General features: G+C 42.0%; 5 protein-coding genes across 9 annotated transcripts in view; 2 read left to right on the top strand and 3 right to left on the bottom strand.

Annotated features, from left to right (window-relative positions):
* Positions 1-12,779: 12,779 nt before the first annotated feature.
* LOC122785643 (SH3 and cysteine-rich domain-containing protein 2-like) lies at positions 12,780-42,605 on the bottom strand. Of its 2 annotated transcripts, XM_044051536.1 has the most exons (11): positions 41,993-42,605; positions 30,939-31,287; positions 28,416-28,510; positions 25,448-25,532; positions 22,887-22,993; positions 20,686-20,755; positions 20,419-20,498; positions 20,237-20,325; positions 17,334-17,385; positions 15,167-15,304; positions 12,780-14,960 (listed from the first exon to the last, which is right to left on the bottom strand). In XM_044051536.1, exons 1-11 carry the CDS (start codon positions 42,077-42,079, stop codon positions 14,862-14,864), a joined length of 1,251 nt encoding a protein of 416 aa, XP_043907471.1. In that variant the 5' UTR covers positions 42,080-42,605; the 3' UTR covers positions 12,780-14,861. The 2 variants fall into 2 exon arrangements, with proteins under 2 accessions (XP_043907471.1, XP_043907472.1); XM_044051537.1 differs by lacking the exons at positions 20,686-20,755; positions 22,887-22,993.
* A 6,771-nt stretch (positions 42,606-49,376) lies between these two features.
* fbxl20 (F-box and leucine-rich repeat protein 20) lies at positions 49,377-60,291 on the bottom strand. Its single transcript, XM_044050942.1, has 15 exons — positions 59,810-60,291; positions 55,939-56,000; positions 54,933-54,987; positions 54,690-54,764; positions 54,435-54,529; positions 54,287-54,355; positions 54,116-54,211; positions 53,350-53,476; positions 52,792-52,866; positions 51,649-51,779; positions 51,193-51,253; positions 51,038-51,082; positions 50,890-50,946; positions 50,567-50,779; positions 49,377-49,987 (listed from the first exon to the last, which is right to left on the bottom strand). The coding sequence occupies exons 1-15, from the start codon at positions 59,849-59,851 to the stop codon at positions 49,880-49,882; spliced, it is 1,311 nt and encodes a 436-aa protein (XP_043906877.1). The 5' UTR covers positions 59,852-60,291; the 3' UTR covers positions 49,377-49,879.
* A 2,996-nt stretch (positions 60,292-63,287) lies between these two features.
* On the top strand, positions 63,288-78,145 carry cdk12 (cyclin-dependent kinase 12). Of its 3 annotated transcripts, XM_044050191.1 has the most exons (15): positions 63,288-65,243; positions 66,168-66,848; positions 67,347-67,532; positions 67,626-67,765; positions 67,865-68,035; positions 68,766-68,955; positions 70,138-70,194; positions 70,398-70,499; positions 71,723-71,800; positions 71,895-72,011; positions 72,111-72,242; positions 72,687-72,910; positions 73,883-74,305; positions 75,829-76,285; positions 77,725-78,145. In XM_044050191.1, exons 1-14 carry the CDS (start codon positions 64,078-64,080, stop codon positions 76,254-76,256), a joined length of 4,095 nt encoding a protein of 1,364 aa, XP_043906126.1. In that variant the 5' UTR covers positions 63,288-64,077; the 3' UTR covers positions 76,257-76,285; positions 77,725-78,145. The 3 variants fall into 3 exon arrangements, with proteins under 3 accessions (XP_043906126.1, XP_043906127.1, XP_043906125.1); XM_044050192.1 differs by lacking the exon at positions 77,725-78,145 and having other exon boundaries at positions 72,687-72,898; positions 75,829-77,518; XM_044050190.1 differs by lacking the exon at positions 77,725-78,145 and having other exon boundaries at positions 75,829-77,518.
* Positions 78,146-104,151: 26,006 nt separating this feature from the next.
* On the bottom strand, positions 104,152-109,150 carry LOC122784825 (neurogenic differentiation factor 2-like). Its single transcript, XM_044050188.1, has 2 exons — positions 108,841-109,150; positions 104,152-106,367 (listed from the first exon to the last, which is right to left on the bottom strand). The coding sequence occupies exon 2, from the start codon at positions 106,358-106,360 to the stop codon at positions 105,290-105,292; it is 1,071 nt and encodes a 356-aa protein (XP_043906123.1). The 5' UTR covers positions 106,361-106,367; positions 108,841-109,150; the 3' UTR covers positions 104,152-105,289.
* Positions 109,151-120,930: 11,780 nt separating this feature from the next.
* The window catches only part of ppp1r1b (protein phosphatase 1, regulatory (inhibitor) subunit 1B), a 19,000-nt gene continuing 18,034 nt past the window's right edge, over positions 120,931-121,896 (top strand). The window contains exon 1 of one of the 2 annotated variants that reach the window (XM_044051471.1): positions 120,931-121,423. In XM_044051471.1, the coding sequence (XP_043907406.1) occupies positions 121,310-121,423 (114 nt within the window). In that variant the 5' untranslated portion in view covers positions 120,931-121,309. The remainder of the gene's footprint in view (positions 121,424-121,896) is intronic. The other variant, XM_044051472.1, reaches the window with a different exon arrangement.

Raw genomic sequence — 121,896 nt, 5'->3', positions numbered from 1 at the left:
CAATCAAGTTAATAATTTAAACTTTTACAGTTTTGAATAGTACTTTTGTTCCAGTTCCTTTAGTTGCAGTTATTTTATATTTCAATTGTTTTTCTCCAGTGTTTTTTTAGTTCCAAAGTTCAAGAGAGTTCAACATCCTACCACAATCTGTGGAAGACATGGTCCTTTCTCCTTGTTCTTGGAGTTATGCTCCTTAAAAAAAACAAAAACACAACATCAGGTGGAATGGTGGAAAAGGAAGTGACCTCAGTGACTAGGAAACATATAGTAACAGGAAGTGACATCCGAATGTATCTCAACATTTCTTAATTTATAATTATTTCTGTTTTTAGTTTGTCTAATTAAATTGTGCATTACAATACATTCAGCACTATTTGTTTGTATTGTTTTCAACCAATGTTACAAATGAATGAATGAATGAATGAATGAATTTATGAATGAAAATCAGTCAAATAGCTTTGTCTTGTCAGGATTTTACAAAGACTAAAAACAGGCAGGTAATGGGCTCATATTCACAACTCTGTATAATATTTTTTGATGCGTTTTAGCAGGAAAAGTGCAGGTGTCACTGATCCCATTAACGATGGCTGTGTTCAGTTCATGTAAGTCAGGCCTCTGTGACAGTGAATCAACACGGCACCCTGAAACTGAGGAGGCCAAATGGAATTCATCCATCATTAATTTTGATTATTTACACCTGTGTGATTGTCCTCCTGTGACCTTTTCAAATGGGTGCCGGGCAAAAAGGACCCCATTATATAACAAGCAACAATGGTGTGGGATTGTTCAGTGGAGGCATGCGCTCAGCACTGAGTGGAATTCTATTTTGGTCCGTGTATTAAATGTTGTCCCTGTTTGACTGTAAGTGGGTTTGACAGGGCAAAAAAACCCAAAAAACTAACAGTCAATACAAATCTCTATTTATGCTACAAATCTAAAATATCCGGGGGGAAATAGACTTTGTGGTTTTTGAACCACTAATGTTTCATACTGTGTTGTCTTTAAATAGCAATATAACATCTCCAAAAAAGAATTGAGTAAAAATACATTGTCATTTGCATAAATATTAGCTTTGCAGCTTTAATAACAGGTGGTGTGCTTTTTCCTGTCATTGCTTTGCCCACACAAGGACAAAAATACAAGGGTAAAAATACACCTTGATTTTTTTTAAATAAAAAACACATTTTTATAATAAAACATTACATTACATTCCTTGCACTTCATTTTCTGGGGAAATTTGTTCATTCATTCTATCTCCACGAGAACAAAGGATGTCATTGAAAATCATAAAAACTCCCTGACAAAAACTTTGATTACTCTAAAAGAATGAAGATAGTAAAGAATGTGCAGAGAGTACTTTAATAAAAACTCCAGCTTCTCTTTGAGAGTTTTCTCATTGCAGTAGAAAAGATTTCTTTTCCAGTCTAATTCACAGATGGAGGGAAAAAAAATACTGCTTCACAAAATAAAAATGAAGTAGGTTAACTATACAGTCGTCATGCCCTGATTTAGCTGCTTCCTCCAGAATAGATGACCCAAAACCTCTTTTCCCCTCCCTTTTCTCCATTTTCCCATGGCCCTGTTTGAAGAGGGTGAATTGAATTGTAGCAGGAACAGAAATACATGCTTGCTAAAATGATTGGATCAAGCAAATAACCCTGAGACGTGGAAGTCGTCTGCACACTCTTCTGCAAACATGCCCAGCTCTTCTGTCTGCAGCACAGGAGCAAAATGTGTGTGTGCAATGAAGCTTAAACAAGTGCATGGCCATGAAACAATAAGGTCAGATTGGATGTAAAAGTTATTGTATGTTGTAATGCTTTAACTTTCTGGTCTGGATACTGAAGTCAGTGGGTAACACATTTCCATCTTAAATCTACGGCCATTCCAGAAGTTTTTCCACTGTTTTAATTTGTTTTTGCTGTGGTTATTGTTTTATTACAGCACATACTGATATGATTGACATTAGTTAGGAGTTTGTTTGATTATTAAACAAAGTATTCAATCAACAAACGTTAAATTTGGATTAAGTTTAAGTCACAGTTTTGTTCTGGAGAGAGGATGAACGTCTTCACCAGATTTAGTCGAGGTGCTGACACCAACCACATGTAAAGCTCATGTCATGGTGAGAGAAAATCAATAAAGTCTGTTTGATCGATCCGCTGGGGATCCTAAATGTCTGCACTGAGCCATTGATACTTTTGGTAGACTGGATGGTATTTTGTCTCCTGTGATGGACTGGCAACCTGTCCAAGGTATACTCCGCCTTTTGCCCTAAGTCAGCTGAGATTTGCACAGCACCACTGTGACCCTTAGGTGGAGGATAAAGCATAACACCTTATATACGTATATAACACCTTATTAGATCCATATAACCTGTTGCATTACTCTTTAAACTTAGGTAAATTGCTGAGAGAATAACTCTTTACATGGACATCCTGGGGGTGTGGGTTCATAAGTTAGATATTGAGGCTTTACAAAATGTCTTTTTTCATGTTGTTATGTTGTTGTCAAAGTTACGATTCATTTATATATATTGCATATTTTTTTGCTGGGAGTAGTGATAATTGTGCAGAAGTCACAAAATAGACCGTTCTTAAACTTTCAACTGTGACATATTTCCAAATAATTTTTGCTCAGAAGTGTTTAGATAGTTGGTGAAAATGGAAAAACCAATTATTTCATCCATCGGATTGCCCATAGATTGTGCTAAAGAAAAGAATATTAGACACTCTTGCACATTCTTATACCCTATGTTATTCGTTTTAATATAGAAATGGAAAAAGCTGCCTCATCGCTCTGCATCCTAAGGGTTAATGACAGCAGCTTTCGCCGGTCAAGAGATGAACATGAGTCTTTAAGTCTTTGGAATTAACCGTATGACCACTGTGGTACTCGTCACTGACCTTTGGTTCATTACACCATCTCTCAAGCTCATTTATCTTTTTCTCCAAGTGATTGTCCATGTCTTTCTGAATGTCTGAACAGTCTTATAAACACACACACACACACATACTTGCTTGTCATATTAAACAGTGCTTTAAAACCAAGACACATAAATCAGCGATAAAACAAAAGGCAGCAGGGAGACGTTCAGTCAGACACAAAGAGGGGAGAAGTATAGTTTTATTTGCCTATTAATTCATGCTACCGTAAAAATTGGTTATCCATAGAAAATATGGCTGCAGTATAGGCCAGGACGTACAAAGTCATCCCCAAAGGCTTATATTTACAGCATTTGTTCTAAGACTCCTTTGACATTGTGTTTTTCAAGTCTTTCCTCGATTATTAAATCATATCTCGTACATCAACACTGTTTCCATGGTCTCTCTCTGTCCTCTGCAGGGATCATTCTCATGGCAAAAAATTCCCCCAGTGCTTCTTTTGTCTGCTTTTCTAATTTATAATCATCGTCGTCCCCACGTCCTGTCGTCATGAAAAACTACGCAGACAGGAATCTACGAAGAGGGCACAGCGAGGTGACCGTCGTTCTCTGTCTCAGGCACAGACAGTAACAGCGAGTTATTTATCTCTTTTGTGTTAACGGATCACTCTGTGTCTCGGCATGGTGCAGATTATGTGCGGCATTATGCTGCAGGTAGCTCTGCAGCGGCAGATTAAACAAATGAGGCAGAATTGCAATGAGTCACATGCCCATAGGTTGACAAAAGATTGATGTCGCAGGTTAAGAAAACCCATATTGTTCCTTCGGTGTGACAAGGATTTGCATAATGCAACCATGAACGCAAAAAGTCTCTCAAAATGAGGCACTGACATGATTTATTCTGGCAGACCCTCAGAGTCATTTTGCGTGGATTAGATGTGAGTTAGTTTTTTTAAAATCTGTGTTCCTTGAGATGAGCCCTGATTACCACACACACAACAATTTAGGGTTGATTAGACTTCCTTTCACTGACATCCACATGACAACATCCATCTTTGTCCACAGTTCTTTATTTTCACTGCATTTGCCGCCTAATCAATCAAAGCCTGGCTTCCCATGAGTGTAAGTCAAACTACACCAGTAATTAAAAATGTGGCAATCAGGGGGAAGTGACAGCTATCTTGTTTTTACATCTTCACAATCACCAGCACAAAGTTTCTGTCCATTATACACATTAATCAAAGCTGCTAATGAGTGAGAACCTAAATGCTGCTACTGTTGCTGCTATTAATGGTAATGACTTTTTTCCCTCCTTGTATACCCTGTAGTTTTTTCCTCTTCTCTCTGTTAATAGTGTCATTATTTCCCCTTCAGTGGCAAACTTCGAATTAGTTGGACACTGAGTGCATTGGGAAGTTGTACGAGTGTCTTGTGATCACTTACTGTATAAAGGTTTTGTCAATGTGTTGTTTTGTAAGTTACTAGCCACCCCACATAGGGAGCAGGACGGAACTCCTGCCAAGTGTGGTGGCTGCGATATACCCTATTGTGTAAAGACATGAAAGTAGAATGTTGGGGGTCTTTTTGTGACATGGAACCAAAGCCAGAAGTTACATAGTGCCAATGGAGGAGATGCAGAACTGCACTTGCTTTGACTGAGGCGTCATTGATGTATACCATCACGGCAACCTTGGAGACATTGTTTGCAGGTTGAAATCCAACATTATACACTTAATTTCCTGGTGTTTGGCTTTGCTCATTCTGTGTCAAATGCCTTCCAACAATGCGGGAAAGTTTGACTGGATGTGTACATATACTGTCTATGCTGCTGCACCTGTTTTCTCTTATGTTTGTGCAATCACCTGAAAGCAAACATGGGCTGGGGCACGTTTTGCTGTGTGATCAATTTACTCACATTTTCTAAACCTCAGTTGTTCCACCCTGATGATTGGTTGTATACAGTGTGAGCTATAAGCTCAGGTGATACTGTAACTTGATATTGATTTTTTTTTTGTGAATGTGAGAAAGAATGAGACTCTGAGAGCTGAGTGGTGCTTCATTTTCTTCACCACCAACCCTCTCACAGTTTAATTTCATCTGCTGACCAAAGTAAAGGTCAGCTGTGTCGCAAAGAGGATGACGCAAGCGTTCACTATAACAGTTTATTTGTGTGTGTATGTGTGTGCGTGTGTGTGTGCGCTGCAGCAGCTTCACCACCAGCGATGCCTCTGGCTGCAAACTCTTGGAAAGAAAATGAAGAGCAGCAAGAACGTGAGCGCTGGGAGAAACTCATGTTTCATTAATGAAGCACGTCATACTCTATGTGTGTGTGTTGTTTGTTACATCTTTAGGACATTTTCTGGTACAAATACTAACCTTGCCAGGACCTGTAGTCCTCATGGAGACCAAAACCTGGTCCGAATGAGGCAGAACCTTATATGTGAGGAAGTGGTTGTGTATAAGGTTAGGCATTAACTGGTTATGGTTAAGGTCATGGATAACACTTTGTAAGAAGAACAGTTATGCAAAACCTTTATGTGCGTGTGTGTTTACATGTGTGAGTGTGAGAAGATGCAAGGTCACGAATGCCTTTAATTAAAAGGAGAATGTGTTAAACAAATGTAGGGCAATCACTGACACACAGTAGTGCGCCGTCCGTGTTAGTTTACTACTAATCAGCACTGATGAGGGGCAGAGCACGCCGCATGTGCCGCGCCGAGCTGAAGAAGTGACTGATGAGTCAGTACCTGTTTGAAGCATCAGTCATCGTTACTGAATATGATTTCGGCATCAGTCACGCCAACGTCTCCTGATATTATTCCTCCACAGTGGGACGATGAAGCTGTCAGCTCCTCTGTCAGTCTATTCCCGCTCACCTGTGAGTCACGTCCAATCATCGAATCAGTGACAACCTCTGATTCTTCGCTGGTTCATACACTCACTGACCTCCCAGCCACCGGTCTGTCTGTCTGTCTGTCTTTCTGTCCTCAGGCAGGATTGCATTATTATACACACAAGCTGGGCAAGAAAGTGTTGTACAGTAAGTGCTCTGAACGTTTAACCCTTGGTGCTCACGTGGCACAGATCTGTGCCGCAGGTGCACCCTCTGTAAATTGCCATGGGAAGACTACACAAAGTAGTGATATAGAGTAGCAATAATTATATAATTATGCAGAAATCCCACCATTTACTGTTTTTTCTTTCATTTTCTTCATAAAAACAAGCCAAGTGAACTTTGACCTGTGACATACACTGCCAAAAAAAAAGTCGCCACCTAAAAAAAAGGGTCACATCGATGGACCGCCTTTAGCTTTGATTACGGCAATCATTCACTGTGGCATTGTTTCCATAAGCTACTGCACTGTCACAATATTTCAGTGTTCAGTGTCCAGTGTTGCATTCATTTTTCACCAAGATCTTGTATTGATGATGAGAGAGTCGGGCCACTGAGCAAAGCCTTCTCCAGCACATCCCAAAGATTCTCAATGGGGTTAAGGTCTGGACTCTGTGGTGGGTGGCCAATCCATGTGTGACAATGATGTCTCATGCTCCCTGAACCACTCTTTCACAATTTGAGCCTGATGAATCCTAGCATTGTCATCTTGGAATATGCCCATGTCATCAGGGAAGAAAAAAAAAAAGATTGAATAATCTGGTGATTCATTATATTCAGGTAGTCAGCTGACCTCATTCTTTGGGCATATAATGTTGCTGAACCTAGACCTGACCAACTGCAGCAACCACTTACCTATTTGCTTAGTTAAATCTAGGTGGCGACTTTTTTTGGGCCAGGCAGTGTATTTCCAAATTTCACAAGTTCAAATTGGATTTTAAACATTTTGAGTACTTTTTGGCCAGGTGTATTTATAAAGTTGTATATGTATATATACATATACATATACATATACAGTGTATATTTATCTGAGACAATCTAAGACACTCAATATTGCACATGGCCTCTGTATATACTGTGCATTTAAACATAGTAATGGGAAAAAAGCAGCCTATATGCGCTGTGTTCTAGGCTATTTAAATCATATTGCACTTAAAGGTAGGTTGGGAGATCATTTTCTGGAGCATTTGTTGCTGTATTGCTTAAACTCCTCTTCACACTCCAATTCTAACCAATTAATTAATGCATTGACACAAAAATTATAAATGCCAGTCAGCTGTGGAACTGGCAGCCCTGTAAAAACACCATCTATCCATCTTCCTGCACTAATCGCACATGCTCAGAAGACAGCACCAGAGCTTATGCTAGCTTGCTAAATCCAACGAGATAGTTGCAGCAACAGGTGTTGGTCGCAAAATAAATACATTTTTTGGGGGAAAGCTACTGCCAAGAAAAAGGCTGATGCACAGCGATCCAAGACCAGAGTGAACATCGGTGCTGTGTTTGAGCGGTGGTGACAGAAAGTGATGCCATGGTGGTATCCAAAAAAATGTACTGAAATTTAGTGATGCTGTGCAGTGCTCATGAATCAGTGTTCTATTCTTGAGCTCTGGAGGTGTAGCTTCGGAGGGGAGTCTGAAGAAAGGGGCTTGGAGCCTACTCTAACTGTTATTCCAGGATCTCCAACCCTGCCTTTTGGTCAGAGTGTTGTCTCCTTGTATTGTTTGTTTTCGTCACCACTCATTTGCCTTTGCTGCACATTCATGCCACAAAATCTCCTCCCGTACAGCTTAAGAGCTTTGGTGGCATAACAATAATTCCCATGATGCCACGCTGCTCTGCACGAGGCTCCTTGTTGCAGAAATGTTATAATGTGCATTTAAAATAGCTTAATTTAACATAATATAACTAATCCCGTCTCTCATTGAAACTTGTATTGCTTTTTAATCCTTCAGTCTCGCTTGGAGTAGAAACAAACAGTGACGTTTAACCTCTGAGGCTGCAGTGTGTGTGCGAGCATCTTGCCAGAAACGTCTACGCAGAATAAACAGGAGACGGCTGTGTCCTTATCCTTTAGCTGTCGAGCTGCTACATTTCAAATTCCCTTTTTGAGATAGCAGAGGCTCAACGTGCTGTATGCTCATTTGTAAACACCGCGAGTACCAGAGCAAACACTGCACCGAACATATGAATCATGATGTTTATTCCTTTTCAAAGCCAAGTTGACCACTCGTCCAACCTTCCCCCACCCAAAATTTAGTTTATGTGTCTCCGGTGTTTTGTCACAGCACTCCCTAATCCCCTGAAGTCCACTCCCCTGTTCTTGGAGAGACAGAGAAATCATGTCATTTGTGGCCTCATATAATGAATGCACTTTGTTTCTGACAAGGATACACCTCAGCCTTGAGATTGTCCTCATGTGTCTTTGATTCGTCTTTGTTTGATTTATCAAGTATGTCCACAGTTGACATCTGTCCCCGCTCGATGACATGTTGCTTTCCTTTCGTGTGAAGGCCGAGAGAAAACCGAGGAGGGATGAAAAACAACAGTAAGACAATAACTTCAACCCCCGCCGCCGCTGCATCTATAAACCATGTAGATGTGACAGCAATATAAATGGCTTTTTGTCTCTATTTCTCTGTCTGCCCTTATTGTATGTTTATTTCAGTGCCTGGATTATTGCACCGCATTTCTTCCTGAGTGGGTGAAGTTGAAACAGTAATGGTATGTTGTATTCGCAGCTGCTGAAGAACTAGCGCTTTATGTTTCCGTAAGCCTCTGTCAGCGACAGGCCGAATCCCGCGTGCGTATGCCGTACGCGTGTGTGTGTGTGTGCCCGTGCGTATTTTACCAACCCATGATTACCTGCTTTTCTTAGAGCGACAGAACATTTAATCAGCTCTATTTTTGCAATTGGATTCCCCCTGACAGCTGCTTTTGTCATTATTTGTTTTGCTTCAATAATCGCCTGCCTTCCGCCTCTAGATACAGAAAGTGTGAAAATTGCAGATATTTATAACGAGAAACAGGAGGCGGGTGTGTGTACTTGTATTTACATCTCTGTGAGCTCCAAAAAAAAAAACATTAAAACCTATCTTTGTGGGGACGTTTTGTCGGACCCCCACAACTTTAAGGGCTCTTTAAAGGGTTAAGACCTAGTTTTAGGGATAGGGCTAGAATTGGGTTAAAAGGGTAAGGGACTCAGGAATGCATAATGTCAATGATGTGTCCACACTAAGATATAAAAAACGTTTGTGTGCATGCATACGTGTGTGTGTGTGTGTGCGTGCACTTTGGTTGGCGTGTGTGGAGAGTGTGAGCTCAGCAGGATTAAATGATGTTTTGCACAGGATTTACAAGGGAACTGGTAAATGCAGTTTACGCTCACTGGCTACTTCATTACTTACACCTAAGGCACACATAATAAAGTGGCCGAAGTGGCACCCGCTGTGCTCTTCTGCTGCTTTAAGGTTTGACATGTCAAGCATTCAGAGACGATATTCCACATATTATACAAGCAGCCATGTGACTGGCCGATTAATAGATTTAATAGAACAGGTGCATCTAATAAAGTGACAGGTGTATTTGTCTTTTTGTTTAATTGGCATTTAGGTTTGTGTTTCTGTTTCCAGTATTATTTGAAGAAAGAAAGCAAAATACAAAAACAGAGAACAGAATGAATCCAGCCAGTGCGTGCAGCAGAGAAAATAAGAGTTATCCTAAAGCGAATTGATCAAACAAACTCCAAACACAGCGTAGCGTGTTGTTGTACACACGAACAAACAAAGATATTTTCCCACTTTGGAACCCACTTTCAAAAACATGCTCCCAAAACACAGTTGTAGCATTGTAATGATCAAAAATGGTTGTTTTTATTTTTGGTAGAGCCACACGGAATTGACTGTAAGTTCCAGGAAAGTTGTAAAATTGGTCAGATTAGACTGAACACAATGACCCAGTTTTCAGTGAGCGGTAAAGTTCTTTGAACTATAGATGGGATCAGCCAGAGAATCTTGAGTCTGTGCAACACAGTCCTGCACTATGTGGACTGAAAGTGAATCATGTGCGATAACGACTTTATGACATGTTTACATCCAGTTCCCGAAACTCCAAACCCAGGAGTTCTGAAATACGCTGACTGAGATTTAGTTTTCAGTTAATGCTACAAACACTACAAATATTTTACATGTCGTAAATACGATTAAATTTGAGTAGCAGAATGAAACTTTAACTAAGCTGCTCACACTAGAGGATATTGCGCTCCTCACTCACAGCTGTCAAAGAGATTCTCATCCACAACAAAGCACACTCCATTTGCAATCCGCTGCAAAATGCAGCGCAGATAAAAGACGAGGAACACGACGTCCAGTACAGCAGCTCCATGCTCTCTTTACTTCTCTCATTCTCTCTGTCTCTCTGTATTGATATTACAGCTCTTTGTTCACCTGGCCCAGCACAGGAGGCACAGAGGCAGTTAGTGGTGACACTTGCTCAGAGGGACCTCTGAAAGGCCATGAGATGTAACTCGCTGGGGATGTTCTGAAAAATGCAAGTGGACATTTAATATATAACACAGGAACACAAGCAAAGCCCCGTGGGGTCTGTGCAGACTCGCAAATCATGACGTTGGGTACTGATTTGTGAAATGACCACATTTACACCAGACCTTAATTGCACATCAATTTACTGCCTTAGAAAGTCTGCATTATGGCCAAGCTGAGTCAGAGCAGCCCACAGAAATGAAGCATCATTAATAGGCCATTTCACTTTCAGCAGCTTCTCCACGTCCTCAGGTATTTCTCTATAATCCAATCAGGTAAGATGAGTGTAAACAGAACCTTCTAAGCACAGCTTTAATCTCCAGCGATGTCAAAACAGGAGCTGGAGAAGAGAAGAAAAGGGAATAGACAGTCACTCCCTTGCTTCTATCTCGTACAAGTCGGAGACATCGGTATGAAGACCTCGACAGGAAGTCGTAGGCAGGCAGGGACAGACAGAAAGAGAGCTGGAATATTAAGAGAGACAGTGTGAAGGTCTACAACAATGTCAGAGGCAGGAAAAAAAATGAAATGTGATTAGAAGAGAGAAAAGGGGGAAGATGGGAGTGTTCAACGACGCTCTCCAGCGCTGGCAAAGTCTCAGCTTGAAAGGACTTGTCGTGCTCTGACTCACAGCAGATGGGCAGCGCTGTCAAGTGTTAATAGAGGTACGAAGCAGCCACTGTTGACGGTGAAACTCAACCGCCTCATCATCCAAACCGAAGATCAAGAAGCCGGCTGTTGTTTTCCTGTCAGAAATACACCATACAGTACAACAAACATACATCATACATCTGTTCCACTGCTTGTTAATGCAAATAGTGATTGAGCCAAACACATGGCAACAGCTCAAGCACTAAGCCACGAGGATAATATGAGGAGGTTCAAACCGAGTATCACAACGAATAAGAAAGGAGATTTAACTGACTCTGAACCTGAGTATTTTTTTCGCACACAGACATCTCATGGACCAAAGTAGAGAAAATATCTAATGAGCAGCAGTTGTCTGAGCAAAAGTACCTTGTTGATGTTAGGGGTCAGAGGAGAACGGCCAGACTGGCAACAGTGACAGCCTAATAACCACTTATCACAACCAAGGTGGGCAGAAGACCATCTCTGAATGCACACCACATCAAACCTTCAAGAAGATGGGCTGGAAGACCACACTGGATGTCACCTCTGCCACTTTATTAGGTGGACGATGTATAAAGATAAGTTTCTGTCTTTCATTCATTGTAAAAACATCAGTGAGATTCAGCAGCACGAGTGTAAGAGAGCATTTCTAGCCAAAGGTTGCGTATCGCTGTTGTCATTTACTTGCATCTGCTCCAACTGGGTCTTATCAGCTATGTAACACATTCTAGCAGGAAGTGAGACTTTGGGAAACGATGCACCCACATTCACATACTGATCAGTTCTTGCTGCCTCAGAACCACTTGCTTTATCTTATTCATCACCAACTGGACCAACTGCGAACCAGAACAAGAGCCCACACCAGGCCGAACAGAACACAAATACCAAGGTAGGTACTGCACTGAAAATCAAGCTTTTTTCTTTAAGAGTACCAAACCAAAGCAAGGCTCAGCAGAACCTTAAGGTATTATGCTTACTAAATACCTGACCTAGCATATTTCATCATTATGTGTCAGCAGCAACACCTGCATTTAGTGCAACACTGACAGATGCCATCAGATATTATCTGCAACCTGAGTGAGGGAATAACATTCATTCCTTCATTCATTCATTTCTTACTGCATTATCCTCCAAATGAGGGTCACACGGGGGGGCTGGAGCCAATCCCAGCTGAAAAAGGGCAAAAGGCCAAGTATAGGTCACCATTTCAACACAAATAACATTCACTCTTACACTTAAGGTCAATTTGTGTCCAATTAACCTAATCTGCATATTTTTTGACAGTGCGAGGAAGTCCTGGGACTCGGAGACACTGCATGTTCACATGGGGAGAACATGCAACGTCCGCACAGAAAGACCCTTGGTCGACGTGGGCTCTGAACCGCCATGTACCACCATGTGCCTCTGTACCACCATGTGCCTCGATTTAAGAAGTTAATGTAAATTTTTTACTATACATAACTGAGTGTTTGGTGTTTTTCATTTGATATTTTTTTGGTTAAAAATGTCTCTCTCTCTTTTTTTATGTAGCTGTGTATGATTACATAAAAGCCCTGGCTTTCTCCCTCCAGCACTGCCATTACATGCTATTTATATTGTGGCTGTGATTTGAGTATCATTTTGTGCACAGTCGTGTGTGTGTGTGGACGGAGGGTGGTGTATTATGCAAGGCCGCCGACACCGATTCTTGCCATTAAATTGTGGGTTATTAAGGAGCTCCCTGCTATCTGTGAACACAGTCTGACTTCAGCTGTAGAACAACACCAACGTGACCAGTTGCATTTGTGCTGACCATGTGACCGTATGCATACATCAAAAAGGACTGGGAGCGTTTTGTAAAGATCTTTTATTGAGGTATGTGGCCGACCAATGACTCTAGGCTCAGGAAACGTACAAACACAGACATTTTGAGACCTCAGCGGTGCAATGTGTGGTTTTACATAAAAACTAGGTGGAACGCGAGATAACAAATGTGTAAAAACTAGTACATGGATAAACGTATGAATCCAGTTTTGCACTGAAGATGTTAATGCCACTGTAGACAAAGCATCCGAGGGAGGTTGTCTGATGGTGGAGTGAAATTGCAAGAATGAGACAGCAGTCGCTAGGAAGAATCACCTTAGCAGAAGGGCAAAGTATTCGGATGACACAAAAATAAACTGCCGTCTTTATTACAAGGAGAAAATCTCATTTGTACACAAGCAAAGTCAAATTTTGACCTAAGTGGAATCATTTCAGCTCCACAATTTCCTCTAAAAGCAGAAATACAAGTTCAATTATTTAACGACTTCCCAAATATTTTTGCCATCTTCCACAAGCAGAAGTGAGTACTTCTCCTCCCAGGGAATGACATTTGTTAAATAAAAATAAATAATGCACGTATGAATCACCACACTAAAACTGCCACACACGTTCCTTCATGCGTGAAAAACAAAATGCCTTCGCTTCGCTTCATGTCAAAAATGGACCAGTCACATCAATAACAGAGAGGCCAAACGTGGAGCATAAGATGGAGCTGACAGGCTGACATTTGATCAATGATGACTCGTGAACCCACGGGTACAACACTACCTGCACACACACACACACTGACTCATAACTGCGCTTGAGTTGCTCCTCTCGTTGCTCTCACTGCACCCCTCCTCTTTTTATTTTTCACATTTTCTCCTCTAAGCTGCCAAGGAAACTTGTACTCCTTGTCGTGGTCAGAGAGCCACCCATTGTGTTATTGTTTAGTTTTTTTCTCTCCTGGCAGACAGGCTTCAGTTTTATTTCCCTGCTGTTTGAACTCCTGTGAACATGTTAGAATGCTGTACAACACTTTACTGCTGCTCTCTGCAGAAGCCTCCTTTATGTGTAAATGGGAAAAAAGCTCCTGCTACTGGTAAATGCTGCAGTTGGAGGGACGTCGACAGTGTTTTCTCGGTGGTCACAATCATTCGGCAAAAAAAGGGAGGACCGCCCTCGAAGAAAGTCTCATCTCCTCTCCCTTTCAACTTTGTTGAAAACAAGCCAAGAAAATGCCAAACCCTAAAAGATAAGGAAAGGTACATATTTAAAAAAATCCCAGAAGTTTAAATTTCTCTCAATTTTAGAAGTGAAAAGCTAAAATTAATTGTGTAATAACTTCCTTTCTATGGGACATGGGAGTCAAAAATGTTCAAGGCAGTAACGCATTTTTTTGCACCACATATTCATTGAAGCTTTACACTTGAAAAGTTAGGATAAAAGTTTTGATTTCCTCTGAAAATAGGATCCTCACATCTTCTAACTTTCCCTTGAAAATCGCCTTATTTCTGTGCTCAGAAGTTGGCAAGTGCGGTTCTTCAGAAGATCCTTCCATCTAATTCTGCTCGTCTGTCACGAACAGGGGGCAAAAAAAACAATCGTTCTCTGGCTGGCAGTCATTGTCCTTGGCCAGTATTGTGACCAGTTTGCATGAAGCTGATCTCAGCGTCCAGGCCACAGATACTGACACGTGAACGCAGGGATGAGGCATACGGAGTGGGCAGAAACATGAAAAGGACACTGACGGAACCGTTGTGTTCTCATGACAAAGCACAGCCTCCTCCAAAAATGAGTAGATGAGGACCAGCAAATTATGGTCTCTGCTTTCTGCACTTGAAAAGATTCCTCTACAGCAGGACTACAGATACAGTGCAGTAATAAGGTCCGATCTTCTGCATAACTAACAACAAAACATCAAATCTAAAAACCAGTGTTGACTGGGGGCTGCGGCTCCTGATCTTTGCAGAAGTCCAGTCCTGTGTCTATGTTTGGCTTAAATCAGTTAAACTGTGGCTGTTGTCTTGCCGAGACAAGGCGAGGCGAAGCGAGGGGGTGGGGTGGTGGTGGCCGATAGTTTGAAAATGGGTCTCTAGAGGAAGTGGATGATGAAAGGCAGGGATGAGGCTCAGATCTCCTCTATGGAGTCAGCTGGGACCAGTCCCCTCTTCTTCCCACTGCTCAGCTTCAGAAACACCTCGCCATCTTCTTGCTTCCCCACACAGATCTGACGGGAGGAGGCACATTCATTAATTTTCAAGAACATTGGTAGATACTGAGGGCAATGCCAGCAAGCATATTAAATCTGGCAGAGAATGTGATGTGACGAGACACACTAATCATTACCTTAAATGTGCAAATGTGAAGGATTATTAGCAGTTCTATTAAAACAGCAGCATAATCACTGAAACAGAACGGCAGACGTTCTTGTACCTGAGATTCCCTGACGGCCATATGTCCTCGTTCTCGACTGCAGGGAACGTTCTGGATGACACGCCACACTCTCTCTCCCGGCCGGACCCGCTGCACAAAATTGGCGGGGAAGAAACCGACTCTGTCGCCGCTCTTTCCCTGGAAAAACGCAGGGCGCACAGTGCAGTAATGAGCGGAGATCTACTCGAAATGATCTAGTTCGTTTGTTTTAACAAGACTGTAGAGGATGGAAGCTTAATGACAAATGTTAGTTGTTTTTTTTTTATAAATCATTTTCATCCAGTGTGAGCAGCAACGAGGGAAACAGCACTTTTTGTCACATAGGAATATAACTAATAACTGTTTTGAAAACAAACAAGAAATTGACTAGTTTTAGTGTCAGATAAAGGTCCAATGGTGAGACTGCAGATGCTAAGAAACAGAGGACTACGCCGCTCACATCTACCTTTTCCAAGTGTGTAGGGAACTATATGGTGTCCTTCAACAGACTATAGAGATGTAATTGTTAACAAGCTGTCTATCATGTGCAATTAGTGAGGGTAATCAAAGGCAATCAGAGTTGATCCGTTCACGTAACAAGCCTCTGTCGGCCTCTGTTGGTCATATTGGCAAGTTCGGAAAACACAGACAAACAGAGCCACTAAAAACAATACTTTACTCCCACTCCGTGAGATGAAGTAATAACTTCCTGTCCTGCTTGTCATCCCGCAAAAATAGAACATTCAGTGGAATCCCTGGGTTAAACACGCAGCATGAGTAAAGATATATACAATATACAATCATTTAAGTGAAATAAATTCCATATTTTTCAAGTTCAAGTCAATGAGTGATCATTTGACATAATCGTGCTTTCCGTTTCTACCCAAATAATCGTGATTATTAATTAATAATTAATCGAGCAGCCCTATACTCTGCAGAAACATCAATCAAGGGCACCATTTTGGCCAACGACAGAATCTCCTGAAAGAGGGAACCAGACACAATCAGAAACTAGCGACTTAACTCTTTACTGACGTTATAAATCAAGTGAAAAGTACAGTAGGCTCATTTTCCCATAGACTTCTCCTCAAACTGACTTATTTTTGCCCCCTGGTGGCTAACTTCTACAGTACTTCTGTCCTATACTTCCTGGGCTTCACATTTCAAACATAAAAACTGTGTTAATTTTCATATACAGTCAGTGGTCTTGTCACTGTGGCTTTGTTAAAGCCTCATCTTGTAAACGCAGTGATGAATTAACCTCTTCTCTTTGTGAGTGTCTCTTTGGTGGCTGAGTAAACTCGCATACATGACATTTACAGTAACTTTAGCAAACACTCACACATTGAAAGCAGATTTCTGCTGACATTAGAAGTCCTTTTTTCTCCCTGACCTCATATCAGAATTACTCTTGAAATTGCTGGGTCTGACTCTTGGCAGTTTGAGCGGCTGCCTATCATTAAGTTATACACTCCTCATACACGGTGCAGGGACGACTATTACGAGTCAGTGACCCGTCAAAATGGCCGTGAAAGGTTTTATTTCAAAAGTAAAAATGTGCTTCAAAGGGAAATTTCAGCCGTCAGTTTATGCCCATATTTGTGGTGAAATAATGGAGCTTGAGCAAACATCATTATGCAGCCATATTTCATTATTCATCACCCCGCGCCTCAGGTGTTGATGTGTTTATTGAAGCGATTCCCAAACTATACATAATTTAAAGCTTCCTTGGGACGCCAGTACATTTGATTAATGGTAAAATGACTGCTGGTTCACTTTAGGCTACAAACACTGGACCACTGTTAGAAGGTAGGCCGACTCTGCACATCCGTACGAGTGCATCTTCATTACATTTGTGCGTGACACACACTCACACAGATGCACGTTTATTTCCACTGGGAGTAAGTGACGCTCACTGAAGACTCATTAAAAACCTCTTTGAGGTTGCGAGACTAGTCAGGATCATTATGTTAAACTCTTTTAGTTAATTTTCTGGGGAAATTGTGTTCTATTTCGGTCTGTGGCTGCTTTCATGTTTGTCACGGGCGAATATGGAGCAGGTGTTGTGAATTAAAGGCAAAGATGACAAAGATGTGAATGAACAAATGCGCCATCATGAAGATCTGTACATTTGAATACACAGTTATAATAACACACCGATGCTTGCAAAAACGTGTATTACACCCACCTTCCACCACTCCTCGTTCGAGTCGTCCGTGACCTGAACCCGATCACCGGGACTGAAGGAGATAAGACAAGAGAGAGAGAGGATGAAAAACAGGACAGAAGGGACGTGATTGAGCTGGAGAGGAGGGAGGAGAGTTTCAGGGGAGAGTGAGCAGGAAAAAAAAAAAGATGACATGATGTGACTCAAGTGGTAGTGGCCACAGTCACAAAAGGTGTGGAGAGGTTCAACCGGGGATGAGTCTCTGCAGACAAGACCGGGGCAGCTGATAGCAAAGTCATGAGGTCTACATGATGTATGACTCTGTGGTGCTTTCTGCCATAATGAAAGCTGCACCTGAGCTGTCGCCAACCTGGCCTGCATGCTAATCATGCTGCAACCAACACACACACACACACACACATAGAGCTATTCTTGTTAGGACTCTGCATCTGAATCCATTCCATGAGACAGCTTAAGCAAAACCTTATCACCAACTTTAACCACAACCGGTATACACCTAACACTAAGGTTGAACTTCTGCATGTCACATCTCAGTCCTGTCTTTAACCAATAAATAAAAAGTCTGTGTTTGTGACAGAAAAAGGTCCCAGAGAGGTAACAAAATGAGTACACACACACAGGTTTGTGCAGCCTTTCTTCTGAGGACACTGCACTGACTTTCTACACACATTCCACTACACTTGTGTACAATTCTATTTAGTATTACAGATTTCATTAAATTCTAATCTACCTCATTAGATTTTTTTACTTGTTTATGGCACAATAGAGGCGTGTCGCACACTTAATTTCACAGACAGTGTACCTTGCACAATCTCATGTGACAAATAAAGGAATCTCGAATGTTGACCTGCATTCATTTGGACAGATTAAACAAAGCGTTGACCGCTGACATGAACCAGTTCCTCCGAAATTAAGTTCAAGTGCCTCACTAGGACCAGGTTTTGATGACTACAGGTCCTGACAAGGTTAGTACTTGTGCCGAAAGAGTTCCTAATTTTGGTAACAAATACAAGTACACACACGCACTCTCTACCCACTGTCCTAGATATACAGTGAGAAGATGCTGCCCCAATTGCACTTCTGTATGTTGCATCCGCACACAGTTTCCATATAGTTACAAAAACTTCCCAACTAGGATACGACCCATATATATATATTTTTCTTAATTACTCTGCTCACTAAAGATTGTCCCAGGAGTCCAATTAAATGCTGTAATGTAAAGACTCTTAACCTGAATTACACAAACGCATGTCTTTTTAGGTCTCTGCTGTCCAGGAGTCGGACTTGAGTCCTTATTTTCAGAACTTTTTGTTGTTGTTTTTGCCAGTTGAATTTGGCATATGAGATAGAAACATGATTATTAATGATAAATAATCTGATATACCACCTTTTTAACACACACGTTACTTACTACGTTAAGTACTTTGACAGCAAATGCAGGATACTCAGTGACAGAAACAAGAGACACACAACGACAAAGCCACATGTTTCAAAAACACTGAACGTCACTAAAAAAACTAAAAGCAAATGAGAGATAAAAGAAGACAACATCACATAACACCCGAGTAAGAGCAATAAATAAATAAATAACAAAATGAATAAAATGTAATGAAAGCAAAAGATCAAGGGACAACATCAAATTAAAAAGCCTGCACAAATGGAATATAAGACATAATTTAGAAGAATTCCTTGCATCTGCGAGCTTTATTTTGTCAGGTAAGTCATTCTAAAGCGGGGGAAGGAAAGAAAAAAAAGTTAAAAGACCAAATTAACTCCAAGAGCGAATGCAAGCGGACGAGTACATTACACCGTGTTTCTTTTATATTTTTGGGAGATTGGTAGTATGCATATGAATGGAAAAATAATAAAATATAAAAAGAGCATTTTAGGGCTTCCAAAATGTTGGTTCCGCGTGGATTAGGCCAAATCATACAGGACTTTTTGCGGATTCCCCCGAGCTTGCTCTCGTGTAAATGAAGTAAATGAAGTCAGCCAATGACGACTTGAGGCTTGAAAGGACTTGAAACGGTCAAACGTTTCAAGCGTTCACAGACATTTTGCACTCTCGAAAGTCTCTCATAGGTGTGCACAAGAGTGTGAATGGTGTCTGTAAGTTGACCATGCGCTGGGCTGATAATGGCTCCAGCTCTTTCAAAGGATAAGTAGCATAGGTAATGGGAGGACGGAAACATGTCGAGTGAATTACAATGATTTTTGGACACATTCTGGCCTCTGCCTTATTAATATTGTAGAGTTTTATGCTTTGCAGTCCACACTGGTCAAACTGTGATACGTCACGTTTTAGACAGACACACATTATGCTGTCAGTGGCTCATACACACTGTATTATGCAGTCACAGTTAGCGGCACAGATGGCTGTTAACACATGTTAATAAATCAGTGGATCTACCTTGATGAAAGCTGTCCCTTATCACACACACATGCCCTGCCTCATTTTTGACTGCTCTGGCCCTCTTTTCTTCACGTGTTGTAGAGGTTTCTTCACACTTTGCTTTCTGTGTCTGCTTCCTCCTCCCTGCCTACGGTAATCTTCAGTTCCGTGCCGTCTCCTCTCATGCCTGTCCTCTCTTTCATCTCTCAGTTGTTCAGTGTCTTTTATCCTCTCCCCTGCTGGGAATGCAGCTCAGTCACTAGCTTTATGTGGTGGGGGACAAGTGACGAGCTATGGGTTTATAATTAGGCATCCTTAAGGGCACCCCGACACCCTCCTCTGCAGATGCTGGGGACATTTATATCCTGCAGGAACAACAGCCCGGGCAAAACACGGGGAAGGACGGAAATACAGACAAAGAGCACGTGCACAATAGAGAGAAAACAAACAAAACAACACACATGGATAAGAAAACGCTTTCACGTTGGCGGTTTGTTTGGCGTTGACTCACTGTAGTTCCAGGTCGTTCTGTTCCTGAGGCAAAAACCTGTAGAGTGCTACATAGGTGTGGATGGAGTGAACTTCAATGCGCTTGGGCACCTGGACACAGGGAGGCGGAGGCAGTGAGACAGAAGTACATGCTCGAGGAGGAAAGACAACGAAATGTGACAGTGTGCACAGAGCGGGTACTACCTTCTCCTCTGCAGGAGTCTGAGCCTGGCCGCCGCTCTCGTCCTCCTCCTTCTCCATTTCGGTGACAGGGACGGCTGCATCTGGAGGTGGTGAGAAATCTTCTTAGCACTCGCACATGCGTGTCATTTTATTTCCACGAGAAGGCACAGTAAATCTCTCACACGCAGACAGACGCGCAACATATTCACGGACACACACATAAGCACGGGCACGGGGCAGATATGCATAGGCACACAGGTGGAGACACAGACACACGGCAGTGTTTACCCCCTGTCTCCTGAGTTATCTCTTCCTCCATGCTGCACTGTCTCTGCTGCCTCTCCTCACCTCCCTCATCCTTATCAAAGCAGAGGGAAAAAAAAAAAGTAAACAAAGTAAAAAATCAACAACAGGTTGTCAGAGAAGGAGTAAAACCCTTCCTGCTCTGCATACTGTTGGTTCAGGGAGATTTACCCACGGGTTCAACTACAAGTTTAAACATCATTATTCATCATTTCAACGAGGGAACGTAACTCATAACACCATTAAAACACCTTGGTTTAAAGTTGCTGTCGGCGAATACAATTTGAAGTTAATCTTCTGAAAATCAGCACTGATATATAAACACAAGGTAATAAAATACTGAAATACTAAAAAGGAGGGGTGGTCAACATGTGTTTTTGCACCTAACAATAACAATTTCTCCACAAGTTTAGGGTTCTGATGGCCCACTCTCTCCTCCCTGCATCCTGTCATGAATGCATTTGATTAAGGTGACACCTGTTGACTGACAAACACTTCCAACATGTAAATGGACAAAGTGCTGTGAGATTCACGTCAGTGAGCAAACTCTCGAGATCAGTGACGGCTGTCAGAATAAAGAGAAATAAAGTAACACAGGTTTTAACCGAAGTACTTCACTGACAGCAGCTTTAGGTCGGTCATGAAAACACTAGAATCACTGACGCGCGAGGGCGAAGGTGCACCAGAGCACGCTTCTGACACTGCACTCACACGTACGCGGTCTACGCTTTCACTGAAAAGCTGCACATTCACTGTGAATGGGCCCGTGTTATAGGTCCAGTGTGTAGTAAGTAGTGAGACGCAGGACTCTTCCTGTCTCCGGTCCCTTTCCCAAGTGTGCCAGGGAACAATACAGTGGCCATCAAGTATCAGAAAGAATAAAAACACTCCTTCACAACTCTCTCTGCTTTGATGTTAGTGGTTTATGCATGCCATTTACGTGGGCTGAGTCATTCTCCCCTCGTTTTCATCATTATCTTCCACTACAGAATGACAAATGCAGGTCCATTCAGGCTGCTGAAAAGACATGTCAGCTCAAGAAGGCAGTCTCTGTAAAGTGAGGCCTTTGCCTAGTACATTTAAAGGGCTTATAAGATTTGTATTCAAAGCAATTACAAAATTCAACAAATTAGTGGTGTAGTGTGGTCTACTGTAATGACACCTGTCAAATGTAAGCGGCATGGGTTGCCAGGCAACCAGTTACCGACAGAAGCAGAACGCACAAGATTCATTTTATTATATTTAATTAGCTGTCTAATGAAAATGACTGATATTCCCACCTTTTATTGGGAGTATAAGTTCTGTCAAAAACATCCATATACAGTATGTCTGCAACCTTTAGGATGAAAAGAGCCACATTTGTCCCCTTGCCACCCAAATAAAATTAATCTGGAGCCACATAACCTGTTTGACCCATGGAAATTCAGATAAAAACATATACTATATACCGTATGTAAAATAATGCTTTTCTGAAATCTACAAAAAGAAAACTGTTGACATTTTGTTGCCTAAATAAAGCAACATTTGGGATTTTATGTAGTTCACAGCATGAGTATGTGGATCCAAAGATGGACAGGATTCCAAATGTGTACTTCTTCATTCATTTAAGTGTCGGCAATGGCTTCCCAGACTTCAAACACAAGTGTGTGGAGGATTTTTTATCGCACATTTGACGTGGACATCGGCTGTGACGCACCAAATATTAAAGCGTGCCTTGACACCTTGAGCTCTTAATAGGAGGTGTTCATGTGAGAGAAAGAAGAGAGCTGAAGAGCCACGTGGACACAAACATTCTTAAAGGTAGGATATCATTAATTTTAACATACTTTAAGCCAAACTCTCTCGGTTTTTTTCTCTCTTGCTGGAGAAATTGTTTTCGCTTGTTCTGTCAGACACCACATCATCATCATCATTACATTAGCAACATTAATAACCCTTGCTACACGTTGCCATGACACCGACTGCTCTGTTGACTCTCGCAAGCTGATTCCAGTTGGACACGCCCACCGCCAAGTGTCAAAGTGACACGTGCATACGTGCAAGTGCAGTGCGCGGACACCCAAACACACCGAGTGACGCTTACTTAGACTATCTGTCGTATCAATACTTCACCAGTGAGTTGATTTGTGCTGCAAAAAACTTTGTGTCTCTTAATCACACTGTGTCCAACTCTCATGATGTCATACCAGGCTGCATGTCGGTGACTCTGACAAACTGGAGCGGCTCATCTGTCCCAAAGATGTCCCGTAACGCAAGGCGGCATACACAGGGTCGACACGCGTCCGCACGGCCTCTGAAACCACACACACACAGACACACACACACATATGCATAAGACTAACACGGCTGTAAAATCTCTCATCGTGATTATTGTGCTCGTGCCAATCTGCAGGGACCAGACGGTCTAAATATAACTGTAGTAACTACGCGAGTCCAGGACCAAAGTGACCCACTTTGGATGCAAGGACAGCAGCCAGAAGTTAAGGAGACATCAAGAAATCCCGGTCAATTAACACACTCACACGCTGCAGTGATTGGCAAGTGATGTGTCGAGGTTTTAATAGCTGCAATATTCTGTATCTGGAGATCTCGCCGAGTCGAAAGGGAATGAGAGATGAGACTTAAAATATGGAAATCCTTCACAAAGCCTTCACTGGTACATTTCGTGTAGATGGAAAGTGCTCGGTGCTGGCAGGAATGAGATTTTCTGCTGCCCTTTTTTTTCTTTTTTTTTTCCTTTCCCTGTCCATCCAAGTCAATGCACCCTGAAAGGAGTTCAGAACGATTTCTCTGCACGGGCAGATGTTTGTGTTTGTGTCTAGGAGGAGGAAATCATAACAACTTGCAGTTTCACGTTGACGTCATTGCCTCGAAGCTCATGCTGGCCAAAAAGGGAAAATTCTCCACTGAGAAGTGTTTTATGCAAACAGTATTTAGTGGCGACACAGCTCATTTCTTCTTTAAATTGACTGTAGCGATTACATTTGTGCAAAGAGCAAGGCAAGAGAGTAATCGAGGCTGTGCTGTGGATATAATTATTTTTCTTTACACACACGCTGACCTTCAGCTTTGTTTGTTAGAGAAAGGAGTTTTATGGGTGATAGGCTTCATATATTATAAACCTCTGTTAACCATTGCCCCCCCATGTGTGATTAGAGCCTCCTTTGATGCAGTGAATTAAGGTGTGTTCTGATTTTTAACCTTTTAATATTGTACCTAATCCCTTCTTAGCTAAATAGAGGAATTCATTTGTGTGCGTGTGCCAAATATCGCTTCACACTTTGCTATCTTTTAACGCTACAGTGTGTAACTTTTGAAAACTGACCCAAACTGACCTAAAGTGAACAATATTTGATAATAATACATTAGGTTATATTTATCACATTATAAATTCAACATTTGATTATATATATAATATATATATAAGCTTGTCTGGTGTTTTAATTACAATTGTCTACATGTTATTTAGATTTTTGCTGTCTGTTTCTGTTATTTAACCATCCTACCTACCTACCTACCCCATCCATCCCTCCATCCTTCCTTCCTACGTGTCTGTCTATCCTATCCACCCATCCCATCCATCCTACCTACCTACCAACCTACCTACCTATCCCATCCATCCATCCATCCTACTTCCATCTTTCCTTCCTACCTATGTGTATGTCTGTCTATTCCATCCATCCTATCTACCAACCTATACCTACCTACCTATCCCACCCATCCCATCCATCCTACCTACCTACCCCATCCAACCTAACTCCACCCTTCCTTCATACCTGTCTGTCTCGTTCATCCATCCATCCATCCTACCTACCTTATACCTTAGAATAACCTTTGCCACCTGACATTGAACTTACATAAAATAGGAGCTCTGTATTATTTTCTAACCTAGTAACGAGGACACGTTGCAGTGTGTGACTGTGAGTTTGGCAGGCTGCAGACTCAGCTGGCCCTGGCTGAGTCCCAGGCACCGTGGTGCTGAGCTCGAGGTGATGACAGAGCTGTAGGTTAATTGCATCCTGATTCATGGGTAGTACAAGGAAGTCACAGCCCGAGGTGCTAACCCTGATTCAGCGAGGCATCACAGTATTATACACAGTTATGTGAGGTGAAGGACTGCGTCACCTTCACACGATGATGATCTGTGTAGGTGAGGTGGGGTGAGGCCAAAAAACAAGCTTCCAGTCAGAGGAAGAACAAATTCAGATACACTAAGACTGATTGGACTGTGTTTTAGTAGCAGGGTCATATGAGAAGAAACAATAAATGACAAGGACATTTCAGCAATGTGGTGTCTTGTTTATGACCGATCAGCAAATAGGTAGCATTTCAGTGTTTACCGAGCCTTAAATATGCTGTAGCGCCAGCCAGTGAATTACTACCTTCCATTGGTCTGACTGTACAGTGCAAGTCATAAACAAGGATATAAAGAAAACATAAACATTAGAACTTTATAAATATTTATTCACATACTTTCAGGGTGCAGACCGTCCATCAGCCTCGCAGAGAAGCTGAATTTGTTCTTCCTCATTCTCTTTTTTCCACTTCACGCTCCTCGGGGTGTCAGGCGAGACGGAGACAGTTCGGGTTTTATTACGGCACACACACAAGCACACAAAAGTCTAAAAATAAACCAAAAGGCTAGACAAGAGCGACAGAGACGAAACAAAAGCACAAAAAAAAAAATCCCAAATGCATTCGCTCGTACACACTCGCAGACACACATGGGCACTCTAAGTATCCTCACCTTGGCTTGGCTGAACTTCCTTGACGACAGCCAGTTGGTCATTGACGAGCATCGGCGAGCTGAAGTTTCGCTTGAACACTCCGGGCTAATGGAGGAGAACAGAGAGACACACACAGCAATGTTTTTTGTGTTTTTTTGTCATCCATTCATACGCTGAACTGATGAAGGAACTGTTTCCATGTAGTGGTTTTAGAACATTAATGGAGGACAAATTAGGACGGCGCTTGCACATGTTGCGACCAATTCTGCTATCAAGTTACAAATGAAAGTGAAGTGTTAGCTCTGTTTGCTGCTAATTGGGAACAATGAATTCACTCAGGCACTTATGTGTACGCACACAAGCACGGACTTGTGTGTGTGTGTGTGTGTGTGTGTGTGTGTGTGTGTGTGTGTCCACATGGATACAATTTCACACTGAATTAAGCACAGTAAGTGTTTCGGCTGAGATATCAGTTTGTCTTTGCCTTGACTTGCAAATGAGCCACTAACTTTGTCACATTACGTTGAAGAAGAGACAAACATTGTTCAGATCAAAAGGTAATAAAAGGGCACATTTTGATCGGATAACGATGCCCAGATTCTGGTCCGATGACATTCTATCTCCTCGCTGACCTTATCGTCTCCACACCTCTCCGTCTTTCTCTCTTTGTGCTCGTGAGCCAGTTTTAAAAGAGTGCTCTTAAACTTTTTTCCAAGAGGCTCTCAGAAGGTCTGGCCTCTTGTTGAATGCTAATGTCCTCTGCTCGAGGATAAACACAAAACCAGGCTCTGAAATCCCTCCCAATTATCTGCCGACAGCTATGCTCAATCCTGTCCAAATTTAAAACTCACCACTTCCATAATGAAAGTCTAAGGCAGTGTGTATTTACAATAAATTGCCTTCAGAAGCGAAATGTATACACATATGTAGACTTAATAATGTTTATACTATAGATGTATTGATGGTATTTAATGTAAATATAAGGCATCTTGGATATGTATTATGTCTTTTATACACTGCAAATTAGTTAATTAATTTCGGAACTATGGATGAGACGAAACCACTTTTTTACCAGTGTCACAAACTTTAGTTTCGACCAATACAGATATTAGTCCGATAGTCATGTTAGACCACTTATGAACTTAGCAACACTTTTTATCTACTTTTTATCTACATTTGTACAGTCTGTGCATAGCGAAGCATGTGATATATATATATATATATATATACACATACATATAGGATTTTTTTTACATTTTTATCTGATATCCAATCCAGTCATTTCAGATACCAATTCCCATACCAATTTGGAACTGAAAATTATTTTACAGATTTAGTTACACTAAATTTAGTTACACTGTCCTTGAAAAATTATAGCGACAAAATTAAATGCTGTGACTGATCATTGCGTAAATGACTACAAATTACTATCCGTTTATCATATTGGAAAACAGTAAATAACCTTATATGTGAAAACAGTGTCCTACTCTTTACATGTTCTGTCAGCATTTAACTCCAAAAAATAGAAGCAGAAATATTGAGAAAGTCTGACTCATACTCCTACAGTGTGTCTCAGGATAATTGTGTGTAGTGACAAATTGTTTTTCATGTAACTTGCGTACGTGAAGCGCTGCTGCCTCCATGATGTGACACAAGACTGACTTAACATTTTCGTTTGTGCAGAACTGTTTCCATTATTTTCTTTTAAATTGCCCTCACCTGACACTGGGCCAATATTTATTGGCAATTTAATGTTTTTAAGGTGCAGGTAAAAATCCAATTCCATGTCCAATCAATCCAGGTTTGGATTAAAGTTACCAATGGTAACTTCAATTCTGCTCAGAATATTTAAACAATGATAGCAATTACAGTGTAAAAAAATAAAAGATGTTTCTGGGGGGTTTCTTTGAAAGTCGGAGCTGTTAAAAGCGTGCTTTGCAAAGTAGGACGTCTGATTGAAACGAAAATGTGTTAAGTTTCAAAAAAGTGAAGGACCCAAATGCAGGTTACGAAATAATGAATAAATCCAGACCACAAAAAGGTGAACAAAACAAAAAAGACCAAAAGAGCAGAAGAAGGAATAAAGAAAAGCTTTTAACACAAGGAGCAGAAACACACGAAAACAACTGAGCAACAGGACAAAACTGAACACAGTGAACTGAAACAAACAAACCAACACTTGGGAGCACAAAGACCAATGCTGCTTTCATGTGCTATCAGCATATGGTATATACGAGTTCCCGACGTGCAAAATCCACATGAACGCCCCCTCGCGCCGTGATTTCGATTATGTACAAAATGTTAATGCTCTAGCAGGTGAATTAACAATTCAAAAATTGTTTTATCCAAAAAGCAAAAGCACTCGAACGTAACGCACTTCGTAGTTCCGATTTCACAAATTATTGAAGTATCATCTTTCCGGCAACAGGGATAATCAAACACAGGTGAATCACATTAGGGCGGGGCAGACAATCAGGAGGGGAGACGGAACAGGAAGTATAACTTGACAAGGTACACACAAGGAACAAAAACTACAAAATAAAACAGGAAACAAAGAACAGAAAACCAGACACAAAGGACTAAAACCCAAGGTAAAGAAAGAACAACAAAGAATCCAAAGAGAACAGTTATATCTCTATCTTTGGTGAAGAGCTGAACCGTTTTTACACTATTTAAGTTGACATGGCTAAGCTAAACTCCTTTTATAAAGAAAATACAAAGACTGCAACTGAACATTTTCTGGTGCAACTGCATCACAATAAATTAAAATTCATGATTGTCAACAGTGTCTGCCGTGCTAAAACACCACAGAAGATCATCACTTCTTGGCGCTGAAGATGTTGACAAATTAAATTCACAGATGACAGACAAAAAGTCGAGAGAACCAAGACATTCGCACACAGCCCCAGTGAACGTAACAAAAAAAAAACTGCCAATATTATAGAAGGGGACAAGATCATAAATGATTATGTGTGTGCTCACGCGTACCTTCCCATGACACAGCTGCTGCGATAGCTCCGAGGTGCACCACAGGTGAGCGGCCATCTTGCACGTTTTACATCGCAGAGCTTGTTTGGAGTTTCCTGCAGACAACGGCAAAGACAGAGGGAGAATTAGGACAAAAGGACGGAGACATGGACGAAGATGCAGAAAGCAGATCTGCAACAGGCATGAACAGATTTCTCTCTGCTCAGCTTGACGGCGCAATCAGGCACTACCCATTTTGTCTCACAGCGCTCACACTGACAGAGTCATCATCAACAGCTCCCCCTTCTCAAAACATCGTGGATAAATTGGAACCCAGCTGGATATATTTCAATCACAATCGATTTGGAATCGAGTCATCTCGCCATTTCAAACTTGACTTTCAAGTGCTGGAGTGATTAAACACCTCGGAGCGCGGAGTTGTTTTCATTTATCATGTACTGACACATCCTCTGACTGTTGAATCTTTTTTTCTTTTTAAGGATTAAGGGGGTTGAGCCCTTATTTATCTAAGAAAAAAAAATGGATAACAAATTTCTACTGGATTTGCAGTACCGTGTGGCCTGAGAGGACAGTCATGGCTATTCATTTTGGTCAGAATCAGAACGTATGTAATCCTCATCTTACAAATCTGCGCAAACATGCAGATTTTAGGATGAGGCAAATTGGACACTCTAAATTGACCGTGAGAGTGAGAGTGGATGGTTGTTTGTCTCTCGGTGGCCCTGTGATGGACTAGTGATCTGTGCAGCGTGTACCCCGCCTTTTGCCCTATGTCAGCTGGGATTGGCACCAGCGACCCTCATGTGGAGGATAAAGCAGTCTCAACTCTAAGGGAGAGTGCAGTCCTAAAGAAAGGCATCCAATATGGAAGAATTAGTTGATTCATGGACGTATTTAAAGTTAGAAGAAAAGAAAAACGCCTTTTGACCATCAGTCAAGCCAACTCAGTGAGAACACAGCTTTTACTTTAAAGCGGTAAAATTATTCTACCCCCATCAACTTAACTGGACTGTGTTTTGGGACTGCAGGGTAAAAAAAAACAGAGGGAGATGTGTGACATAAATAAACCAATGCATGAGGAAAAAAAAATGCAGAGAGGCAGGCTGAGGTCTGTAATCAATCATAGTGACAGGAAGTAGATTTAGCAGGAAAAAAAATAGCAGTGGCGAGTAGATCATACAAGCTGCAAATCAGGCATGAAAGCACATTTACATCTGCACCTCCCCCCCACCGTGAATAATTTCATTTCATTTTTTACAGCTATAAACACTGAGAGAGCTGAATTTAAGTCACACCGGCAAATTCTGAATCCCATTTTCAATAAATCGGATGGTGAGATGAGGCATTAAGTCTCTTCTCTTGTTTTAAAAAAAAAAGAAAATGCAATATTTCCTTTCACTGCCGTTACATACATACATTATTATTTTTTATTACTCAATTAACTTTATTTTTATAGAGATTCCTGCTCATTTTTAGCATGATGGCTGGGCGATGTGGCCAAAAACATTACACCATAAATATGTCACCAATCAGTTGATATTATTGAGATAAAATGTCAAAGATTGAGTTTTGCTCCTGATTGAAGTGAAGATATCAGTCAACTGTGGTTTTAATTTCCTAACAGACAGAAAACAAACACTAACACTAAAACAGAAACATTTCACTAATCTGTGACAAACCTGTCAAACTTGAGTCTCCAAGTGTGTTTTTATCGCGGTATAGATTGGTATAGAATTATTTCAATATTATTATAAGTTCTAATAAGTTCTAATGAGTGTAAAATTAATATTTTGAATATTGTTCATGCTGTACCAACTGGTAAAGACACCTTATTTGATTTTATATCAGTTCATGAAACAAGATATCGTCTTTGGATATTGTCAGATCATCATGATATAGGCACCTGTGATGTCTTGTTCAAAAGACTGTTGCAGTACTTGTTTATATTAATAATAAACTATAAATATAAATACTATATAACGGATTAAAATAAGTGGAATTGTATAAAATTATACACAGTTATTTGTGATGCAGCAGAATTTGAACATACTTAATTTTATATATGTCTTACACATTTAAAATATCCTTTATTAAAACTTAAAAGACATATGACCAGATATCATCTCATATTAAAGGAAACAACTGTATTTTAAGTATGTAATACAGATTATAAACAGCTAGAATACAGATACTACTGTATCTGATTTTTAGGGGACCGCTTGTGTCCATCTTTATATTGAGATATTTTACAGTCTTTGTGCAAAGCTATATTTGCTTTCATCTTTTAGATGCCTAAAGATGAAACAGGTAAGTTTTTCACTTTTGCTTTGAGTGCATACATCAAGCTGTGGTGATAAAACATTGTCCCTATGTAATATTTTAAGTTTCCTCTGCACAATAAAATGGCCTCCAGTCTGCACTGGATGCAAAGCCAATGAAACAAAGACACGGAGGCCAGAAATTCTGTGAAAACCACTGATAAGCCTCAGCCTAAAAAAAGAGGGGATAAATGCATCACCTTACCCACTATCATGTGTTTGCAGTGCTGGCAGTTGGTGGGCTTGCGAAAAACATGGTCCTGAAAACAGTGGGTAATCAGAGGACGTGGAGGCTTGGTGGGCAGTGATGGGGAAAGGCTGAGAGAGGGGGAGTGGGAGGAGATGGAGGGGTTGGGGCTGAGAGACGGTGAAATGGACGGTGAGCGGTCACCGACGAGAGGCGAGCCTGGGAGCAGAGGGGGAGAAGGAGGCGGTGGGTCGGTGATGAAATCCGGGGGCAGGCGAGCGTCACTGTAGGATCTTTGGAAGAAGTTCTCCACGCTGTTACTGCGCATGATGGTCTTGAAGGACAGCGAGCGCTTTAGCCGTTGGAGCTAAACACAAACACAGTGACAGAGAGAGAGAGAAGGTGCAAAGATTAAACACAAGAGAGGCAAGAATGCTCCGACACATAAAGTAGCAATAACAAAAGTCCAGTACACCCCGAGGACAGCACAAGCAATATACCAGCATCCATAAACAAAACACTATGTTCGCCTCTGCAAACCACTGGGAAAGACGGTGACTCATGAAATGCAATATGACCTCATAAGGAAACGGTGCATTAACGAAAAAAGCTGTAAGTTCCAAGAGATGTAGCGCACAATTGCACATCTGCTTGTGAACTTGGCCCATGGTAGTTAAACAATATCAACCCACCCACAGCTGTACATTACAGGCGCCTGTGTGTTGATGGCATTTCCTTGGTAGTGATGGCTATTGTGATGAAATTAAACTGCACGGTTCAGGCTTATCATGTATGAACAGCATGTCCTCAGGCCGCTTAATCTGATGGAGCCTGCCCATTGGACCCATTGATTTCTGTGCAGACTCGCATAAAGCATACAGAGGCACTGGGTCCTGGATCCTTGCAGAGCCAGTCCTCATGGCGACCATATCAAATTGCATACCTGCTCTTATGACTATTGACTACAAGCATGGAACAAATGGACGTGAAGTGATTGATGGCCGGTGGTGTATTTCAAAAGCCCAACAATTAGACAGCAGCACATCACATCAGCGCCCATCACGTCTGTAGGAGGACCTGCTGTCTGCAGCCATCTTGCATTGATTGGCTGGATAAATGCATGTTTCCTAATGTTTCCCTCCGGCTCTGTGGACAGATGATGATGCTAGTTTCCTGGAGGATGGGCAACCATTTGTTATACTGACATGCATCAGCAGTGACGGTAGGAGAGGAGAGCAGTGTGAGGGTGTTGTCACGTCGCAGGGGCAAGAATGTTTCAACACAGACAGACAAGCAGTCAGACAAGACGCTCGGTGTGTAAACGCTCTGTCTGTCTGTCTGTCTGTCTCTGTCTGCACTTGTTCTGCTTAGCACCAAACATAATCACTTTACAGGGACATGATGTTTACAGTTCTGTGAATCTGGGAATAGGATATGAAATGTGTATGTGAGTGTACGTGTGTGTGTGTGTAGAGAGAAGAGAAGTAAACACAAAAGAAAAACAAAAGAAGACATGCCTGAATGCAAATGTGCACATTTCATATGCTTCCTGTAGCTCTTCATTCATGAATCCATTCATCAGACAACAAAAACAAGCACAGTTGAGTTGAATGGTGATGTGCTTAGTTTATAATAAACACAGCCAGAACATATGTAGAAGATTCATAAGCCCTCAGTGCAATGTTGTCCATCACCAGCCTCCATTCATTCTGTACCTATGTTATTACATGCAGGGGATATGCAGCATGTGTTAGTCAGTCTGTTTAGCACACAAATACCAAAATGCAATCTACCAGAAAAGACCACATCATTTCTCACTATCGAGGACAATACCAGGTCACACAAGACAAGAGAAACTGACACCTGACTGGCAATAATCAAAAAAACAAAACAAAAAGGAGAAACACATACACACAGGGCTGACAAGACAACAAGGTGAACCGGGAGAGGGAGGATAATGAGACACAGGTGACATGTGAAAAACGACTGTGAAACAGGTGTAGATAATCAGGGCGGGTAAAGGAAATGAGGACACACAATAGGGACAATTAAACTAAACTAAATCAAGAAGTGACACCTGGCTCTGTGGAACACTCAATATAACAGCGACACTGTACAAATCTATTCCTCAATAAAGAAGCTCCAAATATCAAATGGCAAGAACGGTATTATGAAAAGTCCACACGGAGACGTGAAGTGTCTTCAAAGGCAATAAAGTCCTACCGCACAGTAGACATTTGGTACAAAGTGGACTTTGTTATTTATACGTTTGATTAGTGTTGCGTGGATCTTCATGACATTTTGCACATATGTACAGTGGTCATATTTGTCTGTTTTGTAAATAAGATCCTTTTTTTCTGATACTGAGATCACTAGATCTGTGGTTCTCAACCCTGTGGTACGTGTACCACCAGTGGTACGCGAGCTTCCTCTGGTGGTACCTCAGAACTACTGTTCTGCTGTATATACCAGGGTATGTGATCGGAGTGGAGTGCGTAGAAAATGTAATGTCACTATACCAGAGTGTGAAGTACATGTGAGGAAGAGGAGGATGATGAGAGAGCAAATCATCTTATTGGGAATAAATCTGCCTTCATGTGAAAAGTCCACAGCTGACTTTGCTCGACCTTATTTACACCACTGTGTTTTCACGTTGATGATAAAGGAGTGACTTAGAGAGCTCAATATTTTATTTTATTTTCTCAGGTGGTATAAAAAGTTGGAGACCAGCTGCGCAGGATGATAGCATAACATAACATAACACCAGGTCCCAGAATGGACAGCTGGACAAATGTGCAGCGGGACACAACCAGAGATGATGAATTGGTGGGGTTGTTTGTTGTTTTTTAGTCCCACCAAAAATTCCTGTTCCTTGCCAAATCCCTGTTGACTGCATTACCCATTAATCATCATTGTTCAGTTAGAGGCAGAGAGCTCCATGGAAACTCTTATGAGGATCGTGTGAAACACTCCTAAACGCCAGATATTGATATGATTTTACTTTACAGTGCATTGGTATGCCTCTAATAAGCTCTTTTTTTATTGTTTAAACACACACAAATGCATGTTGCTCTTGACTTTGAGGAAAGTGTTGAGCTGTCTCTCAATTAGAGCAGATGAGCTCCAGCATGTCTCAATTACACTTAATCTAATCGCCTGTCAGTGTGTGCGCCCAAACCAGCGTGCCCATTATCTTTCCGTTCACTTGAACATGCGTCATACGTGTCATTCTTGCAAGTCGAAGCCACTGAGTTACCACCGCCACACGAGTCATGAGTGGGCAACCGCCCTTGTACTGTGCATCAGCAACAAGAGGCAGGTGAGATTGTGACGGTGATGAAGTCGGAGTGAAGCGATACAATGGTCCTGATGTATGATTTAGTCCCATATGTATTATTTATTCCCTGCAATTTCCTGACAGCGCCTGTCAAGTGCCAACGAGCGCGCCTCAATCATCTCTGATTCAGCTGAACCAAAGCCTTTACAACCTGCAAGAAAAAAAATGCTTCTCTCCCCCAAAAATGAAATGACTGTTTTGCTTTGAAAACGTTTCTCTCTGCAAATTATTCATGTGATTCGCAAATGACAGGCTGTTAGCCAGTTTCACACTCACACACACACACACACAGGTTTGTGCGGATATTCTTGTATTCTCAGTGCACAGCATTGACCTCATTTCATTTGGACACCCTAAACAAATCTCTAACCTTAACCTAACCGCAATTCAAATTGTAGCCCTTACCTTAACCAGTTCCTCAGAGGAGAGATAACAGATACACACACACACACACACACACACACCTGAAGTCAATATTCCTCAAGCAGCAGGGATCCCTCTGCTACAGTCCATATTTTTCCCGAGCTGCCTCTGTGGACTTGAAAGAGCCCATAATTCTAACGTTTTTCGATCCATGTACAAACGCTCGGCCCTGCTCGCGTGCATCCAACATAAATGTCCAAAAATCAATAGTCAATGGAGGGACAGCAGAGTTTGAGCAGCCATAATTCAATGTTAACGCTTTTTTATTTCCTCCAAATATGTGGTTCTTCCTCGCTCCATCAGGATTTAATGGGGCTAAGGGGCCAGACTGAGATATATCTATATATATATATATATATACAGTATATGAGAGGCTCCGGTCTGTTCAGAGGTCAACACTAAACAACAAAGGCTTTATCCCACTGGGAGTGTGATGATAAATACAGCTTGTGGTCGGTATAACCTTTGGTGTGGACCTTTTTTTTTTTTCTTCCCGCCCAGTGCAGAATATTTTAAACCAAAATGCTAATCCAATAACTCCAGCTGTGTCTTCTTTGAATTTTTTTTGCAAAGGTCAAAGTAAATACTCTCTTTCAAGTTTTAATGCTCTGAAATACTGGCTTGAGGAAGAGCTGTATCTTAGGCTGGTTTAGGGATTACTTTTAACTCAGCGGTGTGTCGTTGAGGACGGGAGGTCGGAGTGTGTTCCAGTCCAAACATTCAATGTCAACAGTTGCAGCTACTTAATCTAAGGGACTGTCCACAAGGAAACTTTTTTTGTCAGAGAGGCGTTACGTACACACGGAAACAGCGTTTTAGGGGACCTGAAACGGTATTTTTCCGAAACACCGGCCTTGCGTTTGCGCGTAGACCGCATGTATGCTACTTGAGGAAAACGAGGACACCTCCCTGACCCTTAACCCGACATGATGGGACGTAACAGCATTTACAGTGACACCACTCACAGCCCTGGCGCGTATGTACCGCTTCGAGTCGTTTCCGGGGTTCCGTGTGGACAGAGACATTTCCTGAAACGACGCTTGTCTTTACAGGGAAAAGATTGTTTTCGTTTTGTGCCGTTTCTGTGTGGATGTGGCCTAATCCATATTTCTCAATCCTGGTCCCGGGAACCCACTGCCCTGCATGTTTTACATGTTTCCCCCAATTCAACACACCTGATTTTAAATGGTCATCGAGCTCTGCAAAAGCCTGATAACAGATGTGTTCATCAGATGTGTTGAATCGGGGGAAACTACGCAGGGCAGTGGGGTCCCCAGGACCAGGATTGAGAAACACTGACCCAAATAAAAAAGTACATTAATAAGAATTTCAATTACTTAATTCAACAAGAGGTTGAACATGAGTAAGGCTCTGAACATGTTTACTGTTTAAACATAATGATTTCGGCAATTCAACAGGGAGCATCTTGTATATTTGGTTGTATTTGTGCTTTAGTGGTTTATAATGACATATATTATCTCATAAAATGGTTTCAAAACATCTTTTACTCCCTAAAAACAGCCCTCAAAACACTACACTGGTGTGGCTTTATTGTTTCCAGGGGAATAATTAATAAAATGTTTGACTTAATTGTTTTGAGCAGATTATGTAAAACTGAGGGGTGAGCCTGTGCAGCATCATAAAATCTTAGAGCGCAAACAGCTTTGGGCTTTATCATTACAAGTCTGGTCTGTGAGCCTGTTTGATGTCCCAATATTAAGTTTTTGTCATTATGCATGACAGCCTGGCAGCTTGGAATAAGAGATGCATAATCACAGGCTGCTCGCATCGAATTGTTCACAGACACATGTAGCGCACGCACATGCTCGTGCGCTACATGTGCTCCTATAGACACGGACACACACAGAAACACATGCTTCTTTCCCTCTCTCGCCCATTGTTTAATGAACTGGAAACTCTGTGTGAGCCATTAGTGTTGATTACAACCACTTTCCTCACCGCACCACAACATTGAGCTCACCCTGCCGTGCTGCTTTGCCCTGGCAACTCATCATCCACCCATTTTCAGCCGCCCAATCACCGTCTACACACACATGCCGGGCCAGGCACAACACAATGGCTGTCAGTCTATCAGACAGAGAGGAGGGGAAAAGCATCTCTGCTGACAAACAAACCTCCCTAACTGATAGTTGTCTTTCTCCTGTTGCAGCCAATAATAACAAATGCACATATTACACATGGCTGTCTCGGCTGGTTGCCGGGATGCAGCTATTATCGTCCATATATCATCATCAACAGAGGTTAAAATGTTACAGTTATGTAAAAGGCTCAGGCTCAGCTTAACTGAGTGTTTCTGGTCACACTTTCCAAATGGAGATTTTAGTACAGCATTTTTCTACCAACAGTTACTGTAGGTGCAACTTTCAGACTGCACGTGCATCAGCTTAAAGGCTATGAAGTCAACTATAAACTAGGGCTGTGCAATTAATCGAAACATGCGTTTCAATATTGTGACAGAGGTTTTTGATGATCAGGTGAGATTACCATTGATGGAACCTCTGGAATCAGCTCCGATGTGAGGAGAACTGAGAAAATTGAAGAATATGTGAGTCATTAAACTCAGAGTTGGCTGAAGGTTAGAAGTTTCTCTCACAGTTATGGCCCCAAGCGATTACAAAGACAAAATAATCGAAATAAATCCATTATTACAAAACTGGGGGCTTTTATTCTGAAATGAATGCTTTTTTAATTTGGCAAAAATAACAAACATTCAGTGGAATCCCTGGGTTAAACATGCAGCGTGAGCAAAGATAATCATATAATCGTTTGAAATAATAGTGATTATGATTTTTTTTCTATAATCAAGCAGCCCTATTATAAACCCCACTCCAGCATTAACGCTTGCTGCCACTTGAAGTTAAATAACACCTACTTGGCTACATTGGCTGCATTCAAGGTTTTTTACGCCCAAAAAATCTCTTAAGTATGGAAGGATATGCAATATGCAAAACCTGCCAAAATAAAAGGTCACCACTAAAGCATCCAACACCTCACATTTCTGCAATAAATTTACGATCCAGTGAAGATAATACACTAAGTAATGACTAAGACAGAAGCAAAGCATGACATATAATCCACTCTAAGATGATCCACTCAGTTTGTAACAAATCCAAAACAATTTAGGACGTCCATGTGATTGTATTGTGTTGTGTTAAAAAACAACAATGACTGTACAATACACTGTAATGTTTCTTCAATTAATTGTATCGTCGAAATCTATAATCGCCGCATCCTCGGCTGCTTGTAGCAGTATTTCAGCAGCTCCGACACCTTGCCCCAAAGTGTCACATCAATAAGCATCAAGGTGTTACATCAAACCAGACCATAGCCTCATTCATCCATCATCCTCCACTAACTCCCCTGCTCCTGTCACTCTGATGTGGCATGGCTAATGAGTCACTCCGTCATTTGGTCACTCGGTCTGTCGGACTGACATATTTCAAGAGTATTTGAAGGAACGGTAGTTTGTGAACTCTTTGTCTATAAAAAGAAAATAAAGAATCTGACAGACGTTGCCTGTAGGTGGTGACATCTGTGCTTCTGAAAGAATAAAACGGCTCGACAACGACTAAATGTTTCACCATGAGGTTTGGCGCAAACACTCGCGCTTCTATTGTAAGATTAGACAAATCTCACATTTGTTTTGTGCTCATTCAGCAAACTAAGATTTTAACAGCTCGGTTATGTTAACATGTCCTTAACCCCTGACGTTTGAATGAGCTCTCCGTGCTGCCGCCATGAATGCAGGTGTCGGGTTGCATTTGGCCTTGATGAGCTCATGGTTGACAGGTTTGATAAATCGCAACCTGTGGCTCTGTGTGGCTGAAAAGTAAATATCATCAATCAATGTGTGATCTAACTTATAGTAGTGCGAGGTTCTGTGTGTATTCATTCATCATCAACCGTAATGGTTCATTTAATCAAGCTTTGAGTTTGTCTTTTTTGCATTATTTTGTAAAGTGATACTATCACACAGTCCAAAAAGTAAGAAATCTCTGTTTGTCTCCATATGTGTCTCTGTGATGGACAGAGACACATATAGAGAGATCCTCGTGTGGAGGATAAGCGGTAGAAGATGGATGAATGGAAACTATCACATGAATATGATCCACATATCCATGTTTTATTTCCAGAAGATAGAACATCATGTCTACTTATGTAATCTACACTTGGGTAGTAACACCTACACCAAAAGTCAAACTGGACTGCCACTCAAGTCCTAGTCAAGTTCTTCTAGTAGAAATGTAATAGTGGAGTAAAGTGGAGCCATGATTAATTAAAAAAGCTACATCTGTACCTAATTTAAATGGGTTGTTCTCAGGCCCTCAACTAACTTTAGTCGTAATTTTTCAGTAGATTTTTTCTTAGATAACCTGCTTATGAATAAACAAGCACATCTGTAAATATGACCTCCATAAAGGAGGTAATACAATTTAACATAATGAGAGTGAAGCACCAGATTGAAACGTAACAAGCATTGGCCACAAACTGCACAGTTTCAGATTACTTGTCATTTCTTGTCTTTCACCTTTTCTCACTCAGCCAGCTGTTCGTGGCTTAAGTGCTCACACGGGGTAGCACACACACACGCATAAACTGTGATGTTGTGCAATAGTAACTAAGTGCTGCAGCCTGATAAATGGGCCAATCTCCCCAAAAACACGTCACAAATTATTATTTTAAGTGTTTATATCTGTGCGTGTTTGGAAATTGTCCTGCGCGTACTTATCGCTGTGACAAAACAGTTTAACTCTACACTTCCATCATAGAGAAGGCTCCTAAAGTGCCAGCAGCCCTGAGAGATCAAACCACTCTAATGATTGCCGTCAGAGCATCTCATCTGCTCAACCGCTCCCACTTCTGTCAGCCTCGGCTGCAGACTACACACCACATTGCACGGAGAAAGTCAGCGGCTCCTCTTCTCCTTAATCCCCTGGCACCGCTTCCCTCTCGTTCTCGAATTCTGATGCCCATCTATTTGCTGCTGGTGAATTTCAGGGAGCATCTGTTATCTGAGGGAGTCACTCCTCTTCTCTCGCTGCCATCCTTATCTAATTATAAGCATCATGGACACATGGTGTCTGATTAGATTCTTTCAAAAATTGGCCCCACGGCAATTAAGGTCCAGTGTGTGCAACAGTTATGAGGATTTATTGGCGAGAATTCAATGCATTAAGTGTGTCTTTAATGAGTGTTTAATCGTTTTAGAATAAAAAAAATAAATAATTCGAATTTTTCACAGCCTCAAGACGTGGGCCTTGCTTTACGTTTCGACAGCAGCTCAAAATAGCCACAGTGAGGCAAAACGACAGAAACGAAGGAGAAGAGCTGCTCTTCCCACATAAACCCGTCAGCTGATGGACGACTCAATGCACTTGGTTGATGACAACATGATTTCGGGGACCTGGAAACGGGAGATTTGAGCAGGGGAGTTTGTTTTTTTAAATGCATACTGGTGAGAAGATAAATTCCCGTCAACACTTCCAGTGACATTAATGTTGAGCATCTCAACGAGGTTCAGAAGATGCCAGCATTCATCTTCTCACCTGAATATCAAAACCTCCGAGAGCCATGCAGGAGCACGGAGGCTGAAGGTTAAAGTGAAATCTATTTCACACAGACCCCCCTTTAATACCACCAGCACAGCTTCAATCGATTGGTGGGTGGGTCGGCAGGTGGGGGCAGATCCAGCTGAGGAACAGAGCCGCCTGATAAGTTTGTGGTATAAATGGTTGTAATGTGGTGAAGAAGGAGAATGGAGTAAACCAATCAGATCGGACCTGACAAGCACAGGGTTGCACCCAATGTTCTCTGCTAGCAGGTGGTGTGGCACTAACAGCAGAGGGCCATGCATGCTGGAGTGATAAAAAAAACAACAACACAATGCTGACTTTCATGTTCCTCACAGAGAACATCAAATATTTCAGAGGCAATCTGGTGGAGTATCTGACTGCGGTCGTGCACGAGCGTCATTTGACTTCAAACATGTCAGCTGCATGTGCTGGCGTGTGTGTGTGTGTGTGTGTAGGAGGCATGAGACAGAGACAAAGACTCGGCTGCAGCAGCGAAAGTTGTGTCAGGGCATTTTGGGCTTAATGAATCAAGTGTCCTAAAAGCCCTCCCATGAAAAAAGCAGACAGTGAGAAAGCTTTCACGGCTCACACTCTTGGAGGCGAGCCCTTGAAATCTGTGTTTATACAGTCCAGTCAACAAATCAAATGGAATCATAAGGACACTTTGTAAGGCCACTCGAAACTCAGGCAGCCCTGCTCTGCTGCACAGTAAAGCAACCTGTTTCTATATATTAAGACCAGCGTATGAATAATTTATCCTCATTTCAATATACACCTACTGGGCGTTATTCTATGCATTCAGGCGTGTAGACCAGCTCCATCAGAATGGAGAAGAAAGATGATTCAAGTGACTCTGAGCAAAGAATGACTGAATGAGAATCGACAGAAAGTGCTGATCTGCGGTGATTTTCATGCACAACCCTCTCAAGGATTCACAGAAAAAGTGGCATTGAAATTCCTCGTTAAAGCCAGAGGTCAAAGGAGAACGACCAGACTACAAGTCACATGTCAAACCCTGAAGCATGATGGAGCTGAAGCAGTAGAAGACATGAGTGCCACTTCTGCCACTTAACTGGGTGTCTTGTGTACTTAATAATGGCATTGAGTGTAAATCCACTTGCAGCATGGCAGGGCTGTTTGACAGAGGATTAAACCAGTTGTCTGCATCACACATCTTTTTTTTTTTTTTTTAGTAATGTTGATTTGCCATATTAAACATTTAAATCAATTTGCCATAGATTTTGTCCTGCACTAAATGAACAAATGCAACATTTATAGTAACAAAAATAGTAAGGACATGTGAACACACAGCAATGATGAATCAGTCAATAATTAATACTTCGAATGCTCAATAGGAATTGGATATGAAACACCCTCTCCCTTCTATCGTGCTCTCACTATAATGGAAGGGGGAGAGAGAGGGGGGGAGACAGTGACATCAGACCTTACGTGCAAGTTACCAGTGACGCATTCGTGGCGATTACAGGTGCATCTGTGAGGTAGTATCATCCGTATGATACAGATTGGAAGAATGGCACAGAAAGATAACAGAATTTAAAGAAAAACTGCTCTGCAAAGTTTAAGTGTTGAATGTAGAGATTGTGTTTTTATTTCTCATGAGTGACATTAGCTGTGTGAGCTGTGAGGCAGACCGTTCAAGACGAGAGACATTAGTTTCCACAAACAAAACAAAAGTGCGTGCTGCTGCTGGTACTTGCCTTGGATGTCCTCGGTTGGACGGACATGGTGCTTGGAGAGCGCTGGAGCTGCGCGTCGCTCTCCATCTCATTGTTCTCAGTGATCATTGGTGTCGTGGTGCGGAGAGTCGTTCGAGACACAAAGAGCAACAACTTCTAACTCCGCACTGTGCGTCCTGTCGGCAGGAGACCTCCGGCTTTAGCCATACAACACACGGAGACGCGTCCACTTCAAAGGGGCATGTGCGCGCTGCGAGACCGTCGCCCTGTGGCCGTTCGCTCTCCGCGCGCCAACTGTGCGACAGTGGCTTGATGAAAGCGGTTCATAAACATGCACACAGATGAGTTGCTTATGTTTCCATCACACTATAAGAGAATGACAGCTGAGAGCAGGGGGAAGCTCACGTATGGATGGCCTGCCGCGTTGTCCCTGGACGCGCATCGCAAAAGCTCCAATATGGCACAATCCTCTCCCCCAGCTGAAAGAAGAAAAACGGGTTCAGTTTTCAGAGTAGCGATGCAAAAAAAATATCAATTTCACAAGATTAAATCCACACTGACACCGCGATATGCTCAAAGCGGCACCGCTATGGTGTAAATCCAAAGCACAGTGTCCTTCACCGCTGCATAGACTTAAATTTAAGCGCAACGAGAGGCACGCCTTCCTGTGCGTCGGAGGCGCATGATTGGGGCAATTTTTACAACTCTGCCAGGATCCATTTAGACCAAACCTGGACTCACGGTCGTGGGCGGAGGCTTATTTTGACACCAATAGCTCCCAATAGTTGCTCACAAAGGTCTGGGATTTTTTTTTCTTTGTCCTTTGTGCTTTCTTCCAGCTGCACGTATTTGATTATAAAACCCTATTCATTCAGGCCAGAATATAGGATATAACAAAGCAATTTAGTTAATTATTGTGCTGAATCTTACCCTAAGGCAGGGGTGTCAAACTCATTTAAGTTCAGGGGCCACTTAATCTCAAGTGGGCCGGGCCAGTGAAATAAAAGCATAATAACCTATAAACAACAAGAACCCCAAATGTTTCCCTTTGTTTTACATTTAATGAAGTAACATATTATGAACAACCTGAAACTTCTTGAGAAAAACAAGTGCAATTTCAACAATATCATGCCTAAGGTTTACCATTGATCTACAATGGTACAAAACATTTAGTCACAGGTGTCTGGAACTAGCATTAGATTCTAATCATAATGTGACATTTTCACAAATTCACCCTGCAGGCCGGATTGGACCCTCTGGTGGGCCAGTTTTGGCCCGCAGACCGTTTGTTTGACACCCCAGCCCTAAGGCAAACAAAGGTAAAGTGAATTAGCTGAAACTGGAAGTCACATCCTTTTCTGTGTTGTCTGAACAAAGTAAGGGAAACTAAAAATGTTCTGCTGCACCGATGATGACAGAATGGAATGGCTGTATAATCTCTATCAGTTTGCATCCCATCTCTCTAAAGCCTGGGGGAAAAGGTCAGGAGAGGTTTGTTTAATATTATTTATGCACACAATAATAATAATAATAATAATAAAAAGAATCATTTAAAACATTGTACTAAAGTATTTTACCACAGGTGCGAGTCTACACACTCATAAAACATCTCTAAACTACCTCTCCATGTCATATCTATAAGCCAAGGGAGTGATGTAACAAACAAAAATGTATTATTATAAAATAACTTCAGGGCGATGTAAAAGTGAGTGGGTATAGAGAGAACATTATTGCAGAATTTCTGTTGATGAAGCTGTGAGACAGAGCAGTCATCTCCCCTCTCTCCTTCAGCAGAAGTAAAGTATGACCCACATGGGATGAACTGAACTACTTTCTGTTTGTCTCAGAGTTTTTGGAGAAAAATAGCTACACTCCTCCGCTGCCATCAGTCGTTCTGTGGGCTTTGAATCCGTGTACAGAAACACACAGTGCTACGAGTGCTTTGCAGCTGCAAGCCTTGCAGAGTCGGGGGCTTCATCCAGTTTGGGTGCAGCAGCAGCAGCAGTAATGCCAGACCATAATTGGTGCCTCTGATTTCAAATGTAATCGCACTTCCTAGTCTTGCAAGCCTTTTTGTTTGATTCGCCCATTTAGAAACACATGTAACACACTTAAGATGAAGGAAAGTGGAGAAGACACAGCTACTAAAAACGAAAGAAACCATGGTGGTGTCGTCTTACTGCACCAGTCACTGTGTGATAAGATATTTCTGCACTACAACATGTCATGCCTGACATCAAAGTTCCCTCTAAAGCTGCCACAAAGTCTTTGGCGGGCGTGGGCGTGTTTGAGGAAAAGAAGGCAGAAGAAAGACAAAGAGTCATGCTTCGTGCGCCTGTTATCACACTAATTATTGCCTCACTCGGATCAAGAGTGCAGAATACGGCGGCGTGAGTGACTGAGTGAGAGGAAAACTGTGCAAATCAGAGGCGAGTCAGAAAGTTCTCCAGTCTACAGAAGTGGCTTTTTCCCTGTCAAACAGAAACAGAAACATGAAGTCTGTGGTGGAGGGGGGTGCAGTGCAGTGAGCTGTGATCTGTGTGTGTGTGTGTTCAACACCAGGCAACACTGAACAGCACACACACTCAGACACACAGCTGCTCTTCTTAATACACTGCACTGACCTAAATAAAACAGCATCCCTGACCTTTACTGTAACCAATTAATGCCTGCAGTTGTTTAACACGTTCTCCTTTTAATTAAAGGCAACTGTGACCTTGCATCCTCCCATTCACACACACTTCATCATTGATTTCTATTCATTTGGACAGCCTCAACCAGGAGTGTCAAACATACGGCCCGCAGGCCAGAACTGGCCCACCAGAGGGTCCAATCCGGCCCTTGAATTTGTGAAATACTATATTTTTCAGTTCCAGATACCCTTGACTAGATGTTATGTGAACTTGTAGATCCACTGTGATCTGTAAGTTGTCATGCACATGTGTAACTGGCAAACTTAGGCATACTATTGTTAAAATTGCAATTATTTTTCTCAAGAAATGTCATGTTGTTCATAATGTGTTTGGTAAAAAAGACACTTCATTACATGTAAGACAATGGGAAAGATTTGGAGTTCTTGTTTGAAGGTTATTGTACGGTTAAAATGAGTTTGACAACCTTGGCCTAAACAAAGCATATGCTATTCAATTAAATCCCTTAACACCCTAAACCAGTTCCTCAGAAAAGAGGCTCTGCCTAATTTGGACCAGATTTAGGTCTCCATGAGGACTATTGGTCCTGACATCGTCAGCATTTATTCCCAAAAAAATGAGCACTTTTCTAGTCTTGATGACCACTCAAAGCTGCTTCACACCACGGGTTTGCCATTCACCCATTCACTCATACAGTTCATACATATTCTATCACTCATCGTTCATACCCATTCACATGCTGCCGGCACAGCCGTCAGGGGCAGCGTGGGGTTAAGTGTCTTCCCCAAGGACAAATCGGCACATAGCAGAGCTAGGAATCAAACCCACAACCTTCGAGTTAAAAGACAACTACCACTGATCTACCTTCGCCCAGGAAGGTCCTAAAGAGGTCAGAAACACAAGAACACACACATGAACATGGTTATTCTTCTTAGAAGTCTGAATCAACTTACATTCATATGGACAGCCAGTGAACACACAGCCTCATCTGTAATCTTGGTTAGGACTGAAAGATTTGGTAAAAACAAAATATATAATATCACTTGAACTACTGAAAATTGTTAACAGACCAATAATTAAAAAAAAAAATTAAATGAATGAAATTGCAGCCTTTGTGAACAATCCTAATTGCATTGTTTGACATTTGAAACCCATTAACTTTTCAGCTCGACTGACAAGGTCACTGTTTTTCTACCTGCAATTCCTAAAGAGGTAACAAAACCAAGCTCACGCACAAGCACACACTGACACAATTCCACCCCCCCCCCTCTTGTATCCACTACTTGAGTGATACCCCAGGTGCCAGAACACAGCTGCCAAAAATGAACATTAAAACGGGGCTGAAAACACATTGATCTCTCAGTGATTTCAAGACAGGGGCAAGAAGTAATGAGGTTGAGAGGGACCGAACGAGTCCCACGCGGCAGAAGACGGATCCCAGCCGTGACAGTGGTCGTCATGGTGTAGCCACAGGGCCAGAGCTGCTGTTCTTTCCACTCCTATAAATTGATACTCCTTGTCCATCTGTGTTTCCACTTCAGACACTGTGTGTGCGTAAGCAAGCACAGCCAAAGACTCAGCTACGTGTCTTAAACCTGAGCAGTGTCATTTCTTCAACTGCAGACGCACACCTGGTAAAGGCTTTGTACTGAGAGGACTAAAGGGCAGAGTGTCGTATGCGTTTTTTTTAGGTTGACAAAATCTTCAATTCAAGGCAAATTAAGCTTGCGGGTTTTTCACATCAGTTAAAAACAACATTAGAAAGTGATGTTTAATTGGGGCAGTGTGAACAGGAGGAATGATTACAGCAGACAGGAGCTGGTTCAGTATTCATATTCATGAACTAGATGTGAAAAATTGCCAATCTTTTAACCATTTTTGTAGTGTCATGGGACAGAAGACTAATTTTAGGTTTAATATCTGACAAAAATAAGGTAAGTAAGTTATTTTTGCTATAAAAGAGAAAGCCATTGACCGATAACAACCTAAAAACAAACATTAACAATACTGTTCATAAATAAAAGGGATTTTGTTTTCACAGAAAACCATGCAGTAAATTACTGTTTTAAACATTTGATTTTTTTTTCCATCTAGAAATGAAAGGAAAAATCAACTTCACTCAATGAGTAGCTGATTTAACCTCCAGTCACGGCACAACCAGCACTTTGCTGCCATCTACTGCTGCAACAAGGATAAGACAGGATCAAGTTCAACACCAGAGAAAACTTGACAAGTCTTAATAATATAGGTATATATTTATTCATACGTACATATTCATTTATAATCGGTTAATTGTAAAAAAAAGAGAGAAAAGAGAAAAGAAAAAAAAGGAAAAAGATTTACAGTAATTATGAACTACAGTCATTGTCAAATTTTTTTTCTGCCGTCATATTTACCACAAACACACACACACACTTGTAGATTCATTCATTGCCCTCTCGATCCACAGCAGAGGAGCTTGACCCGCGTGTAAACTGGTGAACATGTGACAGAAAGACACAGAGGTGTTTGATAATGTGAGGGAGAATAAAACTGGCGTCTTGCTTTGTAGAGCCTATAGTGTTTTGTACCTCAAAGAGGCCGACGACCACCCCCCCGTCCCTCCTCCCCCTCCTCCTTATTTTAACAAATAAAAGCCTCAGAAGCAGTTTGAGGGTTACAACCTCCAACGGTTACTTTTCCAGGTTAAGTGTCTTAACACCAAAGCACAAAGATGGAGTACGCAAGATACCGTCACCATTTTAATGCTTTGCTGTCAATCCAAACCGTAAGCCCCAATTCAAACAAAGCAGATCAGGCTGGATTACACTGGATTCATCTCAGTTTGTATTGTCCAGGCCGTTAAATCGCAGACTTAAGAGAAACTGTAAGTCTTGTTATTTTTTTTCCTGTCGTCTTATAACCAGAACAGGGACATTTCAGGGTGATCCACATTCCACACTGGTCTACCTTGCTTTTAGTATTTTGGGCTTGGTGCATTATTTAAGGGTGGCTTTGGCAAAGCAAGCCTTGAGAATTAAAAAGAAGAGGAAAGCACACTTATGGGAGAGAGAGAAAAAAAAAGTGTTTCTGTGAAAGTGGCACACACACTGCCTGATCAGCCATCTCGAGGAAGCATTCAAGAAAGTGTAGCCTACATCACACATACATACATGTCATCACCTCCTCCTCAATCTACATAAAAATACCCAACTCACATTTAACATTTATTACAATTGCACTGGTGCCAACACTCCCCCCCCTCCCGCGCCCACGCCCCCTCCCGCTCGGACATTTAGTAACAATAAACTCTTGATAAAAACACAAACCGGGAACTGGTAGAGGGTTCAAAACTCAACTCGGAGACACTAAACTCATGACTTCAAACACAAAAGCAGGCGCAATCCAAACCACACCAAAAACAGAAATGCAAAGAAAGAAGAAAAAAAGATCCAGAGGTCGTCAGAAGGGGAAAAAAACGCAGTAAAAGACGCTAACAATGAAATGGGAAGAACAGAGACAGAATAAAGCAGGTGCAAGTGCAGGAGGAAAATATTCCATAAGAAAAAGGCTTCAATACTTCATAGGGTGAGGGCTGAAGTCCATTATAGCCCTCACAGAATTGTGACAGAATTGTGCGCTCAGGATTCAGTCGACTTCCTCTTGCAGGGACTTGTCCGATCTGATCTCGCCGTCACCTCCAACGGCAACACTACCATTTCCAGACAGACAGTGGGGAGGTCACAGGTGGCAGGACGTCACATGCTTGTCACTCTGTAGCCTGCAAGGCCTCATGGGAGTTGAGGAGTTGCTGCTGCTGCTGCCCCACCGATGCCAGGGCATGTCATCTCAACGCTGTGCGTGGTTCACTACGTCCTCATCGTCGGTAAACCGTCGCAGATGTGAAAAAAAACCAAGAGCTAACTAAATGAAATCAAACTTGATGAAAATAGACATAATTCTGATTGTTTTCAGTTGGCTTTTTCTTTCCATTGTCCTGGTCCGACAGCATGAATTCCTGTAGTGATGTCTTTTTTTCCTCTCTCTCTTCTATTTCGTCAAAAGAGCTTTCATCAGCCAGCGTCGGTTCTTTCGTCAAACTCCAGATTGAGAACGTTCTGCTCTGCAAAGCTCCAGCACATTCTCACACGTACGAGCTTTTCCATAGTGTCCTCAGAAAGATCCGTCGACAGCAATCCCTGTCCAATCTCATGTCATCGCTGTCTGTTGGGCAGCTGGCTTCGACTCTAGGACTCAGTCCTCGTATATGTACAATTTGATTTAAAAAAAAAACTAGAGGTGTTACATGCAACATTTGGCATCTTCTCGAATCCCCACTTATATGACCCCAGTTTGTCTTATTTTTTTTCCCCTCGGCACATTGAAGCGTCTGATTGTAACAGAGAGAGAGGTGAGGGTGCAGGTGTAGCAAGCTCAGTGGATGCATTCAAATGAAGACTTGTACTTGTGTGTTGTCCAGAGATTAACGTCTTTCTTTTTTTTTTTAAAGTGTCTCATCATTGCTTTACTGTAAGTGCAAATAGCTGCAAATATTCTTTTTTTTTTTTCTTTTTCTTTTTTAAATCACAAGACAGGCTGCTTTATTGGTGGTGGTGGTGGGAGGGGGGGGGCTGCGACTTCTTGAAATTAACAGTCTTACACAGATCTTACTCGAGTGCAGTTCCCATCCAGAGGTAGCAGTTAAGTGACCTTCAACACACGGGGGAAGTGTGCGTGAGAGGTTAAGTGGGCTCTTTCAGCCTTTTTGTTTTTTCTTTTGTGATTTCTCTCAAAGTGCTAAAGAAGTGAAGAGTCTGGCTGCTTGTCAACACTGGACAATCTTTTTTTCCATTTAAAGAGCTTGTCATCTAACAATTCTGTTTAAGTTGACTTGATGCTGATGGTGAGCATATTAGATTTTTACATAATCATGGTAATACTGGTTTGTCCACTGAACCCAGGAATGTTCCAACATTCGTCTAAGAGTTAATCTGTGTGTAAAGGTGTTTGTATATCGGCTTGTGTAAAAGGCTGTTGTCTTGTGTGTGTGCGTGCGTGCGTGTGTTTGGGAGAGTCAGGAATGTTTTGGGAAAAATTACCCAAGACCCTGTGGCGTTGTTTGGCTCTCTCCCTCTCTCTGCAGCTCCAAAAGGGGGACACACCAGCATGTAGTCTATGACTTGGGGTCGGCAGTTGGGAGGACAGTAGGTTCAAGGGTCAAGTGACGGGCTGTGGGGAGCTTGTAGGGGGAACGAGGACAGGGGTTGTTGTCTTTACATCATAGCAGGACACAGCAGCGGCAAAACCTCTGACGGCTGCCCCCGACGGAGGGAGGCGGAGTGACGGGAGCAAAGTATGCATGCACTTTGATGTTCGGAAGATGGGTCTGTGGTGAAAAGGAGAAGAAAAACAGATGGGAATGCATTAGTGGTTCACACACATTATGGGAAACCTGCATTAGGCAGTGGCTACGACACATAAATAACTGAATGTCGTTAACTTCGACACTTAAAGTTGACACAGTAAAGTTTCCGACATGTATGATTTATATGGCAATATAAGCCACAGATGAGAGTTGTTGCTCCAGTAGAATTTGTTTTGATTTTTTGGTGTGTGGGAGAAGTTGTGACTCAAACATTGGAGTTTGATTCAGGAAAGAAAAAAAAAGAAGAAAGATTGAATATATGACATCTCAGCGAGAGAGGATCAATCCCACTCTCAAGTCTCAGCGATGAAGTAAATTAAATAATAAAGTTTAACAGATGACTTCAACTCAGATAGTAACCCTTGTACCTCAGAATAAAAGGTCTCAAAGACTGTGCATCCAGTAAACATCTATGATTAGAGAGGAAATAATTTAGATTATATAATTTCTCAAGTTGAACTCACTTGAGAAAAACGGTGTTTACAGTAGGACTCCGTATGAATCACAGCTTGCTCACTGCCATTAGCCCACACAACTCACCCTTAGTCTCTTGATGCCAGCGCGGGTGATCTGCTGGCAGTCATAGAGCTCAATGCGATCTAGACTGTGGCAGGTCTTCAGGTGCTCCAGTGACGCATCTGTGATCAGGGGGCAGTTGTCCAGCTCGATCACCTCCAGCCGATCGTGAGCACAGGGGCCGCTGCCGAGATGTCTGATACCATCGTCGGTGATCAGCTCACAGTGTGATAGACTCTATGGTAACACATAATGATACCAGAGCAGGGGCTCTATTACTCAGCAAGCTTCCATGGGAAAGGCCACAAGGGGTTAAAAATGTGTGTAAGTGACAGGCACACACTCACTAGGACTTGCAAACGAGGGCAGTGGATCGACAGCTGGATGAGCGTCCCATCTGTGATCTGGCGTAAAGTTGAAAAGCAACATGTGTCATAACTGCAGACTACATGCAACAACAGTGGAAACACGGGTTCATTGTGGTTCTGTACTCACCTGCACACATTCTTCCAAATCCATTTTCTCAAGTTCATGACAATTCTGTAACAGAGACAAAAAAAGGGAAAACTGCATGAAGTTTAAGGGACTTTAAATATTTGAATCTGTGTGTGTGTGTTTAGGAATGCAACCAAAACAGAAACCATACTCACCCTTGCTAATGTAGTGAAACCCACATCTGTTAGCTGAGAGCAGCGGGCTACTTCTAATATTCTGGAAGGAGAAAAGCAGAAGTAGAGAGTTGCAAAATGGCTGCATCACTTAAAGTAAGTCACTCTCTGAGCACAGAGTCTAGACTGTGCTTTAATTTAATTAAATCGAGACTTGAAATATCTCTGCTGCAGAGAGGTCAATTTATTTCTTTGATTCATTTATGATTTCCACTACTGCCTCTATATTAACGGCAAGAATCTTAAAATGCACATTTTGTTTTTGGTCTAAGATTTACACTTAAAAAAAAAACCCTTGAAGCCAAATCTACTTCATTCTAAAGTAAAATCAATTCTGTTCATGGTGGTTACTTAGTCAGATGTCTTGATGAGTCTAGGAATTAACTAAAAAAAATAAAGTCATAGCTGGAATGTGTGTGTTTATGTGTCAACTTTTACCTGAGGCGGGGGCAGTTCTGTCCCAGGGCGTGAAGGATGGCATCTGTGATGTTGGCACAACCGGACACACACAGAGACTGCAGGCGGTGACAACCTCTGCAAATTGTGATCAGGCCCTCGTCTGTGATCTGCTGCTCACAGGAAGACAACACAGGCATCTTTATGTAGGCAGAGGGCCATCTTATATTGCATGTGCACCAAATTCTAAATGGTCTCTTTCAACACCACATTCATACAACTTTACTAGTGTAGCTGTTATACTTCCCACCATGCCTCCATCACTCCTGATGAAAATCCATCACCACAGACAAAAAGCAAACTGCTAAGTTGAGGAACACAAAGAGTTGTGTGGAGCGGAGAGACTTAATCAATATTGTGTGAACTCATTTGACAATGGTTTGAATGTAAGACATTAATTACTATGTAAAAATCACACACTACAGCTTTAACCCTTTTAACACCTAGCGTATCGCAGACGACACGTTTGCGCAAGCGCACTTTGCATCACCGTAGATACGTGACAGTTTGTGCTATTGGAAAAATGCCAACGGTTTCTGAAAGCTGAGAAGTTGCACGTCAAAGCCAACGTGTGCTTATTATGGTTATTTCACACACAGTGTTGCAGGAAGCCTGTAACGCCTGTACATAGTTTCCATTTTTTGGACATTGAGACAAAACTCAAACAAGTATTACTTTTATTATGTTTTACACTGCTCACATTTCAAATTTAACACGCAGAATCTGGTGTTTGTGTACAACTATAGTGTTTTTTAAATTATTAATATACTCGTCTAACATGTAGTAAATTGTAAACAACTGATATTGAAAGTTATTCTAGAAAAATAGTCACACGAGATTTTCTGGTTTAACCTTTATGGTTAAAATAAGCAAAAAGTCCAAAGGACATTTTGAGATTTAGGTAATTAAAGGGTTATGGAAAGACTTTCGTCAACAAACATATGGATCATCATATGGATTGGTTGAGCAGGCTTCATAGACCAATGGCTATTTGAGTCACCAACGTGTACTTGGTGACCATAACCTGCTCCACCGAGCTGTGTTCTATAAAATTAAACCTTTTTTAACAGAGCATTGCAACACTGACAGTTAATGTTGTCTTCTAGCACCGACAACTGTACTTACTGAACATGTCTGCAAGTTGAGTGTGACAAGCTCTGGACAATGGGCCCCAATATGTTTCAAAGCCTCATCTTCTAGCTGTGAAAGAAATGAAATCAGAGGAAAGACTGCAGTCATGTGAGATCACAGAACTACACAGTACACGCACTATTGTATTGCAATAACCATGAAGTTGAGTTAAAACCTCAGAGTGAATACTGCATGTCCTGATTTTCTTTAGCGATTAAATTAATGATTTGTGACATATTCAAAGAAATACAAGGTTCACAGTGACTGAATAAAGCAGGATAGAACTAAAGCTTTTACATTTGTTGTAAACTGTGAGTGTTACGTCTTTCCTCAGAAATGTGTGCTGCAAGACAGGAAGTCATGTAGTTCATGTTGGGTCATGTATTTTATGTTTGTGGTTAGAGTTTGTGCAGCGCATCGATTCTTTCTAAAAAACACCTTGATGATTACAGCTTGTGTTATCCACCATGACAAGAGCTGCCTCACAATTTGTCAAATTAATAATAAACATGTTTGCATCATCGGGCTCTGGTTTTACATTTCCAGCCATACCTGTGTGCAACCTTTTAGAAAAAGGCCCTTGAGTCCAGGACAGGAGCGCACAAGGGCCTGGATGCCATCCTTGGTGATCTGATCACACCAAGAGATGTTGAGCTGCTCAAGCAGGGGACAGCCCTCACTGAAAGATGGGGGGGGGAGAAATTCACAGGTAAATAATTGAAGCACTAGAGTAAACTCCACTTCCAGAGAACTTTCTGGAGCTGTATAGACCTTCACCTGCTTATAACCATCTTTCATAAGCATGACAGAATTAATCCTGATCCATTATGATGTTGCTGAGATACATGCATCTGAATGCTAAATTTAAATTGCTGCCAAATCTGTAATCTGGATCAGCATTTAGTGTGGGATTAGATTGTCTGGTCTGGCATACACATACCAAATTTTGTTAGAACCCGATGAGTTTTGACTGAGATTTTTGCCCATTATAAGGTTTTTTCTTTAAAATTATTATTGTGCGACGCCATCAGTGAGTATATTCTTATATTCATTTAATGGGAACATACTTGGGCGATGGTTAAGTCAACAACTGTAGACAGGAAGTTGCTAACAGAAGGACAAACATACGTAATAATCCCAGCCCATGTAAGAAAGGGTTGAAACCTCAAACTCTCTCTAAACCTACATCCCCTTTAGTGGTGTGGCAATATCGGTGCACAGCAACTTCCCTTACCATATTGTAAAGTCGAGGGAAGCGATCAGTCTGAGGCCACTGAACTATAATAGGAACATACGTCACAGTGTTGAACATACACACCTGAGAGCCTTGAGTGACAGGTTGGTGATTGAGGTACAGGAGGAAAGATCCAGGTGCTTCAGCTTTGGACAGAACTTACTCAGACTATTACATGTGCTGCAGAGGAGAAAAGACAGTGTTTTAAAAATGAGAAACTGCATCACGATTCATCAGCACTTGGTCGACACACACCTGTCAGTGATCTTGGTGCAGCCATTCAGACTGAGCAACTCAATATTCCTGCAGTTCTGTGAAAATGTCCTAAAGTAAAAAATAAACAAAAAACATTAATTTGATGACTGTCAGAAAGAATGTTAAGATAGGACCTTGCCAAACCCACCTCAGGGCACTGTCACCCACACCCAGACATCCTCGCAGGCTCAGCTTCCGAAGAAACCCGCCACATCTCTTGGAGATGTTCTCCACCACCCGGCCCTGCAACAAAAACAATCCACTCAGCCTGCTGTGTGCATTGCTACACCTAAATTTACAGAGATTCGATAAAGCATAGAGCATAAAGTTAAGGTACACAAACAGAGATTTAAGTTGCGAGTAAAGAGTGAGACGGATGGATGGTAGGATCAGGCGTGCTCACCTCAATGTCCCTCTGAAAGTCAAAGAGGTCAATCCGTTGCCAGTTGCTGCCATCCAAAGCCAAAACATTCCACGACTGAAAGCGAGAGGGCAGAAAGAGACATTTAGCATCACCTTTTTGTTGTTGTTTCCCCAAACTTACGGCATAGACAAACGGAACATGCGCACACTACAAAATACCAAACACAAATATACACACACACACACACACACACACACACACACTTTGTGAACACAGACTTACCCGTGAGACCTGGGCACAGCGACAGAGTGTCACCACATCCAGAAAGGAGAAGATTCTGGAAGACAGACAGGGATGGTTTAGAGAGCCTGATCCCCCACTGCCACAAACTTTCTCCTTATACCAAACTCTGCCGTCCAACTCCACAACCCTGCTTGTCTGCTTCCACTCACAGCACAGGGGTGTGGCTAAATCAGTTAAAATTGCCAGCAGGATTCATGCATTTACCTGGTTAGACTCAATAACATGGGGGAAATCTACGATAAAGATTTTTCTGACAGATAATGTAGTTGTGATTTGAAGTCAATATTCATGGCAAGACTGAGGACTTGTGCTGTATAGATCACATTTTCAAGCGGCGTATATTAGATGAATGAAATGAGAAGAATTCAAATTGCAATCTTGGTCTGTAAACAATTAATATTTCAACCCTAGTTTTCAGGATAAATATGTTTATTCAAAGAGAGCGCCGGCTTCTAATGCACAGAGCCAGGGACTTAATACAGGAACCTACACTGCAGCAAAAACTGTGATAGGTTTAAAGCAAGGATGCTGTGGGTCGTTGTGTATTTTGCCAGCCTCACAAATCAGGGCAGAGAATCAGCAGCCGCAGCACAGGCAGCTTGGCCGGTCAGGCTGAGGCTTGAGTTATGGCCTTCTTATTCTGTTTGCTCAGGTTCACTTAAGCGTTTTTTTTGTCTGAAAGCTATCAGCAACATTTTATAATACAGATTTAGGACTGGGGGGAGTAGTGAACGGTGGGGAAGGAAGAAAAATTGGCATTTTTATGATTCGTTTAGTTGCAATGTTTCTTTAAAAGTTAGTTTGCATGCAGTTTGTGTGTACATGTAAGTGTGACTGTAGGAGGATAGTAGTGTAAACCCAGCTGTGCCTTTTTAGTGTATGCTCTGATAAGTTGGAGCAAAGTCAGGGAGGGGAGTGTGATGCACTCAGCATGCCACTTGTTTTTTTCCCACAAAAAACAGCTGCATTTCAAAATGTCACTCACCGTAGCAACAGCTCCTTGGGCAGCTTTTTATTGATTACCGCCTCGTCACTGTTTGTGAACATCTGAAACAAAGCCGAGAGTAATGTTAGCTCCATATCAGCATGGTTGAGCGCCCGTCCATCCACTCACCTCACTCAAGGACGGCCCCGACACGTAAGCAAGGATAAATGATAGTAATCTCATTAGCCGAGATAGACTCAATGTCAAGCCTTGAAAAACCCTGATGGTGACAAAAGATAAAGCAGCACAGGAGACGTGATGTTATGTGTTTTAAAGAAAAATGCCAGTATAGAACTGAGGTGTTGACTACAGAGCTGTAATGACCTCTGCTTTCTGCATTCACATTCCATCCTCACTTAGTGTTATTCACACTGACGAGTTTTCCTTGGGTCTAAATCGGTATGACACTTCACTTCAGTTACACTTTTATCTTTCGTGACTTTCAGACGAATCGCTCCGGTCCTTACAAGCAACTAATGGTTTTCCTCACAAATAATCAAATCTGCATGCACACAAATTATAGCCTTTCACCCGCAGCAAAGGCCACTAAACAGAAGACACAACAAATTAGCATTTATTACTCCGAAACGTGCACACACATTTACTAAGGACTCTGCAGGGTTCCCATAATTTGTGCTAAATTGTACTCTGCTAGACTGTTAAATACAAGACGCTGCAGTTGAGACAATGATGTTTGTTGGGGAGCATCCACTCAGCCACAGCAAAGAGAATGAAGCAACATCTGGCACAATCCTTCCCCCCACAGATTTAAAAAAGATAAATCCAAACCATGGACAGGGTAATTGAGGGGTGGGGACTTTGGTGTGTAAATAAAAAAAAAAGTGCAGGAAGGCACGTTATTTACAAGAGACAAACATCTGTGACAAAATCAACAAGGAATTTTAAGTCCTTTATGTGTGCAGTTGCTTACGGCACCAAGAATAAATTAAAGGTTTAATTGTTGTGCCTTTTTTCACAACTGCTCGATTGTAAGGGACTTGCACACTGGGGCAATCGTATTCATCAGCTTCACAGAAAACCAAATGTCAGGCCTGCCTGTTGAATCTATTGACTGCATCTTTAAAAATCCAGTCGACTAAACATACAAACTCCACATAAATGTGTGCAGCTGTCGATACAGGCATCACAGGTAATGCAAAAAGCTGAGAGAATGAATAGAGAATGTTTTTTTCCATTTGTAGTTGGGGCTAAATCGACTCCGACAGCTCCCTGTCCACCACCAAACTACTGCATTCTGGCCAAATTATGCAGGGCAATTTTCAAAGAACCAGATGGTCATCAAGCATAAATGGTCCCCCTTTTGTGATATAGCGCAAAAGAAATCTGATGCAGCATCAATACGAGCATTATGTTTTCTTTAGTGGTCAGTTACAGCTGGAGGTAAAATGCTGGATAAGCTGTAATTCCCAGCTACTGATATCTGTACAGCAAAACAATGTGCGATAATATTTTTTTTTTACTAAAACAAGTATGTCATTTCCTGAAAAGACCCCAACCCTGTCCCGAAATTATTTAGATTTGTTTGAAACTAAGTTGAAATTGAATACAGTCCCAACGTGGGCTAAGATGTGCACTTTATCTTCCACCAAATCTGTAAAGAAAAAAACAATAGCTCCATGAAATCCCCAGGAGAAAATCTGCCCGCAATAACCAGAATGTTTTGTTGCTTACTATTTAAAAAGACTCTTCAACAACTCCCACATCGACACACACATGTATCCAAAATGTAGAGGTCTGTGAATCATAAAGAAGTTATTACTCATTACTATCTATAAAGTTTGTTGAAGCAGAAGATAAAAATAATTGGCTTTAATGTTGCCTTCTCCGTGACTGCTACAGTGTTTTGTTAGGAGCTGGTGTACAATATTCAGTATCCACTGCAGAACAGTGAAGCTGGACAGGACATGAAAGGAAACATGTAGCCAAAGACTTTCAAAGTAAAACGCTTCACTTGTAGAATAGCAACTGAACACTTCAATGGTCAAAAAATAATCCTCAGAAATTAGATTTCAGCATGGGCTTTTTAATGTAGCAACTGTTATACAATTAATGTGTGATAAATGTATTAGTCATAAGATTCAAAGAGTTTATTGTCATGTGTACAGTAAGAAAACATGTTTCTCTGTGCAATGAAAATCTTTCTTTACTGTCCAAACAAATGCTGAGTTAAAAGTCAAAAGAAATAGATAAATAGTTAAAATAGATAAAGTAATAAAAGAACACACATCAAAAGGCAGTATAACTAGAAATGCAATAAAAAGGAAGTAGACATCTGTTATAAATCTGCATCTTACAGAGCTCAGGACAAAATTTGGTTTTGACCAACATTTTGGGGGATTTAATAATAACAAATGATAATACAAATAATATAATTTGTTTTAATAAAGATTTATTATACAACACTGCATCTTACATTTGCATTTTGTGTAATAAAGTGAAAGGTGGATTTGGTTATTTTTTTAAAAAATAACATATTATTGTTTTACTGGTTTTATATTCCGTTTTTTATTTTATTTTTTATATTGCTTTTAGTTTACATTTTTTCATATCCTGTCTGTTTTATGTATGTATGCGATCTTGTTTTAAATGTGCTACATAAATAAATTTGGATTTAATTGGATAAACTTTGTCAACTAATTATGGGTAGGGGAAAAATCGGATCATTCATCAAGTGTCTGGAAGCACAAATGTGCAAATGTATATAAGTAAGTGAGCAAATGAGCAAAAATCGATTAACCTCGATTAATCGCCCAACAACGTGAAAAACGATATTGAGCACTTTTACTTTGAAGTCAAAAGCGGTGGTTCTCTGTTGTCCCAGGTTCCGTGAACTTCTCACAGCAGCTTCACCGCAGCTGTCGGGCCAGAAGGTAACGGCCTGAATCTTCTGAGTCGTCAGCTGTCGCACCGTTAAAAATAAATAAAACCACACACAAATCCCACACTAGCTGAGGGGGGATTAAACCCCGGGCGACACGGGGCCAATGTCACCGGCGTGGTGCATAACGTTTCTGTATGATTATTGCTTTGTTCTGATCCCAACGATATTCCGCTACGCTTGCGTGGCTGCGACACAAAAGTTTATGGTAAATGCTTCAGAACAACAACCAGCACCACCACACTGCATCCCGTGTGTGTGTGTTTCAGTATGTGTGAACAGGTGGTCCTTGTGCCAGCAGCGTAGTTGTTGTTGTGCTGTTACTACTACATATGTGGCAGATGATTGAGGCCTGTTTGTTGATATAGTTGTGCTAATACAGCGTGCGTGTAGCAGCAGTCACAACCCCGAGGCCCCCACATCCGCAACGGCCACGGACACGCACAGCACTCTGGCTCAACCCAACACAAGTGGCCCAAGAATCACTCCAGTTCAGATATAAACACGTCTGTGAAAACCAGTTTCGTGAGAAAGGCGAGTCGTTTTTTTCTGCTGGAACGTGTATCAGTGAGGTGCAGAGCTGCACTCGGTGTGCTCCAGTGTAGCCTCATTGTCTTTGTTTTGACGGCGCAGAGGGGAACGCAGACATTTTAGGAGACATTTTCTTTTGTTAAAACGAATTAACTAATGTACCAAACAGCACTTGAGGCTAAGTGAGGGGATACAGCGGGTGGTGTCCTCAGAGAAGTGACATGCCAGGCCTCGACTGTGAGCTGCTGCTGCTTTGTCGAACAAAACAACAAGCGTTTGACCTAAACCCAGACACCACTGACTGCGGAAGCTGCATCACCATAAACGCAATTTTAACAACTAATACAGCGACACACACCACGTACGTGCTCGTGCAACTGTTAGTAACAACAACTACACTGTGCGTCAATGACTGTCAGTTGATATCGTGAGGAAACTTACCTCAAACCGGCTCCGGGAGACACCATTTACCTCCTTCCCCATGTCGGACGCTCGCTGGCGCTCACCGACTCAATGAACTCGATGTACGCGCAGTAAAGTGCGGATACGGACCCTTTTCCTGCCGACTCCCCTCCACGACTATCATGCTACCGTTCTCCCGGTAGCTCGCGGGGCTGCTGTGCCGCTGCGTTTTCCACCCCAACGACAAGAGCTCCAGACAGTTCCTGATAAAATATGGGGCTATGGGCTACAGACACCAGCCAACCAATGAGCCAGTTCTCTGCTCGGTTTGTCCTCACCTCCTCCGCCCCCTGTATAGCTTTCCATCCATCCACACAAAAAGCCCGACAGGGATAAAAGCACCTGGCTGTACTGAAATGGAGCCAAACTCACGTAGAAACAATACGTATAATGTATATTTTAAGGTTTTAATTAAATGCATCGAGGACGCTGTCTTTTAAGCTCACAGCGCAAGCGCTAGTTGAAAGATAAGTCAACCAAACGTGTGATGTTGACATTTCCATAGCTTTTAAATGTATTCATGTAATGCAAAGTCTCGGATAGGAAAGTAAATGATTCTAATGAATACATGATACTGAGTTATTTTCATGAACGCTGTATAATATTAGCGTTGTTTTGCTTTGTCATGGCAAACTTAGATTATAGAAGCGTCCATAGAATCACAGAGGTTGGTGTTTTTGTTGCACATTGACCGTTTCAACTGTTTATTAACGCACTCAACCCTGTTGTTATTGCTGCAGAAGATACTACTTCCTTGTTTCAGGTTGGCCACGCCTTAGGCAGACAGCAGAGCCAATCAGCATCCAGGGCTGCATACGTCACGCCGCGACGACATACCGGGAACACGCACATGACAACAGTCAGTTTTTATTTGATACATCTGTTAATCATGATGTCAGAATTTTACATTGATTGTTGTAAATTCTCAAGTAAAAAAAACACAAACTTCACTGCTTTTAATAACGGATTCAAGCAATACACTATTTCACTTAAATATAAGAAAGATTAAAAAAGCTTCTAAAACTATTGAAACTGTATGGCTTTCAATGTATTTATATGAACTCTGACCTTTTTCTTTTCTTTCTGTCTCTACTGTCTCTTCTGAACAACTGTTTTAATTGTGTTGTTTATTGAAAATGTCTTGTAAACCCTTTGGTATACTAATAAAGTTGATTGAAAACTGTAGGGTCAATTAAAATCCTACATGTCAGTCAAATACATACAAATCTGTTTCCAATGCATGTTGTTTCTGTTCCACATGTATAATATCATGTTGAAATAACTTTGTTAATGACCTGAACTGGAAGAAAATCTTGGTGATCCTAGCTCAAATGCTTTATTGTCAATAAGGTGAAGGAAGTGTCTTTTAAAATTGTTCACAAATATTATCCTGCCAATCACTAAATGGTAAAATGTAAAAGAAACATTAATGTAAGCTTTCAGCATCCTGAAACTGTAGACTTCAGGAGAATCATCCTTGTCTATTGAAAGATTTTGCATTGTTTTGGTTTTTTTTTTTTAGAAATCAGAGGTAAAAATCAGAAATGCTTCTTCATAATAAATCTATTGATTTTATTGGCAAAATATTTTATACATAAGTGCAAATCTATGCAAACCTATATTTCTTGTTTTTGTAAACACTAAATCTACCAATCAAAAGTCTTTCAAGACTTTTTTATTATATGTTTATATACTATATATGTTCTATATCTCTGGTTTCTATATGTTGTACATGAATACTTTTTCAATAAAAATAAAATAAAATAAAATGTTTCTATGTATGCCCCACATTGTCCTCCCCCCACCACTGGAAACATGACCACGTGGCCTAATGGATAAGGTGTCTGACTTCGGATCAGAAGATTGAGGGTCCGAGTCCCTTCGTAATTAAGAAGCTACCGAATGAGATACTAACTGTTCCATTAAAGCTAATATAATTGTTCACAGATGTCATAATCTTCCAAGAGCATCTTCTTTCCTGACACTGTCCCTAACCCTATATTCTCTCCAGATAATGCATTACTAATGCATTACTCTATTTACTGGCTTCAAGAAAGTCTCCTGTATTGCTGTCAATTAAGACATTATCATAATATGTGCAAAGGCCTCGATATTCAACAACATTTGAACCAGAACTGCTGTGACTTCACATATCTCAAAACAGATGTTAAGTGAGCACAGTGAAATTTTCCCTTTGTGAAACAAACCTTTGCCAAACAGTCAGAGATCCAAGAGAAGAACCAAACACACTGATTTTATTTTCATGAATGAGGTTTTGATGACACGTCATACGCTTGTTATTGCAGTTCACCAAACAGCCAAATGAAACTATTGTCACACTGTATTTAGTTATTAGGTTTTTCCAGAGTTGTTAATATTTCCTTTAAGAACAATAGTTTGTCCAATTCATGCGGTATATACTTCCATTACAATGAAGAGTACAAGAAATATTGCATGAATCCACCAATATGAGTCAGTTTTATTCAAGTTATCTTTCTATTGCCTTTGCAATGCAAAGAAGAAGTATGGTGCACTTGATATTCTGCAGACTGAACCTGTTTGCTGGGTACCTACAAGAAAACTGCAAACAATCTCAAGAATAAATGCTATTTTAGCTTCCCAGTTGAATTATAACTTTTGTTTTGCTGAGGCAGTCGTGTGTTTTACCTCCTTGTTATCCAGCCTGGTTTGCATCAGTACATATCACCTACTCTATTGCCGCGTCTTTCCTGTTTCCTAAAACATGTCGTGTCATAGCCTAATGCTTTTGTCTTTCTCTTTATTCAGCTTTTCGTGAACAGTGCAATTTTTAATAGCACTAGAGATGAAGAAAATCAATCATACAAAAACAACCATGTTTTTATAGGTGCAACAGACACCTCCAAATATATAAAAAAGAGAAATTTAGGGCTTTAAATAGTCTTTAAATGGCCATTTTGTATGGGTCAGTCCTTTCATTGTTTTCAAATGGTGTGATCTCATTATTAAACCAGCAGATGCTGGGTTTTCAGACTTTCCATCTTATGGCCAATGGTAACCTACTTGAGGTGTATTAGTGCCACCCACCCATGTTGAAGTGAGGATTTGAGTTAACTGTTTAAAATAATCAACACCTATTTTGTCACACATTGTCTAATTCTAGAGAGTATTTTTTATTCATATTCTTATACACATATTTTTTTGACACGGATTAAATCCTATAATCTTACAATAATATAAACGATTTACAAATATCCTTGCTATAGTTTTAGAAGGTCGTGACTTAAAAGTAGTTTAATGTAAATGTGTAACTCAGTCCAATGTTTTACTTTTTCAAATAAATATATCTGTAAATGTCCAATATTGTTTTGCGTCGTGTCGCGCCACCACGAGCACGGTGGGCGGGCTCTTTGACGCTATAGGTCGTTGCTATGACACGCCCGAGATTGACAGCACCCCGGCTTCCGGTTCATCTCGCCGTGCGCAGAAGTTGCCAGTCCAAGGAGCCACAATGGCGTTTGTAGTCTCCTTCAGATAGGGCTGTGGATCATATTAAATCCACCATCATCGCCCTAAATATAGGCCTGGTTGACTCCCAGAGCCATTGATAATAAACTGGAACATCTACTGCACACGAAAATATGATGATTTCTAATCAACATTGAATTTATAGGGGATAAAAGTTACATTAAAAAAGGAACATGTAAACAGTAACAACCGGGTCAAGTTTTCATTTTGTTCGAGCGTCTTTTAATGAAGGCACTTGCTTGTTTCTGATACCAAAACCGTAGTTCTGTGGAATAAAAAGCCTCCTTTACTTAACTTGGCACCGGACAAGGACAGCTTTCACTAAGGGACTTGATTTTTTTCTTTTCCTTTTCACGAGCCAGCTCGCTAGCTGGTGAGCTTTAGCTAGCCGTGCTAGCTAAATAGATATGGAAACGACACCACAATGCTCCAATGTTTGCCTGGGATCTTTTTCATTCACTGACTAACTGCAAGTACAAAGGTTACAGCAGTGGAAAATCACGGGGGGAATTTGTCTGCTTTGAGGAACTATGGAGGCGACCTCGACGGAATGAAGAGCCGTTGAGGGGGACTGGACGTGAGCGGCCTGGTGTGTATGTTTCATGTGTTTTCTTTTGCTGCTTTTGCTTAGTAACACTTCAGTTTTGGGCATTTGGAGGTAGTCGCTGACCTCCTGTGAATGAACTGCCGGGACCACCGAGGCCCCAAACGCAGGAGAAGTACCGACGCCGGCGTGAGGTATGCCTGGGTCGGACCGACACCATGGGACCAAGAGGAAGTCGGAATCTAGCGTCGGCGGTGTGTCGCACCAGACCCAGGCCCATACCTCTGCGGGAGACATGACGAGCAAAGGTGGCAAGGTGCTGTTAAAATCTCCAATGTCCTCTTCAAAACGTAAAAGGCATAAAACATCTAAACATAACCGGTTATCCTTGGCGGCACCGGGACCTGAAGATTACACCCTCTGTGATACTGCGCCTCCTGGTGTCAATACATTGAAGCCTTTGGTTGAGTACGACGATATCAGCTCCGATTCGGACACTTTCTCGGACCCACTGCCTACCAGGTCTGCTGAGAGAGGGGGCTTGGACCGTTTGGAGCCGTCGGCAGACTATGCTGAGGACGAAATCTCAAGAGAGGGGGGCGATAAAGGGAACAGGGGGCACAGACATCCCCGGAAAAAACCCAAGGACCCTAATAAGATCACAGAATCCGGAAACGGGGAACGTGGGTACAAGAAAAAGAGTAGCAAAGACCGCGAGAAAGGGGGTTCTGGTAAGAGCAGAGACAAGGCTGCTCCATCAGGCTCATCATTTAAACGCCAGGTGCAACAAGAAGTTGAGTCAAAACGTGGGGAGTTGATCATCTCTCAGGTGCAGCCTGCAGCAAGTGTAGGTAGTACCACCTCCTCCACGTCCTCGTCTCGCAGCAAGGAGAGCAGCCGCTCAGGGAAGACGCGCAAAGACAAGCAGCAGCGCAGAGAAGATCGAGGGGAGGGCAGTCAAACCTCCTCCCAGAGGAGCCGGGCCGACAGAGGCCACCGGAAGTCCTCCAAGGGCCACAAGTCGAGCCCTAAGGGCAAGTCTACAGGCAGGGGCAGCCCTCGCAGGAAGACCACCGGCTCTGCTTTGTCTCCCAGCCCTAGAAGAACAGCTGGCAGTGAAAGTCCACTGGGCAGTGGATATGTTCAGCAGGGAGATGACGGCTACTCCAGGCGGAGGATAGCCCAGCACAGCCCCAGTCCCTATGGGGATATGTCTCGCCGCAGCCGACAGAGATCAGACAGCCCCTATGGCAGCAGACACCGGTCTTCCAGCTATGAGAGGGATAGCAGTCCATACTCAAGGAGACGATCCATTAGCCCTTATGGTACTCGCAGGTCATCAAGCACCAGCCCCGTGTCTCGGTGAGTACACATTGAAAACCCTGAAGTAAACTGGCACCCACACTCAGACATACACACTCACATGGGGGAAGTGAAGAATGTCAGAGGCCATGTTGAGTATTACTTTGAACAGAAGACCAAGTTAACGTGCAAGCCCTATCTAGTTAACATTTTGCATTAGCCTGCAATGCAATGCATCTCAGTGTTTTGGGTTTAATGCTCATTGCATGGTGAGGTTAAAGTCACAAGACCTGTTGAAATTGCAGAGCCCTGCTCTCTTTAGCCAACTGTCAACTGAAAAAGAAAATGGCTGCAGGAGTTGCAGGTATTAGCTGACAAGTCAAAAAGCCAGAGGGTGAGAAGCAGAAATGGTGGAGGAGATAATGAAACAGTCTAATTTCTTTGAAATGTCAGGAAACCAGTCATAGTGTACGCCTTTAATTATTACAAAAACCCTCAGCACCTGACGAGGTGAGAACCTTTAACCATGCATTTTATAGTAAATAAGGTGGGTTTGTGTATTATACTAGGTTTGTATTGTCCCCAAAATTCCCACTTGATATTTTTGATTTAAGAATAGACCATAGTTTTTCTTTAGTGTGAACTGACACCCACAGAATAATAGAGGAAGTCTGAGATTGACTTTTAAAAATTTAAGTTGTCTGCTTATTGAGTTTCTGTATTCTCTGTATTGTTTTGATAGCAGACAGGTTCACCGTTTAGGTCACTGTAAATATTTAAAAATCTAATCTGTTACTTGGCTCTTCAGGCAACAGCTGTTTCTGTCTTTGCTTGGTTTTCATTAGTCAAGTCAAGGGCCTTTTAGTTGTGTGCTGAAGAGGGCTTTTCAGCTGACGCCCCCCTCTGTAACCTGTTATCTGACTTAGATTCTCAAATGTATATGGACTTGTACATGAAGTGTAAATAAGTGTTTGTTTTCTTTAGACGCTCCAGGAGTCGCTCCCCTCTGCAATACTCTTCCTCTCGCCGTTCCTCCTCTCGTTCCCGCACTAAGAGGCATATGTCTTCTGGAGCAGGGGCCAGTTCCCACAGCAGCCGGCCAGCTAGCCGCTCCCCTAACTCCTCTCGCCTGCCACTTAACTCGAGCCTGGGGGCAGAGCTGAGCCGCAGGAAGAAGGAGCGCCAGGCTGCAGAGGCGGCTGCTCGCGCCAGTGCATCACCCCTTCCATCAGCACGCAAATCTACTGTCCCATCTTCCTCACGGCCTGCTAAAATCGAAACTCCACAGCCAGAAAAAGAGTCTGTGGCAGTGACAGAACCTCAGCCTCCACCACCTGTGCAATTACCCCAGGATGTTCCTAATGCCGAAGATCAGGTTACTCCGCCTGTGCCCACTTCATCTTCCTCCTCTCTTCCACCACCTCCTCCGCAGCCCTCTCCTCCTGTGCCGCCTGGTTCTACTACACAGGTTCCACCACCACCACCACCACCACCACCTCAGACAGAAACAACTACCCAGCCACCTCCGCCCTCCACCACATCTAAGGCCAAATCGCCAGCTCCAGTTCCCTCACGCAGCCCTGCTAGACCGACTCCTCTCCACAAAACATCAACTCTGCCCCCGCTGCCTTTACCACCTGCACTGCTGGGAAACACTCAGGACAGGTGAGCATGTATTCGTGTACAGGTTACACAGTAGGGCCACATGTGTGAACATCATGTGTTTTTAAATACTAAATCACTCACAAATATTACTTTAATCTAAAATAACATATATATTTTTTAAGTAAGGGATTTTTGTTCATTTTCAAATTACAAAATAGTTAACAACACATACCTGGATCAAAGTGATAATTTGGTATTTGTGGGCACTCCACTTTTCCCCTGACTCATACAGGTGTAGTCATGACATGCACAATGCTCCTGTGAATTCATGTTCAAAGTTTACACTCTTATCTACTCAGTTGATTTGCTTGGTTTCCCCCTGCATGGGTGATTTGGAGAATATTTTCAAGTGGTGCACCTACTGATTACCATATGTTTTTATATATATATGTGTTTTTATATATATATATATATATATGTATATGTATATATGTGTGTGTATATATATATGTATGTATGCTTTTGTCTAAAACCTTTCTGTATTTTTTCCCCTCTCAGTCCAAAGAAGTCCACTCCTCCTCAAAGGCAATCCAGGAAGGACAGGGAGAAGGAAGTCCGCAGCCGGCCATCACTCATCGACCTACCTTTGCCACCCACCCTAACTGGGAGTGACGCTTCACCCCCACAGTCCCCCATATGTCCACCTCCTCCGCTGCCCCAGTCAGCCCTTAAGAAGAGACCAAAGTCAGTTTCTCTTTTATCACTTACCCACTTCACTCTGCCCTTTGTTTCTCTGACATTGAGTCTAATCTTTTTCTTTTTCTTAATGGTTCCCAGGATTTGCTGCCCACGGTATGGTGAACGCAAACACACCCAGAGTGACTGGGGGAAGCGCTGTGTGGATAAATTTGATATAATTGGCATCATAGGGGAAGGCACCTATGGTCAAGTGTACAAAGCAAAGGACAAAGACACTGGTAAGGGAATACTGTCTTGAAAGCAGTCACTATATTAACATGTTATAACACAAGGCTTAGAGAAAAGGGTATTCATGTAATTGTCTCTAAAATTCCCAGGTGAGCTGGTAGCTCTGAAGAAAGTGCGTTTAGACAATGAAAAAGAGGGATTCCCAATCACAGCCATCAGAGAGATCAAGATCTTGCGGCAGCTCAAACACCGCAGTGTTGTCAACATGAAGGAGATTGTCACCGACAAGCAGGATGCACTTGACTTCAAAAAGGACAAAGGTGAGAAAAACAAAAACTTGTGCAGTTGTTACTGCTGATGACATCACTTTGTGCTCAAAGATGATACTGTGCATTGTTATGTGTCATGATGGGGTTGCAGATATTTTGGATGGGTTTCATTTAGCTTTTAGATTGAACAAAATTCACAACAAAATCAATTAAATCACGGGCACTGAAATACCCGGAGCTTAATTGAATTTGTTAATGTTGCACTGTGTAAATTGCAGTGTGTATTCGAATGCAGACTTTTCTACTTATAAATGTTATTTATTCTTAGAGGGTTTGACACGTTGGGGGTTAATTTGCAACATTTAAAATCAGGTCTGTTTTACCTGTTTCTCCCCCAATAAACTCTGCCTGTGTAAACATGTGGTGTTAAAAAACATGCTATACAATTATAAACTTTTTAATTTAAGAGATAAAATGTGATTTCTTTTTTAAAAGACATTTTCAGCTTAGTCTTTTTTTTCATTCACTAATATAAAACCAGGACTAAATATTGCAGTAGAGTTTGGCATCAGATGAAACTGCTGTGGTGGTCACAGTATGTTTTCTGCTTCATGTGATTTGATGATTTATTTACCATCTTTAAGTTTACATAACATTAATACTGTAGCTGGCTATTTTAATTAAAAGTTAATGGTTTCAGAGTTCTATTTCCACTTTTCATGTTTCCCAGAAGTGTGTGCGCAGTTTCTGATTTCTGGACACACTATCCATTTAATTTTAGGCGCTTTCTACCTGGTGTTTGAGTACATGGATCACGACCTGATGGGCCTGCTGGAGTCGGGCCTCGTCCAGTTCTCCCACGAGCACGTCCGCAGCTTCATGCGACAGCTGATGGAGGGCCTTGATTACTGCCATAAGAACAACTTCCTGCACAGAGACATCAAATGCTCTAACATTCTGCTCAACAACAGGTAAAATAAAAAACATGAACACAGTCCATAAGGAGAATGTGTTATGGTATTCTTGATGTTGCATTTTTGACCACAGATTGTTTGATCTGCTTTCACTGCAGGCTACATCTATAATATTAAGTTTTAATTTGAAAATGGCCTTTTTTCAAACAAAGATCTGCAGCTTTACTAAACAGTCAGGTACACTGTGCTAGTTGGTGTAAACAGACCTGACTTCTCTTCTGCAATCATTTGTATTGGTTGATTCAGTTGATGGTTACTGATGAGAAGGATTTCCTTTTTTAGACTGTGGACAAACTGAAACTTAAAGTAAAACATACTTAATATGATCAACTGAAGTTTTTTTTTATGTTCACAGCTGATTACAAATAACATCCCTGGAGTTGGGGCTTGATAAGACTGGAGTTGTGTAGACAACATGCATATCTGAAGTGGATGTGTTTTTAAAAAAAACAAAACAAAAAAAAAAACGTCATTGGATGTAGCTGTAGTTATCATCTTGAGGAAGTTAACAGAGTATCAGCTTTGAAGGATAATTACCACAACAACTTAGAATTTCTTAGATTTCTGCAGTTTCAGTGCAGCTGCAGTCTGTAAATATGGTAAACTGGAGACTTAAAAGTAGGCGAATGCCAAATGTGATGATAAGCCCGCAATTGTGTTGTGCTGCATCAGCAGCAAAGTCAATTACAGTGCTTCTTATTTAATCGAGTGCGTCAAATAACCGCAACGGAGGAGTACAGCAACTTTGTTTCACAGATGGTTCTTCTGTACAATCCTGCATCCAAACTGCAAACATTACAGGAATGCATGAGTAAACCTAGCTAAATGAGCTGCAGAAGCTAAAATGTTAATAATGAAAAGAAAACAAAATGTGGATCCCAGAATTTAATGAAGCCTTTAGAGCCACATTGTAGTTTGCTCACATTTACTTCCCTATTGTACAGCTGCACCATTTGCAAAAATAAGTTTGTCCACTGTTATGGCGTTTACCTTCACAAGGTGCCATGTACAAGATACAATATTAGTGAACTAATTGGGATAAAATGTTAAATTTGGAATAGACTGTATATTTTTTTCATGGTTTGGATACTCAGAAGTTTGTATTTGAGAACAGAGCATGTTTTCTCACACTTATGTGTTGATTCAACTCTGACTTTTATTATGTATTTCTCTGTACAGAGGTCAGATCAAACTGGCTGACTTTGGTTTGGCCCGGTTTTACAATTCAGAGGAAAGGTAAGAGAGTTTTATCATTTCCTGTTTGTCTACATGTATTTGCGAATTTTTGCAATATCTCGATTTGATTAGTGATTGGGCCTAATACAATCATTGTCCACTAGATGGTGCTGTCTCCCCATCATATAGGCCCTTGTGAGTAAAAGCTCAGATGTTATGAGTCTCTGAATGTCTCTCTGCTGTCCCTCTTTCCTTGCCCTCAGTCGACCATACACTAATAAAGTAATCACACTATGGTATCGCCCCCCTGAACTGCTGTTGGGAGAAGAGAGGTACTCTCCAGCCATTGATGTTTGGAGCTGTGGGTGAGTATGGCACTGTGGCACATATGTATATTCATTTACAGTTATACGGTCTTATTTTACACATGCACTTCATATGTATATATATATATATATATATATATATATATATACATATCTACATATCAACAAAAATGGGATTTCGGAATAGTGGTAAATGTCATGGTTTGTCTGTAAAACGTTCCTATTTTCTCAATAAAGGAAACCTAAGTTAAGTGTTACCTACTAAAATACATATTATTGGGCGCTATCAGCGAAAGCGAGTAGTGTGTGCAGACGACACGTACCGTAGCAGAGCAAAATATGTTTGTTTCTGTGTTTTTTTATTTTATTTTCATGCTGTGTACGACCGCTGCTACTTAATTATTATCCGACAGTGAGGACCTGTGTGAGTGTGTGAGTGAGTGAGTCAGTCAGTCAGTCAGTCAGTCAGATGATAATTAATGATAATAATAATAATCATCATATAATATAAAATATATTTTTTAAAATAAAACTTTGTTAAAAGATTTCAGTGTGTGTGTTCAGTACTTTTTGAACACATCTAACAATACCGTGATAATATTGATAACCGTGATAATTTTGGTCACAATAACCGTGATATGAAATTTTCATATCGTTACATCTCTTATATATATATATATATATATATATATATATATATATATATATATATATATATATATATATATATATATATACACACACACACACACCTGTTAATGAAGTCATTCGCTTTGCAGTGCTGCTGTAGTTTTATGTAGGGTTTGCCTTTAAAAGTCAGCATAAAAATAAACTTGTTAAAGCTCTACATGTTCCTCTGTACTCAATAAAATGCCAGGAATATTTAGTGTAAAGCCATGGATCTGCTGTTCCTGCAAATACTACAAAAATGTGCTGAAAATAATGAATTAAAACAAGCAACAAAAAAGCTGTTGGTGTTTTTACTTTAAAAAAGAGACAAGACACGTTGTGGTTGTAAAGATAAGAGCACTGATGACCTGTTAAACAGAGCTTTGATGCATTGCTGCAGCAGCGAACACACAGACGGTGTGGCTGATGCAATTAAATTTTTTTTTTGGAAGATTGAGATTAAGATTGAGAGAGCCCATAGTGGAGTCATGGGTTGTTATGGGTATACCATATGCTTGAGCTTGTTTGCAGAGCACAAGAAAGTAATTTTTAACTTTTCTGAATGCATCTCCTCATATTCTCTCATTCCTCAGGTGTATTCTGGGAGAACTCTTTACAAAAAAGCCAATTTTCCAGGCTAACCAAGAACTTCTACAACTGGAGCTCATCAGGTACACTGACACAACAAGAAGTAATACTTTTTTGTGGCAACCACCACACCTCGATTTCCTGACCACTGACCCTCATCTGTGGTTTTTCCTCCAGCCGTCTGTGTGGCAGTCCCTGTCCTGCAGCCTGGCCCGACGTCATTAAACTTCCCCTCTTCAACACCATGAAACCCAAGAAGCAGTACAGACGGAGACTACGGGAGGAATTTGCCTTGTATGTTGCCATGCGGTGCTTCACCGAGGCTGCTGTGATCAACTCTATTTCTTTTTCTGCATTTTTTTAAAATCTACCCCCGCTCCCTTCTCTGTACAGTCTACCTACTCCTGCACTTGACCTGCTGGACCGAATGCTGACCCTTGACCCTGCACGGCGCTGCACATCAGAGCAGGCTCTTCACTCTGACTTCCTGAGTGAAGTGGAGCCTGACAAGATGCCACCACCAGAGTAAGTCACTAATGACCCGCGTTACTATCAGAATATTAGTGCTTTCTGCTAGAGCACCTAAGAATTAAAGTTCTTTATCAATCCATGAGCAAAACTTGAAATAATAGTCAGTAATGGTATAATAAGGTATAAGAATATGTATATGTAACACATTAGCAACAGGTGTTTATATATGAAATTGATCATGAAATAAAACCAGGACAAGAAATAAAATAAAAAAATATGATCATTACAACAAATATGAATGCACTGTCATGTACTGAATGGTTCACGTGAATTAAAATGACAAAATAGTTAATAAAACAATTCTGTCAAACTCAGATTAATCCGTGTTTTAAGAAAATATCAAGGTTGTAAAAATAATTGCACACTGGATAGTTTTTGTTGCTCATGTCATTTCTGCTGTTAGTGAGTAAGTTCTCATATTTATTTCTTCTGTCCCAGCCTTCCTCACCATCAGGATTGTCATGAACTGTGGAGTAAGAAGAGGCGGCGCGCACGTCAGAGTGGGCTGCCCGAAGATGTGCCTGTGCCCAAAGTGCCCCGTAAAGATGCGACAGGGACATCTAGTGGAGAGAACAGTCGGCCCCAATCGAGCCCAGCTGCAGCCCCTCCCCCTCCACCAGGAAAACCACCCTCCACAGCAAACTTAGAGAGTGAGTTGTCAGGTAACAGATAAAAATAACAGCACCGCACACAGTGTTAATGCACATGTATGAAAATTGAGCACATTAATGTAAGGAAAATCTGAGAAAAATAGGGAATTGCATTCATATTAGGGCTGCTTAATATATCATTACAGCACTGTCATCATGATGCCAGCCTCAACAATAGTCACACACCAAACCCTGTGATGTCAAGTAAGGCAAATGAACTCAAACATGTCATGCTACATAATTTTGAAGCTTGATAAAACAGGGAAAACTCACAAGGTTTTTGTTTTTCCATGACTAATTAACAAGGTTTAACAATTTACTCTTGATTTAAGGGTTCTTGTACGCATAGAGTTTGTAATTGCATGATGTCCATCCTCTGCATGCACGACGACCAAACCAATCACAATCAATCTGGATCATTTAATTATTCAACCTAACAATCAAAGCAGGTCTAGCCCCCCCCCTCGTCAATGACCACAGCCTATAATGGCCATGGAACAGGAAACAGAAAGTGAAGGTTTCATTTACAAACAGAAATGCAGCATCTGTGTTTTTGACAGGGTGTGCATCTTGCTTTTTGAATTGGAAAAGTACAATGCAAACAAAGAAGAACCAGCATTCTTTCTGTTACCTCAGTAGTTCTCAGATCTTCAGAAAGGCAGGAGTGTGTGAAGGAGTCTTCAATTTGTTACAGTCCATGAGATGTCACTTATTGTACTCTGGACCTGTAAATTACAACTGTAGATGGAAGAAATAGGGAGGACAGGGCGGCCCAATAAAGTTCTCTGACTAGATTTGATCTGGGGATGCTGCTCTTCATTGTTGGTGTCCTCATGTCTTGGGCTCACCTTGCTCTACCTAAATAAACCGTTGCACTGCTTGGAAGTGAAAACCACTTTTGAAAGGTTTGTTTGTTAGTTTGTTTTTACTTAGTACTGCATTTTCACAGATTGAACTCTTGGCTGTGTGAATGAATGTGTTCAGGCCTGGGAGCTGTTGCTGAGCAGTTGAACCAGACAGAGATGGCAGTGCTGCTGAACCTCCTCCAGGGACAGACGGACCTCAGCCTGCCCCAGGTAGCCCAGCTCCTCAACCTCTCCAATCCAGAGACTCTCAGCCAGACGCTGTCTGCCCTCAGTGAAGCATCCGACCACCAGGGGGCTCAAGAGGACCAGGCCCCGGCTGCTGCAAGGCCCCAGCCCCCAGAGCCGCCTCCTGAACCCCAGGAGCCTTCACCGACATCTGGAGACCCGCCACTCAGCCAGGAAGACCAAGCAAACCTGCTGGCTCTCATTTTGAGTCAGATCATTAAGCCTCAAACCGAGGAGGAAGCTGATGAGAGCAATGGCGTCCAATCAGAGGAGGCACTAACGCGCGGTTCATCCGCCTCTACTACTGATCGCAAGGGCAAGTCTGGGTTTAGTCTTTAGAGGATGGGAGAAAAAGGGGAGACCAGGGTCAGATGAAAATTACTGGGGACTGCAAGAATGAGGAGAACGGGGCAGAGAACCGAGAGAAAATTGCCTTAGTTGTGAAATTCAAGATTCCTACATACAAATTAATTATAGTTTATGTAATGAGATCAGCAAAATGAGAAAAATAACCACATTGATTTGGCTATTAGACTTATACCTTTCGTCTTTCCTGTATTTATCCCAGACATTCCTAATAAAACACACACCATTGTTTTTCCTGACACAAACAAAACACACAAACGAAAAACCTGGAGAGAACATCTTTGTCTAGTGTTTGTCTTCATGTGACCCTGGTAACCAGTCAACGGTTTGGTTCACATGGGCGTCTCTTACTGGTGTACTCAATAAACCAGGAGAAAGTGTAGTTTATTTCATGTGAGAGACAAGAAAAGGTTCACACTGTATCCCCACCTGCCACGTCTGTCTCTCTTCCTCATTTCTTCCTCACAGTCTTTGTTTCTGTATCTGTCCCATTTCCACATGTTTTTTCTTCCTCACTTCATTCTCATTATGAAGCAGGTGTCATGGATTCTTCAGTCAAAAGATGTTGCTTTAAACGGTCTGTAATGTCAGCCTTTTTATGAAGAAAGTCTAATAAATTATCAAGTGGAAATAAATGTTTTGAATCTTTAGATGTCACCTGCATGTGTTTCTTTTACCTTTTTTGGTTTGGTTTGTCACACATTCTTTTTTTTGTCTTCAACTCGTCACTTTAACTCTGATATTAGTTAAAAAATGTGATTAGCAAGTTGAATAAAACGGTTGACTCTGCTGCTGATGCTGGGATGGTAAAGGTCCTGTTTTTTCTGGTTATTTATCCTCTCACTGTCTCTGAAACCATCTTAGCCTTGGTCTTAACTTGCACTGATGTGTGTGATGAGTAAACAAAACCACTAACCTGTTAGTTTCTTTTCCTCCTCTTTGTAGTACTCAAGATCCTCCTATGTCAGTCTTTCTGTTTATTCAGCTGTTCATGCCACTCCTAAGTTTCTCTCCTTTAATTCCCACAATTTTACTTAGAGAATTTACTTTTACTCTTTAATAAACCCTCAATCAGTGCTGATCAATCACTTAAAACTATCAACACTGATTCATTTGACCCGTAATGTTGCATATTTTGTTCATATAATCTTAATACATTTGGTATGTGACATGCGGTGTCTGCGCACAAAGTTTGGGTTTAAAAAAGGTGAACTGATTGCAATAATCATGACAGACATCTTAAAAGTCCTTGCAGTTCTAAAATGTGCTTCATGTAAGGAGGCACTAGAGAGGTTTGACCTCCCCCTTGTGGTCAAGGCAATAACATCAATGTAACTCCATGCGAGACAGAACTACATACGCATGTTCCTTAACTGAACAGGAAACAACTTAGATTAAGGGGTTCTGTTAAAGTACTCCATCACTACATGCTTTGATACCTAACGCTTCCTCTATCCTGTTTGGCCTCTTCAGATGGAGCCTTGCCGAAAAGGAAACAGCTTGCCGCCAAAAAGGTGCCTCCATCCAGTGAGCAGCGTCCACCTTCTCCACCTGGGCCACCTCCATCCACCCTTCTCCTTGGAAATGCTCAGCAGGACCGTCCGGATACCCAGCCCAGCCAGGACATCAGTCCTGCGGTTGCAGCCGCCTTGCTCCAGCTCATCTCTCAGCAGGACTCAGAAGCCGGGGGCTCGCAGCACAGAAAAATCCCCTCTCCGGCTGTGGACACTCTGGCCCGGGGAAGGTCCCCGCCACCTTGGGCAACAGACTCTCCACCTAAAACGTCTGCTGCAGCTGAGGCCCCAGCAGAACTGGTGACTGCTGCTGCTCCCACCACCACCACCACTGCACAGTTCCCCAAGGACCAGGACCTCCGTTTTTCCCATGGAGCTGCTCGCTGACGCTCACATCGCTGCTGAGATGGAACCAGGTAACACGAGATGAGTCCAGCAACTGTTGAAGACTAAAGTGAAAGACGGGGGGGGGAGTGTGCAGGTAGTAGAAGTTGATTTGAAGATTCTGAATGTCTGAAGGAAAGAGATGAAGGGCTTTTTCAGGTATGGCCATGAACACCACTGCCCTTTGAACAAGCTGTCGTGTTGTTTTGCTGGGAGTGTTGGGACCTGGGGTTGGTCTGACCTTAAACGGCCCAGTTAAGGACAGTCACCGCCTGCAAATCCCTTTTCTCTTTCCTCTCCACTGAAGGTTTTGACTTATATGAAGTTTATCCTCCAAACTGAGTGCCATTCAGCCGCCGGCACCCCGCTTTGAAAGCAACTGTGATCTCTGATTTCTCTGCTTTAAACAAATGATTGTTGTGTCCACTGCAGTACCCACTGTTAACAAGGTTATTAGTGTTTTTTTGGGGGGGGGAATATCGTCATTGTCTTCCCCTCTGTGATGGAGTGGCGACTATGACGGTGTTGTTGAGTGCAAGCTGAAGCTGAAATGAAATGAGTTGTTAGATATAAGGCAGTGGAAGATGCAGGTGCACCTTATGTGCTGGTGAGCTCCCCTGCTTTCTGCTTGTGCCTCCTCCTGTGACCCCAGCAACCCCTGAATGATCTTGGCCTAGGGGGGGTGTTTTGGGTTAAAATTTCTGCTTTTGATGGCACCTACAACAGTGTACATCTGCAGGGACTGCACATTTATTATTTTTTACCCAAAGTCTATTCCATGATGTACTGTATATTCCATCTGCTATCAGTCCGGCTGAACTACAACATGTCGCATACATATAGGAAACCTCTCTGTCGTAACAAAACCTGAGCCTGTAGTGATCCATGTTAATGTCTGAAATTTAAATTACACTACTACATTTGTAACACATGCTATTCTGCAAGGTGAAGTGTAAAACTAGAAGGAAACATACACTCAGAAACTTGACTCAAAGCCTCTTGTAAAGTGTCTGCCCGTCGCCCTCCCTGCCAAGTTGTGCATCAGAAGCTTTTTTTTTCCTTTTTCTTGGTGCGATTATTTTCTACATAAAAGAATGATACTCGCTGAAAAAAAAAAATGACAACGGTCCACACTTCTGTTTCCATATTTTGCTTTGGAAAAGGAAAGTTAGGGGGAAACTGGTATCTGTAAAAAGAAAAAAATATTTTGTAATATGTGTATTCTTGGTTCAGTTTAATTAAAGGAAGCTGTGTGACCAGTTGAATCATCTCCTCTGGCGTTTTCTGGATGTTTCTCTGAAGTGGCCACTAGATGGTACAGGCATTCACTTGGGCTGAAGCTCAGGTCTTGGGGAAAAAGGCCTCAGTGAAGTTGAGAATTGGCAGCACAAGCCAAGTTGCACATCAGGTTTCTAGTTTTTCCTCACTCTGAACATCTGGTAATTCGTGTTTGCTCATTTTCATTTCACAGGTAAATTGGGACATTACGAGCAAGGAAAATCATTGAACATGCAACAGGCCCAGGTAAAATGAGCAGGCACACAACATTGAAGCACAAAAAATAATGAAGCTACGAATGTTTTTTTGTCTGCTTTTATGATTGGAGAACATTTCAGAACAGTCATTATAATGATAAAATATCAAAGATTTAAAGTCCAGCTCAGCAAAGTTGAAGAGATCAGATAATTGTGGTCTATGGACAGAAAACGTCAAATACGCAGACATCTTCAAATCATGCGTTGTGTCAAAGTATATTTGAATTGTGTTGAAGGGCTGTTTCACCCATTTGTGGTCAACTGAAGAGTAAATCAAACATTTACGATGCTCCTGTGTTTGTTTAATTCACATTCTGTTACAGAGATGGATTAAATTTGACCCATTTTATTTAATATTTTTATTTTTTTATTTTTTATCTTTTACTCATAAAACGTGTTATACTTGACAGAAACACAGCGAAGAGCAGTGTAAGGCTTTTATTTTCTTTGAAGGCGGTCACTTTGACGTCAACCTTTTGACCGTTTTATTTATTTTTTTCAGTCCTAACTTACTGTGAGATAAATGTCTCATTCACACAATTGACCCACTGTCAAATAACATTTATCTTTGGAAATTAGTAAAAAAGTAACCCTTTAATATGATCATGTTATCTATATTTATTTAAGGTAAACCGTTGTTTCAAACAAAATTTGAATGTGGTCAAATTATAACTAGAAGAACGCGTGTTTGGAATCTCATTTAAAACACTACACACGCACACATGTGGCAGAATTAAAGGCCGCTCTATTTCATTGTGAAATAGTTTTTTGTAATGAATTGTTTCCTGTACACTGTCTCACATTTAAAGTACATCCCCTGCTGTAGAGTGAACCCAGTCAGACAGTATGACAAAGTGCTCCCTCTGCATCAATCTAATTTTATGTCTCGATTCCTTCACCCAGTCGGTTTGATCTCTTTATGAAGATCCTGACAGGCAGACAAGGACCATAAACCTCAGATTGGCAAAAGACTGGATCTCTGTGAGTGTGTGTGTGTATGCACGTGTGTGTTTTTGTGTGCAAGGATTGGCCTCCTGCACACACAGACCAGTTCCTCTCTTGGCAGCCTTACAGAGCCGCTTACCCCTCTGGCCCACCAAGCAGCTGAGCCCTCTGGGTGAGAGAGCCTTTCAGAGTGGAGGCAGTGGGAGGCTCACCTGCCCTCTAGCACAGGCCCAGTGTGAATGAGATGAGACGCTGCCGTCTGTATGTGTGTGTGCGTACATGTATGTTTCTGTCTGATGCTTGTGCCTGTCGGGACTCCAAATAATAGTGAATGTGCCCGCAGGGAGTTTCCACACGAGAAGTAGTGGGCAATGCCGGTGCCAAGTCACAGAGACTAGACGAATAAATCAGGATTGAAGAGTGAAGAGAGGGAGGTGCACGAGGCTGTGCCATCAATCAGAACGGCACCTTATGGGGAATGCCCATAAATGTGCCATGCTGCCAGTGCAAAGCACGTACCCGCCGTGGCAGAGGCTGGCAACGGCAGCATTTTAAAACGAGAGCCTCCATTTTGGATGCCGTTGCTTAACCGTCAGCGACAGTGATTCTGGTCGACTTCCAGACAAAGAGCGCGTTGATTGACAGTCCCCCTTTTCTGTCAATTCATGCCAAATTGTATCCATGAAAGGGTATTTTTGCATCAGCACTCGGTCCAGTTATTTCAGTCCCTGTGTAAGATGAGGAGTTGGAATCTAAAATGTATGTTGTCATAATCTCAGAGGTCGGAGAACCTTTTCCTTCCCAACCACGTGAAACCTGGCAGCTTGGAACAAACGGCAGCTCCGTGGAAGAAAAAAAAAAGTGTGTAAAATGACAAACGCAGCTCTCGCATCACACAAAGGCCACTTAGGAATGTGTATATCCTTATGCCTGGATGCACATCACCCACCAGACAAAATCCAGTTAGTGATTTATAACCTGGCTGAAGTGGACAGCAACCTTTAGGTCATTTTTTTTTAATACGTTCCATCTGTCCGTTTGTCCCGCACTCGTAAACGCTGTATCTCAGAAATACCACGACGGAAGCTGTTCAAATTTAATGGAAACATTAGCTTGGACTGATTAAATTTTGATACTGGAAGTTCAAGGTCAACGTGACCTCACAACACAGTTTTGGCACCAGGTCTAGAATTTGTATGCTCATGCCAAAACACTAGGTGTGACGGTTTCTATCAGCTGTATCTGCTGATGATCACCTTGTAAACTGTGGTAGTACCATTTGCGTCAGTAAAGACACCAAAAACACGAATAAGTATAAAAATAAGAGCTTATTTTTATAATTAAGTTTTCTTTGCCACAAATAAATGACAACACCAGTTTTGGCTGTGTTATTATAAAGGTCCGTATGGGCACAACATTTGTGTGCAATGCTAAGAAAATACACAATCTATTTTACTGAATTCCTTCAAAGTCAGACAAGGATTTAAAATTGACAGATTGGTAGAAACACAACATTTGTCACAGGGAATAATGTAGGAATCTGAATTGAATCTGAGTTTGTCTAATCTGGTGCTACATTTGAATTTGGCAGCAAATGGTCAGAAAGCACAGAGAAGATGACAAGTGCAAACGGAGAAGATGCGACTGAAGGACGACCGTGTAAAGACGACAAACACTGAGAGGCTGTTGAGGAAAAGTAAGCAATTTCCACTGAAACACTGCAGAACAACGCACGCTCTTTCTATAGAGTATTTAGATGAAGGAGTCGAGGTTGAGATTTATTAACTCGGCACCATGTTAACATTCAAAACTGCACAGTGCGAGTGCGAGATGTGACTGACGCAGACAAAACATAACTGTGGATTCAGCAGCTGAAGCACTCCATAAATTCCATCATTCATTTTTATTGCGTTCAACAGTTACTGTGATAAATGACTGTATTCTTTCTGGAAAAAAAAGGATGTAAATGTCTTCGTAGTTAACTCTTAAGCTGCACATTTCGCGTACCTCAATGTCCAGATATTGTAAGTCATTTGTGCGCGCGTGTGTGTGTGGCAGCTTGTTTGTAATTGTAAAACTGGGACGCTCTCGTCTCTCTGAGGTGTTCTATACGGTTTGATGTTGAGTTTGATGACTGAGGCTGTTTGATCAGTGTGTCTGTGTGTAAACTCAGTGAGGGGACACTGAGACTCCCACAGTCCCACACATACACTTTATTGCGCAGCTATTCTTCTTAGGACACCACGTGGACTTCCCTTCATTTGGACAGTCTAAACCAGAGGTCTCAAACTTGTGGCCCCACTCAATATCAAGTCATGAGTTATTTCTGTATGTTTCTATTTTCATTGATAGGTTCATTTTGTATCATAAATACATTTATTTTGTCAACTGTTTAACGTTCCTTATCAAAACCAACACATTTGTTTTGAAAATCTGTGAGATATCAAAAATATCATTATTTTGATATCATTTAAGCAACATGAGCTTAAATATTGCCCACCCTAAATAAACTGTTCGCCCCCTACTGGCCAAACTAGACACTCTGTGGCCCCCAGGTCATTTGAGTTTGAGATCCCTGCTAAAACAAAGCCTCATCCCTAACCTTAACCATAACATGTTTATACCTAACCCTAACCTTAACCTTAACCAGTTCCTTATAAATGAGGCCCTGTCTTGTTAGGACCAGGTTTTGGTCTTCATAGCACTTTAAAATACAGACACAAACACAAAAACAGTGCATTATGTGTAAAATAACACATAATATCATATTATCAGTGTTTTTTCGGCCTTATATTTACTGTATTTCACCTCTATAGTCAAACCGCTTGCTAACAGAAATCTTGTGTCCTGGGCATAGCAACAAACTGTGCTGCCTTCATCAGATCCCTCCTTTTTTTGTCTTCCATCAAAGAAAAAAAAAGAAATTTAATGTCAGTCATTTCGTTTATGGCTACATCTTTATTTATGAAAGATTTGGAAATTGATTGACTTCATCCCAGCAGTGATATATGCTTTACTGCTGCAACAGCATGCTTTATTGATGCCATAACACCATCTCCATTTCTTCCCAGTTTATAGTTTTGTGAGAAACTGCTGTCGCACACAGTCGTCGGTTCTCGATTGCTCAACAGCAGCGGGACCAACTGAAGAGTTTTTAGGATTGGCCAGTCGACACAGATGTGTGCGACTTTTATGTAAAGTCACCGGTGCCAGGTCATGAAACCAGAATAATCACTCCTTTAGTATAAATCCCACCTACGCTGAAGTATTTGCTTTTATCTTCTTCATCAATAATCAATAATAGAGGGGGCTCAAAACAAAGATTGTAGTCTTTCTCTGACCTTACAGTCATCTCTGCTTGAGCGAAACACTCATCACCCTCTCTGCATGATGCTGCACTTGTGTGAACCCAAGCACTTTAGCATCTCATTACTGATTCAATTCAGTGAGGTTAGTGAACAAGGAAGCATTATTGTCTCTCTTTCCCCTCTTTCTGCCTCTTTAAGGGCAGAGTGGCTGCTGGGAAAGCAGTGAGTGAGGGGAGGCTGGTGGTGGAGGTGGTGGTGGGGGGTGGACGGGCCCTGCAGGACCATTTGTGCTGAAGCTCATTTGCGCAGCGACACTTAATTGGCTACAACAATTAATTAATGTGTTGGAAAGTTGGCACAAAAAGTTCATTTAAGAGGGTTTTAATAAGCAATTAGAGGAAAAGCAGCGAAGAGGGGGAATTACTGGAGAGGAAAGAGAAAAGCAGGAATGGAGTGAACGTCTGGCCACTGGGAGAGAATGTGTGTGTATGTGTGAATACGAGTGTGTGCATGTCCTACTGTAGCTGCATGAGCTGCACACTGCTTTGTCTCGTCCACTGACCCTCCACTTTTGTAAAGCTGATGAGTGATTAGGTGTCATTATAATACCATTATATCTCTTTCTGTGGCTCCTACTGCTGTTCTTAAGTGGACTTGAAACCCATGGTGCCCTTACATTGTGTAAGTGTCAACCCCGGTGGCCCCTCCTGCCCCCCCTGTCCCCGCCCCCCCGTGCCTGCCTCTTGTCCCGGCGCCCGGTGTAAAATATCGCATGACTAATGAGCGGAGCAGGTTGGAATCCTGGGGAAGATGTCCTTGGAAGACGAATGCATTTTCAGCAGAATAATTAACTTAATTAACAAATTCACATGCATATTCATCAGCCTATTAATGTCTACTCCGCGCTGCTTGATGAGCAATGCAATAATAACCGTTTCATTTGCATATTTGCGTTCACACTCACACCCTTCTCCAAATAATCAAAAAAAGGAGAGGGAGAGACGGTGTTAGAAACTTAAAAGGCGAGCAAGTCACTCGGCTTCACACTGTGTCTTGCAGGCACTTTCCACCTACAATACACACGGATGTGTGTGTGTGTGTGTGTGTGTGCGTCTTTGCTGTTGAGCTGCTACTTAAAGGTCCAGTGTGTAAAATCTAGTTGAAATTATTTTCACTTGCCAGAAATCGATGGTAAAATAATTATCCATTTTTATCACCATTGCCTTTTCATGACCCCACAGTGAGCCAGTTAACTGTACAGAGGCTGCCATTTTGGGGGCCCCCATGTTTTTACAGTAGACCATATCGGACAAACTAAACATAGATAATAGACAACATTTACAATAACAACACTTTTACATCTTGTCACATGTTAGAAAAGGAGTAGGCAGAAGTATAAACTCATATGTACTTATACCCTATACATTTACAGCATTTTTATACAATGTTATGTATGTTCTCAGTACAACACAAGAATACGTCTGGCTTTAAATACATTTCCATTACCGTCCTGGATTAAACTGCTCTTCTTCATCCTTATATTTACTTTATTATTTAAAATTTGTATTTTCTATATTCTTCTAAACTGTACAATTAATCTGTTAGACCATTCCATAATTTAACCCCCGAGATTGAAACACACATACTTTTTAAAGTTGTCCTGGCACAGCTGCGTTTTTTTTTGCTGTTCTTTTCATTTCTTGCTGTTTTCTGGAAATTTTAGGGCTCATTTGTGTGGTCTCTGTATCCTTAGTTGTATTTATTAATCTGATTGCCCTTTTCTGCATTATATAAATTGGTTGTATAACATATTTTTCATCTTTTGAGTCTTGACGCTAACCGAAGGCTAAACTGTATACTCTATGTTGTCCAGTACACCTGGAAGGAAAAGGGTGAGGTGAGGAATATTAAGCTGGAACATGCAATTTAAATATGTCGCCAAATGTTACACAATGTACCTTTAAACCAGGCTGGAATAGTGTGCTACACACCCCCCACTCATACACAAACTCTCTCTCTCTCTATCTCTGACTGCCTGCACCTCCAGCCTCTCCTTCCAAAAAGTCACTTCTTCTCTCCACTTCTGCACACTCCTTCCTGTTTGCCCCCCTTATTTTTATTTATTCATCCCTCTCAGACTCTGTCTGTAATTTATTTATTTACTTGTGTTTGAAGTTTGCCTCGTCTGCCTGTCAGTGTTTGTGTGTGTTTTAGCTGGAGAACTTGTATCCGTGTGGCTGGTTGTGTGAGCACTGCACATGGCACTTTGTGTTTATTTTCCCCCCTCCTCGGAAACCAAATAAATGTGAAATGTTCATGTTTTTTTACTTCCTTGATTTCTGTTTATGTTTTAAAGGTCTCGTAGTTTGCCTTTGTCTTCCGTACAGGATTTGTATTCTAAGTCGCTGCAGCAGCAGCAGCAGCAGCAGCCTCTGTGTCTCTTAGCTACTGTCACTGATGAAATGTGTGTGTGTGTGTGTTTCCTGGGAGGCTGTTAGCAGCTCAGTCTTTCATCGCTGCGTGTATATTTGTGTTTATCTCTTTGAATTCAACTTGTACTGTGTCACTGATGTGCCGTGTATGTGTTTGTGAGTTCCTCTCCAATATTTGAGATGACAGTGACGAGAAAGAGAAACGTGTGGGTTGCATTCAAACCGGATGAGGGGCGACTATGTGGGTGTCTTTCATTCCTCATTTGGACGGGGGTGGTGGTGGGGGGCACCACCAGTGCATTTGTGAAACCTTGTGTGTGTGTATGTGTGTGTGCTGCCAGCTTGTGTTCAGACAGCAGCAGTTTGCGGAGCGAGAATTAAAAGTAGGGAGAGATGCCAAGTGAGTCCCTGGAGACAGATACAGGGGACAGAGAGAGAAGAAAGAGGAAATAAAAAGGATTTCACACACACACACACGGATAGATAGATACATACATACATACAAAGAAAGTATAGTAGTTGCAGATACAAAGCAGCATACTCACCTTAAGAGTCGATTTTCAATGAGGTTTATTTCTATTAACTTGATAGAGTTACATAATTTCAAAGTTTGAACACTAACCTTGAACTAAGTCTAACCTTAAACCTAAAACCCTGTCTAAAGCCTGACACACAAACACACAGAGGGCAAGAAAGTGAAGACGAGCCAAAATGTCCTCACTTTCTGTGGATTAAGTCTTGGTCCTCACAAAGATATACATACAAGTATACACACACACACACACACACTTAGATTGAGATTGACTCTCTGTCCACTTTCTCACTCCTTCTCTTCTCCTCTCAGCCTGGTGAGGTGACACCACTGTGTGCAGTGTGACACTGAGCTGTCACCTCCCACTCCCTGCATCACACCTCTGCCCCCTGCTGGGCCAACCCAGTCACAGCACCCAGACACCCTACCGGCCTCTCCTCCTCCACACTTTAAAATTCTCTCACACTCACTCACTTGAACTTTTACCATATTATTTTTTTTTTTGGACTCACTTTTTGACTTTTAAATCTATTCATAAAAAAATACCTCAAATGGAAATTTCTCAAAGGAGGTTCTGGTTAAAAAAATGTAGGTGAGCAGTTGCTCTTCTTTGTGCCTCTGTGTTTTGTGACCTCTTAAAATACATCAATGTCTTCTCACTATTTTTGCTCACATTCAGCTTAAATCTACAGGTCCTCCCAAACAGTAATTCTTCTTTTTTTAATTAGAATTTCTAATATGATTAAGAATTAAAAGAGTAATAGTAAAAACCTCTGCAGTATCACACCGATTGCTATTTTTTATGTCGTGTAGCGACACATATCTTGGCATTAATTGCACATCACCTGCAAAATGTATTTGTCTTGCACCACCTGTTTATATAATAAAGAATATTTAGATTGTGGTGGCTAAAATCCCTTTGTTTTGTACTGCCACTTACACTTTAAGGACACTCCGTTAAGTTTTAAAGGACAGTCATTACTGTGAATTTTGATTAGATATTCTCCAGCAGATCTTTCTTTCCTCTTTCTTTTTTAGCAATTAATAAATACATGTTTATGTTCATAATTATTCATTTTATCGCATATGAAGCAAGATGAGAAGACAAATAACTGTTCATCATCTAGACATACAGCGTGTAACACATGGGATGTGATTTGTACACACATGCAGCTCAGAACGCCAAATCTGAGGGAACGTTCTCAATCTTCACTTTGTTTCCGAGTCATTTAGAATGAAAGTCATGCGGATAAATCAGGTTTTTGGATGATCTGTTGCACACATTGTTGTTCATTCAAGGCCTTTGGCATTTTTTTTTAGGTGTCATGAGGCAGCACGCTCGACTCTTTGAGTGAGCTTCCGTTGTTTTGCAGACTGAGCGGGAGAACAATCAAGTCCCTCGTGTGAATACCGGTGTGCCTGAGCGTGTGATATGTCGAGGTGACTCCAGATGAGTTTGCCACCTCTCTCCTGTCACGCTCAGTCGCTTGCTTTGTCTATCTCACCTGCGATTTCAGTCATCTAAGTCACCGTAGGTGTGTGTCCAGCTCTACAGGCCAGTGGTGAGTGGGGACGGAGCAATTGAGATACAGAGCATTAGTTGGTGTCAGGAGTAAATTAGGGGCCAGATCTGTTTTCTAATCAGAGCACAAGCACCGTGTTAGAGGAATTAGGGCGACAGCTGCTGGGAGCTTTTTATTCCTTCCCCTCTCTCTCTCAGCCAGAGACAGGCAGACCCCAGCGTAGGGACCACCTCTTTACCACAGCCACCTGTCAACACCGGTATATGTATATACGTGTGTGTGTGTGTGTGCACATGCATGACAGGCACACATACATGCATACATACATGTGAGCACATCTACGACCATACGAGCCTGCACACATGCTTGCACACAGACACACAAACACCGTCTGGTGCGCTGACCTTTCTCTCCATCTCTGAAATTAATGACAGTGCAGGTTCTGTGTGTGCACACGCAGCCGTACGCGGTGTGTGTTTATGTTGTTTCCCCGGCAAGTGTGAAAAGGCCCTTATGAGGTATCAAATTTAGATAAGGTGGAGCGGTGGGCGGCCGTGCATATGTCTGTTTACTGTGAATCCCACTGAGGGCCTTAACGCCACATCAACCCATTCGTTCAACAAAGCGGCTCCGCCAGTGAACACACGTTTTTTAAGACGTCGACAGAGGCGGCAGGGGCAAACAAAACAAACAGTGGTGGCACTTTGGAGAATACACCAGAGCTATGAAGTGGTGTTATCAAATAATTATAAAAGAAGACAGATTTTTATTTTTGGTCGCACTGAAGTAGTAGTGTGTAGTAACGTAGGTTATGTTGAAAAAAAAGGATGATTCTCAGGATGATTGATGATACCAGGGATGAATAAATAAATGTCATCAGCTGCTTGCACTGATTTACCCAGCAGACATCTCTTGTGGGCAGGATGGTGGGAGGGTGAGAGGTGTGGGAGGTGGCATCGAGATTCACAACATGTCACACACTTGCTTTAGAAATGTCATCACTTCCCAGATCTGCTATATGTGTAGAGTGTGTTCAGGTAACGCGGGATAAATCTGTTCTCATGATCCTCATGACATGAGATCCCTTATACGTGGTAGTTAGTGAGTGAAAGAACATTGTCAGATTGAGCAGACTGACAATTCATGATTAAAATATATTTTATTGAAGGTCACTTATAAAAACCGCACTCACTTACAGCAATTAAATCTCCCTCTACTCACTTTCCATGTCTCTGTGAGTGTGAGTTTTTCTGGATTGTTTACGTCGTGGAACTTAAAGTCTTTGTCCTCCACTTTCTCTTCCTTTGATTTGTGTTTGCAGCCGTGTTTTATTACTATTAAGTTGACGTTAACGAAATAATAGCAGCTCATGATTTTTTTTTTACTTCTTTGGATCTCTACTTACCATTGATGAAGGTGTGCAAATAACCGTGAAATCACTTTTAGATAATCATATTGATCATAAAGAAACGATGGCAAATCTTTTGGCCCTAATTATTTTAAAATAGTAAATCATATCAATGGAAAATATCTACTGCTATTACGTGCCTTAACCAAGTTTGTACACTCATAACATTCATTAACATTAGCTATCAGTCACAAACACTTGCACAAATAAACATTTTTTAAAAACTTCTTCTCTTTGGGGGGAAGAATCAGGCGTCGTCTCCTGTTTTGTGGCTTTGGAGGCTAATTTGCCTTTGGCTAACGCACACACACACATACTTTCCTGCACATCCCACACATGTGCGCTGCCACACAGTGTCATAAATAGACAGACAGTGCCAATCTGAGGCCTGGACGAGAGCCAGCTCTGCAGCAGCTCAGTAGTTAAATTATTAACACCAACTGGGTGAGAGACAAAGAGAGGAGCGGATCAGGCAGCTCAGTGGAGAGGAGATCTGGAGAGGAGAAGAGAGGAGGTGAATTGAGACGAGCGAGACATCAGAAGAGCTTGGGGCGGGGGGGTGGCTCGGGGTTATGCTGTTTAGGTGGTGATGGTGTTATAAAAGAGGAAGTGAGTTAGAGGATAATTAAAAATATCTGTGTAATGTCAACAGAGTGGGTTTTTTGGAATGAATATAGGATGCTTGTCTGCGTGTGTGTGATGGAAGGTAAAGAGGTGGATGTTGAGGTTTTTGGTGGATGACAGTGGAATACTAAGTGAGTGTGTTGATGTGTGTATTTAGCAGAGTGAAGGGAGGGGAAGAGAGATGGAGAGAGAGTGAGGGAGAGAGCAAGAGAGATCTGGGGATGTTGGTTCTGATCCAGAGAGTTAATGTTGCGCTCATTGATGGATAGAGTGCCAGCCATGAGGCTCCATACCCACACAAGATGGATGGAGCATTGCTCACTTTCCCCTCTCTGCCGTGTTTGTGCTGTAGTTTGATGTCCCTCGTCCTGTTTCTCTCTCTTATATGAAGCTAAGTGGTGATCAGAGAACTCTGCCACAAAGACACCGTCTGATCCCAAACTGCATCACTGTGTGTGTGCGTTTGTGTTTAATGATTCCACTGCCATGTCAGCTACTCCTTCAGTAAGGCGTCCTTTGTGTTCAGCAAAATTATGAACAGGTATTGTCTATGTATGAATGAAAAAAGAAGATTTTTCTTAGTGTATAACCTTTTATTTGCACACACCAGTTCATGATAGTGGATTTGACCTCTACATTTAACCCATCCTTTTTTTTTTTTTTACCACTCCAGTAGTGAACACAGACAAACTGAGCAACAGTATCTGCACCGGCGGAACAATGGTGAACCGGCGGCCCCCCCGGTTACAAGCCCGATTTCCTTCCACTTGGCCACGGGCTGCCATCAAAACAAACTCCACACAGACATAAATGCCCTCGGCCGAACCAGGACTTGAACTGGTGATCTTGCTGTGCGCCCACAATGCTCCACCATGTGACACACAGTGAAGGACGGTTCACTGGCAAGTATGTCTGTATTAGTGTGCAATTGCTTTAAAAGAGAAAATCTTTTATTCAAAGCCTTGGAAAAAGTATTTTACACATGCAGTTCGCCATCTTGCTCTGCCATGTCTGTTCATGCAGAGCAGTAGTTTTGTCTTTTGAAGCGAAAGTGAAACTTACTACATCGACCAAGACCAACAACAACATCCTTTCTGGTATGTTGTGAATGTCACAGTAGTTTAAACGAAGATTGAGCAAAAGAGCAATTTACAGTGACTTATTTTTACAACAAATAATGAAATGATAACAACAAAGGGAGAGACAGACAATGAATTGATAATTAACTATTACATTAATCTCCAACTCAAATTGGAATGCAGCTCATCGTTTGAGTGTCTTTTTAAAACGGGAATGTATTTTGGCAACTTTGCTCTTCCCTGAGCGTCAATGGAAAACCATTGTTTGTGGACTAAATGACTGAATCAGGAAAATAATACATTTCTGCTGCTCTGTCTGTGTGTGTGTGTGTGTGTGTGTGTGTGTGTGTGAGTGAGAGTGAGTTGATAACTTCTTGGTGCAAATTCAGCAAGAAACTAATAATGACGGAGTATCGTGTGTTTTCTAGTGTGTGTATGTTACACATGCACAGCATGTGTGTTTTGTATTTACTTACAGAACTGAAAGAGCTTGTCTACTTTTTCTATAAGGCCCGCACACACATTAACACACACATGTACACACACAAAAACACAAACGCACACTTTCCTCTGCTTCCTCCTTTCTGGCGGGGGCATCAGGGGGTGAAGTGATCTGTGCGAAAGCCTCCTGTTCTGTGTGCTGCGTGGCTGAGGCAGAGGGGGATTCTGGGTAGCTGCTGTCTGCAGGGGGGCAAGGAGAGAGGGAGGGGTGGATGGGTTGCCGGGGCGGGCGGCAGCAGCAGATGGCGTGCCACACTGTGAGGGGCCGTCGGCTGGCATCCAGAGGAGGAGGAGGAGGAGGAGGAGGAGAAAGAAGAGGGAGGGGAGGAAGGGGAGAGGGTGGTGGTGGTGGTGGTGAAGGGGGGGTTGGAGGGGAGAGATTGTGGGGTGGGGGGTATTGGATTGGAGGGGCACTGCTCCCAAAGTGCCAGCAGGCATCAGGAGAGACAGAGGTGAGGGGCTGTGATGGGGGACAGGCTGGTAGACAGGCAGACTGGAGGAAACCCACAGACTTTGAGATTAGAGCTTAAGCGGAGCTTGGGAGCAGGATTTCGCTGCTAATTGCATCCACTGAAGAAGAACCAAAACAACAGCTTTGTCTTTGAACCCTAATTCGCTTGCAACTTCTGACCTTTTCCACTTCCATACAGTGCCGTTCCCCCCCCCCGGTGCCCGCCATCGTGGGATTCGCACGCCGGGCCAGGCGGAGGTCTTCCTTTGGCATATTGTTGTCTAAGAATTGCCACTGATGTAGCATGAGGTTGGCATGTGGAGGGCATCGGGTTGGCATATGTACTGTGAGGAGTTGACACAGGGTCTGCTCTGATGTGACATAAGTTTGGCAGGCTTGGCGTCAAGGTGGTGTAAGACTGGCACCGGGTTAGCGAGGAGAACTGAATAGATGGTGTCTGTCAAAGAGGTCGCAGTTTCTGTGCTTCCTCGGGGGAGAAAGGGATGATTCATACATCTTTTGTATTAAATGTCCTGTGTGAAAGAGTTAGTGACAGGTGATGGTTGAGACTTCAGATTGCACCAAATTGGGGATTCCTCCGCTGACTCCTCCCCTTCACAAGCGTGTCAGGAAGCTACGAAGTCTTTAAAGTTCCAGAAAGGGTGTAAACAATCTGTCGCAACTCTCCACTACCACTTTCTCTGCTGTTGTCTCTTTCTTTGTTGGTTTAATTCAAGTTATGTAGAAACATGGAGGCCCAAGCTGGCAACCTCTGGAAGGCAAGGCCCTTGTCTAAAGCACAGATAAAAGGCTAAGTCCACAATACCACAATGATTATAAATATATTTTACCTTTAATGATATACTGTCTGCATACATATTTATTGTAAGTGTCAAATGAATGAAGTGTTGTAAAGAGCACACGTTTTTAGTGGAGTGGCATTACAATAAAGTAGCATGATGGCATAAAAACATGAAGAGTAATTGCAGTGAAACAGAACGCCACACGTACGTGTTGACTTTGAAACTGTCGTCACTCTCACTGGGGCACACAGGACTTTAATATTTCATTAAAAAGAAAAATATCTTTGTCATTCCACATTCATATGTGCAGATGGCATGCTACTGCTAACCCACATCTCTGGCTGACTTCTTGGTATCTGTGCTAGAAGACTGAGCTAAATGTGCTCAGGCGCACTATACCTGTGCTTTGACCTAGTTGGTTTGTAAGTTTGACCTGCTTTGGCCACCGTCTTGATTCGCTTCCCACTGAGTGTGAGGAGAGCGCTTTCATTTTGCTGCGTTCCTGTCTGACTGTGACCTCTAACGCGCATTATCGTTTTGATCATAGTTGTTGAACTCGAGATGCAATTTGGGTCGCAGTCCTGGGAGCGGAGGAGATGAATAAGCCTCTGTTTGTATTCACTCCACATTACCTGCAAGTATTGTTGAAAATGAGTCTCTGTCTCCTTCTAATTAAGGTGCGGATAACAACCAGCACCTTCAGCAGAGCATGCACATATGCAGAGACACACAACGCTTAACACGCACACACATACCCAACCCGTAGACACACACAAACATGCACGCACACATCACAACCCGCTGCTGTTACCACAGAGAAGGGTTGAACAGATGTTGAGGAATTTAAGATGCAAAAGGGAACTGGGACTCCCCACATACCCCACCCTACTCATACACACCCGCGTACACACACACCCTATGCTCCACCTCTCTCTACTCTCTGTCTACACACACACATATCCTCACACAACCAGTTTTACACGCTAACACACATCAATCTTCATATTTGCCTCCTAAAACTTGGAGATACATCTTTTCTTGTCTTTTAGATATTCACGGATGGTCATGCATACACATGTAAGTGCACACGCGCAAAAGCAGACGAAGACACACACACACACACGTGTGCATACAATGTGGCCCATCACATCCCCCTCCAGGCTGGCCCTGCTCATAAGGGGCACCATGTGGCACTCTATTCCCTCTGGCACCAGGCACCGACTCTGCCAGCTCTGCATTGTCCTCTGCCCGCTGGAGAGCACGCGTCCAAACCGCGGCCCCTTTCTCTTCCTCTGTCTTTATCCCTGTCGCTTTTTCCTCTCGCCTCACCTCCTTGTTTACCGTGCACGAGCTGAGATGGATGTGGTTTGCTCGCCGTTCGGTCTCCAAAGTGCACAGAAACTTAAGATGAATGGGTGTGTGTTTGAGACAGAACACTGCTGGGAAATCATATTCCCGTGTCCCATTGTCTGCCTTTGTGTCCGGCCAACTTTCCAACCTTTTGTCTAACTGAGGTAGTAAATATTAATGTAAAGCCCCAGTGAGGGGTGGGTCTTTCAGATCTCCTTCATGAAAGGTTAAAACAAATATCAACAAACTCTGTGGTAACTAAACATTGGATTTCACACTGATTGGATAGTATCTCATGTTTTTGTTATTTTTCCTTTAATTCCATGGTTGCCGATTCCTTCGTAGCATACTTCTTCTCCAAAAATACACAAACAGGGAAGTTGATGCTGTTTTTTTAAACGGTGAATACCCTGATTTGATAGTGTTTGCAGGTGCTGGGACATTACTGTGTTGTCGCGAATTGGTGCGAAGCCATTAGTGGTTAGATTGATCCTAATCAGTGTAAGTGAAAGAGGAGATCAGTTTCAATTCAGCTGGTGATTCTTAGTCACCGTATTTTGCTTGCAGGCTACTGAAGTCATCCAGGATTCTTTGTTGTTTGTCTCAAAGTCAAAGACATGCTAGAAAAACATAGAATGTCTAATAAAAAAGGCTGAGATAATTCAATAGATAATAAAGAGTCTGTAAAAAGATGAAACTACACCTGCAGGTGCAAAGCAGATACATAAATAAATAACACACAAAAGACAAAAACACTATTTGTAAAACTGGCATTGAAAATTATGGAGAGAAAAGTTTTGATTTTCCACATAAGGTGGTTTTGTACAAACTATTAGAAGTTTGTGCTAATTAACACAAAAACAGTGTGCTTTGATTTCTATCTCTGTTCCTGTAGTTCTTTAAAGGGTAACAGCTCCCTCCCTCCCTCCACCACACAGCTGCTCTGAGGAGAGAGGAGCTCCGCGGGGCTCTGTGTAGCCTTAGCTCTCTGTGCTTGGGTGAGAATTAGCCAGCTTTAGCACTCGCCTTGCCTGTTAATCCCTTAATCTGGTGGAGTTGAGGAGAAAGGCTTTGGTGGAGAGATGGCTTGTCAATCCTTGTCTTCACATCTCTCTCCTGGCACACGCTGAAAACATAGATGAATTTGTGCTGAAGAGTTGTGCTGTTTTGTGCGTTAGGCCTCCGCTGAAAGATGCTAAACTTCAACATAGTTAAAACAAAAACAAGAGACAATAGTTGTGTTTGCATTAAGTCTCAACTTCAACACGTTTCCAAAATGCCTTATTGCTGCTTAAATCTGCAAGAACTGATTTTGTAAGTTAGTCTAAGTTGCACAAGAGGCAGCAAGTTAAAATACCTTATAGCACCAGCCAATCTGATCATTTTTATACGTTTGTTACTACACTGTTCACACAGAACTATAAAACATGACTCTTCTCCCTATTTTAGGGGGACAAAGCCCACCCAACAATGGTGGACGTCACATTAACGTCAATTCAACAACATTTGCAACCCGTACTGCAAAGCTGGCCACGACATGTGAGTCCTCCTTTACAGAGCAACAGAACTCATTTGTCACATCGGTAGCTTCCACTGGCTCATCAATGATTAATATGTCTCTGGAATGAAAACTTAAATCCGTCAAAAGTATTCAGGAGTTTGTAAATGAGCCTTAAACAGCTTTGACTCTTTTTTAACCTCCCTCTGATTACACGTGCAGTGTCTTTAAACTGCCATTTTCTGGGCTCTTCACAGATGTTTGGTGAAGATTCGCTTTTGCCTTGGTTGTATCGTGTGTAAATGAACCATCCCTCAGTCTGAGTGGGTTTTGTTCTTGGACCCCTACATGTGGCTGCATTTTTCCTACCGTAGATTCTCAAAAATCGTCTCAGAAAACTACTTACCTCCAGATTGTGTGGCAGTGGGCAGTTAAGAGGGCAGGAGATTGATTGGAGGAGTGTTATTCTGCTACTGTTCACCTGCTTTTGCACTTGAAAATACTTGAGCTGCAACTGATGAGAGTGAATGACAACACTGGCACTGTGTCATTCAGCTAAACATGAGTGGCATCAGAATGGTTCAGGTGATATACTGTATTACACACTTAAAATACAACTATTTAATTATGTTACTTTATGTCTCTGCTTCACTAGTGCAGTCACGACAGACATATCATCGTTTAGTTTTAGTGCATTTTGTAGGATAAGGCAAGCAATTAATGTGAGGAAGTGGAAAAGTGCAGTGAAAACAGACATGTTTTAGTGATGTGAGACTTTACACTCACAGAGCCAATCTTTAATTTCCACTCGGCTTTTCTTTGGCTTGCTCTGTTTTTAAAATTGGCAATCGTGACTTGTTCCTCTCCAGTGTTCATGTATATAACGACAAATATTTGTCAAAACAAGCTTTAAACCATATTACATGCACAGATTTCTTTGCTTCTGGCTCTGTTTCCGTGCCTCTGAATAATTAATTCACATTTCGGCTGTATCCTCATAAAATGTGGCCCTGTCACCTTCAGACCTTCAGCTACACCCTGACCAACCCGTGTTGGGATACTGGTCACAAGTGTTTGGTGTCGCCATGCAATCCAGCAGTTTTCTCTACATGTTGGCAAAGAGATTTCAGTGCAGTGTAGAGGGCAGACAAGCTTTTTTAGCTCAGATTGTTTTGAATACAGTCTCATTTTATAGAATAATGCTTAAGTAATATAAAAAAATTTTTTTTACCCAACACATACACTCATGTATTGTTGTTTACGCAAGCATTCTACTCCCTTTTTGTCTGGAAATAATGGACATACAATATGAAAACTGTCTGATTAATGACATCCACGTCATATTACTCATGTTAATGGCCTATGAATAAACAAAGCATCCCAACATGTTAACACGGTCATGAATGCAAGAGCATGGAGGGGAGTGAGGGGGCGGCCTGCTACTGATTGTGCAACTGCACGGTAATGAATGGCTAATGTGCTGCGGCAGAGGAGATGTTAATGCCATCCTAATTCCCCTTTTGCTCAGAACTGGGCACTGTGCTCTGAGCCTGTTAATCTGAACCCTTTAAACCTTTAATCTGGGAATCTGTCACTCACACACACACACACACACACAGGTTTGTGCAGCTATTCTTCTTAGGACACTGCATCTAAACAAAGCATTACCCCTAACCCCGTCAACCTAACCACAATTCAACCTTAGCCCTAAAGTTGGTTCCCTCAGAAATGAGGTTCTGCCTCATTAGTCCAGATTTTGGACTATTGGTTGTGACAAGGTCAGCGATAATACGAGGCAACAATACAACAACACTCACACACCCCCAATGCGAACAATAGATGTCAACAACCTGTCAGTACCTTGTAAAACCACTATGCCATGCCTGCCACACCTCTTTCTGCCTCCCTCATTCTCTGAGACACATGTGACATATTGAGCGCCTGCAGCGAGATTCTTCCCCATGAGCGGCATTCCAGAGCAGGCCGTCCCAGGGGAGCAAGAGAGTGGGGCCGGGCAGTGGTGGGTCTTCAGGCGGTTGAAGGAGGAGGAGGGGGGGCTGGAGGCTTGTTGATGCAAAGGTCTGGTTTGTTAGGACTCACTGTCCTCCCCTGTTGGTCCAGAGTTGTGGTTTTTGACAGCAAGTGACCTTAGAAGAAGATTAAAACGCTGTTGCAGGCAAAAGGACATATCATGTCCTGTTTCACATCATACGGAGTGGCAAAGTTATCTTTGGTCACCCATGCACAGGAGGAACAACGAAGGAGAAACAAAGCCAACAGATCACAATCACTTTGTTTCCTTGCAGAATGGAAGGTTTGGTAAAATAAAATGTCCATTTTTTTGTTTCCATCAAGTACTGGAGTAAAAATTGGCAAATTCACATTAAAACAGGCGGCTGGAAACCCACCACACTTACTTCAGGTGTTATGATGGACCAACAATTTCAAGTCAGTCCCCTTTAGGCCTGAGATGCCTTGATACGATTTTTTGTGTCTGACACAATTGGAGCTGCAACTAAAAACCTTAAAAAATGTTGATCGGTGTTGGTCAAACCTGGAAATGATGATGTTCTCAAATGCCTTGTTTTGTCCACAAACCAAAATGATAAACTTTTAATGATGTATTTGTTATCCAGAGCAAATAAATGCAGAAAATATTCACATTTAAGAAGCTTAAACAATCGGAAATCTTTGAACCGATTAATCGATTATCAAAATACTTGTCGATTTAGTAATTGATTAATAATCGTTTCAGCTCTAGACACAACACTGATGATATCAGGTGGTGGACATCTCTCTCTGTGTTAGTGAAGTTTTTAAGCCATATTCACAGATCACATGAGGTATCTGATCCAGTGACTTTGTTCAGTATTGGACCAGTACTGTTACCGAGTACTGCCTCAGGCATAAGAAACATATATAGACAAAATGTCCTCTCTCCTCTTGTCTCTTATCATTATGATCATTATTTGTTTGAAGCGTCGTCTTTCAACTTACATAACACTTTTCACTGCATTTGCAGTAAGAGGATGAGACGTCTTCATGCACGACAACCTGTTTGTGCACAGCATCACCTGCTTTGAACCATTTCCACGCTCTGATCTAGAGTGCAGTTTTCCATTGTGATTTCAATCTGATTGTGTCTCTGCTCTTAATGAGATCAGAATGGAGACTGTGCCTGTGTGCGTGCATGAGTGCGTGAGGGAAGACACTGTCTACATTGTCACAGATTATAATTTTTCTCCTCTTTCTCTTGCCTTTGTCCTCGCGCCTCTCCTCGTTCCTTTCCGTCTACCGGTTAATATTTCATTTGCTCTGCTGTCAAAGCGGGCTGGTACATTAACCAGCGGTGCCAGTTGAGCTCTCTGCTTGTGGCTGCCTGTATAAAAATAAACACACTCTAGTTGTAATGAACAGATGTCACAGAATTTAAACGTGCACACGCCACCCCCCCCTTCCTCCACACACACACACTTCACCCTCCTCTACCTCCTCCTCATTCTTGCTCACGCATAAAGGCGCACATGCATGCGTGCACACACAGCATGCAGTTTAGACTCCTGTGCTTGCATGTGGCCAACACAGTTAGCAAAAGGAGCCGTAGAATCAAAACACTTGTCCACATGAGTGTCTATCGAACATACATGGAAACTCTTATGCATGTATTCCCATGTGAGCTCTCCCTGGCAGAGGGGGGCGGGCATGACAGACATGGTACTGCTCTGCCAATCTCATCCTCTCTGTCTGTATTTTTCTCTCTTCCCTCCCTCCTTCCATGTCTGTCTGTCTGTCTGTTAGTCTGACAGCAGGCTAACACTGTGGTCATTTTACACACTATTTTCATGAGGTCCTCCCATCCACTTCGAAAGAACCCGCCTGTCATCCCACAATCCCCAGCGGCATCATCAGAACCCATTTTGGTTCTATATGAGGAAGGGAACAAGTGAGGGTGAGTGAGATGTACAGTGTGTGTGTGTGTGTGTCCACTCCCCTCCCTCCCATGTCACTCCCGCTCTTTTCCCACTGAGCGTGTGCCAGCTCTGTGTGTTTGCTGGCTGACAGGAGCGAAGGAGAGACGATTGTTCTCCGCTTACCCAGAGACTCTCCCCTGCCAAGTCTGGGATGAAATCCGTTCTATAGCGCTAACTCCTCACAGTCGGGCATCTCACGGCAAAAACACACACCATTACTGCTCCGGGTGGGAGGGTGATACCACGCTAAAAGTGAGTCAGACACACAGAGGTCTGTTTTACACCATAACACTGACGAAAAAAGAAAGAAATCCAGCATATCTCTTAGTCTGCTGTATGCTGTAGACTTAAAACATTTGTTTTCCATTGAGTTGAAGTGAAAACAAATTTGTGCATCAGAACATTAACAAAATTAATTAATCTTTATATTGTATTAAATATTCCTATCTTTTTAAGTATCTGTCAAGTTGGCTTTTTGTTTTGCAGCATAATGGAAATGGAGTTGATTTGATTTAAAGACCTACGATAAAAAACATTTGGTTGCCAAAATCAATCTTTTCTATTCTTTAAAGTTAAACACAGCCTTTCAGTGTTTATCTTTTATCTGGAACACTGAGTGTCAATCAAGACCTCACTGCAATGGAAAATATGAATAACCACAGTTCAGTGGCACATTTTTCAGCATCTTTCAAACTCAAAGTTCAACATTTAATGTATTCATCCACAGAAATATGTTAATTTTTTTTTTTAAATCTTAATCAGCCCACGCCAAAACAGAGAAAACAACTTATTTGGGAAAGAGTTGAAATGCTAATGGAAATTTAAGTTTGGAGAAGCTGTGGAAAGCAAACTCTGTGACGGACAGCGTGGCTCGTCCCTGTGACGGCGGAGGAGGCGGGCAGCGGGAGATTAAAGGTGACGGAGACGAGGCAAGATGAAGGAATGAGGTATAGAAGTTAAGAGATGAAAGGAAGGACTGGGGAAGAGGTGCCGAGGTCGTACAGGGGGGTGATCAGTGAGGTGGATGCGATGCCATCTGACAGGTCCAGCTGGGAGACCGCCCGCCCCCCAGCACTGCAAACTGGTCAATATGGAGGCCAATTACTGCTGCCCATGTGACCAGGGCATCATCCAACCCTATCATAACACACACATACACACACATGCATGCACATATGCCATCTGTGCAGACCAGCAACGACACACCCCCCACCCCAACCCAAAACACCTCTAACCCCCCTCTGATCCAGTTGCGTCCCTGTGCACGCGCCTACTTAACCTCCTAAACTGGGGCCAGCCACGCCCCCCTCTGCTCGACCTTTCACAGCATACCACAACTGGGCCTTGAAGAGAGGACGACGACAAACAAACTGTCTGACGGGTCAAAGAGATTTTTCTGCTCACACTCTCTATAACAAATAACCCCCACTACTGCACCGCCAACATGCTGAACCCCCGCAAATTTTGGCCACAGCCAATGGCCTCAAACCCTGGCGGATCTCCACCTCTGTCTTTTCACCCCTTCATCTCCCTAACCCAGTGCCCCTTTTACCCCCACAACCTCCTGCTTCCCCCGCCTCCTTCCTATACTTCCCCCTCCTGGAGCTCCTGTTCCTCCCTTGGCAGGACCTCCAGCAGTATCTCCTGCCTCGTCTTCTGCCCCACTGCCCGGGCTGCTGCTGCTCGCACCGTGCCCCGTTCCGTGATAACAAAACAGATGTTGTGGAATTTCCTCTGAATGGACTCTGCCAGTCGTGGGGCCCTGCTCCCTCGTCTGGCAGTGTGGGGGCCACTGGCAATACAGTCTGGCAAAGACGTTTGGTCCAAGTCTGCACCATTCTTTCCTCTGCACACATGTGCAACATTTGAGTTTTCCCACTGTGTGTGTGTGTGTGTGTGTATGCACCAAATAAGTTCACACACAGCAGCAAGTGTTGTGTTTCTAAAAGGTGGCGTGTATTATTCAAATCATGTGTGATTTTTTTTTAATTTAAATTAGAGCTGTGTTCATTTCCACTGCATTACCTCCTGTTTTTTGTTGTTTTTTTTAAATCACAGACAGATCCTGACCACACTATCTTTTCCCTCTGCATTGGATCCTATAAATGCTTTTATTCGTCACATATTTTATTTTATATCTATCTACATTATTATAAAAAAACAACAACAGAAACACCACACACTAGGTTATTATTTTAGCTAGACAACGTTAATTGGAATTCACACCAGAATACTTGTGACATTTTGATAATCGCACTATTGACTGTTATGTCGGACAAACACTCTTGATGTTTTTTTTTCTTCTCCCGACCAAGTTGAGTGAGAAAAAGAGTGGGCATGAACATGATAATTTAAACAGCGAGATTCATTCACTCACTCACTTTTCATCCTGAGTGGAGCACAGAGTGTCAGTTGAAGTTTTTTTTCTTTCATAAGCAACACAGAGATAGACTGTAAACGCAATTAAAACACAATTTTGCAAAATTGCTGCAAAGGATTAAATAATTAGTTCACGAAAAGAGGTGGAAACTATGAAATGTTGTGCAAAAATTGTGCTTTTTTATTTAAAAACAAAATCCAGTCATATTTTCAATCATTTTGTGATAGTTATCAGCCAATGACACACACTCTCAGATTGTCACAGACAATATAGCCTCATACATTCACTGGTCACTTTATTAGGTACAGAGGGCATCTAATGAAGTAGCATAAGTGGCTCCCTCTGCTTCAAGGTTTTGCATTCAGTGCTGGTCTTGTAGTGAGTAGTTTGTTGAATTACTGCTCTATCATTTTGTCACTTTATTCTGACCTCTGGCATCAACCCATACGTATATAGTAGCAGTTTCTGAAATACAAATTCCTTCTACTCTGATTAACTTAAGTCAGTTTATCCATTTAATAGACCTGGCAGTTTTGTCAAAGTGTGTGTGGGTATCTGGTATTCCTTATGTTATGGGGACAAAAATCAAGTCCCCATAACGTAAATTACTACATTTGAAGGTGAAGACATGTTTTAAAGTTAAGCTGAGGTTAGGGTTAGGCATAGGCCCGTAGTCATTATGGTTAAGGGTTATAGATAAAGTCTGCAGGAAATGAATGTAAGTCAATGTAGTGTCCTCTGAGGGTGTGTGTGTGTGTGTTTGTGAGCGATAGAGAGATGTTGAAACATCTGAAGTATATTTGTAAGGGTTCTCTTTACAACAACAGGTGAAAATATAAATATTCATTGGTCAACTTTGCATTTAAAATGCCCCCTGTGTGTGTGTGTGTGTGTGTGTGTGTGTGTGTGTGGTGAAGGGTTATTCTCGGGATGAGCGCTCTCCTTTTTAAACGTCCCGGATAATGAACAGATGCTGCAAAAATTAGGAAAGAAACATGGACTCCTCCCAGCAGTGCCACTTTGGCCTGGTGAACTGGCACACTGGCGCGCACGCTGGGTTGTCCTCTCCGGAGCTCCTGGTGCTGCTGCTGGGGAACATTAAGGGACTTGGCACGGTTCTCTTCCGCCTGCCTGCCAGTCTCTCTCCCTCTCCCTCTCTCTTCGGACTAGATGAAGATGATGATGATGAGAAGGAGGAGGACATGGTGTTGGAGGGTCGGGGAGTATTTTTGATCGATGCCCTCTCCCACTGCTGGCTACTTGGCTTCACATTCGTGTTGGCTCCTCCAAAAAAATGCATGCAACTTTTTTTTTTTCCTTCTTTGCTGATGAGGCCAAAAACGAATATCGAGGCCTAAAATACACAAACACAAAGTGTAACACAACAGCAGAGCGAAGGCATTTGGGTTTATTCACTGCTTTAGAGTAGAACAAAAAAAAAAACAACCAAAAGCATAACCTCAGCCAACACCGCAGGACTGCAGCTTGATTTCCCAGCAGGTGCTCAGGTAGAAGTAGAAGGCCTTCACCTGCCAAACAGAGCACATTTTATAAAGTATTGGAACTAAAAACAACAAAATACTACAGAATTCCCCCATTAATAATTAAATGAATTACATTCTACAAACTAAAGATTTTCCCCCCAAAACTCGACCTTTAAAAAAAACCCATTACTTTTTTATTACATAAATCATCAATTTTGTGTTAATTCCCCCACGGTACAAACTTATTTTTTCGTTACAAATGTATAGTAATGTTGTATTTTGTATAATTAAACGTTATTTCGAAGACTGGCCATAATTTACACGTTAAAAAATATTTTAAATTATTGTTTAAAATTATTAATTAATTAATTAAGGGAGTTCAGCTGCTAATTAAGAAATTGTTTAAAATACATTCTTGCACACAGAAAGTTACATTTCCACCCTGCAATTAAATTATTGGGGGAAAACGTGCAGGAATTATTCGGATAATTTTCTTTTAATTAGCAAATACTTTGGCCACTTGTTTCAGAAATTAAATTAACTAATTTTTATTTATTTCTAAAATCCTTTAAATGTGTTTACCTAATTTACCCTTTTCTAAGATCGTACTGACGGAGAAAATACTACTAATAATAATTTACTTTAAAATAAACTAAAATAGGGTTTTCCGGCCACCCAGAGCGTGTGTGCATGTGTATATGTGTGTATATGTGTGTGTCCGTACAGCAGAGAGAACCCGGGACATTTTGGGGAACATATGGGTCCCGGGGCAGCGCTCCAAACCCAGCCGGGTGGCAACGGCTGCCCCGTGCATTGTGTGTGTATGTGTGTGTGTGTGTGTGTGTGAGATAATTTTGATAATTTCCTGTTAAAGGAAATGTTTTTCCTTATAACCTCGTGAAACGTTGTAACACAGCTACAATACACGGACGAGCATAATTGATATGAACAGACACAAACATGTATTCATAATGGCCCCATAAATAAATGTTTTAAAATGTAAACATAAATATAAGATGTGTGTTTAAAGGTGCGGGAGGTGGAACTGCTTTATAATTCATATCTAATGTTTAATGCATCAGCAAATGTTGGAACACACACATATAAAAAGCAATGTGTGTGTGTATGTGTGTGTTCATAAACGTTATTATTATAAAAAAGAGGGGCAATAGAGTTGACCACCGCATAAATACATAAAAACAAATAATACTTTTACACTCACACCATGTTCCAACAAGTCCATTTACAACTTAATCTCCAATCGTGTCAGGAAATCCATACATGTGTGTGATATTTGCGTTTTCTTTAATATTTTTTATGAAACACTAATGTCCTGCATTTGCAGAAAAAGTGTAAAAATAAAAATGTTAAATCAGTTTTCCATCCTCTAAATTAACATTGTGGTGTAGATGACATGTGCTACAGTCTGTAATTATCATGTTGACCACATGTTTTCCCGGATTATTTGGATTTTTTTGAGGAGCTCTCCACGGTGCTGAATCAGATTTATCCTTCACATCGTGTCTTAATGCTTAAAAACATATATAGCAGGTTATTTATTTATTTATCACTCAGATGACCTCGGGGGGCACCATTTGGCCTCATATTATCTCATTAGTGTGTGATATTTGTTTTTGTTATAACCAGTTTGTTCTGACTCATATCACATTCTTTCATCTCTGAGTCAAAATTCTCCCCAAATCTGTCCAAAGATCTGCAATTAAAATCAATCCATACATTTTTTAAAAGGCTGTTTTTGTAAATCTGATCTGCCTGCCAAGCAAAATAAATAAATAAACAAAAATATGATGCATTGGCACCAATTTAATTTATCCCCTCTGCTCCAGTTTATGAGTTAAAGGCCCCGAGGCTCTGTGAGGAACTCCTGCAGGTTGTGGCACCAGGCCCGGTCAACCTGTCCCTGCACACAAGGACAGGTGCAGGCGAGTGTTTTTATTCATTTAAATGTCTTACATGAAGACACTGCTGAGCATTTTACACTAAATGTGATATAGATGATAGTATATGTAACGATATTCAAGCTTTAGGTGCACAAAAAAGGAAAATCATGTGGCACAGTGTCATTTATTTCTTTATTGTTTTATTTTTACCACACAGTTGGTTGAATACAAAGTTGAATTTTATGAAAAAAAAGAAAATAAATCATCAACACGTGATCCTTCGTTTTCATGGACTATTAACATTAATTACAAAAACAACACAATAATAATAAATACGTGCAATAATAATAATAATAACAACAACAACAATAATAATAATAATAAGAACTCAATAGCTCAAGAACTCAATAGCAGTTTGCAAATAAAAAATAAATAAAAAATATTGTTACTTTAATGTCAAACAAAAACACAGTAGCAGAAGAACGTTAATAAATAAGAAGATAAAACGAAAATGAGGGAAAGAAATTTTATTGAATTAAAATAGATTGATTAAGAATTTATTTTTATCAGGTAAAACATTTTTTGGCGAGCCCAGCCATGTCTGATTCCATGTGTGTGTGTGTTTGTTTGTGTGTGTGTGTGTTTGTGTGCGCGCGCGCGTGTGTGTGTGTGTGTGTGTGTTCCTGGGCCTTGTCGCGTCGTTTTTTTTGCATAGATGTGAAACAACTGGATTGATTTGCTGAAGAACCGATTTTTCCAAAACCACCCAACTACCACATTTCTTTCGATTCAGCATCTGTTTATATGTTATGATTTAATTAAACACACACACACTTACACACATACACACCCTCTGTCACACACACACTCATAATCTCGCGCGTCAAGGCGAGAAAATGTGATTTGCATGAGCTTCGTCAGTGATTTTTCTCTGCTTTTCTTAGAAAATCTCTGCCAATGTCTCAGTGTAAAGCCGTAGCCTGTGATATAGTGGGGTAAACTTTGACTGTCAGTCATTAACACGCAAACAAACACAACTCCACATTGAAACAATTCAAATAATGTGATCAAATCTCATCAGCCTTTTAAAAAGCTGGGGGGGATGCTTTTGCGCAAAATAAGACAATGGATTCGATTTCCTTCCACTACATCCCAGACAATAGCAAACCAAACGTTTAATAGTGTTGATTAAATTAAAGAAAACAAAACAACACAAAACACACCAGTGACAACGAGTGTAACATCTCTCCAGAATGCCTAAATGTGCTGTGGACAGATTGCTGATTGCATGGAGACGCTCAACTTGGGCGTTTAATTGTGAAAAAACGCGTTCAGTTCGTCGTACACGGGGCCCCGTTCATGGTGTAAGTGCATGTCGTGGTAAGGCAGGACGTTTTCAGAGTGAATGCCGCTCCGGGCCCCCGAGGAGCCGAACACCAGGTTGTTGGCCCCGGTAGGTCTGGAGCCAGGCAGGCCGGAGTATTGCATAGAGTAGTGGTAGCCCTTCTCGTTGTCCGGCGACGCGGGGCCTTGGTGCTTCAGGGAGAAGTTCCCATTGACGCACAACGGAGGGCTGACGGGCCCCTCATACTCGGGGCTGTTGTACTCCGGGGATCCGCTCCCGCCGTACAGAGAATCGTAAGCCGCGCTGTAGCCGTGCGTCCTCAATGGGTGCGAGTTCGAGCCCGGCTGGCAGTGCGGACTGGACAGACGCGCACACTGATAAGGGTAGGAATGCATGGAGAAGGATCCGGACGCGTACCTGCTCCCGTCCTGACACTGCTGCTCGGTCAGGAAGTTACGGGAGTTCAGCTGCAGGCATCCTGCCACCAGGTTGGTGGTTGGCTGGGACAGTCCCTTACACAGCGTCTGCACGTACGAGACAAGGTCGGGCCTTTTGCCGCAGCGCAGTATCTCCGACAAGGCCCAGATGTAATTTTTAGCCAACCGCAACGTCTCGATTTTGGACAGTTTTTGCGTTTTGGAGTAGCATGGCACAACTTTACGCAGATTGTCGAGAGCAGAGTTCAGGTCGTGCATGCGGGTGCGCTCCCGCGCGTTGGCCTTCATCCGTCGCACTTTGGACCGCTCGATGCGGGCCGGGGTCATTTTACGCTTCTTGGGGCCCCTCTTCTTAGGTCTGTCCCCCTCCATGTCCTCTCCGTCGTCCTCTTCGTCGAGGTCGTCGTCCTCGTCGTCTTCCCCGGCGTGCTCGGAGTGTGTCCGACTGTCTCCCATCAGGTCAGAGTGATCCATGTCGTCGTGTGTGTCCTGGTCGTCGTCCTTCATCTTGGAATCATCGCCATCGCTGTCCTCCGCCCAGCCCGAGTATTTCTGCACCTCTGGCAGCAGCGATGGGTCACTGAACAACCGCGTCAACATTGTGGCTCTGCAGAGAAACACAGAAAGACCATCAGACTTTTACATTCACCTTTAAACCTGTGCCGTTCTTATAGCATTATTATTAATAATATTTAAATAGTATTGTGTTATTTTATTGTGCTTCTTATCAAATGGCACCTATAGTGAGACTAATATCTTTAGATTTTTTTGATTTTTAAAAATCACTTATGTCAATGTCACAATCTCACAATGTCTTATTGTAACATGTCCAGTGTTACAATAAGACATTCAAATATAATAACGAAGGAACAAACTTGACGACGTCCCCATAATGAAAGCGTATTGTGGCTGTAAGTGATATTTTAATTTCCACTGAGGGGGTGTTAACTTCACCGTGGAAGGTCAATAAATCTCGTTACGGTTCATTTTGTTCCTGTTTCTCCTTCATTAAAGACGATTTAAATCGTGCCTTGAATTTACTTTTTTTATATAAATACGGAGGACAGAAATCATCCCTTAAAACTTCGCGCTGGGTCACAGCCAGACGAGTCCCCATTTAATTCCCTGCTGTCATCCGCGTGCCCTGTCGCGTCCTCGCTCAGCGGGTCCCAGCGGCAGGGGCCACATTACAGGTCCCATGGGGGCCCCACTTTCACTCCTCCTGACGCCCATATACACTCCTGGCTGCATTCCAGCACTATTCATCCACACCATGCATGCACCTCTCCTCAGAGGCGGCAAAGGGGGGTTTATTTAATTGATGCACCGTAGCTCCGTTTAAAGTCAGGGTGATTATTAAATTAAGGCTTAGAGACAAATCCAAAGTCAACCTGTAATTTTAAGTACCATGCATGCATGGCCTTTCGGGCAGCACAGGCAACAGAAAAGCTACACTTATTGTGCTTTTTCTTTCCCCCCATTGTTGGTGTGTTTATTTTTATATGAGCATTTTACGCATACATTTAAACTGCATCCTTGTAATAATAATACTACACGTTAGCGAACGAACCACCGTTAAATTGTTAAATATGACATTATAATAATAATAATAATGATAAACACAGATCAAAAAATAGGTTCCCTTGATCTGACAATGAGAGAAAGAGGCTGCATGTTTTCACTTCGATCGATTGTTATAATGCAGCAGCAGCAGCAGTGGATACAGAGTGGCAGCACATGTATGTTAAGGTAGACTGTGATGGTTGGTTAATTATCTCGGGGTGTGTGCCAGAGGCAAAATCTAGTTTTTAAATCTCAGGCTCAGGAGGTTTGCTCAATTAGAAGAGGGGGAAAAAACCCCAACAACAAACAAACACAACAACATTTAATTAACAGAGCGTGCAGCTAACACGAAATAGATTTCACACATAATTCAGTTATGCACGAGTGCACGATACTCTTACGCATGGAAACCGCTTGTATCTATTTTTTAGCCATCGTTAAAATACATATGTAATAATAATAATAATAATAGTAATAATAATAATTATTATATACAAACATCCAAGCTTTGAAGAGCCGTGCGTCCACGCTCCCACTGTCACACCATCACACGCGTTATAAGACAATGTTATGACGAGACAGATTGTGAGAGATAAAAGTGGACAAACACACATAAATCACGCCGCCGCACACTGCCTGTCACAGCCAATGGCGACGTCCCACCCTTTCATTTGCTCCGAGACTGAACATGCAAATCATCGACAAGGGGTGGAGGAGGGAATTAAAAAAAAAAATCATCAATAAATCTCCCATGGAGCGCGTGGAAGGACGTCCTTCTCTGAGGAGCTCCAAAAAAGATGTCCCACTCATGCAGCTGCCGAGTCTTATCCTTTTGTTTCTCTCATTCGAGGTCCAGATGCAGGAATGTCTAAAAATGAATATGATAGTGTCCGGTGTGATGAGACTACAGACTGCTGCTGCTGCTGCTGATGATGATGATGTAAAGGGACATTCCTCCAAAATATAGAACCTCAGAGCTGCTCCATGTAGGAGTGGGATCGGTTACGAGGTATTTTTGATCATACGCTTTTATAATCCAAGTAGATTTGGATGTCAAAAGTTGAAGGGCACACATACGCAGAAAGAGAGAGGGAGAGAGAGACAGGGGGGATGTGGATGAGAGGATAAGAGAGAGAGAGGGAGTGCACTGAAATCCATTAAATGGCAAAATGGCATTTTTTTTGTCAGATTTGGTTTTAAAAAAAATAAAAGGCGTCATCGCCAGAACAAGATACTGTAACTAAATTTAGTATTTGGTCGATTTAGTGAAAAAGAAAGTCAGTGACAGACTATAATATGGATCATTATGGATTAATGCCAATTGATGAGCCTTTCACCTCACAAGTTATAAGCAGCAAAAGTGATTTTAATTCACCACAAGATTCTGTTAAAAAAAAACTAAACAGAACTAAATCAAATGCACATAAAATATGATTCTTATATTAAATGTCTTCATTTTGTCAAGTATCCAAATCCAAATTTTTTTGGGGAATATTCTTGTTTATGTTCCAACTTACCTCGACTCGAGCTCTTCACTGGGGAATGGATGGAGGAGGAGGAAGAAGAAAAAAAAACACGCGCTTGACTTTCAGAGCATCTTAAGGGACCGAGCACGAGCGAGCGAAGCAACGCTCCTTATCAGTGTGAAGGTGCAGGAGGCGCGCGGCTCTTTTCTTTCACTGGCTCTGATGATGATGATGATGATCCTCTCCTCCTCTCCTCTTCTCACCCAGTGCGCGCACTCGAGTAACCAAAGCTTGTGAACGACCGTGCGTCTTGGCGCGCCTGTGTGTACAAATGTGAGTGACGACTGTGTGTGTGTGTGTGTGTGTGGCAATCGTAAGCTACCGGGGACGGGGTTACATACCAGCTAAGGGCTGTGATGCCAACGCGCATATGGCTGGCACGTCACCGGCAAGAGCCATCACATGAGAGCCCGGTGATTGACATGCGCCCGCATTCGGAGAGATTTGCCCTCCCGGGGGAAGAGAGACACGGAGAGAGAGAGAGAGGGAGAGAGAGGAGAAAGAGAGAGTGAGGAGGTGGAGGAGGTGGCGGTGCTGGAGGAGGAGGAGGAGGAGGGCTCCGCCATCTGTCACCGCGCTCGCGCTCACACAGCCAGAAAAAAAGAAGGAAAAACAGAAGAGAGAGAAAGAGAAGAGAGTGAGAGAAAATAAAATGGTGGAACAACAAAACTCGTCGCTGTTGACCCGTGCTGCTGCTTCAGAGGATGTTGACAATTTGTTTTATTTACACCTGTGAATTTCCTCAGTCACCTGCCACTGTTACTGTTCACTATTAAAGGTGAGCTGCAAATGCGTTATGGGAGTTAAGTATGATGAGCTCTATTTATGTCTCAGTCTATCTAATTCCCAGCAGGAGTGTTGTAGTGATTGCGCCGCAGGGGTCACGCTGAGTCTCAGCTATTATAACGTATAGTCCATGCACTATAGTTTTATGTGCATTCAGTGACAAAATCAGTATATAATACATGGAATGAGCTGCAAAACACAGTTTCACTACAGACACTGCCTTCTTTAAACACATTCAACGAAATTTTATGGACTATATAACCTTTTTAAGGGTTTTTGGATAAAGGATCTCGTTGGTATGGCCTGTACACGTCTGCACTTTATTATATCCCTCGTTTTTACTCGCTTTTAATTACCTCCTTTATATTCTCAGTTTTATATCTGAAATTGTCTCATTGCTACTACCTGTGCTGCCATCTTGACCAGGAACTCTCTGGAAGAAGCTATCTTGTCTCTCAATGGGACCTTAAATAAAGGATAAATTAAAAAATGAATTGTGACCTCAGGCCAAACAGAAGTGCTGCTGTTAATCCACATCCACACAAACCAATCAATCAATTATCCCCTCACACACACACACACAAGTGATCAGATTAAGAAGATAATGGGGATAATGCCAGATAAAGACATGTTATAAAATGGCATCAATTAACGCCTCTCTGCGAATGAAAGGTGGGCAAAACTGGGTTGATTCGGGAGAATTACCCTCCACCGCAGCTCTGCTGCAGAAGCAGCAGCAGCATGGTGTTAAGGGGGATGGGGGATGCATTATAAGTGCATTAAGGCCGTGGAACAGAAGGCATATTGTTTATTTATTTACCTAATCAGATTATGCTTCGATGTATTCCAGGGGAACAACAACCAAAACCGATTGTGATTTGTTGTTGGGATTCGTGTGGACACATCACTGGATGATGATGATTCCCCACCCCAATGCCAAAATATTCAAATTGCATGATGTGTATGTGTGTGTACATAAGTGTGGAGATCAAATGTTTGACTGGTGGCTGAGTCCAAATGTAAGAGCTTTTCCTTGAACTGCTGCTGCTGCTGCTGTTGCTGGTGGTGATGGTGATGGTGATAATCCCAGTGAGAGCTGCCTGCAGAGCATGTATCACAGAGAGTGGCAAAGAGACATAGAGCTGCACTGACAAGAAGGGAGAGAGAGTAAGTGAGACCCAGGTGTGCAGGCCCACTAGGGATGTATGAAAAATGAGGAGGAAGGGGGGTGGGGGGTGGGTGTAGCTGCGTGACAGGGACTGGTAGGAGGTGACAGAAGTGCCCAAGATTTAGGAGGAAGAGGCATGCTGCCACATCAGTTGCTGAAATACAAGAATTCCTTATCCTTTCCCTTAGTATCCCTTGGTATCTCTGCATTGTGTCCATCCAGGTTTAGAGGATTTCTCTATTTAGCAGACATTAGTGGATTTAATGTGGGGAGAAATGAGCTCAGTGGACACCACGGTCCAACTTGGCACAGAAATACCCACCGGGCTTAGAGAAAGGGGACCTGGAGGCTGAGAAATAGCTGATAGAAGCTCATCCTGTCCTTGGGCCTGCACGGATCACCCCTACATCTCTTCAACTATGTGGTTGTTTGGAGGACTGCAGGGTCATCCCTTGGTGTCACCACAAGTGTGGCAGCTGGACTATAGGGAGTCGTGATGCTGCACATTCACTAATGTGTCTCATCTCTTTTGGGATGAGGGGAGGGTAACCTGGCACTGCCCCAAACTGTGGTGGGGTGATTGTGTCAGAGTGTGTGTGTGTGTGTGTGTGTGTGTGTGTGGAGGGGCATCAGGCTGCACTGCCAGCCAAATCATTGCCCTATCCTTCCTCAGCTGCACTGACAATTAGGGGGAGTTTCGTGAGCACAGTGGCCATGAGGGGGTTGACACTTCTCAACAAGTCCACAACAACCTTCAGGTCACCTTGCCAAAATAAATGTTAAATGTCAACAGTGTGGCTTTGGCCAGCACTGAGCTCAAGGCAGCTGCATTCATGGAGGCTTTAGTCCGATAATGAATCGCTGAAGGAGCGGAGCTTGTTTTGGAATTACGATATATCAGAGTGACTTTGCGTCCTGTTTGTATGGATTAATGTTTAATAAGGGCCGCCTGCTGTGTATGTGTGCTTCTCTCTCTTCATAGGCAAAATGTGTGTGAGCAAAATGCCAAAATTGGAAGCCGACATCTAACGGTGAGATTGTAACAAACTGAGGATTCTACACCTCACTTTACCAAGCATGTCAGGGAACTATGGCGGCCTTCCAGCAAAGGAAGTAAGCTACTGCTTCAAACTGCACATAAATGCTTATTCAAAGGCTATAAAAAACAAACTATTTTTATTTTAGACACTCATACTTTGTTTTCTGCCAAAGACCCCTCCTAAATATGACTCTCTGGACCTTTAAGATGTCAGAATCTCACTCTTATTTCCCCTCCATGGTCAAATGACACCAAATTGCTTTTCAAAGTCATGAAGCCACACCTCCATACTTTTGTCATCTCCCCCCTCTCTCCCGTCTCCCTTCCATCTTCTCTCACTGTCAGACATGAGAGGTGATGACCTGCACTTCACTTGTCTTTCTGGAAGAAGTGCAAACTTCTGCTGGCACAAATATGAAATACAACACGCACACACACACACACACACACACACACACACGGATCCACCCACCCCCACCAGACTCCCGGACCCCATCTGCACTCTCCTCTCTCCAGCCCCCTAATTGCATATGCACAAATGCAAATGCCTATTAATTAATTACTTGACTAATTAGTGCAGTGGTATTTTAGAGCGATAAATCAAGTGGAGATGGGGCCGAGGACGGCGGGGCATGGAGGGAGGCTGCGAGGAGCATCGACAATGAACCCACGCCAGAGGGAGTGCTCCGACTGTACTCGACTATTCGACTGGGGAGGAAGAGGAAGAGCACATGAGTGTCAGGTGTGGAGCCCATCTTAAGAATTGTCCTGAAGGTGTTAACGAGTACAGAGGACACGAGAGTGAGAGAGAAAAAGGAGGGGAAAAAAAATAGGTTACATATGAGATATGACCTCTGCTCTGCCAATTGTGTCGTCTCCTGGCATGTGGCCAAACTTGGATGCTGTTTTCCCACAAAGAAAAAGACATCAGTCATGTAATAATAACAATAAGAATACAGCTCCTCCTACACTCCTATGAATATACTGATATTGTAAACCTTGCCGAATAGTTCAATGAGCATAGCAGTTGGCAGCGTTTACACCGTGATACTGATGTGATAATTGTGGCATCTGTGATTGGGAGGTGAATAATTCTGGCAGCCGTAGTGAGCATGTGTATCTATCTGTGTGTGTGTGTGTGTGTGTGTGTGTGTGTGTAGGTGTGCCAGGCCCCCACCATAGGTACCCATGGAGATCTCCGGACTGAAATATTCATTCTTGTTTGCTCGCCCAGACAGTGTGGTCCTAATTGCTCCATCAGAAAGCTCCACCTCTCCCTCTCTCCCGCTCTCTCGTCTGGCTTGGCTGCAGCGAATGACAAACCTTGTCTGGGAGCACGGTGCCAGTGTAAGAATGTGTGTGTTTGTGCATGTGTGTGTATGTGCGTACTTCCTGAGGTTGGTAGATTTGTGATTGGCTCCCCCATCCCTCACTTTCTCACGCATTCACAAACACCAAAGGGAGTGGTTCTTGTCATTGTGTGTGTGTGTGTGTGTCACAGTCTCCATGTATTATTATAACTTCTCTTCATGCCTCATTCACTTTGCTTGTGTTGCAGCAGAGCTCACTATTGATCTCCCTGTCAGTCTGTCTGTCTGTCTGTCTGTCTGCCTGTCTGTCTGTTGATCTGTCACTCCTCAGGGTGTATGTGTGTGCGCGTGTGTGAGAGAGAGAGAGACTCTGTAGTTTTTCATCAGTTCCCGTGCCAACCCAACCCGTGCCCGGCCAAGCTGAACCATCTTGTGGGATTTTTGGCTTTTAATTATAGTAAGAGAGGATTAATTATGGCAGTGGAAACAAGGGGCCATGCATTATTGATGCTATGAGTGAAGGGCTGGAGGGGGTAGAGGGTGCTAATTAAATCACTGCCCTACTGCCACGTCCTCCTCTGTCTCTGCTTCCACCATGTCTTCCACCTGCTACACCCCACCCTACTTTACAAACCCTTGCACCCACCTACTCTTATATACACAAATCCACAAACAGTGCAGGCTCAAACAAACACACATGTTCTCTCTTTTAGCTTCGTTCGTCTCTTTGCTGGTATATTCTCCTCCTGGGATATGACCGCACTAAATGACGAAAAGTTGAGGATTGTCATTCACTCACAGTTCAGACTTTCCTTCACCTTCATGAATCACAGTCTCGTAGCAGTCATGAGGATTTGTATCTCTTCAGTTTGCATTTTGCAGTGATGAATAGTCAAGTCTCCCACATCAGTGACAAGGTCTAAATCTACTTTCATCCTAAATCAACACCTCATTTGCAGTTTCAGCCCTCATGAAGAAATCTCTCACCAGTCACCAAATGTGACAAAAGGCTGCCATCTATTGGAATTCACGTAGAACTACCGCGTTTATGCATCTGGTAATAATCATGGGTTTTCTGTATTATCTGAAAACACTGAAGCAGAAACAGCCTTTTTTAACATTAAAACAACCAAAGCAAACCAGTCAAACAAATAAATGATCATTAAAAAATACACTGAGCACACTTTATTTTAGTAGTTTACTGGTCATATGGAGCTGATCCTTGTTCACAAGATGATAGGATCTTACTGGGATCTTAAATGGTTTAGTTTTAGTTGAGAGATGGAACCTAATATAACATCTTTTACAATAATAATTCTTTAAATATATGCAGCTATTAGCTGATTGGGAGACATGTTCTCCTGCTTCTACATGGATGCTAAACCTAGAGACAATTTGCTTCTATTTTGTATTTTTATTTTCATATTCTTATTTATTTATCTTTTTTTAGTCTATTCCGACTTTTCTACCTCTGACCCTTCTGCTGCTGTTACGTGGATTTTCCCCAGTGTGGATTCAAAATCGTTGTTTCACAAATCTTATCTAATTAAGTTTGCTAAACCTTTACCTCACATGATTTGTTTATGTTCTGATTTTCTTCCTGTGTTTCCTCACACATTCCAGACAAATATCGGTTTCTTTAGTTCACTGGAAAGCAGTTTATGTCACGAGTGAATTCCCTTCCTGTTCTTCTGCCGTGTTTTTGGTCATTTTCTCACTGTACTGCAGCACATTTCTTCTCCTGTGTGTCACGCAGCAGCAGAGATACTGGTTTCTGGAAAGCCTCTGTCAATCAGACAACATGCATGAAAGTCAAGTGAGCAGGGTTTACTTATAATATCCCTGGTCCTACAGGCGTTTGACCTGAGGGGGCACCACTGAGCCATTTTGCATTGGTTTTTCACTTTGCCATTATTTTATAAAAGAATTTGCCAGTTATGATTTGCGTGCCAATTTCCGCCCGTTTTCACGCACGTTTAGGGGTTCAAATGAGAGATTTCGTGGAGAGAAAAATAATAAGAATTCCTAGAACAACAATAGGTCCTCACACAACTGTGTGAGTGCTCATGTCCTAATAAAAAGCCTGAGAACAAATGATGTGAATCAGGAAAAATAGAGCAGGGGTCTGCAACGTGTGGCTCTTCAACACCACAGCACCTGCCAGCTTGTTGATGTTTGAAATGTGGAGAGTCCTGTCCCTCTTCATATTATGGATCAAATCAGTTTGGCAACTCCAGATTACATTTATTTGGGTGAAGGGACAGAAATGGCTCTTTTAATACTAAAGGTTGCAGACCCCTGGGCTAGAGAAACCTGTGGCCTGTGGCCTCTATGAAACAACAACATTTCATAGATGCCAGAGCTAAATTGTAATGTCATCAACACACCAGCAGATGGTGCATGTGTGTCTTTCAACACATGCACCATGTCAGGCAGTGCAGACTCTGCAGAGTTTCCCCTGCTGCAAAAAAGTTCATACCAGTACTGTAACAATGATGTGTTATATAACCAGATTGGGGAAATGTGTGAGGGGTGTGAGGTTGTTGAGGTTGGTGTTGACTAACATACAACTCTTCTCCTCATGTAACCCTCAGCCGAATTATAAGGACACCTGCTCTCACAGTACAAAGCCTGTGTGTGTGTGTGTGTGTGTGAGAGAGAAATCCTGATTAATGGAACATTTCACCTTTTACAGTGATGGTTGACCCTAAAATCCCCCGTGCACCTATCAGCTTATTATGCCTGCCAGATATGAAGAATTAGGCGGCGTGAAAGACAATCGCTTGGGATTGGAGTTTAATACTGATATTAGTTAGACAGTTTCTTTTAAAGCTGTAGTGTATCACTTTTGCTTTTTGTTCTGTGCTTTTTGTGTTTTTTACAACGCGACTGATGGAGGGGGAAAGCGGAAGCAAAACTTTTACACTTAAGTAAAGTGAGACGGCAGCACAGTCATCATCTAACCGCTTTATCCTCCACCAGAGGGTCGCGGGGGGTGCTGTGCCAATCTCAGCTACATCGGGCGATAGGCAGGGTACACCCTGGACAGTTCGCCAGTCCATCGCAGGGCCACACACAACTAGAGACAAACAACCATTCACTCTCACACTCACTCCTATGGTCAATTTAGAGTGTCCAATTTACCTAATCCCCACATTGCATGTTTTTGGACTGTGGGAGGAAGCCGGAGAACCCGGAGAGAACCCACGCACACACGGGGAGAACATGCAAACTCCATGCAGAAAGGCCCTTGTTCCAACCGGGGCTCAAACCCGGGTCTTCTCGCTGCAAGGCGACAGTGCTAACCACTACACTACCGTGTGGCCCAGACAGCAGCACACTTTAGGTTAATAAGGCTTTAATATGACTAAATAATATATGTTTAATGAAGTATGAAATAAATGTAAAATGAAAAAGCCTTGAAAAAAATGAAAAAGGACTTCTTCCCACTCCCTTTTGAACATGTATGATTTAGATTAATCTTTTTTCTTTTGTCATTTATAGTTTATGTAAATGTCAAAATAAAATAAATCATCATCAGCCACAGAAGTTTGGCACAGTGGTGCAGTGTTTACTGTTTCCACGTTCAAATTTTAAATTAAATCCATCCAAATATATTTTACATAGTTGTCCATGGAGGATAAAGCCGTAGACAATGAATGAATGGATGAATTAGAGATAAGATATGTTATTGTCATGGTAACACAATTACACAGTGTATTAACTCTCAATGAGAAGTGGTAAATTAACTATTTCAGGTTGTATTTGATAGTTATAGTAAGTCAACTATTATCCGTCATAGCAGGTAGAGTGTTCTGATCTCTTGCCCAGCTGTCTTTGGACTGTCTCCAGCGTCTGTGTGTCAAACATTTCATACAGCATGTCCCCACTTGCTCCTGGAGATATCGTCAAGCTCAGTGTTGTCAGGCTCAAAGTGTGACCGACGTTCAGGAAGTTTTTCCTCCGGCTCTGCCAGAGCAGCGATTTAATGACGTGCTTGAGACATAAAACACAGAGGAGCGTGTGTCTGACACGCACACACACAGACACACACACACACACGTGGGTAACACACGTAACAGACGGGGTTAACAAAGCAGTGTCACAAGCAGTACTTAACATATGAGAGTCAAGTGGGGGGAACAAACAAACACATTACACAATAAAGATATCAAACAATGAATTACAGTGGGGGAACAAATGTACACAACATTTTGAAAATAGTAAAAGTTTTTATAAAGGAGACTGCTCATGTTTGTGGTTATTTAATATTTTAAGCCTTTAACGCCTAAGCCTCAAAATGTCTGTCTGGACTTATTTTCCCCATAAAAAGGCCAGAAAATTAACCTGTGTAGTAAGTGTTTTTGCCAATTTTTCCAGAATAACTTTCAATATCTGGCAGTTATTTACAATTGACTGCATGTTAAAATAGTGTTTTAATAATTTAAAACGTTTTATTTAAAAAAAAAACAAAGAACATTGTAGTTGTACATGAACACCAGATTTTGCATGTTAAATTAGAATGTTTGCCAGTATAAAACAGATTTAAAATAACTTTTGTTTGAATTTTTGTCTCAATGTCCAAAAACCAAAAGATGTAAACAATGTTTTCCCAACTTTCTCCTCTCTGGTGACAAAGACACTGATTCCTGCAACAGTGCGAGAGAAATTATCGTAATAACCATATGTTGGGACTTGCAACTTCTCAGCTTTCAGAAACCGTTGGAATGTTTCCGATTTCCACAAATCGTTACATAACTACGGTAATGCGAAGAGTGCTTGCTTAAATGTGTCGTCTGCGATACGCTCGGTGTCAAAGGGTTAAATATTTGTCACTGTGTGTTAGTCAGATCTTTATCAAAGTGTTTTACTTTCTCTGTGATGCAAAAAGTCAAACAGCTTCCCGTTTTAATCCAACCTAACCCTAACTGCTCCCACAGAGCTGCAGATGAGGAGCAGGCGGGGCAGAGTAAAAACAAAACCTCCAGGACTAAATATTGTTGGATTTCACAAAGAACACAATGTGTTGTCTGATTTTTAAACAATCTGATTGTCTGGTGCGTGTCTGGTACTATTCTCATCCAACCATTATGTATTATTCAGCATGATGATGGCTCAGTGTACTAACATATCATATGTGGTTTAAAGGTTACTATATGTAATATGTGCAGCTAGAATTTAAAACCGTAACTTATAAAGTCATTTTGTTTCGTAAATCCACAAACCTTAGTCCCGATAGATACATTTTATTTTGCCAGAGAATTGGGCTTATTTTTGTATATTTAATGCCTCCTTACTGGAGTCTCAGATGCTGTTTACTGTGCCAGCCTTTCACTTGCTTGATCAGCCTGTTTGACTGTTTTTTGTAGTGTTGTCTTGGCTCGTGCTCCCAAATTTGTTCACTTCTTCATGCAGCTATAGTGGTGAAAACATAACATCACTAGTGCCACTGATAAGCAGAAATGTGGACCCAACATGCATGTTTACTGTGGCAAAAAAAGAAAACAAAGGAGTCTTTTATAAATATAGACATTATTAAAAAAAACAAAACAAAAAAAAAACAGGTGAGGACAAAGCAAAAACAGCCAAAAACATGGGAGTGGTGTAAAAGATGTGAAACAAAGCATATGATCTGATAACGGAGAGTGGGAGCGCTGAAAAAACACACAAGGGAGGCGGCGAAGATTGGACCCATCAGGGTGGGCAGACGATCACAGTTACTGGAAACAGACAACAACAGGAAGCAAACAGACACACAAATAACCATGTAAGTAAAACAAGAAACTAACATAACAAACAAAATCCCATTTTCCTTGGGAAAGGACTGTCACCAGGTGATCAATTCTTTGTTATAGTATTACAATCTCACTCACAAATACAAATACATGTCAGCAAATTTGTTTTACAGATAAACGTCCAAGTCCTGAATCGATAGTGTAGGCACTGGGAGGCACCTGTGTTTGCGTTGTATTCTGCTCAGACTTTGGTAATTTCCAAACTCCATGAACTCCTTGAAAATCCACAAAAAAAAGTTTAGGTTAGGACTTCATAGAGTGACAGAAATGTGAAACTTTGCAGGTCTCCAGAGCCTTCCACTCATCCCTCATTAAATGTTTTATGCAACCACTGAGTCAAATCAAATGGCACATCAAAAGTGACTGCAGACTAAACGGTCTGTGTTGTGTTTTGTCATAAACTTGAACCACAAAAAAAAAAAGAGATTCAATAAGGAGTTGCCACCTGCAGACATGTGGAAGCCATGTTTTACTCTGGACAACAGTGGCATTGTTTAACACGCAGAGTAAAAAACATCCTTGTCCACCCCTGCATGGAACAGTGAATAAATAACATGGTGGCATGTTCTGCCTGCTCTGACTGGCGGGATAAACACTCAGCTAGTGTATTCTGTGTGTTGCTGGATGCTGTCGACAGCAGTTGCACTCCCACAGTGTCAAACACAATCTTGACATTACTATTTGTTTCTGCCCACCGAGCTCCTCCAGCCTCCTGTAGTATTCTTCTTCCTCCACCTCCACCTCCACCTCCACCACCACCATATCTCTGTGATTCCAGCCCATGCCAAAGCTCAACATGGCCCTGAGGCCAAATCCACTGATCTCGCCGACCAAATCCCTCGACCATGTGAGCCAAATAACAGCGAGGCCCTGAAAATAGCACTGGAACTGCCCTTCCCTTTCCCTCTATGCTCTTTACGTCACAATCGACACTGCGAGTACTCTCTCTTCCTCCCCACATACTCCAACATGTCCTGTGTGTAAACATTGAGGGTTTATTGTCTTGTTTTCATAGCCTTAAAATACGACTTTACGCGATTGCTCTACAAAAGTGGTCGTATTGTGCCGCCATGTTTCTACAGCAGCCTGAATGAACAAACAATTTGAAGTGGAAGCTTAAGAACTACAGTTATTTCTTGACTTCAGCCGAATCTTCCCACCTTGAAGTTCCTTATAAATATTATAAACTTCACCTGCAAACATGGAGACATTGACTTTTACACTGTGACTTCAAAAGGAGAAAGGAGAGAAATACTGGCTTAAAATGGGATTGTCATAAATTCAAAGACTCTTTGTACTTGCTGACTGTTAAGTCTGAATAAACCTGGTTTGTACTGTGGACTGCACCTACTGTAACTGTCCTGACCCGCAACTGTTTGTTTATATATAAAAAAAAAACAAAAATCGAAATATAAATTTGATAAAAGAAAAAAGAACTACACTCATTTAAGGTCACTGTAGTACCCTGACACGCTTGTGAAAGGGAGGGATGAACGCATGAGTCCTCCGATTCTTACAATCTGACCATTAGATGTCACAAATTCTTAGACATGGTTCCTTTAAGTGCTATTACATGTAGTCAAACTGTTTGCAGAATAAAACATTTCAAAAGTTTTACTTTAATCACTGATTCCTGGCAAGGTGGAAGACAAATGTTGTGACTTTTCATTGACGTAGAACCTTATATTTGACACCATTGAGCCTAATAATAAAGCTATGTCAGTAGTGTGACTGCTGGATGTTTATTCGCCCTCCCTGCATCTCTGCTCTTGTTTATCCCCCCCGCCTTGCTCTCCTCTCCCTGCTCCCTCCCTCTCTCATAAATCTCTCATTCACAAATAGAGGCCAAAAGAGGCTCAGCTGATGTGATGAGATTATTATTTTTTTTTTCTGATTACAAATCAACCTCAGCTTAGATAGACAGGCAAACACATACAACCCTCCCTCCACACACACACACACACACACATACACACACACACAATTTACTCAAGCTCCTCCCCTTTATCCTACTAACCCAGCCTTCCTCTCGCTCACCTTCCCCTCCCACTTCTCTCCCTCACTGCTAGAGCCAACCATGTGTCTCATTCAACTCCTGCTGCACAGGTTGTGAGGGAGGAAAAGAGTGAGCGCAGGAGAGGCAACAGGGAGGAAGTCAGCAACTGTGAGACAGGAATAAACTGAGGACAGTTCAGAGAGTCTGTTCAGTTTGATGTTTGAGAGGAGGCAGGAGGCAGGATAAAGAAGACAGGTTTTCAGGAGTGGGACTAGTCATTAGTGGGTGGTTCCTCCAGGGAGGCAAAGAGAGTGATCTTTGACAGAGACCCCTCCGCTGGGAGTCAGACCACCAGGATCCAGAATCATGGACCCCTCCGTGTTGACCGAGGTCGAGGAGGAGCCCAAGGAGAGGAAGAAGATCCACTTTGCTATGCCATCGTCTGCACCCACTAACCTGGACCCTCGGCAAGTGGAGATGGTGAGCAGATCCAGGATTTCTGATTTCAGCTCTGACTTGTTTTTCTGTATAAATTAATATCTTACATGTGTATTTCTCTTGGACACACTCCCCGATTATCATCCTCCAGCCGTTCAAGGAAAGTGTCTGCTTTTGTTGAATGAAGTCTTTTTCCATCACTGTCCAGAGTTATCCCTCCTCAGCATGCCACCCGTCCTCTCTCTGTTTTCTTTCATGGGTGACAAGTGCCGGATTTGCCGGCTCTGTCTGCCTCACAGTTGAGAAACGATGATGACATTTCCCTCACTGTTGCCTCATAAGATCAGTGCTGTCTCATCTTGACCTTTTTATCACATTGACGTGAGAGTCACACTATCTTTTGTATGAAGACAGATCGATATTTAGCAACTGGGGCAGCAGCAGCAGTAACAACAGCAACCTGTTGACACTTTCTTTGCCATGTGCATGGAACAACTGCGTCTCCAGTCCTGCTT

This window comes from Solea senegalensis, linkage group LG19 (genome assembly GCF_019176455.1).
Source record: "Solea senegalensis isolate Sse05_10M linkage group LG19, IFAPA_SoseM_1, whole genome shotgun sequence".
Classification (NCBI taxonomy): domain Eukaryota; kingdom Metazoa; phylum Chordata; class Actinopteri; order Pleuronectiformes; family Soleidae; genus Solea; species Solea senegalensis.
The sequence above is the reverse complement of the archived record's forward strand: the minus strand, read 5'-3'. Positions and strand labels throughout refer to the sequence as shown.

Coding starts and splice junctions, on each gene's coding strand:
- LOC122785643 (XM_044051536.1), bottom strand. CDS start 42,079: ATGATCACTGAGAACAATGAGATGGAGAGCGACGCGCAGCTCCAGCGC. Junction 25,533..28,415: donor AGCAGCTGTGTCATGGGAAG/GTACGCGTGAGC, acceptor CTCCTCCATTAG/CCCGGAGTGTTCAAGCGAAA. Junction 20,756..22,886: donor AGTCACCGACATGCAGCCTG/GTATGACATCAT, acceptor TGCTTTGATAAG/GATGAGGGAGGTGAGGAGAG.
- fbxl20 (XM_044050942.1), bottom strand. CDS start 59,851: ATGGGGAAGGAGGTAAATGGTGTCTCCCGGAGCCGGTTTGAG. Junction 56,001..59,809: donor TCTCCCGGAGCCGGTTTGAG/GTAAGTTTCCTC, acceptor GCTTTGTTTCAG/ATGTTCACAAACAGTGACGA. Junction 54,765..54,932: donor GCTGTGCCCAGGTCTCACGG/GTAAGTCTGTGT, acceptor TCTCGCTTTCAG/TCGTGGAATGTTTTGGCTTT.
- cdk12 (XM_044050191.1), top strand. CDS start 64,078: ATGCCTGGGTCGGACCGACACCATGGGACCAAGAGGAAGTCGGAATCT. Junction 67,533..67,625: donor GCCCTTAAGAAGAGACCAAA/GTCAGTTTCTCT, acceptor AATGGTTCCCAG/GATTTGCTGCCCACGGTATG. Junction 71,801..71,894: donor CTACAACTGGAGCTCATCAG/GTACACTGACAC, acceptor TTTTTCCTCCAG/CCGTCTGTGTGGCAGTCCCT.
- LOC122784825 (XM_044050188.1), bottom strand. CDS start 106,360: ATGTTGACGCGGTTGTTCAGTGACCCATCGCTGCTGCCAGAGGTGCAG.